This window comes from Macrotis lagotis, chromosome 3 (genome assembly GCF_037893015.1).
Source record: "Macrotis lagotis isolate mMagLag1 chromosome 3, bilby.v1.9.chrom.fasta, whole genome shotgun sequence".
Lineage (NCBI taxonomy): Eukaryota > Metazoa > Chordata > Mammalia > Peramelemorphia > Peramelidae > Macrotis > Macrotis lagotis.
The window spans coordinates 257,282,997-257,407,540 of NC_133660.1; the positions used below are offsets into that span (position 1 = coordinate 257,282,997).

General features: G+C 38.0%; 1 protein-coding gene across 1 annotated transcript; it reads left to right on the top strand.

The window, feature by feature from the left end:
• Window positions 1-19,674: 19,674 nt before the first annotated feature.
• QSER1 (glutamine and serine rich 1) lies at window positions 19,675-121,622 on the top strand. Its single transcript, XM_074230435.1, has 13 exons — window positions 19,675-19,997; window positions 79,073-79,185; window positions 79,850-80,014; window positions 81,979-85,644; window positions 99,579-99,901; window positions 101,951-102,067; window positions 102,571-102,704; window positions 103,394-103,605; window positions 106,204-106,341; window positions 108,041-108,138; window positions 114,608-114,757; window positions 116,387-116,482; window positions 117,965-121,622. The coding sequence occupies exons 1-13, from the start codon at window positions 19,690-19,692 to the stop codon at window positions 118,103-118,105; spliced, it is 5,661 nt and encodes a 1,886-aa protein (XP_074086536.1). The 5' UTR covers window positions 19,675-19,689; the 3' UTR covers window positions 118,106-121,622.
• Window positions 121,623-124,544: the final 2,922 nt, after the last annotated feature.

Below are 124,544 nucleotides of genomic sequence, written 5' to 3' on the forward strand. Positions count from 1 at the left end.
AAAGGGAAGAATTTAAAGTAGCAGTTTCCACAAGGGATAATAATCAAGGGAAAAAAGAGACCATAAACCTAGACCCCCATGCTGCATACATCTTTAGGCACAGTACTCATTTTTTAACCTTCTTGTCCATTCATCAATTTTTGCCTGAACTATTTCCAAATTTCTGGCCTTATCTTTGCTACCATGCTACTCAGTTGGGATTTTTGAAGTGCCACTAAAAATGAGTAGACCCATGTAACTGTTACATAGTATATATATATATATATATATATATATATATATATATATATATATACATATATATAAATATGTATATGTATATGTATATGTATATATATATTAAATAGCATAACATAACAATATTTAGAGAAATATTTGGATGTGACCAAACCAGTCTTGGCAGCAATTTGATATTACGGAGAAGGGTGATTTATACCAGAGGTAAATCTGACTAAAATGAGTGGTTTGATCCAGTTTCCAATTATTGATTTTCCTACCATACAAGGCAATCAAAATTAGCTTCAAAGTTTTGCCCTCATCTTAGCTAGACCTTGAAACCTCCACGGCCCTCAAATCCATCGCACTGGGTTCCTTTTCCTCGTCTCTTCTTCCCCTTACAAAATTGCCTGTGAAAATATGGAAATGGCTTGCTGAACGTCCTGGGTTGAATCCAATTAGTACAACTATCTTGGACAGACACTGCAGCTGGGCCTAAAATGGAAGAGGAGGAGCTGGGCTGCCTCTGGAAAATTACAGAGGGCCTTTAATAACTCCCAAGTTTCCCCCTGAAACAAAATTCCATCTTTTTGATACCAATGTTCTTACAGTGATGTCCTCTGGCTATAAATTGGTCACCTAAATGACAACAGGGAGATATATGTGTGGGTCGGTGTAGGAGAGGGGATTAAATAGGTCACAGAACATTACCAACAAAGAATCACCTTCCAGAAGTGGTTGCTAACATAATAAATAATAACATTTATATGTTACCCTGGCTCTAGAGCAGAGATTCTGGAAACCTGAGATACCAAGGTACTCTAGGAACCTTTAGGATTCTCCACTTCCTTCATCTAAAAATGAAAAGAACAAATGTTGAGATAAAGATCCAAGACTGCCATTTCCACAAGGTCTTGTGCCTTTAGAAGGGAGAAGGTTCCATTGTGTCTCTCCCTTAAAGGATTGGTTTTTCCTGGACAATGGGAGTGAAAGAATCCCTAGAGAAAGTCTTATGTGACTGAAGTTAAGAGGCCATTTTGAATGCTTCCAAAGAAAATCATGATCTTTCTTTTCAGAGGGGTCAACGGACTATATAGCCAGTTGGGCTATGCATGCCATGCTGTTTTGTCAATGCAGTGCAATGACCACAATTCCAGAGGACTGATGATGACATATAAGTGATATATGGTGACTTGACATAGAAGTGATAGTCTCAAGATGCAGAAGACATATTTCTAGACACAGTCACTGTAGGAATTTTTTTTTTTGACTGTGTGAATTTGTTATAAGGACTTTTGGGGGTCATTTTTGCTTTTGTTTTGTTAATAGGAGAAAGGTGGGAGAATGAGGGGAGAAAGGGAGAGAGTGGTAAAAAAGAGGGTCATTGAAACTTTTTCAAATTCAGAGAATGGAAAAAAGTAAGAACAAGTAGGACGGCTTCAAAAGATGCAGTTGAAATTTATTATATTGTTCAAAATACTAACTATGCATATTAAAAATCTTTAATTTCATATGCAATCCTCCATATCCCCAGAACAACTTGGGGCTTCTTCTGAAAATAATTCTTATTTAGATGTATATATATACTTTGCAAACAATAATTGTTTGCATTTTGTCTCTTCTATGAGAATGTGCATTCATTTAGAGTAGGAATGATGTTTTGCCTTCCTTCGTACCCTTAGGATAATTTACTGACACAGTAAGAGTCTAATAAATGTGTGTTATTTTTATGTTCTATCATGTACATGGAAATGCCAATATTATTTGGTTCAGAGTAAAAATAAATTGTTTTTAAAAAAGAAAAGGCTAACCACTACAACTCATCCACTAATAAATGAATTGAACTGAATTGAATTCTCTCAGGTTCATCTGGAGTTGGCTAATAAATCAAGATCACTTTTATCTTTAGGGTGGCCTGGTGAAGAGGAGGAATGAGGATGAAAGACTGACTATGCAGTTTTTGCATAAATTTTTCCAGGTCAGCTCCCTAATACCTGGTCATTGTCACTTTGCTTTTCCCAAGGCATAGATTTCTCCCCTTCTAGTGTTCTGCCTGGTTCTCCTGGAATTCAGTAACCTGAACACTAAGAATGCTTATACATTAAGGGTTTGCCCTTCTTCTCAAGGGGTTCTAAGAGGATACCCCTTCAACAAATCAGATAAGGGTTCAGTCAATGTACACAAATACATACCTATTTTCCCTATTCATCATGTTTCTATGAAATTTTCAACTTCTCTTTTTCCCTTGATGACCTTGTGATAAGGACCTGAAGCCCAATGTTTAGGTAATTTTTCTTCATAGTATTAAGAACTACTGATATAGTAGAAACAGTATTGGAATTGGAGACAGAAAAACCAAAGTTCAAAAACTCAAGCAAGTCCACTAAACCCTCTCTCTAAGCCTCGATTTCTTCATATATAAAATAGAAATAATGAAAATAGTTCTAATATCTACCTTTGAGGGCTCAAATGAGGTATGTATATTAAGTATTTTACAAACTGTAAAATATTGTGTAAATGCCACATATTAATACTGAAAGTTGCTACTGATTTACTTACTCTTCAGAATTGGGAACTGGACTGGTGTAGAAGTTTGGAAGGTCAAAGTGGTTAGCAAACATTATCCACCTCCTCATCATTTTGCTTGAAATCACTATTTTTATCTAAATAAAAAAAATTGGCTACAGTTTGTGGTGGCAAAGAATTGGAAATTTAAGTGAATGTCCTTCAATTGGGGAATGGCTTAGCAAACTGTGATGTATATATGTCATGGAACACTATTGTTCTATTAGAAACCAGGAGGGATGGGAATTCCGGGAAGCCTGGAAGGATTTGCATGAACTGATGCTGAGCAAGATGAGCAGAACAAGAAGAACATTGTACACCCTAACAGCAACATGGAGATAATGGTCAACCTTAATGGACTTACTTATTCCATCAGTGGAACAATTAGGCACAATCTTGGGGTATCTACAATGGAGAATACCATGTGTATCCAGAGAAAGAATTGTAGAGTTTGAACAAAGACCAAAGACTATTACCTTTAATTTTTTAAAAAAGCCATTATCTTATTATATAATTTTGCTATCTCTTATACTTTGTTTCTTCCTTAAGGACATGTTTTCTCTCTCATCGCATTCAACTTAGATCAATGCATATGAAAACAATGGAAAGACTAAAACTGCCTTCTGTAGGGATGGGGGGAGGGAAGCAAGATTAGGGGAAAAATTGTAAAATTCAAAATAAATAAAATCTTTCTTTTAAAAAAACTGGGTAGAGGTATTTTGGTACTGTTCAGCACACCACTGCCCTAAAATCCCATTTTGATGCCTTATGGTGGTATAAGTCCCTGGTTTCTCAAGGATTATGCAAAGCAGGCCCCAAGGACTTGTAATAAGTGTTAGTGACACTGTAGGAAAAGGCTGGAGAGGAAAACAGTAACTCTAATAGTCTGGAAAGATGTCAAGAATGGGTTTAGAGATATGGCTACTATTTGAAGACCAATTTGATTAAGCTTAGAGGAGCTTATTGCTAGATTGATCACAGTGCAGATGAATTTTTCATTTACAAATCTCCGAGACTGAATTTTGCCATAGTCAGTTATAAGCAGCAACATTGACCAAAAAAACAGATTAATGAGAAATCCTGAAGTACAGGTTTCTCATCATCTTTTTTGTCTGATACCTGGTCACAGTCATCCTCAAAGTCCTGCTTTTCCCAAGCACAGACTGCCTAGAAGGGAATTTTCTGGAATTCTGTTCACAAGGTGAACCATATAACAGTTTCTAAAAGTTCACAGAAAGAAGATACTTTACTATGGGGTGAAGTAATTAAGGAAGACTTCATGGAAGAGGTGAGACTTGAGCTGATCATGGAAGAATGGGTAGGGCCTGGTTGAATGGAAAGGAATGGGAAACTATTCTAGAACCAGAGAAATAGCAGCCCAGAAAAAGAAATAGAATAACCAAAACATGGACTCTGAGTTGTACATGGGGATGACAATAGTCAAATTAGTGCACTTTGAAACAAAGTTCCTACAGATAAATTATATTAATTGATATTAGAAGGGTAAATTGGGAAGCATATTGTGAAGAGCAAGGTTAAAAAGTTTAGATTGTATCCTACAGATAATGAAGACTGAGTATTTTCAATATAATAAATACGGTTTTAGGAAGATCCTATTGACAATTTTGTGCATAGTAAGTAGGAATGGAAAAACCAATTAGGAAGATATAAGTATATAAAGTGTATAGAATATATTTAAAGTAGATCTAATCAAAACTTGGAAATGGAAAGGACAGATGCCACATATAATTAGTGACTGATTAGATATAAATAATGAGAAATCAAAGATAAATAACCATGTTGAGCCTAGATAACTAAAATGATGCGACTATGACAGAAACAGGAATGGCAAGAGCATGAGCCAATTTTATGTTTGTATTTGAACTTAGCTCCTGGCTTATACCCAAGAAGACTGAAATCAGGATTGTTTTTTAGACTTGTGAGACCAAGAGCAAGAGATTACCAAAAAGACTGTTTGAATTTATTTTTATTTTAGTTTACATTTCACTTTTCTCATGGCAGAGGGAGAAAAGAGGAAATAAGGTAGGGATCTGTTGCTCTTCATCACATACTATAGAATTTCAGCCTAAACTGTCAAAGCCTTCCTGATATGTCCAACCACAATAAACACAAAGCACCTGCACATATTTCAAAAACTGAATATTATGGAACAATTATGGGGTCCTGCAGTAAATAGAGAACCAGGTCTGGAGTCAAGGAGACCTAAGTCTCTAGCATCAGGAACTTACTAGCAGTATAACCCATGGCAAGTCACAGCCTCTATTTGTTTCAGCTTCTCATCTGTAAAATGAGGATAATAATAATAATAATAATAATAATAATACCTATTTTCCAGGGTTATTGTGAGGATCAAATGAGATAAATAGCACCTAATTCATAGTAAGCACTTTATGAATGTTAGCTATCATTATTATCTATTATGTATTGAACATACATAGTAGGAAGTTAATAAATGTTTGTTGGTTGATTTATCGGCTCATTAGATTGTTAAGTTTGGAGTAAAAATAAATTGTTTTTAAAAAAGATATTGAATTCTAGGGTCATATCAATTCTTAAAGACTAAGTCATAGAGGAAATGCAATCTGCATCCATTGAGCAGTAAGTGGGGGATTCATACTACCTCTGTTCTTTGCAGTATTGAATTATTAAAGTATGGATAGAATTTCAACAAATGGAATTGGAGGAGGGAAAAATAAGAAGAGAAAGCATTTAAGATATAGGAGAGAGATAGAAGCAGAGCAATAGAGTATGTATTTAGGGAATAGCAGTTCATTCAGCTAATGGCAATGTAAAGGTTTTGGAGAAATAGTGGCGGATTATGGAAGATCTTGAAATCCATGTATATCAAACAGCTTGAACTTTATTCAGTAGACAATAAGAAGCTACTGAAGAATTTTGAGTGAAAGAATGACATTACCAGATTTCTGCATAGTAAATATTAATCTAGCAGCTATATAAATGATAGATTAGAAAGGGGAAAATCATGAGGCTACTGTAATAGTCCAGGTGCAGAGCCTGAATTAGAGAGGGTAGCAGTGAGAATGTAAAGAAGGTAATGAATGTAAGAGATATTATATAATAAAGAGGTAAGTAAATGCCTATGATCAGTGAGGGAGAGGGGAAAAGTCAAAGAGGATGTCCAGAAAAATAGGGAAGTCAAAAAAAGGAAACAGGTTTTAGGGAAAGATAAGGTGTTCATTTTGGAAATAGCAAGAATCAAAAACATCCAAGTGGAGATAAGCTATAGATAGTCTGACATACTAGATACCTTCAACAAAATCACTAATCTTTTAGTCCAATTTAGCTGTTTATTAAATACTTGCTATGTGCACAGAACTAATGATAGAACTATATGTAAAAAAACTATATAAAAAACCATGTTGATGTCTTTTTTACTTCACCCAAACCAGAAGTAAGAGTTGCCCTGTTGGCAACAGATCCCATACTATCTAATTTTCATCTAGACCTAAACTAGAGGTTTGAGTTTCTGTTGCTCCCCAGCCTTCACCCAGAGGCCCAGTATCCTACTCTGGCTGTTCTTGCTTAATCCAATCCAGGTCTCACTGACTGACCAAGAACTAAGTGCACATTGAAAGATATTTTCTCAGTGTATCTCATATTTTGCCATCAGGTGAAGCTACAACCAAGGAACTAGATAAACAAATATTTACCCTCCTGGACATTTGACTTGAATTCCCTGCCACCTTTACCTAAAGCTACCTTGATATTCTTGAAGGTGCTGTCCTAACACTGACATGGTATTCTATCTTTGTAGTACTCTAAGGGCTCCCATTTGTTTTACAAAAGTCTATATTCTTCTTATCTCTTAGTTCATAAAATTATAAATTTAGACCTGGTGGATATCTTGTAAGTCATTGAATCCAAGTCCTTCATTTAGCAGAAGAAACTGAGGCTCAGAGAGATTAAAATATTTGCCCAGTTTTACCAATCCTCAATCATAATCCTTTTTGTTCTCCTTTTCCATAGTGCCCCATGTTTTCTATAAACAAACTATCACAGATCTCTTATTACACTTCTCATTTTCTTATCTTCATAGAAACATGGATCTCTCTGGAAGATACCAGGTTTCCAATTACCCCCTCCAATGCAGGGAGCCCCTTCTCAATACATGGCCAGAAGAAGCAATCTGCATAATCTTTGCTCCTAACTGCCATTTCCTCTGCCAGCATCATTCTGCATTCTCTTCTGCTTTGAGGCTCATTCTATTTCTAAATCACCCCATGACCTGTTACTGCTATTGGTCAGCTTCCCGTTCAGTTTCTCTTATTTTTTAAGGATTTCAGATGTGATTCATGATCTTTTCCATACTGCTCATACTTGAAAGATTTCATTTAAAGTCCCCTCAAACACAATGGCTTCCCAGTTTATATATATCCTCAGTGCCCATACTTCCATCTTTGCTTCTGCCACCTCCAGGGGATGATAATCATGTGTTACTTCCATGATATGGAACTCCATAATTGTACTCCCTTCTCCTTCTCTCCCCACTTCCTCTCTCTCTTCCCAGGCCCATCTCACTGGTTCTCTAGTTCTAAACCTTCTTCTCCTAAATCTCATGATAATCTCTGGACTTTCCATATCTCCTGTTTTTCCTGTAGTCCATTACTCCTACCCTAACTTGTTTCCTTCTTCCCAGTCTTAACCTTTTGTCAAACTACACACTGCTTCTCACCCTTGAGTCCCATTTCCCTTTGCTATTTATGCTCGTCCAATAATCATTTTTGAGATGCTTCTCCAATTCACCTTCTCAACAATTTACTCCTACACTTCTGAGCACAGATAGAAGAAGTAACATTCCCAAGATAAGTAAGGAAATATGATGAGGGCACCTAGCTATCCTTAATGAATTCATGTCACTTGGCCCAGAGTACTTTTACTCAAAGTACTGACAGACAGAACTACTGAGCAATTGTCAGTGATCTTTAAAAGATCTTGGAGAGTTGGAAAGGCATCTCAGAACTGGAAAAATACAAATTTCCCAATTGTCACCAAAAGAAGAGAGGAAAAAAAGAAGAGAGTCTGCAGCATATAAGCAAATGAATTCAAGTTCTGGGACAATTTTAGAACAGAACAGAACTTTAAAGTGAGTATATAGAAAAGGAAGTATGAGTGACAAAGAGCTACTAAGGCATAATGAAGACTAGGTCATTCCAGACCAACTTTGCTTTTTTTTTCTCTAATCTAGAGGCAACTAGGTCACACAGTGAATAAAACATTGGACTTGGAGTCAGAAAGAGTTGAGATTAAATCTAGTATTTAGATAATTACTACCTAATAATCCCAAATCAGTAGTCCCAGTGAGGCTAATAATAACCCCTATCTTCCAGGGTTGAATTGAGGATAAAATGAGATGATACTTGCAATGCATTTTGCAAATATTAAAGCACTATATAAATGCTGGCTATTTTTGGACAATCACTAAACAGCAAATCAGGGGTTTAGGATAGATGGTGTGTACTTAGATTTTAGCAAGGCACTTGATATAGTATCATATACTATTTTTGTGGAAAATATGGAGAGGTGTTGGCTAGAAAATAATACAACTAAGAATTGTAATTGATTGAATAGACAGACTCTATGAATGGTTTAATGTCAGTTTAGCAGAAGGACTCTAACGGCATGCCCTAGGGATATGAGTTGGTTCTTTGCTGTCTGACATTTTATCAATGACTCTGCTAAAGATATCATGGCATGCTGATCAGATGTACAGATGACATCAAACTGGGAAGGCCAGCTAATATCTTGGACAAAAGACTCAGGAGCCAGTTTTTTTTTTAACCGGTTCAAATATTTAGCTGAATCTAAGATGAAATTCAGAAGGAATAAATGGAAAGTTCTCCACTTGGGGTGGATCCTCACAAATGTACAATGAGAGACATTTTTAAGACAGCTATTGTCTGAAAAACATTTGGGGTTTAATCCCCTGGAAGTCAGCAAAGTGATGTGGTGGGGGAAGCTAATGTTAAAGAGAAATATAACCTATAGAAATAAGCAAGTGGTACTCAGGAAGTCTGTCCTGATCTGGCCACTTTCTGGAGGACTGGTTCTCACTATCTAGAAGAAGTGCTAAAGCATTTTAAACTGATGTCATGTAAAGGAAGGAAGGAAATAAACACTTAATAAGAACCCACTATTTGGGTTTCTTAAAGCCAGACACATATTACAGATATTATCTCATTTGACTCTCACAACTCTAGGAGGGAGGTGCTATAAATAATAAATTTATTATATGACCCTGGAATAAAAATTCCTACTCAGCTGAGGCAGACAGAGATTAAATGACTTGTCCAGGGTCATATAGGGAGTCAATGTCTGAAGTCAGATTTAAACTCAAGTCTTCCTTATTTTCCTGTCCTCTGTGCCACCAAATTGCCTTCAGCTGTCATATACACATTACTTAAAACAATAGCACAGAAAAAATAAATAATTTCATTAAAGAGAATGACAACAATGAGACAACATACTAAAACTTAAAGGATTCGGCCAAAGCAGTACTTAGGAAAAATTTATATCTCTAGATGCTTACATCTATTAAATAGAGAAAATACAGATCAACAAACTGGGCATGCAACTAAAAAATTAAAAAAAAAGAACAAATTTAAAATCCCCAAGTCTGAAAATAATATTGAAAATAAAAAACCATTGAACTAACTAATAAATGAAAGCAGGAACTGGTTTTATTGGGGGGGGGGGAATTAGATAAACCATTAGTTAATTTGTTTTAAAAAAGAATAAATCAAATCGCCAGTATCAATAAATGAAAAGGGTAACCTCATCATCAATGAAAATGAAGTTAAAGTAATTATTAGGAGCTATTTTTGTATAATTATATGGCACATATATGGCAATATATGGCAATTTAAGTGAAATAGATTAATATTTACAAAAATATAAATTGTCTATACTACAGAAGAGAAAATAGAATACCTAAATAACACAATATTTGAAAAAGAAACTGAACTAGCCATCAATGAACTCCTTAAGAAAAAAATTCCGATGGAAATCAAGTAAATGTCCTTCAATTTGGGAATGGCTTAGCAAACTGTGGTATATGTGTATCATGGAACGCTATTGTTCTATTAGAAACCAGGAGGGATGGGATTTCAGGGAAGCCTGGAGGGATTTGCATGAACTGATGCTGAGTGAGATGAGCAGAACCAGAAAACCACTGTACACCCTAACAGCAACATGGGGTGATGATCAACCTTGATAGACTCACTCATTCCATCAGTGCAACAATCAGAAACAATTTTGGGCTGTCTGCAAAGTAGAATACCATCTGTATCCAGATAAGGAGATGTGGAGTTTGAACAAAGTTCAAGGACTATTCCCTTTAATTTAGAAAAAACAGATTATCTTATTGTCTGAGTTTGTTACCTCTTAGAATTCTTGTCTCTTCTCTAAGGATATGATTTCTCTCTCATTACACCCAATTTGGATCAAGGTACAACATGGAAACAAAATAAAGACTGACAGATTGCTTTCCGTGGGGGGGGGGGGGGGGAAGTAAGATTGGGGGGAAAATTGTAAAACTCAAATAATATCTTTAATAAAAATTAATAAAAAAAGAAAAAATTCTGAGGATCATATGTATTCATAAGTGAATTCTACCAAACATTTAAAAAACAATTAATTCCAATGCTATGTATAAACTATTTGGAAAAATAGTCAAAGAAAGAGTCCTATCAAATTCCTTTTATGCTACAAATATGGTGTTGATTTTGCTGATAGAGCAAAAACAGAAAAAGAAAAATATATATAGGCAAAATTCCCTAATGAATATTGAGGCAACTATTTAAAATAAAATACTAGCAAGGAGATTACAGCAATATATATCAAAAAGATCACACATTATGATCAGGTGGGATTTATATAGTAAGGAAACTACCAGCATAATTGACCACATTAATAACAAAAGCAATAAAAATCACAAGATTATATCAATAGATGTGGAAAACTTTTTTGACAGAATACAGCACTCATTTCTACTAAAAAAAAACAGAAGAAAGCATAGAAATAAAGTTTTCCTTAAAATGATAAATATCTCTCTAAAACCATCAGTAAGCAATATCTATAATGAGGCTAAACTGGATTGAGCACCTGCCCTGGAGTCAGGAGAACCTGAGTTCAAATTGGACCTCAGACACTTAATAATTAGCTAGCTGTGTGGTCTTGGGCAAGCCACTTAACCCCATTGCCTTGCCCCCCCCCAAAAAAAACCTAAAAAAAATGAGGCCAAGCTAGGAATCTTTCTAGTAAGATCAGGGGTGAAGCAAGGATGCCCATTATCATCCTTTTTATTCAATATTGTACTAGGGATTTTAGATATAGCAATAAGAGAAGAAAAAATTGAAGGAAATAGAATAGACAATGAGGAAACAAACTATAACTTTTGCACATGATATAATGATATATTTAGAAAACCAGTTTTAAAAAAACTAGTTTAATAATTAACAACTTTAGTGAAATTTCAGGATATAAAATAAATCCATATAAATTATCAGCTTTTCTATATGTTAGCAACAAAGTCCTGTAGAAAGAGATAGAAAGAGAAAGTCCATTTAAAATAACTGCAGACAATATAAAATTCTTGGGAGTCTACTGCTAAGGGGCAGTTAATTGGTGCAGTTCTGAGTCTGGAATTAGGAACACTCATCTTTCTTAATTAAAGATTTTATTTATTTTGAGTTTTACAATTTTGCCCAATCTTACTTCCCTCCCCCCCCCCCCCAGAAAGCAATTTGTAAGTTTTTACATTGTTTCCATGTTATACATTGATCCAAATTGAACACTCATCTTTCTGAATTCAAATCTGGCCCCATACACTACTGGCTGGTAACCCTGGCTAAGTCATTTAATCCTATTTGTCTCAGTTTCCTTATCTGTAAAAAAGAGCTGGAGGAGAAAATGACTTTTAGACCATTGCCAAGAAAATTCCAAATGGGATCACAGAGTTGGACATGACTGAACAACAGCAATAAAAATTATCTGCCTAGACAAACCCAGAACTATATGCATATAATTACAAAATATTTTTATTCAAATAAAGTCAGAGCTAAACAACTGTAGAAATATTAATTGTTCATTAGGAAAGCCAAACCAATATATTAAAAATGAAAATTCTACCTAAATTAATTTACCTCTTCAGTGCCATAGCAATCAAGCTACCAAGAAATTATTTTATAGAGCTAGAAAAAAATAACAAAATTCAACAGGAAGAACAAAAGGTCAAGATCAAAGTAAGGTCAAAATGAGTACATGATTTAGACATAAAGAGTAATAGCTTAAATAAATTAGGGGAGTATGAAAAATTTTTATCTGTCAGATCTTTGGATAAGGGAAGACAAGAGATAGAGAATCTTACAGGATATAAAATATATATATATATATATATATATATATATATATATGATTGCATAAAATTTTAAAGTTTTTGAAAAAACAAAAACAATCCAGTCAAGATTAGAAGGAAATCAGGAAACTGGAGAGGAAATTTTACAGCATTTCTCTGATAAAGGCCACATTTCTCAAATATACAGAGACTTGAGCCAAATTTATAAAAAAAAGTTTTGAAATAGTTAAAGAATATGATCAGACAGTTTTCAGTCTATTAGTCCCTAGAGGACAGAACTGGAAGCAATGGGTGGAAACTGTAAATAAGTAAACATGGACTTAATCACAGGATAAATTTCTAAACATTCCATAGGTGGAATGGACAGCTGCCTCAGGAAATAATTGACTTTTCATCACAAGTATTCAATCGGAAGCTGGATGGAGCCTTGTTGAGGATGTCGTGAAATGGAGGCTCTTTGAAATCAGGGTCTGTCTTTCTTTTTACTTGTCAATTTGATCTTCATAAAGAGCATATCTGATGATGTCATCTTCATATTTAATAAATAATTTAATAAATAATAGACAATAAAAAGTCAAACAGGTTTGACATTTAAAGATTTTATCCTTACATACTCTTGGGATGACTTGAGATGGCTTAGTCAGGTCTTACGCCAAGCTTTCTCTAAATCTGTTTTCTTTCCACTGCTTCTTGCTATTTCTTTGGATGATACTGCCCATAATTTTCTAGTATCTGAAGAATTTTTTTAAATGAGTTTGTATTCTAAACTGGTGTTGGCCTAGGCTATCAGAGTTCTCCACGTGGAAAGTTCAAATATTTATTGGCTGAGGTTGTTGCTTTTTTTGGCATCTTTCTTATAGCTATTAATTTACATTGGTTAAATTTCTTTAGGAAATTATTATAACCATATTAATGTCCTTTTCTTCATTTATTTGATACTTCTTACACAATATGTTTAGATAGGAAGGAGTTGTTTTAATTGCATGCCATATCTTTCTTATTTCATTCTTTATTTTCTAGCTTTGTATTAATTTTGACTGTTAACATTTCAGTTGATTTGGTATGGTTAATTCAGGAACAATCAAGGAATCAATAATAAATTGTTTCATGTCAGTAAAAATATTATCAATTGCATTGGAAACAAATCAGGTACCATCACCTGGGGAATAGGAATAGTTGAATAAATTATGGTATATGGGTGTAATAAAATATTACTGCATTGTAAGAAATAAAGTGATAGATTTCAAGAAATAATGGAAAACTTTTATGAACTGATGCAAAGTAAAATAGAAGTAAGGAAACAATTTATACAGTAATAATGTAGAGGAAAACAAATTTGAAAGACATTTTTAAAATATTGAATAATGCAAAAAAAACCACAACTCTAGATGCTTCAAATGATGAAGCATACTACTTACCCTCTAACAGTGATATAATGGGCTGGAAGTATATAGAATGAGACATAAATATCTAACATGTCAAATAATTGGATCTATTCTGATGGAGCATATTTACTTGTTACAAGTAAGGTTCCTTATTCTTGCTTATTTGTTTGGTAGGGGAAGTATTAATAATAATGAGCATTTACATAGTGACTTAAAGTTTGCAAAACATTCTATAAATCTAATCTCATTTAATCCTCATAAGAATCCTATGAGATAGGTGTTATAATTATAACTACTTTACAGATATGGAAATTTAATCAGAGAGAAGTTAAGTAATTTGCTCAGGGTCACACAATTGGTAAATATCTGAGGTAGGATTCAAACTCAAATCTTCCTGAATCCAAGTTCAGAAACTAGCACCACCTAACTGCCCTAAATAGTGATGCCAAAAAAGAAAAGAAATAAAAGAGCATTAATGAAACATTTATGAAATACACAGGAGAGAACAGAAGTTCAGAAGGACAGTGACTAGTAGGACAGTGCTGGAATTACTATGTTAAAATCATTAACATATTACTAAGTTAAAAAAATCAGTTTTTGAAAAAGATAGATAAGATTTAAGGTTTGCTCTGCAATCCCCTTTCTGTTCTTGTATGTGAAATGATAATGTTTATTGATGTCTATCAAGTTCATAATTTTATTTTATTTTTTAGCTTTTTGCAAGGCAAATGGGGTTAAGTGGCTTGCCCAAGGCCACACAGCTAGGTAATTATTAAGTGTCTGAGACCAGATTTGGAACCCAGGTACTCCTGACTCCAGGGCCAGTGCTTTATCCACTATGCCACCTAGCCTCCCCCAAGTTCATAATTTTAAAAGTGGGGGGGAAACCTTAACCCTTATGAGTTAGTTACGTTTGGGATAAGTATACATATATTTCATATTTTCTGAGGTGACTTGACCACATTAAAATTTGCTGCACCCAATATCACTACTGGATCTGTATCCTGGAGAGAACATTTAAAAGGGTAAAAATCCCACTTGTATAAAAATATTCATAGCAGCTCTTTTTTATAATAGCAAAGAATTAGAAATTGGGGTAAAATCTATCAATTAGGTAATGGTTGAACAAATTTTCGTATATGTACTGTTCTCTAAAAAATCATGAGGATTGGGATTTCAGAAAAGCCTGGAAAGACTTAAATAAATTGGTACTGAATGAAATGGGCAGAACCAGACAAACATTATGCACAACAGCCACATTGGGAAATGATCAGCTATAATGAACTTGTTCATGTCAGCTGTGCAATAATCAAAGACAATTTTAAAAGACTTGTGATGGAAAATACCATTCATATCCAGAAAAGGAACTATGGAGCTTAAATAACGACCAAAGCTTATTAACTTTATTAACTTTTTAACTTATTAACTTTAATTTTTAAAAGTTGTCTTGTGTATTTTTTTCTCTGTTTTCTTTCTTCTGTTTGAATCTGATTCTTCTTATGATCAATATGGATCTATGTTTGGCATGATTATAAATGTAGAGATTATATCAGATTGCTTTCTGTCAGGGGGAGGGAGAAAAGTGTAAAATTCAAAAACCTTGCAAAAACTACTTGGTAATTTTAGTAAAAATTACTATTGCACGTAGTTGGGAAAACAAATGAATAAAATATTTAAAAAAAAGAAAAAAAACTCCTTGACTCTTTTCTAGAAGAAATAAGGTTCTGTGTGGTCTAAAAATCTCTGGCCTCTCCCATTTGTTATTTTTGAAATATATTTTTCAGTCACACACACACACACCACACACACACACGTTTTCCATTGCCTCCTCTATAGGGCCTGATATAGACATTGATCATCAAAATATATGTTACTTTAATTTGGAGGGTCTTATCAAGCTTGGCTTCCAAGGGGAAGAGGTAGGAAAAAATCAATGAATAACTTGACTTATCAAGAAAAGATAGCATGCCATGTGTGAGAAATGGCAAGAAGGCCAGAATGGCTAGGGCTTAGACTACACCAAATGGAGTAATCTTTTTTGTTGTTCCAACTTTAAATAAGAGAGACAGAAAAAGGCAATTTCCATATACAAATTACAAGGATATACAGTATGCAAATTAGGATGGAAGCAATTTATCCTTGTTTAGTCCTTTGTAATTATTCATTCATGTTTATCTTTTTATGTTTCTCTTGAATCCTCTGTTTGCATTTTAGAGTTTCTATACAGCTCTGGTCTTGGGAGTAATTGAAAATCCTCTATTTCATTAAATAGCCAATTTTCCTCCCTGGAGGATTATGCTCAATTTTGCTGGGTAAGTTATTCTTGGCTATAGCTAGATGGTACAGTGGATAGACACCAGGCCTGGAGTCAGGTTTGAGTTCAAATTCAGCCTCAACCTCAGGCACTACTAGTTGTGTGACCTTGGGCAAATCACTTAATCCTGACTGCCTCACATCCAAGGCCATCTCTTAATTGTCCTAATTTATATCTGGCCATTGGACCAGATGGCCCTGGAGGAGAAAGTGAGGCTGATGACTTAGAAGTCTCACTCCCTCACTCAAATCCAATTCCCATGCATCACCTCCCTGATGTTGTGGTCTTTTTCAAGAATGAAGGACTAACATCATCGTAGTCATGAGTCTATATCCTTTGCCTTCTGGAATACTGGAATGTATTCTAAGCTCCCCTCTTTTTAGTAATAATAATGTGTTGTTTTTGTGTGTGTGTGTGTTTTTTTTTGTTTTTTTTTTTTTTTTAGTTTTTTGCAAGGCAATGGGGTTAAATAGCTAGGTAATTATTAAGTGTCTGAGGCCAGATTTAAACTTCTGACTCCAGGGCTGGTGCTCTATCCATTGTGCCCCCTAGCCACCCCCAATAATAATGTTTTGTCCTTCATTTTCTTTTGTTTTTCTTTTCTTTTAGTTTAGTTTTTGGAAGGCAAGGGGGTTAAGTGGCTTGCCCAAGGCTAGGTAATTATTAAGTGACTGAGGTTGGATTTGAACTCAGGTCCTCCTGACTCCAGGGCTGGTGCTCTATCCCCTGTGGCACCTAGCCACCCCAGAATCTGACGTGTCTGAAGTTGGGTTTGAACTCCTGTTCTCCTGAATCCAAGGCCAGTGTTCTATCCACTGCACCATCTAGCTGCCCCTTCCTCTTTTTAGTGATGATTACCAAATAGTATGATTCTGATTGAGGCTCCTCAACATTTAAATTTTTTTCTCTGGATGTTTGCAGTAGTTTTCTTTCAGCTGGAACTTTTGAATTTTGACAATGAAAACTCCTAGTTGTTTTCACTTTGGAATTTCAGTGAATTCTATTTCATCTTGTCCTCCTCTGGTTCTGAGGATCTGGGCACTATTTTAAGATTTCTTGAACCTAATCTTTTTTTTTTTTTTTTAGGTTTTTGCAAGGCAAATGGAGTTAAGTGGCTTGCCCAAAGGCCACACAGCTAGGTAATTATTAAGTGTCTGAGATCAGATTTGAACCCAGGTACTCCTGACTCCAAGGCCCATGTTTTATCCACTATGCCACCTAGCCCCCCCTGAACCTAATCTTAAACTATAATTGGGATAACCCAGTACTCGGTACCAAGAAAGCAAAAGCAGGGATTATTTTATGTCTTTTTTGTATCCCTGGTGCTTTGCACAGTGCCCAGGACATATCAGGCACTTATTAAATGTTTCTGAAGAAGAAAATAGCAAATCAATCTTTTTGCCAAGAAATGACAAAACACACAATTAATATTTTTTGATTGGTCCCTGTCCCCAGTATCCTCAGAACTCTCTACATTGATCTGGTTGAAAATGACTCACTGGAACTTTTTTCCTTGGATTTCCCCAAGTAGGATTCATCTGGCCATCTTTTCTAGATTTGTTTGAAGAAGGATTTTTTTGGGGGGGGATGGTGAGCTCATTCTACTTCTTTGTGCTATTCCTCTATTTTGATATTAGATCTCCAATAGCAAATACAGTGCTTTGCCCATTTAATTGTATTCAATTGAATTTTCATTCTACTTTCCTGATTTAGGCCTTATTAAAATTTATTTTATTGCCTGCCATCCTTATAGTTTCCCTATCCCATTTGGTAGAGCAGAGATAAGGGGTGGGATGGGGGGTGTTGGGAGAAGACAGATCCTCACTTCCAGTTCATAATACACTTTCCCTACACATTCCCATCTCATAATCTTTCCACATTTCTGGACACAGCCCCCTCACTTCCTTTCTTTTTTCAACACCCAGAAGCATGGTAAATGCCAAGCTGGAGGGAACTCAGGTTAGGGGAGAAGGTTTTTGTTCTTTTGCAAATCTGACTCCTTTTGTTGTCATTGTTGGGAGTATGGGAGTAAGATTTCTATTTCATTGTCCAGGTAGAGTGGTCCAGAAGGGGCCGGCAAAGGTTACTTAATTTCACATGCAAAAGTGAAAATTTGGTTGGGTACATCTAAAATATAATGTGTAAGGAATGGATTGCTCACTTATTTAAAGGAAGACCTGGATTTTTGATGTTCTATAGGGTAAACCCTAGAAGGGATCACTTTGATTATGAAACTACAGTTGAGAGTTCTGGAATGTTTGGCAAGAATTGCCAGTAGTTTTTGCAAAGATTTTTTGGAGGGATTAATGTGCTAATGTTGTTGCCATCTGTTGGTGCCTCTGTGTTGAAAATCTTAATATATGATTAGGCTTCTTTTGTGGAAAATGAGTAATTTTCACAGGCAAAAAAAGTCAAACCAAGTCAATGAGCATGTATTAAGCACCTACTTTGCCAAGAAAAAGGCAAAACAGTCCTTGCTCTCAGAGTTAATCATATACAATATACATTGAAGATATACTCACAGGCACTAAGAGAACCAGGGAAGCCCTCTAAAATATGTAGAAAATGGGATTTGACTGCTGCGAGGGACTTCCATGTTAAAAAATCCCCTCTACCCATGCACATTGGCAGCTTCTCTTGTAATCTTAAGAGAGATTCCTAGAGAAGTGAGGCTAAATGGCTTGGCCAGAGTCAGAGGCAGGCTACGAATGAACCCAGGACTAGCTTTCTGTATGCCACCTACAAGATACTGCAGGAATTTCCTCAGTGTCTCCCCGTCCTCCCCTTCTCTGTCCGTCCGTCCGTCTGCTCTCCAGGGGTCACACACCATGTAAGCACGTGCAGTGGGCAAGCTTTCCGTCCGTCCGTCTGCTCTTGCTTCAGCTGTGTGGGCATCCCGGGCACAGTCCCGGGCACAGCCCTGGGCCGGGGCCACCACCAGCACCTCGGGACCCGCCGGGCCCCCCACAGTGAGATGTTTTCCATCAGTCAGCCAGAGGCAGGGGCTGCTATTGTCATGGAGATTGGCCCCTCGGCCCTAGATCTGGGGAATTCCTGCCCGGGGACAGGCTGCTTTTCAAAGGCACCTGGGGGGGTCCCCGCGGTCCCCCACTTGGGGATTCATTTGTAAATGGCAGCGCCGCGCTCCCTCGGGCCCCGCCAGCCGGCTCCGGTCCACCCAGGTGCAAATGGACTTGCAAAACGGGGGCCCGGGAACAAAAGGAAGGAGGCGCCAGGGAGGGGCGGGCTGGGAGCCAGCACAGCCCCAGAGGCCTGGGCCCGGGGCAACGAGGGGGCCGGGCCCCGGACACCGGCGCGGGGAGGGGGCCCGCTCCGGGAGGGGCGGCTCGCCCCAGGCGTGCGCGCCCCCGCGGCGCCGCGCGCTCCGCCCGGCCCGGCCCCGCCGCCCCGGCCCCGCCGCCCCGGGCCCCGCCGCCCCGCGCCGGCCCAGGCCGGAGAGCCGCCCGGCCGAGGGGCGTGGCGGCGCGGGGGCGGCGCGCGTGCGCGGGCGGGCGGGGCCGGGGCGGGCGCGGGGGCGGGGGCGGGCGGGCGCGCGGGGGGCGGTGCATCCTGGGAAATCCAGCAACATGGGGAGAAGCGGCGGCTCCTGCTCCTCCTGCTGCCGCCGCCGCCGCCGCCGCGGGTCCGGGCCGCCGCCGCCGCCGCTGCCGCCGCCGCCGCCGCCGCCGCCGTCGCCGCGCCCCTGAGCGAGCCGGGCCGGGCCGGGCCCCGCCAGCATGTGAGGGCGGCCCCCGGCGCCCGCAGCCTCGCCTCGCCTCGCCTCCCCTCCCCGCCCGGGCCCCCGCGGCCCCGCTATGGACAGGACCTACCCGAGCCCGGCCTTCGCGGAGCCGCCGCCGCTCGGGCCGCCCGCGCCCCCCGCCGCCGCCGCCGCCGCCGCCGCCGCGCCCCCCGCCGCGGCCCAGCCCCCCGCGCCCGCGCCCGCCCCGGGCCCGGCCTGGGCCTACGAGCCCCGGGGGCTGGCGGGGGGCGGCGGCGGCGGCGGCGGGGCGGGCGGCGGGGCGGGCGGCGGCGGCGGCGGGGGCAGCCCGAGCCCGAGCCGCGGCCTGGGCGGCGGCGGCGGCGGCAGCGGCGGCGGCGGCGGCGGCGGCCTCAAGGCCAGGTAAGGAGGCGCGCGGCGTCCGGCCCGGCCCGGGGCCCATTGTTGTGGGCGCCCGGCGGGCCCGCCCTCGAGCCGGGGCGCGGGGTCCGGAGCGGAGCGGGGCGGCGGGGCGGGCCCGGGACAATGCGCCTGGGCCGGGGCCGCCGGGCCCGAGCTGCCGCTGCCCGCGGGCTCCTGCGGCGCGGCCCGGCCCGGCCCGGGGCCGCTGCTTTGTGCGCCTCGGTCACAAAGTAAAGTGAGGGGCTCGCAGGGCGCCGATCCACGGCACAATTTCTGCAAGTTTTCCGTTAGCGGGCCTGAACTCTTTCCCATTTTAACCGGAGCTTGAAACTCGTTTCTACTTTTGACATTTTTTTCCTGCACAATCTCATAACCTGGCACGTTCTAGTTGTGAACCTGTTTTTGAAAGGATTTTTTGCTTAATGGGTCGTTTAAAACTGCCCCCTCCCTTTGATGCGCGTGTGCAGGGGCTTGCTGGCTTCTGCGCGATGTGCGCGTCTGGGGCTGCGGAGTCGCGGCAGACGCGGATAGTGGAGCCTTTCTTTCCCGGCTTTGTTAGAATGTCTCACCTTAGCGGCGGGCCATCTGTGCGGGGCTCTGCAGCCTCCTGGATCCTCGCACCTCATTGCATCGTTTTGGGGGGTGGGACCCTCACTCCTGGAGAGTTTTCTATTCTAGATTTACTATAACTTAATTTTAGGAATGAAATGGATATTCCTTAACCTTTGTGCTTCCTTATTAACTTTTTTCGAAAGCCTGTGTCCTATTTGACAGAAGGGACTGTGTGAAGATTTCTGTGGAGATTGCAAATTAGCACCAGTTGTAATGATGTAATATGGATACTTATCCACGAGGAATCAGATTATCTATCCCTTGTTTCCCACAAGTCACAAAACAGCTGACAGATGGTAATGATAGACAATTGTTATCATTCTGGGATATAACAACTTTATATCCTGAAATATGACATTTTGAGACAGTTTGGGAAACAGTGGAGCATCAAATTACATTTTGTCTCAAATAGCCGCCCCAGTATAAAATGCTGCATATTTTAATCATGGAAAATTAAAGGGCTAATTGAGAAGCCAGCCTCTTTTTTATTTTTATTTATTTTTTTAATTAAAGATATTATTTGAGTTCTCCAATTTTCCAGCCTCTTTTTTTAAAAATGGAGACTTGGATAGACCTGAAAAGTTCAAGAGGAAGACTTGGCTACATACTAAAGTTCACCTAATTGAGCTTGGACCGACTAGCAGGTTTTAGATGTTGGAATTAAGATTTTAGGTAAATTGGCCACACTGCCTTTCCTACACTCAGGTAAAAGTGGGATATTGAAATATTTGATGTATTGGGAATTTTTAGTGCCTTAGTAGTTTTAAAGAGGCAAAGTAGGTATTAAACCAGCTGCATTCCGTTCTGATATTTGTATTTTGTGTGAGTCGGGAAGTAATAGGTCGAGTTTGCTTAGGTAATGAAAGATGATGTATTTTTATTTGAATGTACACTACACAGTGGGGTTGAGTGGAAATGATTTGTTTCAGATCAGATTTACATTTGTTTCCTGCCTCCCTGTACTGCAAAACGTTCCTGCCCATCTTTTTTGATGCTAAAGAATATTTTTTTTCCAAAGTTCAATGTAAGTAGTGTGGTTTAAAAAACTGGAAAACCTCCTTTGTAAGAAGTTTATTCAGATCCAAGTCTTGTGAAAAGTACTGATATGATTTTCCTTAACACATGTATGAACAGATCCTAACTTACAGGTTATGTTCTAACATTTAATTTAGTTGTTTGTAAGTAATTTTTCCCACAAAAAGTTTGTAAGTGATGATTTAAGTTTCCAGGAAAGCTTACAAATGCCCATTTAACCTATAATGTACACAATCTAGTGGTAACTAATGACCATTTATGCTAACACTTGGGAAAATATTCTAAATACCAACTTAAGGCACAGAAGACCACATTTCTTGATATTGTCCTCATTGTAGATATGGGGACTCCTTTCAGTTAACAGGCCTTCGGAATTTGGGACTGGAATTCAAGATGCCTAAGAGTTATTTTGATGTGGAGTTAAATTGTTAAATTAATGGTAGTAAGTAAAAATGAGGAAATAAGGGAGAGGCCAAGAGGATTGAGGGTTCCTAAGTGTGGTAAAGAAAAGATCTTGGGAGCTTTCGGGGGGGGGGGGGCAGGGGGATTTGGGGGATCTTATAAGTAGCAGCAACAAGAAGTTCCTTAGGATGTGCATTTCCACCCTTTCTGTGAAGGATGTTTAAGTGAGCATTGACTTGGAAGATAACACTCACCTCTACAAAGATTCCATCTCTCCTTATCTACTAGCTCTTTCCCCTGCTGCCCACAAATATGTCCTTGTCTCCCTTAGTCTTTTAAAAAGCCTTTACCTGACCCTACCATCTCCTCAAACGATATCTTTTTCCTTTTCTTGACTTATCTTCTAAGAAAATAAGTCACTTCTCAATCTGACATCCAAACTCATCGTTCAACTGTAATTGCTCTTCAAAGTTATCAATGATCTTTTAATTGCCAAATCAGCTGACACTTTCATGGTCCTCATCCTTCTTAACTTTTCTGCAGTATTGACATCGCTAAACCATGCCTTTTTCCTGCATCTGGATCCCTCCTGATTGTTATCATCTCATTCTAGCCCCTCCTTAGTTTTTTTTTTTTTTGACTGACATCCATCATGCATATCCCACCCAGGTCCTGTCATAGGGCTTCTTTTCTCCCCTCTCCACTTGTGTCCATGACCACATCAGCTCCCATGGGTTCAATTATCATCTTTATTGCTGATGAGCCCAAGCTTTCTGTAGCCTTGCAAATCCTGCATTCCCAACTATTGGACATTTTCCAATTGGATTTCTTCTAGGCATCTTCATCTCACCATATCCAAAGCAGAACTCATATTTTCCTCAAAGACCTCCCTTTTTTCCAAATTCCTTTATTTCTGATGAAGGTGCCATTCTTCTTCCAGTCACCACCCAATTTCACAACTTTGCTGTCATTCTCAACTCTTCCCTCTCACCTTCCCCTAATCCAGTTAGTTGCCAGTCTTGTCAGTTCTACCTCCTTAACATTTCTTATTTTGTCTCTTTTGTCCACTTAAAAATATCACTTTAGTGCAGGCTTTTATTTTTCTCCTAGATTGTAGCTATTTAATTGTCCTCCTTCCCTATTCATCTATTTTACTGCCAAATTGATAATTTTAAAACACAGGGCTGACCGTGTCATTCCTCAGTGCAAGAGACTGCAGTGGCTTCTTATTTATTGCCTCTGTGATTAAATACAAATTTCTCTAACTCATCTCTGGTGCCACCCTTCTACCAGGTCCTGACTAGAGCTTTCTTTCCCACTCCCCACTTGGTATTTACTTAGGTGTGTTTATTGCTGTTTCCCTCCAATGAAGTATAAACCCTTCAGGTAGGGACTATTTCACTTTCATCTTTGAATCCAGAGCCCCTAGTATTGTCCTGAGCACATGGCAGGCACTTGTTTAAAAAACAAATTTAAACTTGGGTACCTGGAGTAGAGAAGATGGGGGAAATCATGGCATTTCCTCAATATGCTTTTAGACGCAGTGTGCAAGTCAGATCCTAGAAGCTGTCTGTCTCCACCAGCACCTTGAATTACAGATCAGAAAATCAAAGCATAGGACGTTTGAGTGACTTGTCCAAAGTTAGACAGTCTGTCAACAAACATTTTATTATTTTTTTTCCAAAGATTTTATTTATTTTGAGTTTTACAATTTCCCCCCCAATCTTGCTTCCCTCCCCCAACCCCCCACAGAAGGCAATTTGCCAGTCTTTATATGGTTTCTATGGTATACATTGATCCAAATTGAATGTGATGAGAGAGAAATCATATCTTTAAGGAAGAAAAGTAAAGTATAAGAGATATTAAAATTACATAATAAGATAATGGGTTTTTTTCCTAAATTGAAGTTAATAGTCCTTGAACTTTGTTCAAACTCCACAATTCTTTCTCTGGATACAGATGGTATTCTCCTTTGCAGAGAACCCCAAATTGTCCCTGATTGTTGCACTGATGGAATGAGCGAGTCCATCAAGGTTGATCATCACCCCCATGTTGCTGTTAGGGTGTACAGTGTTTTTCTGGTTCTGCTCGTCTCACTCAGCATCAGTTCATGCAAATCCCTCCAGGCTTCCCTGACATCCCATCCCTCCTGGTTTCTAATAGAACAGTAGTGTTCCATGACATACATATACCACAGTTTGCTAAGCCATTTCCCAATGGAAGGACATTTATTTGATTTTCAATTCTTTGCCACCACAAACAGGGCTGCTAATGAATATTTTTGTACAAGTAATGTTTTTACCCTTTTTTATCATCTCTTCAGGGTATAGACTCAGTAGTGGTATTGCTGGATCAAAGGGTATGCACATTTTTGTTGCCCTTTGGCTGTAATTCCAAATTTCTCTCCAGAAAGGTTGGATGAGTTCACAGCTCCACCAAAAATGTATTAGTGTCCCAGATTTCCCACAACCCTTCCAACATTGATCATTGTCCTTTTTGGTCATATTGGCTAGTCTTCAAAGGTGTGAGATGGTATCTCAGAGATGCTTTAATTTGCATTTCTCTAATAAGTAATGATTTAGAGCAATTTTTCATATGACTACGGATTGCTTTATCTCATCTGTAAATTGCCTTTGCATATCCTTTAACCATTTGTCAATTGGGGAATGGCTTGTTTTTTAAAAAATTTTTACTATTAACTTTGTGCTAGGCACTGTGTTAAAGTCCTGAAGAAAATAGTTTCTGTCTTTTATGTTGAATAACTAGGTACCTGGAAGATAAAAGAATGGATGGAAAGTAATTTCAGAAGGGAAGATGCTGGTGGCTGGGAGGACCAGGGAGAGAGAAAGGGAAACTCCAGTGAGATAGACTAGGTATGGAGGACAGCCTGGAGGTAGCATGGCCTGGGTGATCACCAGCAAGGAGGCATTTTACGGGAAATCAAAGAGTAAGGCAATTATGAAGCTAGGAAGAGAGACTATATTTATTGTGAGTGACTTTTTTTTTTAAGTTTTTGCAAGGCAGTGGGGTTAAGTGGCTTGCCCACGGCCACACAGCTAGGTAATTATTATTAAGTGACTGAGGCTGGATTTGAACCCAGGTCCTCCTGACTCCAGGACCGGGGCTCTATCCACTGCACCACCTAGCTGCCCCTATTGTGAGGAACTTTAAAAACCACATTGCATTTTGTATTTGGTCTTGGAAATACAGGAAGCCCCTGGATGTGCCCAGACCCAAGCTTTAGGAAAATCACCTTGCCAATTCACCTTAACGGGTCCATCTTGGAGCTGTTATCCTCTAGTTCTCTCTTTTGTGGCTAAATTTGTCAGGAAAGCCATCTATAACTGCTTCCAGTCCCCCTTGTCTTACTCTTTTCAGCTCTGGAGTCAGGCTTCCATCCTCATCACTCAACTGAAATTGCTCTCTTCCAAGTTATTGGTGATCTCTTAATTACCAAATCCAGTGACTTTCTTGATCCTCATTTTTTTTTTTGCCCCTTCTCCAGTGTTTGACACTGATTATTTCTAGATATTCTTTCGTTCTTACTTTGAGGTTTGTTTGTTTTTTTAATTTAAGGCAATGGGGTTAAGTGACTTGCCCAATGTCACACAGCTAGGCAGTTATTAAGTGTATGAGGTCACATTTGAACTCAGGAACTCCTGACTCCCGGGCTAGTGCTCCACTGCATCACCTTGCTGCTCCTTGCTTTGGGGTTTTGTTTCTCTTTTCCTGTTTTAAATACTGGTACTCTCTCTCTTCATTCTCCCCCTTGTCTGACGGCTTCTTCTCAGCTCTCTAGATCCTCATCCAGGTCTGTTTATCGATCCCTATCTCTCTCCTGACCTTTCGACTGACATCACAATTCACCTCATACATCTACTCAATATTCCCCTTTTCTCATAGAGCAGCCCTTCTGGGGCTGTCCCCCCCCCCCCTTGTCTAATGGCTTCTTCTCAGCTCTCTAGATCTTCATCCAAGTCTGTTTATCCATCCCTACCTCTCTCCTGATGTTGAGATGGACAGCACAATTCACCTCATACATCTTGAAGTCAACATTCCCCCTCCACGTCCTTCTTTATGAGCAACCTTTCTAGGGCTGGGTTTCAATATCTCCTGCCTTCTAGTCATTTCTCAGGCCTAGGCCTGACCCAGTCCAGGCTGTGCACCACCCTGCAGCTAAAGTAACCTTCCTCAAGTTAAAGACTGGCCTCGAATTCTGCCGACTGTAAGATGTCACATTTGTATGTAGTGTTTGCATGGTGCTTCCCTCCTCAGAATGTAGACTCCTTTCTTTGTATTCCCCAATTCTCAGTACCATAGGAAAGGCTAACGGAGTGTCTGTAGAGAATCTATCAGTGAGGAAAGGTGGCCTGGAGCCTGTCAGAGGCTGTGGTCAGAAGCCTAGGGTGATGGTTGTGTAAATGGAAAGAGTATAGTAGAGAGATGTTGTGGAGGTAGAAATGACAGCCTTGACATGGTATTGTTATATGGACTAGGTTTGAGAGTTAGTTTGGTTGACTGGTAGCATGATGATGTCTTTGGTAACAGGGAAGCTTGGGAAGAGGTGTGTGGGGGGGTATAATGAGTTTTGTTTTGTATGGTTGAGTTTGAGGTCTAAGGCAATTTGTGCTGTGAGCCTGGAGGTCTGAAGAGAGTATTGGGGATAGAGATAAGAGATTTGGGGATCATTTGCATAGAGGTGATAACTAACCTCTTTGGAGTTAATGATCCAGCCACCTGGATGAAGAACACTGATATGGAATGGTGAGACAGGTGGGGGAACCAAGAGAGAACAGGGTCATGAAAACTAGAACAGATTATGTGGGAGGAGTTGGGACACAACGCTTTCAAATGTTGGTCAAAAACAGGTCAAGAATGATAAGGTTGGAGAAAAGGTAAATAAGATATCATTTGTGATTATGGAGAGGAGTTTGATTTGAAAGAAGAAGTCATGAGTTTGGAGAAGTGGAGGCAGTAGACCGTTTTCTCAAGTGCAACAAAGATATAGGTTACAACAAAGATACCAGAAATGTAGGATCTAGTGAGAGGTTTTTTTAAAGTTGGAAGAGACATGAGAGTGGTTTGTAGGTAATAGGGAAAGAGCCAGTGAATACAGAGGGTGAAATGAAGATTAATAACAGGGAATGGATAATAGGATAAGACAATCTGGGAGAAAAGAGGAAGGGATGGGGTCAAGAATGCTAGTAGAGGGGTTTGCCTTGGCAAGGAGAAGATCCTCCTCTTCATGAAAGGCAGACGTGAAGGAAAAAATAGTGGAGGAACTTGTTGGAGTGATTTGAGTTGAGAAAGAAGGGAGAGTCAAAAATTTCAGTTGTGTTTTTTTTTTTTAATTTAAGCAGTGGGATTAAGTGACTTGCCCAGGGTCACACAGCTAGGTAATTATTAAGTGTCTGGGGTCACATTTGAACTCTGGTCCTCCTGACTCCAGGACTGGTGCTGTATTTGCCGTGCCACCTAGCTGCCCCCAATTTCAGTTTTTTCCAGTGAAGTTTGAGGCAAGATCCTTCTCCAAGGGAGTGCAGAAGGTAATGCCTTTAGAAGTTTGAGGAGGGATGACTAGCCTAAGTGGTAAGAGATTGCCTTTCTGTAAGGACCCTGTTGAGATTATGTCACATAAATATATATGGGATCCAGTCAACACAATTTCATCACTTTTCTCAACAATATTCAGCACTCCATAAATAGTGGAGGTCATGTAGGTAGTAAAGCATCAAGGGAAGGACTTGAACTGAAGGCCCTTTAATTCCAGAGCCAGAAGGTCTTAGAAGTGCCAAAGTGCTAATGGATTGTACATAATTAGAAACATTCTGTTAAATCACTAAATCAGTCAATAATTCTTTGATTTCTTGTTTCCAACTGACTTGTTTATAAGGCTTCTTTATACTCATGCTCAGATATTATGTAGGTTACCTGGCCAGAATTTACTGTTTTATTTAAGCATATTTACAAGAATTTTAGGTGAATTCTAAAATGAGCTTGTATCATATCTCACTGTGGTTTTCATGGATTCAAGGATTGATTGTAGTTTTCTGTATATTTGTTTTTATATATGGATATGAGGTTATCTAGTAAAGCAGAATATCAGTCTTTAATCATTCTTCCTTATATTTGGGGCAACTAAACTTGGGAAACATCCTAGATATTAACTTCTATCATGTGCTAATTTTTAAAAAGCTGTATTATATGATCTAGTACTGAAAACTTTGCTCTACTGCACTGATACGTTAAAATGATTCTGTTTATCAATGGGTTCTTGAAATTTATATTCAAAGAATGCAAACTTGAGTGGTTCTACAATCTGGAGAGACTTTGAGTTCAGGTCCAGCATTGAACTTGGTCATCTGTGAACCAACCTCTCTTTAATTGCCAGAGACTGGTCTCCAGTAGGGTGGCCAACAATGGATATTTATCTCTGGCCAGAGGACACTCACCAAGAATTGTGAAGGGGTACCCATCATAGAACTTATGAATTATTGATACTGAGGATAGTGTTTCACTAGATTTCTCTTTTTGAGTAACCGAGAAGAAATATTATTAGGTGATCAGTTGACACTTAAAGATTGTTTTGGTCTTAAAGTGCTAAAAACTTAATTGTAAAAAGACTTTTTTCCCCTCTCTTTGCCTGAAAATCCTTTTAGTTGGAGGTTGAGGTATCCTTCATTGTCCATCCTGACCTTCAGTGATCCAAAATGATGCAGATTTAGGGCCCGAAGATTTTTTTTATTAGATTATTTATAGATAGCAATCAAGTTAGTCTTTAAGAATTTTAAATTTTGAAGTTGTAAAAAAAAATCATCAGGTATGTTGGTAAGTTCAGTCCTGCCTCTTGTCTACTTTTTTTTGTGGGGAGGGGAGTATGGAGGTGTACTCTTTCTTCATATTAATGTTCCACCATCTCTTGAGTCTGGGCATTTTTTTCTGACTGCTCCCAGGGCCTGGAATGCCTATTTCTTTTCATTTCTGCCTATTTCTTTTCATTTCTGCCTCCTGGCTTCCCGGTGCTTCTTGCAGGAAGTCCTCTTCATTCTAATTACTAAACAGAGGTTGTTTGTAAATATTTATTTTCTTGTTGTCTTTTCTCTTACATTGTGAGGGCAGGGACTATCTTGCCTTTCTCTTTATGTCATTAGAGCTTAGCAGAGTGCCTGGCAAATAGTAGGCATTTAATAAATGCTTAACAACTGACTACAAAGAAGTATTTTAGTAGTAGAACATCCTCCTAGAGAAACATTTCGGTTGGACTATTTCAGCAAATATTAAACTCTAAGGTAGGAAAAAATGGAATAATCCCTATTCTCAATTTAATATTATATTCAATTTCTTTAGTAAACTCTAAACTTCTGTGGAAAGCAAACCCTAAATTATTAAGTAGAGACCTTGCTTGTTGACTTTTTATTTTAGACCTGGTATGATAATGAATTTTTCTGAATGCTTAGTTAGCTAGGCATGAAGGATGAAGAATTTCCCTTGATTTATTGAATTTGAGATGGTAGGATATTTTCTAGGTCTTCAGAACTTGAAACTTCTATTTAGGGAATATGTTAAATTTGGCAATTATTTTTGCAAACTGTTGAATCAATGAGAGTAGACAAGATTTTCAAGAAAGAGAATGTAAAGACAAGAGTCAGGGCTTACAAGGACTAAACTTTAGAATAAGGATTTTAACTTTTTTTTGTCTCATGGGCCCCTTTGGCAGTAGGTGAATCCCCCTGTATCCCTTCTCAGAAAAATTTTAGATGCATAAATAAATATATTTTATTGCAAATATATTTAGATGCAAAAATAAAATATAAAAGAAACTTATACTGAAATAAATACTTGGATTTTTTCCCCCTCATTCAAGTTCTTAGAATTCCTGAAATCCTTAGTTAAAAACTTTAGGGACTTACCCTCCCAATGGAGATAGGAGGAAGAAAAGGAAGTTGTGCTGCTTGTGAAGGATGAATTAGGTTGGAAGAGAAAACAGGTTCTAGAAGCCAATGGAAAATTTCAGAAATATGACTTAAAAATTTTTAAATATTATTCTCATATGAGGTATATACATAGTACTTATTTGAACTTAGTGGCATTATTGTTTTCCTGGTTGAGAGGCAGCTGTGCCATAGAGAATAGAGAGCAGATTTCAACTCCAGTAAGACCAGGGTACAAGTGTCACCTCTGATATATCCTGGCTCTGAGTTTCTAGAAGGAGTCACCCCTTTTCTTTTTTTAAATTTTTTTTTATTATTTATTTTATTTTTGTACAAATGATGTTTTTTAATACATCACTAAAATATTCTTGTTTAAGAGTAAATATAATATCCCTCCCCCAAAAAAATATAGACCTTCATGAGCAATAAAGTAAAGGAAAGGGGGAAAAATTAAAATTAAAATTGAAAAAATAATAATAGGGACAGCTAGATGGCACAGTGGACAGAGCACCAGCCCTGGAGTCAGGAGCACCCAGGCTCAAATCTGGCCCCAGACACCCAACAATCATCCAGCTGTGCAACCCTGGGCAAGCCACCCAGAGTCACCCCTTTTCTAAACTCTAGGAGACCAGATATTAGAGACTAGAAAATTGCAGAGGAAAGTGCTGATGTTTGCTGGCAGAAGGTGGAATCTTTCTTGTCTAGATGTTTCCTATAACCATGTGTTTGATGAAATCATAGGTCCAGTCACATTTTTTGAAGTTGGGTCTGTGAACCTGTGCCAAATTGCATGTCTTCCCCAAGATAGGGAAATGTTCAGAAAATATACAGTATTTCAGTTTATTTACCTTTCTTCAGTGAAATGAGAAAATACTTTTTCCATAGGAGAAACTATTTCTGCATACCTGTAAAAGCCTTGTTTTGTCATTGTTAGAAATGACAGATAAGATTGAAAGCTAGATAGTTGACATGCTTTTGTTGAAGAGTTTTCTATAATCTTTTAAATTAGACAGCTGCTTTGTTGATGAGCTGTTGCTTTCACACATCCCAACTCACTCATATTTCCATAATACTGGGCTAAGCTAAACTTTGCTACAGTGGTATGTGCTGCCTCCTTCCTTCCTTCATGTTTTGGCAAAAAAAAAAGTAATAATTGTGCTTTCAAATATAGGTATGATGTGGCCAGGTAGATGAGTACTAGGAGGAGCCTAACTGCTCATTTATCAAAATCATATAACAGTAGAGTCAGAAGAGACTATTTATCTTAACCTCCTATTCTCTAGGCTGTGATTTACTTGACAGCAGAGATTCTGTCAAAGAAAGCAGCCTATTTAATTTTTAACAACCTTCATTTGTTAAAAAGTTCTCTTTTCTTTTTATGACTCACCATCTATCTCTCCATGAACAACAGTTACTAGCCTTAATCCTGTCTTCTAGAGTAATATTTAAAACTTCCTTTTTTGACTTGTTTTTTTCAGGTAGTTGTCTTCAAGAAGCTCATTTCTTAATGTAAAGTGCTCCATTTCCCTGCCTGTTCTTCCTATGACAAGGTGTTCATATCTATTAATGTCTGAATACATTTTAGTTTGTCAGTATCCCTCTTAAGAAATGACACAGAACTTTATTCAGGGATTCCTGCTGTGATTTGATCAGTGCAGAGTTCAGTGGGTTTATTATTGCTTTTTCTTATGTTAATGTAGCCTAAGATTAAATTCTTGTTGGGCTAGATTGTTTAACACTTCTCATTTTGATTTCTGTTAGATAAATAATCTTGTAAAGAGGGTCACTTTTTTTAACTTAAATGCATATTAAATAGGTAAGAGTTTACCTTGACTAGTCATAGCAAGAGTATTGGATTGGAACCAGATCACTAGTGTGAGCCATTACCACGAGTGGGAATTTAGTGGTCATAAGGTCCAAGTACTAGAGATGGGGCTTACTGATTAGTTTCTTTGATGGTTTTTGGAATAGTTTCAATGTTTCAACCTGAAATAGAATAATGTTTTCTTAAGCTACCTGTTAGAATTAGTTATGACTTATCCTTAATTTGAATATGACATGAGATAAAGAAAGGTTCTTTAACATATATCTGTGTGTAGATCTATCGTATATCTGATACATGTATTCTGGTATTTATAATATAACTCTCTCTCTCTCTCTCTCTCTATATATATATATATATATATATATATATATATATATATGTATGTATTTACTTTTGCCTCTTTCAAATGATAACTCCTAAATAATATAAAATCAACTCTCATGCTCCTCTTAAATCTTTCATTGATGTGTGGCCTTGGGCAAGCCACTTAATCCCATTGCCTTGCAAAAACTAAAAAAAAAAATCTTTCATTATGATTAAACATCTTCTCTCACCCTCCTTCAGTTGAAACTGATATAGCATGAACTAGAGGTCCTTAATCATCTTGGATACCTTTCACATATAAATACAAGTTAAGAGACCTTTTTCTTACACCATTCTCAAAGGTAAATTTCTGAGCATTTTAATTGTTCAATATGTACAGTCTCCTCCCACCCACCTCCTCCTTCACTTCCTCCAGATTTTCCTCTTTTACTTTAGGTTTTAAGTTGACCATCTTCTTCTTTGCTTCTTTCCTTCCAAATACAATCAGTAGCTAGTCATGTTAGTTCTGCCTCTAAAATATCTTATATTTCTCATATTTTTGCCACTACCCTAGTTCAGGCCTTTATTGCCATTTGTCTAGATTATTTTAATAGAAAGCTCTCTCTTCTCTCCTCTCGACTGTATCCAGTTTCTTCACTGCTCCATTGGTGTCAAACTCAGATAGCAGCAAAAGGATCCCCTGTGGCAGCATATTGCCTTAGTTTTAAAATGTAATGTTATTTACATGTGTATGGAGAGAGAGTGTATGTGTGTGTGTGGGGGGGGTTGTTTAATATTTCCCCCTTACATTTTAATCTGGTTCAGGTACTTTGCAGAGCATTGCATCTAGGTTCATTTTGGACATCTCTACTCCTCCTGTAGCTATCTGCTCATAAACCATCAGCAATTTCCTGTTACCTCTGGGATCAAAAACAAACTACTCAGCTTGGCAGCTTTTAAGGCCTTCCACAGTTTGTGCCATCCTACTTTTCCAGCTTAGTTTCACATGGTCTCCTTTCATTAGCCTTTCCAGCCAAATTGGAATTTCAGAGCAATTAGAAGGGGACTTTAGTGTTCATCAGTTCAGTCTCCTACCTCTATAAAATACCCAGCATTTTGTCATCCAGACTTTTCTTGAAGACCTCCAATGAGGAGGAGAACTGTCAGTGCAATCTACTTTTGGAAAGCTCTCATTGTTTACATTAAACCTAAATTTGTTTATTGGCAACTTCCACTTGTTTTTCCTGGTTCTTCCCCTTAGGACTAAGAACAGGTCTATTCTCTCTTTCCCATGACAAGTCCTAAATTATATTGAAGTCAGCACTCATATTCTACTTAAATCTCTTATATAGGTGAAACATGTCTTTTTCTGTTTTGTCTTCCCTCCCTCTGCCCCTTATCCTTCCTATGGCATGAATTTGAGATCCTAAATCAAGTTGTTGCCTTTCTCTTGACACTTTTTTTAAATTTTAACTCCTAAAGCAGTGCACTCAGTATAACAACAAATTTGGAAAACTCAACAGTGAATAAAATAGGAAAAAAATAGTGGCCACAGGTTTGGAAGAGATTAGTTTACCTTACAATTGTGCTCATTTCACACACCAGCGAGCTTATGCTTAATATTATTCTGCAAGCTAGGCTTCAGCAGCATGTGAACTGAGAATTACCAGAAGAGCAGACTGGTTTTCAAAGAGGTAGAGGAGCAAAAGACTGAAGTAACAACATTTACTGGATTATGGAAAAAGCAAGGGAATTCCAGAAAAACATCTACTTGTACTTCATTGACCACACTAAAGCCTTTGATTGTATGGATCATTACAAAATGGCTAATACCAGATCATCTTATTTATCTACTAAAGAGGCTATATGTGGACCAAAACACAGTTAGAATCAAATATGGAGCAACTGATTGGTTAAAATTGGAAAAAGCATAAGACAAGGTTGTATATTGTCTCTTTATTTAACTGATATGGAGTTCATCATGTGAATTGTTAAACTGTACAAATCAAAAATTGGAATTAAGTTGCTGGGAGAAACTTCATTTACCTCAGATATACATATGATACCACTCTTGTGGCAGAAAGTGAAGCATTAAGAAGCCTTTTGATGTGGGTGAAAGAGGAGAGTGCAAAAATTGACTGGAAGCTTAATATGAAAAAAAAAAGACAAAATAAAACAAAGCTGAGATCTTAGCAACTTAGTCCCATTAGAAGAAATAGAGACATTGTCAGATTTTATATTTTGAGGCTCAAAGATCATTGCAGATGGCAACTGCAGCCATGAAATTAATGGCAACTCTTGGATAGCCTTCTAAAAAGTAGAGAAATCATCCTGCCAACAAAGGTCTGTTTATTCAAAGCTGTGCTTACCAGTAGCAATAAATGACTGTGAGAGTTGGACTATAAGGAAAACTTAGTGCTGCAGAATGGATGCTTTTGAATTGTGGTGCTTGATAAGACTTTCGAGAGTCCCTTAGACTTCATGAAGATGAAATCAGTCAATATTTAAAATAAATTAAGACTATTCACTAGAAGGTCAAATACCTGAAGCTTATTTTGGTCCATATAACAAGAAAACAGGATTCAATGGATAAGACAAGAAAGATTGAAAGCAAAAGAAATAGGGGACAGTAGAGGATGAGATTGTGTCATAGGAACAATGAACAGGAACCTTGGACAGACTTTGAGAGACAGTGGAGTATAGAAGGACCTATAAGACTTTAAATGTAAATTATGTTAAATTAAACTTTATTTGCTTCATTTTAACTTATTTTGTTCTTTTTGAGTACTATTGTCTCGTCTTCTAGTTCTTTCAATAAGCATTCATCTGATCTTAGCCAAGTTATTGACATAAATGTTAAATAGAAAAATACCTGAGATATTCTATTAGAGACATCATTCCACATTGAAATCAAACCAATTAAGGGCTGCTCTTTAGATTGGGCTATTTAAGCAGTTTTAATCTTCCTGATTATATCCCATCTTTTTTCTAAGAATAGTCTTGAAGGCAAAAAAGTACTTTGCTCAAAAACTATATCTACCAGTTTAGTAATCTTGTCCATAAAGTAAATAAGATTAATCTGGCAGGACTGATTGTCTTCAATTCTACCTGTCCTGTCCTTATATTTCTTCAAGGTTCAGCTCAAGTGCTACCTCCGTATTTAATCCTTCCCTGAAAGTTTTTGAGCTGGGGGGTGGTCAGACCTGTACCGGAGGAAGTTTATTTTGGCGCATGCCTGGAAGATAAATTCTTGGTAGTAGTTCACAAGGGACTGACCATTGTAGCTGTGTAAGTGGAGAGAAGGGCACAGATATAAGAAATGTGGTGGCAGAATTAGACTGGTCTAGGGCTTGGAATGGAGAGTTGAGGAGAAAGAATCTAGTCTGTGTCCAAGGTTATGAACCTAAGTAATTGGTAGGATTGAAGTGCCCTATGGAATTGGAGCATTTGAAAGAAAATGAGATGTTCCGTTTTTGACCTTTTGAGTGTAAGTTGGTACCTTGGACAATGTCATGAAAAATATCTGGGACTGGGGTTCACAAGAGATATCAGATCTGGATAAAGATAATTAAACCAATGGGAATTGATGATATTATAAAGAAAATAGAAAAGGGAAAGATCTAAGTTAGAGACCTGTTCAAGGTACCACAACATTATCTAGCATTGAAGTCTTGAGTTACCAATGTTACACTGGCAGAACTACTAGGGAAAAAAGTCCCCAAAGCCTAGGGGATACATCATACAGTGAAATGAAAAAGCATTTATTAAGAGCTTATTATGTGATAAGCCTGAGGAATATAAAAACAAAACCTGTCCCCTCAAGTAGTTTTATATTATATTGAGGGAGATCTCACACAGAATGGTGGGGGGGGTGTATCTGAAGAAACTTATTGGGGATTGCAAGTGGGAACAGTGGCAGAGTTGAACTGATCATAGCTCACTCAATTCCAGAACTGGAGAAGATTGGGGGTATGCTCCAAGGGGAGTGGAGAGTCTGTAGTGGAAAAAAAGTTCGGAGAATAGGAAATGAAATGGCCTCAAACATGCCCACAAGTGTCCTTGTCTTCCTTGAAGATATAGCTCCAGGTTGCCTTCCAGAGGGGCTTTCCTTCTCCCCAACTGTTAATGCTGCCCCATCTAAGATTGTCCATCTGCTCTGTATTTATCTTATAGATTTTGATTCAATTTTACCCCATCTATAGAATAAGGATTGTGAGTCTATAAAGTGCATTGCCAACCTTTTGTTATTGTTTAGTCCTTTGCAACTCTGACCCATTTGGAGCTCTCTTGGAACATTTCACCATTTCCTTCTCCAGCTCATTTTACAGATATGAAAATTGAGGCAGATAGGGTGAAGTGACTTGCCCAGGGTTACCCACAGCTAGTAATTAAACTCAGAGGATGGATCTTCCTGACTCTTGGCCTGGTGTTCTTGACCTCTGCATCACTGAGCTGCTCTTTGGATAAGGCTGTGCAAATGCTATTCTATCTCCTTCCCCATTAGAATGTAAGTTCTTTGTAGACAGGGATCTTCTCCCTCCCCCTTTTCATCTTCTTGATGATGGCATGTAATTACCCCTTAGTAGAGATGTTTACTTATTTGGGACCAGGCTGTAGAGAAGAATGGGGAATGAAGAGAAAAGAGCAGTGGATTTAGAGTCAGAGCCCTTCCCTTTAGGTCCCATCTAGGTGACCTCATCTTTCTTTTCTGTAATAGGAAGGGGTGGATTAGTGGCCTTTTCAGATTGGAATCATTAGGATCTATGAGGAAACCGTGTTTGAGAAATGGGGCTTGTAAAATGGTAGTGTAGAAAAAAAGGTTTCCATTGGAATACCCTGTGAAACTAAGTTCTTTCCATTTGCTGCTTAACTTTGTTTTCTGTGACTTGTGTACGCTCTTGAAATTTTATAGTGATAGATAATGTATTAGGTGACAGGGCTGCATCCAAATATATCTTGATAGACTAGAGCATTGGACTAAATCTAATAGGATGATTTACAGTAGGGATTAAAAGTTTTTTCATTTGAAAAATTAACCTTATTAGTTCAAAGTGGAATAAGCATGGTTAGACAGCAGTTTAAAATATTCTGGAAGTTTTAGGGGAACTGAAAAATTCAGTGTAGATCGGTGGCATGGCAACCTTGCATCATGAAAAGCTTTGCTTCCAGAAGTCAGGAAGGTCCCTTTGTCCCAGACCTTCATAAGATCTTGCCAGGCAGGATTCTTGTGTACAGTTCTGGGTGCTTTTGTGTAAGAAGTAAATTGGATAAGTTGAATGAGTGATAAATTGGAGAGTGTCCATAAGTCTCTATCATAAGAAGTGTGGTTGAAGGAACTGGACATGCTTATCCTGAAGACTAGAAAATTGGCAAGGGGGTGGGATGTGAGGGGGAGAGTTGATATCTGTCTTCAAGTATTTGATAGCCTCTCTTTCTCTAGGAGCAGTGGGGGGAAGGTTACAGAGACCACTTAAAGTTTAAGATCAGAAAATTTCCTTAACAATTCAAGCTGTCTCCAAGAAATGGGTTGTTTCTGGAGCTGGGTTACCCCTGCTGAGATGTCTTCAAGCAAAGACTAGATATAACACACAAATTTTTTAATGTTATTTTTTCAATTACATGCAAAGATAGTTTTTAACATTCATCTTTTTATAAGCTTAAGCTTTTGAATTTCAGATTTTTTTACCTCCTTCCCTTCCCCCTCCCCATGATCTCCATGATCAGTGAGTAATCTGATATAGCTTATACCTATTTAATCATGTTTAATATTTCTATATTGGTCATGTTGTGAAAGAAGAATCAGTTCTAAAGGTGAAAAAAAAGAAAAAGAAAAAAGCCTATAACACAAAAATAAGTTTTTAAAAAATGAAAATAGTATGCTTTGGTCTTCATTAAGATTCCATTGTCCCTGGAGTCAGGAGGACCTGAGTTCAAATCTGGATCAGACACTTAATAATTACCTAGCTGTGTGACCTTGGGCAAGTCATTTAACCCCATTGCCCTGCAAAAATCAAAAAAGACTCCATTGTTTTTTCTCTGAATATGGATGGCATTTTCTGTCACAATTATTTTTAAATTGTCCTTGGTCACTGATCTACTGAGAGAAGTTGTGTCCATCGTAGTGGATTGTAATGAGTACAGTGTTCTCCTGGTTCTGCTCATTTCACTCAGCATCAGTTCGTGTAATTCTTTCCAGGCTTTTCTGAAGTCTACCTCCTAATGATTTCCTGCAGAACAGTAATACTCCATCACATTCACATTCCATAACTTGTTAAGCCATTCCCTAATTGGTGAGCATCCCCTCATTTTCTAATTCTTTGCTACTATCAAAAGCACTGCTATAAATATTTTTGTATCTTTGGGTCCCCCCCCCCATAAAATCTCTTTGGGATACAGACCAAGTAGAGGTATTACATGGATAAAAGGGTATGCACAGTTTGATTGCCTTTGGGGCATAGTTCCACTTTGTTTCCCTGAACGGTTGGATTCAGTTCACAACTCCACCAACAATGCATTAGCACCCCACTTTTCCCACATCCCTTCTAACATTGATCATTTTCCTTTATAGTCATATTGGCAAATCTGATAAGTCTGAGGTGTTTTAATTTGCATTCCTCTAATCAATAATGATTTGGAACATTTTTTCATATGATTAGGGATAAATTTAATTTCTTCATCTGAATACTGCCTGTTCATAGCCTTTGACCATTTATCAATTGGAGAATGACTTGTATTCTTATAAATTTGACTCAATTCTCTATACATTTTAGAAATGAGTCCTTTATTGGAATGTTAGCTATGAAAATTGTTTCCCAGCTTTCAGCATGCCTTCTACTCTAGGTTGCATTGGTTTTGTGCAAAAAGTTTTTACTTTAAGGTAATCAAAATCATCCACTTTAGCTTTTATAATGTTCTCTATCTCTTCTTTGGTTATAACTCCTCCCTACATAGATCTGACAGATAAACTATTCCTTGGACAACCCTCCTGAGTAGGGTGTTCTGGGGATTAACATGGGAGTCAAAGATTCCTTCTCAGAATGTTTTTTTTTTTTTTTTAGGGCATAAAATAAAAATTAAAAGATTGCAAGGGAAAACTTCTTATAATAAAATAGAAATTATCAAAGTCCTTTTAAAAATCAAGTTTAGGGATTCTTAGGTATAAAGAACCCCTAAAGTTGAGTGTGTGGTTTGGAGTAGATGGCTGTCAGAATTTTACCAGCTCTCAGATTCTGGACTTTTAATCTTTTCCTATATACACCCCCTAGTTATTAGTGGTTTTTTCCTCTCCCCAAGTTACTTTGCTTATTTGTTTCTCTTTTATATCCCTTTCCTTGAAGGGAAAGGATCCTCTTTAAGTAGACATGTTGTCCTTGCCTCCCCCTCATTTCATACTTGAATACTTCATATTCATCCCCAAGTCTTCTTTATTCCATGTAGAGCCTAATTTCCTTCAGCGAATACTCATGTGATAAATGGTTTTCAGATTTCATCCTTATTGTTCTCCTCTGTCAGTTATCTCCAATTTATCCTGTTCCATATATTGTTTGTGCATCATTTCCATGTTTTTTACCCCATTAACCTCTGAGCTCCTTGAGAACAAGAACTGACTTTTGCCTTTTTTTTTCATTTTCCTCATCACTTAGTACAGTGGTTGTTATATAGTGGATCCCTTCATTGCTATTGACCGGTAGGAATGCCCCTTCTCTTAGTACATTATTCCCAATGTGATTTGACCAGTGTAGAATTCAGTGTCTCTTCCTTGTTCTGGACATCATGTTGTTTTTTTTTTAAGTAGCCTAAGACTTCAGTGAGTTTTTTTTGGGGGGGGGTGGACCATGTAAGACTGAATCCTTATAAAGTTATTTCAATACTGAATATATATATATATATATTTATATATATATATATATATATATATATATATATATATATATATATATATATGCACCCAGTGGGACAGCACCCAAATTCACTCTCAGATCTAGATAACTCGAATCATAAAATAAACAAGAAAGAAGTTAAGGAGGTAAATAGATTGTTAGAAAAATTAGATATGGTAGACTTATGGAGGAAACTTAATGGGGATAGAAAGGAATATACCTTTTTCTCTGCAGTACATGGAACTTATACAAAAATTGACCATGTACTAGGACATAAAAACCTAATGATCAACTGCAGAAAGGCAGAAATAGTGAATACGTCTTTCTCAGATCACAATGCAATAAAAGTCATATGCAATATAGGGCCAAGGAGATGTAGACCCAGAACAAATTGGAAACTACCACTACCATTCAGTATTGTATTAGAAATGTTAGCATCAACAATTAGAAAAGAAAAAGAAATTGAAGGAATTAGAATTGGGAAGGAGGAGACAAAAGAGAATCCCAAGAAATCATCCAAAAAACTACTAGAAACGGCAATTTTAGCAAAGTTGCAGGTTATAAAATAAACCCTCATGAATCCTCAACTTTTCTATATATGTCTAGCAAGATACAGCAGGAAGAGCTAGAAAGAGAAATCCCATTCAAAGTAACCTCAGACAGTGTAAAATATTTGGGAGTCTATTTGCCAAGACAGACTCAGAATCTTTTTGAAAGCAATTATAAACACTTCTCACACAAATTAAACCAGATTTAAACAACTGGGCAAATATCAACTGCTCATGGATAGGTAGAGCTAATATAATAAAAATGACAATTCTACCAAAACTAAACTATCTTTTTAGTGCCCTATCAATCAAAATTCCAAAAAATTACTTTAATGAGTTAGAAAAAATTGTAAGTAAATTCATATGGAGAAGTAAAAAGTCAAGAATTGCCAGGAGCTTAATGAAAAAAAAGTGCAAAAGAAGGGGGCTTAGCCTTACCTGATCTAAAAATTATATTATAAAGCATCAGTCATCAAAACTATCTGGTATCAGCTAAGAAATAGAGTGGTGGACCAGTGGAATAGACTAGGTGCAATAGCAAGAAACGATTATAGTGGTCTGCTGTTTGATAAACCCAAAGAGTCCAGCTATTGGGATAAAAACTCCCTCTTTGATAAAAACTGCTGCAATAATTGGAAGTTGGTATGGAGGAAACTTAGATTAGACCAACAACTCACACCCTTTACCAAGATAAGATCCAAATGGTTACAGGACTTAGACATAAAAAACAATATTATAAGCAAATTAGAAGATCAAGGACTAGTTTACCTGTCAGATCTATGGAAAGGGGAGCAGTTTATGACTAAGGAAGAGTTGGAGAACATCACCAAAAACCAATTAGATGATTTGGATTGCATTAAATTAAGAAGCTTTTTGCACAGATAAAACCAATGTGACCAAGATCAAAAGAAATGTAGTAAATTGGGAAATAATCTCTACAACTAATGATTCTGACAAAGGACTCATTTCTAAAATATACAGGGAACTGAGTCATATTTTTAAAACAAAAAGCCATTCCCCAATTGACAAATGGTCAAAGGATATGCAAAGGCAATTTACAGATGAGGAGATCAAAGCAATCCATAGCCATATAAAAAATGCTCTAAATCATTAGTTATTAGAGAAATGCAAATTAAAGCTTCTCTGAGGTACCACCTCACACCTCTCAAATTGGCCAGTATGACCAGGAAGGATAATGATCATTGTTGGAAGGGTTGTGGGAAATCTGGGACACTATTACACTGTTGGTGGAGCTGTGAACTCATCCAACCTTTCTGGAGAGAAATTTGGAAATATGCCCAAAGGGCAACAAAAATGTGCATACCCTTTGACCCAGCAATACCACTACTGGGTCTGTATCCTGAAGAGAGGATGAAAAATGGTAAAAACATTACTTGTACAAAAATATTTATAGCAGCCCTGTTTGTTGTGGCGAAAAATCGGAAGTCAAGTAAATGTCCTTCAATTGGGGAATGGCTTAGCAAACTGGGGTATATGTGTGTCATGGAACACTACTGCTCTATTAGAAACCAGGAGGGACGGGATTTCAGGGAAGCCTGGAGGGATTTGCATGAACTGATGCTGAGTGAGATGAGCAGAACCAGAAAAACACTGTACATCCTAACAGCAACATGGGGGTGATGTTCAACCTTGAAGGACTCACTCATTCCATCAGTGCAACAATCAGGGACAGTTTTGGGCTGTCTGCAAAGGAGAGTGCCAGCTGTATACAGATAAAGAGCTGTGAAGTTTGAACAAAGTTCAAGGACTATTCCCTTTAATTTTTAAAAAACCAGATATCTTATTGTCTGATCTTGTTACCTCTTAGACTTCTAGTCTCTTCTTTAAGGATATGATTTCTCTCTCATCACACCCAATTTGGCTCAAGGTACAACATGGAAACAAAGTAAAGACTGACAGATTGCTTTCCATGGGGGGGGGGGCGAGTAAGATTGGGGGGAAAATTGTAAAACTCAAGTAATATCTTTAATAAAAATAAATTAAAAAAAGAAAAAATAAATCATTCAACTGAGGGGGAAAAGAAAGACTGAATCCTTCTTAACTGGATTTCAACCTCTTAGCTTGCTCCACCTCTTGACATCATTGGATCTTGGTCTTTCATCCAGCGTGTTGGCTGTCTTGAACTTCTATTAGTAAATCTGCCTCATAAAAATACTGCTCAGTGCCAAGAACTAGGAAACTTCTCCCTCCATTTAAAGAGGGCCCTGAGGCTCCAACCACTAGATTCTCAGCCACCCAACCAGCCACGCTGCTCAGCTTCTGCTTCTCCAGGACCCATCCCCTGGATATCCTCCTCCCCTTCTCCTTCCCTTGTGTGCTGTTGTCTTCCCCAAGTAGAGGGTGAGTGTGCGAACTCTGCTGGTGGTTTTGCATCCACTGAGCTGTATTGTCAGATCCCCACTGGGTTTGTTCTTGTGTGCTGCCTGGGTCCAGTTTTGGGATCCTCTTGTTCTACCAATTTGAATCCTCTGTTTTGAGTTAGCCATGTTTGTTTCTTATGATTTGGTCTAGTTGAGCCAGTGTTCTTTAAGCACCTGTACTGTGTAAGGTCCAGTGTTAGACTCTCCCACCTCAGGGAGCTTATATTTTTTTGGAACATCATCCATTCTAGAATTCAGTTAATCCCAGGATCCCAGGAGCACAAACTCACCCATTGTGTTTGAAGGGTTAGGCAAATATTTCCAATGTTACATATTTTCATGCTACTTATGTGGTATCTGCCATTCAACTCCAAATATTACTGAATATATTTAATGGTTAACACAATGAGACTGTGTTATCTAGACAAACAAAATTCACTCAGTAAGATAAGGAAGATGGAATAAATGATAAATAAATATAAGAGGAAGTAACCAGAAGAATTTAGAGAACATAATCTTCCCTTACTCATCTAAATAGGCCTTCCTCAATACTTATTAATTATTGAGTCCTGATATCGTTGCTTATTATTAACTTTTTTAAAATTTGAAGTTTTTCTTATGCTGATCATTTCTCAATCCCCTTCTCTCAAAATGTTGAACTCTCAATTTTAACAAAGATTATTAAGCAAAAATTACAGTCTTTGACAACACATGTAGCATTCTGTATCTGTTGTCGCTCACCCATCTTGAGAGTGGAGGAAATGTTTGTTGTATGGTCTCATATTGAACCATTTAAAATTTTCATGCAGAAGATATTACAATATTTTTTTTTAGGTTTTGTTTTTTTTTTCCAAGTAACTGGGGTTAAGTGGCTTGGCCAAGGCCACACAGCTAGGTGATTATTAAGTGTCTGAGGCCGCGTTTGAACCCAGGTACTCCTGACTCCAGGGCCGGTGCTTTATCCACTGCGCCACCTAGCTGCCCTGCAATAATGTTTTGAAAAACATTCCAGAAATCATTGTGTTATAAAACAGAATTGTAAATAATTTTAGCGATAATTTTATATGAAAGAAGCTTCCATTCATTCATTATAAATTGTATTATAAACCTTTTGAAACTATAGTTTTGAAAGTTATAATACAAGTAAGTTGCTCAGAAATCAACTAGAATAATTTTTCCTTTAGAAAAATTTGGAAGAGACTTATGACAGTAAAACTAAGTAGGAATTTATAATAAATTCCCAGAGATTAGCATAGATGTTAGTTAGTCTCTTGTACTTTCCACATTTGTATACCCAGACATGGAGTTGAAGAATTAACAAGATCCAGAGCATTGACTCCTCTTGTTCTGGTTCCAGGCTGAAGAGGGGAGCAAAATAAGCCCCCCCCTCCCAAAGACTTTAAAGAAGACCCCTAAGTGCAGACAGGGTTCATCACCACTCAGCTGCAATCCTTGACTTCCAGGTCAACAACCCCGCCCCCCAACAGGATTGTCTTGCTTATTATGAATAGTGCCTGGCATTTAGTAGGAGGTCTAAGGACCTGGTTCAAATTCTCACTGATATTAGTGGGTAATCTTGGCTGAAGAATTTCACTTTTTTCCTTTTTTTCTTTTTTTTTTCTTTTTTTTTTCCCCAGTTACATGTAAAGATGATTTTCAACATTCATTCATTTTTTGCAAGATTTTGATTACCACATGTTTTTTTTCCCCTTTTGTTCTAAGTTTTCTTTCACAACTTGACTAGTGGAAATATATTTAATATGATTGTACGTGTGTGTGTGTGTGTGTGTGTGTGTGTGTGTGTGTGTCTGACCTATATCAGATAATTTGCTGTCAAAGGAAGGGGGTGGGGAGAGGAGAGGTAGGTGGAAAAATGTGAAACAAGATTAGAAAAAGTGATTGTTGAAAATTATCTTTACATGTAGTAATTGAAAAAATTAAATTTTTAAATTTAAAAAGATTCTGAGTTTCACATTTTTTCCCCTCTTCAAGGCAGAAAGTGATCTGATATAGGTTATACATGGACAGTCATGTTAAATGTATTTCTATGTTACTCATATTGTGAAAGAAGAGTCAGAATAAAAGGGGAAAATAACCATGAGACAGAAAAAACAAATTTGAAAAAGTGGAAATAGTATACTTTGGTCTGCCTTCAGACTCCATAGTCCTTATTCTAAAAGTTTTCTCCCTCCCATCTTTCCATTCCCTCCCCTAGGAGGGCAAGAAATTTGATACAGGTGCAATTTAAACCTATATTCAAATTAGACTATGAAAAAAAAAATCAACACAAAGGGGGGAAAAGTGTGAGAAGGAATAAGCAAAAAAAACAAATTTTAAAATGAAAATATAGGGGCGTCTAGGTGGTGTAGTGGAAAAAGCACCGGCCCTGGAGTCAGGAGTACCTGGGTTCAAATCCGGTCTCAGACACTTAATAATGACCTAGCTGTGTGGCCTTGGGCAAGCCACTTAACCCCATTTGCCTTGCAAAAACCAAAAAAAAAAAAAAAAAAGGAAAATAGGATGCTTTGAACCATATTCAGTTTCCATATTTCTTTATCTGGATGTGGACAGTATTTTCTATTGCAAATCTTTTAGAATTGTCTTTGATCACTGCTTGCTGAGAAGAGCTGAGTCCTATCATAATTGATCATCGCACAGTGTAACTGTTAAGGTTTACAATGTTCTGGTTCTGCTCACTTCACTCAGCATCAGTTCAAGTAAGTCTTTCCATGTTTTTCTGAAATCTGCCTACTCATTATTTCTTTTAGCACAATAGTATTTCAGTTCATTCATATAACACAACTTTTTCAGCCACTCCCCAGTAGATCTCCAATTTTTTGCGACCACAAAAAGAGCTGCTATGAATATTCTTGTACATGTGCTTCTTTTTCCTTTTTTTAATCACATGTCTTTTGGAATTGTCTTTGGTAACTGTATTGTAGTTGATTATCACTTAGTGATTCTGGTGCTGTGTACAATGTTCTCTTGGTTCTACTCAACTTCACTTAGGATTGGTCCATGTATCACTTCCATTTCCTTATGAAGGTGTTGGGCTAGCTGATTTCTAAGGAGGAATCTCTAGCTCTGAATTCTGTTATTCATCTGTGTTTAGTATACTATATAGTACTAAAACAGAAAAAATAAGATGAATGCTTTTTATCCATAAACTCTTAAGAGTTGAAATGAAGACAACTAAGATTAAAAAAAAGTTCTCATTTACCTTTTGATGGTATTAATCTATTCAAAATAATCAGGGGGAAAAATCAAATATCTATCAACAATATTTACTTGTATCAATTTTTGCCTTAATTTTTAAATTTTTTTTTCTTTTCTTAAAGATTTTATTTATTTTGAATTTCACAATTTTCCCCCCAATCTTATATCCCTCCCCCCACCCCCCATAGAAGGCAATTTGCCAATCTTTACATTGTTTCCATGGTATATATTGATCCAAATTGAATGTGATGAGAGAAAAATCAGATCCTTAAAGGAAGAAACATAAACTGTAAGAGATAGCAAGATCAGACAATAAGATACCAGGTTTTTTGTTTGTTTTTTTTTCTAAATTGAAGTTAATAGTCCTTGGTCTTTGTTCAAACTCCACAATTCTTTCTCTGGATACAGATGGTATTCTCCTTTGCAGAGAGCTCCAAATTGTCCCTGATTGTTGCACTGATGGAATGAGCGAGTCCATCAAGGTTGAACATCACCCCCATGTTGCTGTTAGGGTGGACAGTGTTTGTCTGGTTCTGCTCATCTCAGTAAGCATCAATCAGTTCATGCAGATCCCTCCAGGCTTCCTTGAATTCCCATCCCTCCTGGTTTCTAATAGAACACACAATTTGCTGAGCCATTCCCCAATTGAAGGACGTTTACTTGATTTCCAATTCTTTGCCACCACAAAAAGAGCTGCTATAAATATTTTTGTACAAATGATGTTTTTACTCTTTGTCATCATCTCTTCAGGTTATAGACCCAGTAGTGGTATTGCTTGGTCAAAGGGTATGCTCATTTTTGTTGCCGTTTGGGAGTAGTTCCAAATTTCTCTCCAGAAACTTTGGATGAGTTCACAGCTCCACCAAAAATGTAATAGTGTCCCAGATTTCCCACAACCCTTCCAACAATGATCATTATCCTTTCTGCTCATATTGGCCAATCTGAGAGGTGTGAGGTGGTACCTCAGAGAAGCTTTAATTTGCATTTCTCTAATAATGATTTAGAATCATTTTTATATGACTATGGATTGCTTTGATCTCCTCATCTGTAAATTACCTTTGCATATCCTTTGACTATTTGTCCATTGGGGAATTTGCTGCCTTAATTTTAATCCAAATAGAGACAGTAATTGTCTCCATTCTCCTTGTGAACCAGTCTGCTAAAACAACCTCCCCCTCCCAAATTTTTCCCCCTGAAACCTTGAGCTGTCCTCTTGCCTCTACCCACCCTGTCTGTGTCCTTGTTGCCCCTTTGATTTGCCATCCTTCTGGTCATGCTCCAGCCTTTCTCCAGGAGTTTGGCATGTGGCTCTCAGTTTACTCTCCACTTCCTCTTGGCCTCCTTCCTTCTCAGAGACATATTTGTCTACTTCATATCTCCTCAAACACCTTGACTTGCAGTTCAAAGACTTCCTCACCTCCCATTATCTAGAGTTTAATCCTTGTAAGCAATCATCATGCAGAAGTATAAATTCCTTTGATTTTGGGTTTTGAAGTTTCTCATTTTTAGAAATATTGATCCATTTCTCTCTTATCCACATTTCTTCTATTCTTTGTTCTCCACCATAACCTCAGTTTTCTCATGGCTTCATATTCTTCAGTCAGTCAATGATCAACCAGTTAGCTACATGTTATCCTCAGCCTTTACCTCCCTGACTCAGTCTTGCCAAAGGCCAGCCCTGGGTCACTCTTATCACCAGGCTTTTTTGTTTCTTCTTATGAAGAATTCTGTTGGAGGAAATGATTCTATGGTACCAATTTGGCCCACTGCAGACCTGTGAACTCTTTCTCTGCTAGACCTTCATTCAGGGCTTGCTCTTTTGCAGTCCTTTTTTTCATCCTTTGATTGTTGTTCTATTCTTTATTGAAGTTCCTGAGAATAAGGATTATTCCAGCTTTTATTTTTGCACCCGAAGTACCTAGCACAGTGACTGAGTTGATCTGCCCCACTCTCCACAAGGAGGTATAGGAAACTTTCTTCCCTCTAAGCAGAAAACTTCACCTACTTTGCTAATAAAAAAAATTTTTTTTAGGTTTTTGTAAGGCAAATGGGGTTAAGTGGCTTGCCCAAGGCCACACAGCTAGGTAATTATTAATTGTCTGAGGTCGGATTTGAACTCAGGTACTCCTGACTCCAGGGCAGGTGCTCTATCTACTGTGCCCCCTAACTGTCCCATAAAATTTTAAACCATCTGGGATAAGCTCCTATTTCTTCCATATTCAGACCTTAGCTCTCTTCTCAATCATCTTTATTCTTTCTGCAACATTCTTACAAGCCCTATTGTCTCCTCTGCTCTAGTCTGAGGAGTACATGGTCCTTTTCCTCAGATCCTAGGACTAAGAACCAGAAGGGAGCTTCTGTCCCTCAGTTTGGTTTCTTCACTATTCTTTTTTTTTTTTTTTTGCAAGGCCATGGTGTTAAATGACTTAGCCAAGGTTGCACAGCTAGGTAATTATTGAGTGAGGTCAGATTTAATCTCAGGTCCTCTGGACTCCAGGGCCAGTGCTCAATCCACTGTGCCTGACCAATTCTTGCATCTTCAATCTCTTCTTATGCGATGACTTCTTCCTGACTGTAGACATGACTAAACATACCAGTCCTCCCTAAGCTTTAATTGTTGTTAGCCTTTGTTCTCTTTGTTGCACTGAATTAAGATGTTTATAATTTATAAGACTATTTATAAGATCTTATTTTCTTTTTAATAAATAATATTCTGTTGATTCTGGTAAATTCCCAGAAGCATGAAAGAAAAAAATGGTATACATAGTATTAGAAAATAGATGTTACAAAGCAGTGAGGGTTATTTCAGAAAGAAGAGGTAAAAGTGGAAGCGTCTTACTATTGCAACATGTGTTTATTTAGAACTACTGATATATACAGTAGTTATATTTTGAACTTTATTGCAAAATGCTCTCTAGCTAAAGTACAGTGACCAATGCTAATTAAATTAGTTGCTCTGTTAAAGGAAGCAATGGGTATATTCTAGCCTATAAATTTAGTCTAAGAAGTTGTTCTACAAAATTAGTTTATATTGCTACCTAAACTATGTAAACACTTTTGAGTTATTAAAAGTGGGAGGACAATACCAGTAGACATTTTGATTTGATTTTTATATATATTTGTGTATGTGTGTTGTGTGTATACATGCATATATGTTTATCTTATCTATGGGGGGAAAAAACATACCACTTCTTCCTTCTTAAAAACCTTGATTGCTATTCCTACAAACTTTTCTTCTGTTTGTCTTCTCCCTTTTATAGTCAAACTCCTAAAAAGAATTATATATTCTTTGCTGTCATCTCATATTCTACTTTCCCCTTGCAAATATGTCTTCTAACCCCATACATACAGAAACTTCTCTTCAAGACAGTTAATAATCTCTTAGCTGCTAAACAGGAGGCAGTTGGTCATTGTTCATCTAAGTTCATTACCCCTTTTGGAGATGCCCTCTTCCTTTGGCTTCCATGACCCTGCTCTTTTGGTTGTCTTACAGGTTCCTCTGACTGTTGACCCCCAGGCTTCCTTTAACTCTCATTTGCAATCATACCTTCTGAGGGAAGCTGTCCCTAATCCTCTTAGTTCTATGCTTTTCCTCTTTTAATTATTTCCTATTTGTACAGTATATAGATAGCTTACATTGTATATATTTGTTGCATATTGTCTCCCCCAAAGAGACAGAAGTCAGTCCTAGCCTTCAGGGAGCTTACTTTCCAGGGAGAGCAGTGTGTACTCATATACACCATCAACAAAGTAAATGCAGAGTAATTAGGGAAGATAAGAGAATTTAGCTAGGGGTATCATCACATCAGAAGATTGAACTTTGGGGGGCGGAGCCAAGATGGTGACCTGAAGGGATCCAGTCTTAGGAGCTCTCTGATAAAAACTCATAAACTAAGGACTCTAACTTGGAGAGACAGAACCCACAAAGGGACCCAGCGAGGCAGTTCTCCTACTCTAGGTAACCTGGAAAAGAGCAGAAAGGCTCTGCTCCCCGGGGCCGGAGGGGCGACCTGCCAGAGGGGTGGCCCACCGGAGCGAAAGAACTTCAGCCTCCTGGAGGCAGCCCCAGGGCGCTGGGAGCCAGGCTCACAGCAGCAGGGGAGTCTCCTGAGCTGCACCCCGGGGAGCACCGGCACAAAGTGGGGGGAACAGCGGGGGACCTCTGCCAGAGCAAGCACGTGGAGCCCAGCCCCCAGGGCACACAGCTAGCTGCTTGGTCTTTCCAAAGCCCAGATCCAGGAACAGAAGCAGGCAGAGCCCGTAAACAGGAGCCCCCAGGGCATGAGTCCATTGAGCTGAGGGAGGGGAGTGAAGAGAGAGAGACTGCAGAGCTCTGTCCTCTGTCCCTGGAACAGGACTCTGGGGCTCTGACCACATTCAGCTCCTGATCCCAGTCTAGGCCCCCCTATAGAACAACAGAGCCCCCCCCCCACCTCAGCCCCCTGGCAGAGGGGGGCGCTTATGGTCATTCACAGACCAGGAGGGAGGACAGAACCTCACACACTGAGACCCTTGTAGGAGTGTCCCAAAAGTTCAGGAAGCACCCCAAAAAAACAAGCTTAGGCTGGGAAAATGAACAAGCAAAGAAACAAGAGGAAGACCATTGAGAAATATTTTGCAAATGAGCCCAAGAAGGATCAAAATCCTCAGTCTGAAGATGAGGAAGCACAAGCTCCTGCATCTAAAGACTCCAAGAAAAACAGAAATTGGGCTCAAGCTATGACAGAGCTCAAAAAAGACTTTGAAAATCAAATGAGGGAGTTGGAAGAAAAACTGGGAAAAGAAAGAGAGATGCAGGAAAAACACGAAAATGAAGTCAGCAGCTTAGTCAAGGAAATCCAAAAAAATGCTGAAGAAAATAACATGCTAAAAACCAGCTTAGGTCAAATGGATAAAACAGTTCAAAAAGTTATTGAGGAGAAGAATGCTTTAAATGCAAAATTGGCCAGATGGAAAAAGAGATAAGAAAACTCTCTGAGGAGAACAAATCCTTCAGACAAAGAATAGAATTCAGGAAGATTGATGAATTTACCAGAAATCAGGAATCAATACTTCAAAACCAAAAAAAATGACAAATTAGAAGAAAATGTGAAATATCTCATTGAAAAAACAACTGATATGGAAAACAGACTTAGGAAAGATATTTTGAAAATTATTGGAATACCTGAAAGTCATGATCAGGAAAAGAGCCTTGACATCATTTTCAAAGAATTACTACAGGAAAATTGCCCTGATATTCTAGAAGCAGAGAGCAAAATAGAAATGGAGAGAATCCACCGATCCCCCCGAGAAAGAGATCCCAAAAAACCAACCCCTAGGAATATTATAGCCAAGTTCCAGAACTCCCAAGTCAAAGAGAAAATATTACAAGCAGCCAGAAGGACACAGTTCAGATATCGTGGAGCTGCAGTCAGGATCACACAGGACTTAGCAGCAGCTACATTGGAAGCTCGTAGGGCTTGGAATACAATATACTGGAAGGCAAAAGAGCTTAGAATGCAGCCCAGAATGAACTACCCAGCAAGGCTGAATGTCTTCTTCCAGGGAAAAAGATGGACTTTCAGTGAACCAGGGGAATTTCAAAGGTTCCTTTTGGAATGGCCAGAGCTGAACAGAAGGTTTGATCTTCAGATACAGGACTCAGGCGAAGCATGGAGATTGGAGGAGAGGGGGAAATATGAGGGACTTAATGAGGATGAACTGCATGTATAGCAAAATGATACTGATAATATTCATATGAACCATCTCAATTAATAGAGCAGGTAGAGGGAACTTTTATAGTTGAAGCACAGGAGAAAACTGAATTCGAAGATAAAATATGGTGTCAAAATGGAGTCAATAGAAAAAAAGGGAAATGTAATGGGAGAAAGAAAAAGGAGAGGGGGAATAGGCCAAGATATTTCACATAATAAGATTTTTTTTTTATTAGAATGAGCTATTGCAATGATATGGAAGGGGGGAGGCAAGGGGGAATGAGGGAACCTTTGCTCTCATCAGAGATGGCTAGGAGAGGAAACAGCATATTATAGACATCTGGAGTAAGAAGGAGGGGGGGAGCAGGGAGAAGGGATGGGGATGTGAGTAAAGGAGGAGAGGATGGACCATGGGGGGGACAGTGGTCAGATATAACACATTTTCTTTTTTACTTCTTGCAAGGGGCTGGGATTGGAAGGCCTGCCCAGGACCACAGGGTCAGGTGGATTCTGGGCCTAAGGGGTGGTATGGGGGCTCAGGGCTTCTTGGCCCCAGGACCAGGGATCTGTCTGCTGTGCCACTCAGCAACCCTACAGCAGAGTCAGAGTGAAAGGAGAGAGAAAATATAGTACATGGTAGTGGAGAAATAAGAAAGGAGGGAGTTGCGATCAGCAATGGCAACGTTGGAAAAATATGGAAGTAACTTTTGTGATGGACTTATCATAAAGAATGTGATCCACTCACGACAGAGTTGATGGTGTTAGAACAAAGACTGAAACATATTTTTTGTTATTATTTGGGGGAGGGTGCAGGGCAAGTGGGGCTGGGTGGCCTGTCTGGGGCCACATAGCAGGGTGATCTTTGGGTGTCTGGGGCCAGACTCGGACCCAGGTGCTCCTGGCTCAAGGGCCAATGCTCTGTCTGCCACCCAGCCACCCCTACTATTATTACTATTTTATTTTATTTTGGGTCTTTTTTTTTTTCTTCTTTTTGGTTTTTGCAGGGCATTGGGGATCAGGTGGCTTGCATGTCACATGGCTGGATGTGGACTTGGGTGCTCGTGGCTCCAGGGCTGTTGCTTCGTCCATTGTGCCACCTGGCCATACCTACGATTATTACTATTATTTTTTTTAATTTTAATTTTTTTTTCTCTCCCTTTTTTCACCCAAGCACGTCTATCTATATTCATGGGGGGAGGGGTATTTTGTTTACTTCTAAACAAGTATATTTTATTAATGTAAAGAAAAACATTTGTACAAAATGAGAATAAAAAATAAATAAAAAAAAGGTTGAACTTTGAAAAAAAACAAGGCTTTTGTTTTTGAAAGCCAATGTGTCATTAAGTGACTTGCCCAAGGTCACACTGGCTAAGTTAGTATTAAAAGTCAGAGGTCCAGTTTGAACTCTGGTCCTTCTGACTTCAGGATTAGAAGTGTTTTATCCACTGTGACACCTTAACTGCCCCTGACACTAGAGTTTCCTAATGTTGGAGGTGAGATGGGAGTAATTGCAGCTATGAGGCATAGTGCAACAGCTAGGAAATAAAAAAAAAAAAGGCCAAGTGAATGGGACAGAAGAGTTCATAAAAGAGACAAAATCTGGTTCTGAAATACCAGTGAAAACTGTCAAATAAAGGAGTTTGCATTTTTTTTCCCCAAGGCAATGGGGTTAAGTGGCTTGCTCAAAGCCACACGGCTAGGTAATCATTAAGTGTCTGAGGTCGGATTTGAACTCAGGTCCTCCTGACTCCAGGGCTGGTGCTCTATCCACTGCACCACCTAGCTGTTCCAGGAGTTTGCATTTTAAAGGTATTATGGAGGAATGGTAAGATCTGTGCTTGAAAATCACAACTTTGAAGCATGGATTGGAGAGCTGAGAGGTTTCAAATAGGAAATATACTAAATAGAAGTTATTGAGGTAGTTCAGTTGAGAGGTAATAAAAAGCTGAGGTAGGATTTTGAATTGGGAGAAGGGGAGATGGAGGTAGAACTGAGAAGGCTTGATAACTTGGATGTAGGAGAGTGAGGACAATGCTAACATTGTGAATATACATATCCAGGATGGTCATGCCCTCAACAGAAATTGGGGAAGGAGTTAATAAAAAAAGGGTAATTGGATTTGCATTGTTTTGGGATATGACAAAGAAGGGGGTCGTTTGGAGGGAAATTGTTGTCATTGGTCCTGACATCATGGGCAGTGGTCTTGACTTGTGAGTGAATTGGATGTAAATGAGACAGAGTTGCGCAAAGCCACTCACCTCACTCTTTCTTTTCTGAGTTTCTAAGTCCACTAGCAAGACAAAAGTCAGGATGACTGGCAATGGCCTGGAATGCATCTCAGCATTTCTGCTGTCTGACCAAGCTCTTAAGTGCTCCAGGGGAGGGCTTCATTTGCTTGGGGTAGAACATCACCCACCTTCCCCCCAGTTCAGCTAAAGGGTTTGAGACCTTGAGGTTACCATCAACCTGGTTTAGCCCATCTACCTAGATAGGGTTTTACTGGGGTGTGGGCACTGTGCATTCTACAGCTTCTTAGAGCCACGGGTGAGAGTTGGGTGTCAGGTGGACAGCAAAGGTGAAAGAGCAACCCTGAAAAGGGCTTGGCACTCTCTGGGAGGGGAGGTGATGAGCTCTGGAGATGCCCTGGGGACTTGCAGTTGATATTATAGAACTGGAGCACAGAATAGGATATAGAGATCCCAGCTGTCTGTACTCGGATGATATTTAAATCTGATGGGGTTACTAGGGGAGAAGAAAAAGAGAGGGGTGTATGGGCGTTCCAGAAGGATTATTAGGGTCTTCCTTTGCATCCTGGGACAGAGCTAGTTTCTTGACTTTTGTCTTGCTGATAGACTCAGGAAGAGAGAGCACAGCTGCTGACTTTGCATAACAGCCTCACTTAATTCCAGTTCATCCACAAGTCAAGACATCACCCATAATATCATTGGTTCTCTTTGAAAACAAAAGACAGACATCAAAGGGAAGAGAGAGTGTCTAGTATAAACTTGAGGCATACTTTTGAAGCTTGAGGGCTATGATATGGATAATATTCCAACAAAGGAGACTGAGATGAAGTGGACCATTAGGGAAAAATTAGAGAATATGTCAAGGAAACTCAGAAGAGAGCATCCAGTAGGAAAAGGTGGAAACAATGAGAATAGGCAGGGGTTTTTTTTTTTTGGTTTTGGTGGGGGTTTTTGCAAGTCAGTGGGGGCAAGTGATTTGCCCAAGGTCACACAGCTAGATAATTGTTAAGTGTCTGAGGTCAAATTTGAACTCAGGTCCTCCTGACTCCAGGGCCGGTGCTCTATCCACTGCGCCACCTAGCTGCCCCAAGAATGGGCAGTTTTAATGGGAGGAAAACTGTAGGGTCATAGCTTGACGATATGGATCTTGAGAGCTCTTGCTTTGGTTTGTAAGGACAGAGAATATTTTTGGTAGACTGCAGGGAAGGGAGGGAGAAATTGATGATAAGAGAATGAGGGGGTGGTGCAGCTCAAATCTGACTGTATGACGTTGGGCAAGTCACTTAACTGCACTGCTTTGCAGAAAAGAAAAGAAAACGAGGGAATGATTTTGAGGGCAACATGATGAAGTTAGGAGGCTATAGGATCAGGGATATATAAAGAGGTTAGTCTTGGTGGAAGGGCCACCTCTCCATCAAAGATGAGTAAAGGAGAAGATATGGGGAATTATATCAAGGGGTTTTGAAATTGAGAGAAAAGGAAAAGAAGGCCTCTTTTTTCCTCAGAAAAGGATAAGACTAGGATGGGCTAGGTGATGCAGTGGAAAAAGCACCAGTCCTGGAGTCAGGAGTACCCGAGTTCAAATCCAGCCTCAGACACTTAATAATTACCTAACTGTGTGGCCTTGGGCAAGTCACTTAACACCATTGCCTTGTAAAAAAAAACCCCCAAAAATATTATATGAGAAAAGGATAAGGCCAGGTCCAAGTCTGCTGTTGAGAGGAAAGTGTCTCCCATTTCTAGTAGCCTTTCATCTTTGAACAGCTGCCTCATTAATAGAACCCCAGCTCCAGTCTCCCTCTTTTGCCTCTAGGATAGAATATATTCTTTAGCCTCACATTTAAAGTCTCCACAATCTGGCTTCCAACTACCTCTCCATACATTTAATACTCCTTCACTGTTTTTTTTTTTTAAGCTGGTGTGGCCTATGAGCTTCTCCCTGCCTTTATGCCTCACAGATTTATTCTGCATGTCTCCAGTATATTTGCTCATCTCAGCCTTTTAGAGTCCCTTGCCTCCTTCAAAGCCATGAATTAATTTCCTATTTTATTCAAAGCCTTTTCTGATGATTACCCCCCAATCCAGTGTTTTGAGTGTTCTCTTTTTTTAAAAACTTTTTTTGGGGGGGTTATGTCTATTCCTTTATGTAGAGGGGTGGGGTTTTTTGCATTTTTTGTGGCATGGATTTCTTTGCCAGTCTGGATCCCTTCTCAGAATGTTTTTTAAATGCATAAATTTCATAGAATTACAAAGAAAACAATTATATCAAACAGAGAGAAATAATGACATTGAAATAATATTTTAACATAAAGCACTTTACAAAAAGTTTATAAAATTCTAGGTTAAGAACTCTTCATTTTTTATGTGCTCAACTTTTTGTGATCCCCTTTGGGGTTTTCTTGGCAAAGATATTGGAGTGACTTGCCATTTTCTTCTCCAGCTCATTTTACAGATGAGGAATTGAGGCAAACAGGGTTAAGTGACTTGTTCAGGGTCACACAGCTAGGAAGTCAGATTTGGAAATTTTATCTATCTACTGTTTTCCCTAATGCCCTTAGTAGAATGGAAATTAAATTCTCTGAAAATAGATCATTTTTCCTATTTATCTTTATATCTGTTCACAGTGCCTACAAATAATGCCCTATACATAGAGGACACTGTAATTCAAAAACATCTTAGGAGGGTTTTGAAATAATCAGGCCATAAATGACTAGGGGAAGGAGAGGACATTTATTTATTTACTATCATGCCTTGTTCTGAAAACTGTTGCTTTGAAATGTAGATTTTTTAAAACTTATACAATAATTTTTGCTTTTAAAAGAGTCTAACAGAAATATTAGTGCTATCCTTTGGAGAACTGCAAAATACTGACAAAGCTCTTTATTTATTCAATAGGTGGGACCTATAATTCAAATATGTGAGGACCAGGAAGTATAAGGATAATAAAATGCAGCACTCTTGGAATTGTGCCTAAGCCAGGCTTTGGTGACTGTTGTGATCAGGGATACAACCAAGCATATGCCACATCACCATCATATTTCCTTTCTTTCTCAGTGGAGAAACAGAATAAAGCTGCTATCGTAATGGCTTTTGGCAGCCTCTTGTCTGGGTAGCTACTGAAAGATCCCAGATCTGTCTACGTCATGTTTGAAATTGATGGGTTGATTTTTGTAGAGCCTCTTCAACTCTTTTGGTTGGAAATATGGCACCTTTCCTTATTTTCCTTGTTCAGTGGAAACTGGAGAAGCCAGTTTATTTATTTATTTAGTTAGTTTCACTACTTGAAGTCCATTATGTATATTGAAAAAAATATTTTGGTAAAGCTTAATGACTGAATGTAGTTATAGAGAAACTAAATAAGGAATTAATTTCCTTCAAGATAATATACTCAGAATCTAAAGATCTTAAGTCATTAGTAAATATAGTTTTATAGAAAACACCAAATTTTTTCCTTTGTTTGATAAAAAACAAACAGAATCTACCTCTGCAATTAAAATTAGGGGCCAGAACTTAACATTAAGGTCTGGGTGGTAAGACTTGGCTAAATTTTTCATTTGGATGAGTTTTTGCTCTTTAAATTGAGGACAGAAAATTTCCATATTGTAACTTGATGACCTACCCAATCCAGCAGTCAGATAAGTCTTTTTAATCTTTTAGTTGGTGAAAACAGTTGGGCTTATTAGGAAGTACAGGCAGGAATAGAATTTAGTGTAACTGAATTCATCATTATGCTTGTCAAACAGTCTGGATTCTTTTTTATAAAGCAAAATTTGATATCCTCTAGATACTTGAGTGACCTTGAAGAAATTACTTTTTTTTCTTAGTCTCCATTTCTTCATATGTAAATGAGGCAACTATAAGGTCAACTCTAGTGCTGTATCCTATGAGTACCAAAGGAGCCATTTAAAGGCAACAAATTAACTGTCTACTCTGTTTAGGCTGTGAGACCGGAAAAAAAAATTAGATAATTGGGGATTGGATTTGGAGGTAGAAGACCTGGGTTCAAATCTTTGCTTTTTTATACTAATTTTTTAAATTGTTATCCCTGGCTAGTAGAGAATCTGGAATGTTCATCTTGGAGCTGATTTCAAATTCCACATGGGTAAGTCAGTTTTCTTACCTATAAACTGGGGATCATATCAACAGTGTACTGTTAATGAAGCAGTTTGCAAAATTTTTAAGTGTCGTCTAAATATCTTAATTGGCATTATAATGAGAAATGGCTTCTCCAGAGTTATCCAAGCAGCTAATATCCATGTTGATTTTGGACTAAGTTTCTTAACATTTCTTCCTTAAGTAATTCTTCAGTTCTTATAATAAAAGATTTCAGTTTTTTGTGAGGTTCTAGTTAGATTGGAACAGAGAGCCAATAAAGGGGAATTGTATATAAACAAGAATGGAAAAGAAGGTGAGACTCATTGTCTGAGTGCCAATCAGGGCCCAGTGAATAGCTTGCATTTTATCCTAAAGGCAGTTGGCAGTGATTATAGACTTTTGAGTAGGGATTAATGGCAGGAACCCTGGGATGAGAGGTTGTATGTAGATGTATTGTTGAGAGGGTGGCCTGGAAAGAAAAACATCTTAGGAGGGTTTTGAAATAATCAGGCCATAAGTGATTCAGGGAAGGAGTGGGCATCTGCAAAGAGGTCTCAAAGAGTTAGATACCCTTGGGCAACTGATTTGATAGGAAGAATGAGGGAGAAAGACCTCAAGAGGAGTCCTTAGAAAACAAAGGTTGACTACCTCAGTAATATTCTTCTTTGTATTTATATCCTAAGCACCTAGCATGAAGCTGGAAAACTGCAGGCATGGTGACTGATGTATAGTTTATAACACCACAATGCTTCACAAGGGGCGGGGTAGAGGGATACATCATTAGTTCTTTATGGTAAGCTTTCTGTCACTAATGACAAGTTTTAACCCTGAGGTGAGGAAGCAATGAGTATATTGTGATATGTATTCATAAGAAATATTTTATAGAACTACTAGAAAAATATGGTAAATTTTTTAAAATTAGATAAAAAAGTATTGTGCAAAATTTGTATTTTTAGTATAGGCCTCAATGGAATGTAAACATGACTAGTTTCCACATAAATCTGTCTTCTGCTTATGTTACTCCATCCCAGCATGCCATTTCTGATCTTATACTACCTCTATTTTTCCTTTTCTAGTTGACCTCCACTTTGATCCTAACCTTCTATTTACTAGAAATTCATGTTTGCCTTAAAAAATATAGATAAGTATTTGAGTTTGTGGGATGTGACTTTTTTATAATTATTAGCATTATGATACTTTTCTTTTCAAAATATCCCCTGCTTAATATCTATAGCCTATTTATGACCAAAGAAACAATTTAAGTGTTAAAAATTAAAATTTTTATTTTCTAATAAATAGTGAATTAATCCTAAGGTTTTAGAACTTTTTAAAAAAATTCTTGAGATTTTAAGCAGTGAACAGAATGAACAAAAGCAAAAACATAGTAAATTACTTATTTCCTCTCAGAACTTCACAAAAGTCCTTGAACTATAATATAAGCAAAGGATCTACCGGCATGTAACAAAGCCAGGAAGATAGCCTTTTGTGGGACCAGAGACTATGTGGCATGAAATGCTCAATATCTTGGGATAGGAAGATGGAAAACTTCTTAGAAGGATTAAGAGTAGTCAGAAATCCATAGCAGAAGGTCTTGGAAGCAGTTGTAGTGGTTGCATTCAGAGCAGGACACCTTAACCCCAGAGACTCAAGGTCCTTAACACTGCTCTGAGAGAGTTCTAAAGATCTAGTACTCTGGAATCAAAGATCCAGGAAGTCTGTTCAAGCATCATGGTGATGAAGGCCAGCTACTGTACCCCAAAATACAGCAGGGAACTCTGCCTGGCAATTGGAAGCGTAAAACTCCCGATTAGGAGCAGGAAAAATTAGTAAAGAAAACAATAGGTATTATAAAGATTTATTGGGGCAGCTAGGCAGCGCAGTGGATTAAGCACTGGCCCTGGAGTCAGGAGTACCTGAGTTCAAATCTGGCCTCAGACACTTAATAAGTACCTAGCCATGTGGCCTTGGGCAAGCCACTTAATCCCATCGCCTTGCAAAAAACAAAAAAAACAAGAAACATTTATTATTGATCAGAAAGGGACAGCTAGATGGCATAGTAAATAGATTGCCAGACCTGGGAGTAGGGAAGACCTGAGTTCAAATATGACTTCAGACATTGGCTATGTGTCCCTGGGCAAGTCACTTCACCCTGTTTGCCTCAGTTCCCTCTTTTATAAAATGAAATACAGAAGAAATGGCAAACCACTCCAGGATACCAAGAAAACTCCAAATGGGATCAAGAAGAGTCAGATACTATTGAAATGATTGAACAACAGTATAGATTCCCCCCCTCAAAAAAAAAAAAATAGAGACATCCCAAAATTCAGCCTAGAAGACAAGGATGATTTCATATAACTTAAACACTTAAAGGAAAAAAAATGAATTTTCTGTGGGGGTTTTTTGTTTGTTTTGTTTTTTAGGTTTTTGCAAGGCAAATGGGGTTAAGTGGCTTGCCCAAGGCCACACGGCTAGGTAATTATTAAGTGTCTGAGACCGGATTTGAACCCAGGTACACTCCTGACTCCAAGGTCGGTGCTTTATCCACTACGCCACCTAGCCACCCAAAAAATGAATTTTCTACAAGAATTTTATGGAAACCTAGAAGAGATCTAGTGAAGAGAGAGATTAGTGCTCCCAAAGAAAGAATTAGAAGGAGAATCAATATCCTAGAAAAGAAAATACTGATCCACACTCAGGTATTATACTCTGGAAATTGGACTAAACCATTCAGAAATCAATAATTTCATAAGACAGTAAGAAATATTAGAACACAGTGAAGAGATATATAAGAGAAAAGAAAAAAAGGTATTCCTGTTAAAGGCCTGGAAAACTAGCCAAGGAAAAAGAATTATTATACTGGGACAACTAGGTGATACAGTGAGTGGAGTTCTGACCCTGGAGTCAGGAGGACTTGAGTTCAAATTCGGCCTCATACACTTAATAGTTACCTAGTTGTACAACCTGGGGCAAAGTCAATTAACCCCATTGCCTTGCAAAGGAAAACCAAAAAAAAAAAATTATTAGACTCCTTGTAAAAACTTTGATTTTTTAAAAAAAATCTCAACACTATAAGAAAAATCATAAATGAAAACTGCCCAGATCTGAGGGCAAAGCAAAGATAGGAAGAATTCTTTTTTAAAAAAATCACAAAAGGGAAAGTTCCAGGAATGTCATAGCCCAAATCCAGAGCTTCCATATTAAAGAAATATTGTAGGAATCCTGAAAAGTTCAAATACCAAGGAACCACAGTCAGAGTAACTTAAGATTTTAATACTTCTACTAAAAATAAGAGCAAAACTTGGAATGTTCCACAAGACAAAAGGTAAAGGACTGCAACTAAGAATAACTTAAACTACAAAGCTGAATATGATCTGATGGGGGGAAATAGGTCAGTAGTAGAATTTCTCATAATTAGGGTACATGAAAAGTATATAAAACATGACAGGTGAACAAGCATTAGATGAACTTGATTTTTAATTATGTGCATACATGTATGGAAATAAAAGAGATTAAGAAAATAAGGGAATACTAGAATAGAATTAGTTTTCAGCAAAATAAACTTATGATACTGAAGGAGAGATAATAAGGGAAAAGAAAAGAATTAGTACCACTAAGGGTCAGTTGAGGAAATGGTTGACAAATTGTGGTATATGATGGTGAACAGAATATTATTGCAGTGTAAGCAATAGTACAGAGATGATTCTGGAGAGTCATACATATGAATGCCTTCAATCCCATATCCTCTATGTAGAATTTCTCTTAAGGGTGGGGGGCTTCCTTCCTTACCCTGAAGACCACTTCTGCAGTGCTGGCCGGCCCCCTCCTTCCAGGGACTCTCTTTTGGGCAGATCAGGTCACTTTCCAGATTTTAGCACCATGTCTTCTTCTGGATAGCTTTTCTTGAAGCTTCCCACCCCCCAAGCATGGAACTCCTCAAGACAGCTGTCTTGAGCCTTGTCTTTGTATCCCCAGCACCTGACCCATAAGAAACACTTAATACATGTTTCTTACCTCATGGAGTAAAACAAACAAAATCAGGAGTACTCTGTCTGCCGCTCTAAAGGACTCAATGCTTAATTAATGCACCGACCAACCTGTCATGAAGCTCAGAGGCCAGACATGAAATGGATGCAAGGATTGAATGAAGTGTACAGTTTTGTACCTGACCCCTCTGTTTGTTATATTGGAGGGATTTGTGGTTTTTAATTTGGGAGTGGTATTTTGAGTTGGGGAGAACAGGAGGCAGCCCAGACCAAGCAGGGCAGTTGTGAAAGTGACCCATGGAAATGGAGAGCCAGGGTAACCATGTGGAAGGAAGCTGGAGAGGATCAGTGCGAAACAGCTCGAACACCCCGGGAGGAATTCTAGTCCTAGGGGTCAGTGGGCCACTGGTACCTGGGGGGTTCCAGATACCTGGGCACAGTAACAGGAGTGGGTATAAACAGGCTACCTAGTTCAGGTCACAGATCCAGGTTGGGCCAAGATCTGTGCAGAGGGGTAGTCGTCCCAGAGAGGGAGATGCTGGGGCAGTGCTACAAAAGGCAGGTCAGAAGTCAGCAGGGTGGGGTTCAGTCTCCAGGCATGGAACAGCATCTTGGTTCTAGTATGGGGCCCAGTCTGCAGAGGAAAAGCTGCCCAAGGAGAGCCTACAAGGCTGCTGCTCTTAGATTGGAGTGGAGGCCTTTTGCTCAGACTCAAAACCACATCAGGAATTTTCAAGCCCCCCAGTCTGTCTTTGAGATCTTGGCATAACAACACTCAATACCCCAAGAAAGCAGCAATAATACCAGGCCAGACTTTCCCTCCAGAAGTGCAACAGTGTCTGTCCCTAAATCTTAAGAGGTTATTCTAGAAGAATAGGCAAACAGGAAAAGAATCTCCCCATTAGGAGCTTTAATGGGGGGGGGGGGGTCAGAGACATTTAAGATACAAACCCAGAAGAGAAATTATCCCAAAATATCTACAAGAAAGGAAAAGCACAGCTTGTTCACTAATTCAACTAGAATTCCCAGAAAAGATGAAACAAGAGTTAAAAAATGTTTTTTTTAAATGAAGAGAGAGCACTTGGAAAAAAAATTGGAAAAGAAATGAGAGCTGTGGAAGAAAGCTTTTGCTTAGGAATTAATGGGAATGGCACAGGATATGCAAAGTCTTGCCCAAGCAACAGACTTAAATAAAATTGGAATGAACAAAATAAAAACTAGTGATGATGAAGAAAACCACAAAAAAATTAAACTTGGGTGAATAGTGTATAAAGAACTAAATAAGGATAAACTTCCATTCAAGTGTTGGAAAGTAATAATAGTACTTGTGCATTTTCTCTGATCCCTAATAGCATCAGAGATGGGGGAATCTAATTAGACAGGTCAAGGAGTGGCTCTGTTAGGGCTTCACTACATCTAAAAAGAGAATGGGCCATCTAGGATCCAGGACAAAATCATGTTTTACTTTTAAAGCCCTTATAACCTGGCCCCTTACCTATGGCCTGCATCACCCTCTTCACTTAAGTCACAATGACCTTGCTCTTCTTAAGCCATGATCCTCCCATCTCGTGACTGGAAAGTTTCATTGACTGCCTGACATGCCTGTTATTTTCTTCCCAGCTTCCTTGACTGCCTTCCCACAAGTCCCAGATTAAATCCTGTTTTCCTGGCCCTTCTTAATCTTCTCTCTTCTGAGATTGTCTCCAGTTTATCCTGAGGGTATCTTGTTGGCACAGTTGTTTGGCAGCAGGGACAACTTTTTCTCCATTTCTTTGTAACTCTAGCTCTTAGTAGAGTGTGGCACATCATTGGTACTTCATAAATGCCTTTTGACTTTTCTTAAGGGTGAAAGACACCACTAATAGAGGCGTGTCGAATTCAGCAAATGTTTGTTTAGTCCTGATCTGAAAGATGGTGTCCATTGTATTTTTCCATCTTGCAATCTTTTAGGATATTGCCAATAAAGAATTAAAACATGCTGTATTACTGCATTTCACTTACAAATGCTTGTCCAGAAGGATTGATGAATTTAAGATGAGGACTAGATTTGACTACTAGGCTGGAAATTTCCTACTTTTGTTTTATTAAATCAGTTAATCTGGCAAAATGAGATTTTACTTTCATTTAATGATCTAGCAATGGAACAATAGAACATTTTAACTGTGAAAATGTGTCTGCTGATAAAGTGGTATTATTTTGTAGTGAAGTGTTTCAAAGAATGCATTGGAAAGGACTATTGACCATTTAATGCTAGCTGAACAAAAATTCCCTTTTTATCATATCAGACAAGTAGTCATTTAAGTCTTTGCATAAAGAATATGAGGTAGAACTCATTAGCTTCCAAGGTAGCATTTTGTACTTGATAGCTTACAGAATTTGAGTTAGCACAGATCTCACAGACCCTTATATTCACCTTAAATTTGCCTCCTTAACTTCTACTTTGAGTTCTGCCCTTGGGGGGGGGGGGGGGAGGAGAACATTCCTCTTCCATCTGAAAGTCCGTCAAAGACTTGAAGATAGTTATCATATTCTTCCATTTTCTCTAGGCTAAACATCCCTTTACAGTTTGTGATCATTTTATAGGCACGTGTAAGGGAGTCTCTGGCAGAGAGGACAGAGAATCTGGCTATGGTGCAAATATGTTATAGTGGGGAATTCCTGTTTCATTTGGGCATGTACTTGTTGGCCACTGAGGTCTCTTAGAATTTTCAAATCATCCTCCCTCTAACTTTTGAATTAGGGGGACAAAATACTCTCATATATTTGCTTATCTCGAGTACTACTATCAGCCCCAAATTGTCACTGTTTTAGCAGAGAATTTCCACCTTTGTTCAAATTTTCTGTCACCAAATTTGAACCATCCAGAAAGGAAAAATAGATTATCTTGGTATGCCACATTTGTACTTAGCCAGTAAAATGATCCCTGAGTTTTTTGTGGAATGAAGGAGAGTTTTGTATCTATTTAGGCAGTGATCAGGAAGGTATTAGAAAGGCTTCTTCCTCTAATGCCTCTTCCCCTCCTTTTGCCCCCTTCTTTGATGCTTATTTTTATTTAATTTTAACTAAATAAATGAGTTTGCTGTTGATGGATGCATGTGGTATGCTTTTTCCCCATGTCACTCTTTTCCCTTAGAAAATTAATAAATACTAGTATTTAAATGTGATTTGGTTTAATTTAATATCTCTTGTTTTCTATCTTTAGAACTGGCATCCCTTCCCTTTCTTATTCCCCTCATATTCTGTATTTCTGGCATCATTTGTTTACATACTTTTTCAAAAAAAAAGCATATATGTGAAAAGGTCTGTTGTGTATGAAAGCCCTTGGAGAAAGAACCTAAGGTATTTACTAAAAGCAAAGAGTCTGTGTTGTTATTTTTACCTTTCCTTTTTAGACACTGTTTTCATCTAACAGATGAAACACAGAGAGACACATACCCACATACTTGGAGTCAAAATACTAGTAGCTTTTGAACTCATTTTATCCATGATTTCCACTTATTTCTTACCATTGAAAATGAAAGCACTTAAAGTAATCTCATATTTTAAATTAATTTACTGAATTTACCTATCTGAACTTTCCCCTTATTTATACATTATTACCCACTGTAGAAAGTTCTTTACTCCCATGGTAAATGCTGTGCCTTTGGTAGGAACTTGTGAGCTTGATTCCTATCTATACCTTTGACTTAGTATATTAAGTAAAGTGTTGTTGGTGGTGGTTTGGTTCATTTGTTTGGGTTTTAATAGCAAGCAATTGTTTATTTGATGTGGGAATCAGGAGAGACCAGGTTTATAAAATTCTGGCTCTGACACTTAACAGGTGTATGTTCAAAAATAATTTTCTTCCTGTTTGGGTGTTGTAGGGCAAATTCTTTGAAAGCTCTTAAAAGGCTGTATGAATGTTTTCTAACCTCCATGAAACTTTTATAGCTACTAAATCCATGCCTAGCCCATTCTGACCTAATTTAATTATCCTCTGACAATAGTAACTCTTATCCTGACAATGGAAATAGTAAAGTAGTTGAATAAATGTTTCTAGTAGTAAGACAATTCCTTAAACAGTGAAAAAGATTATTAGACAACTAAGATATGTGCAAAGATAGTATTTATTCAAACTAATCTAGAATTTGAATTTGCAGTGGCATCTAAAATGTTTCAGAGATTAATGAGTTAGCTCCCTTTTTCTGGTTGTTGGCACTCATTTATTCAAATATAGTAGCTGATTTTACAGTACATGATCTGTGTGGTGTACTTCGGATAGGAATCTGATCAAAAATGAAATACTTTTATATGTTAATAGACTAAGTGCTAACAAACTGATTTCATTTTGTGCAAGATTTTCATTTATTTTAACTACATATCAAGATAAGAGGCTCCCCCCTCCCTCATTTGGACATAAGTGAAAGTTTAATAAAAGTTAAGGTTAAACTTAAATCTCATATACTATCCCTATTTATAAAGTCTAAATTTTTTTAATTGTTTTGATTAAAATAGCTGCATCCTTGGAATTGTAAGTTTACCACAGTGTTTTTTTTTTGTAAGTTTGTCTTTATGCTATTACTGTTAGATTTTGACATCTCGTGAGCTTTACTAAAACAGAATTGAATCATGCCTATTTGGATTGGAAAAATTTAATGAACATGCATCACAAATTAGGTGTTCATTATGTTGTTTGATCTTGGAAAAGTGGGTTCTCTAGCCTTCGTTCTCTGTATCGTAAAGTAAAAGATTTACACTACTACTACTGCTAAGATAACTTACAATTCTAACTCTCATGAGAAGCTGCTATCAGATAGGTACCTCATTTTTGTAAAGTTTTTTTGACTCCAAAGGACAGTACCATATTCTCTATTAAGTAATTAAAAATACCTTGGAGATCAGTTCAGCTACTTACTTTTCATTTTTACAACTGGGTAGCTCCAGACTTGCCTAGAACAGAGTAAAGTAATGAGTGAAATAATTTTGTCTCTCCCATACCTCCCTATTCCTATATCCAACCTTAGCTCTGTTCTCCAAAAGGAAGAACTCTTGGGGACTTTCACTTATTCTTATTTAGCCTGGGACTCTCCTTAGCCTCTTAATTCTGTCACTGTTCTCCCTTTTACTAAATAGAGTTTCATTTCTTAGATCTCTTTTAGATAGAATTTTTAATGCTAGCAACTTTTTTTTAAAGTTTTTGCAAGGCAAATGGGGTTAAGTGGCTTGCCCAAGGCCACACAGCTAGGTAATTATTAAGTGTGTGAGGCTGGATTTGAACTCAGGTCCTCCTGACTTCAGGGCCAGTGCTCTATCCACTACATCACCTAGCTGCCCCAATGCTAGCAACTTCTAGTAAAGCATTTAGCTTTGTTCTTCTGGCTCCCCTTTTTCCCGTCTTTCTGGGAGAACTGTAAAGAAAGCTCCCATCCCTCACCCAAAGATAGATTTTTTTCCTTTAGAAATTTCTTTTCTTATCCCCAAGCTATCTGTTTTCTTTAATCTCATTCATTTCAACCCAAGCCCTTTAGTTCTATTCCAGATTGTTCTTCCCATTGCCACTTCCCAGATTTTCCCTCTACCATTTTCACTTAGCAATTTCTACTTTGGGTTTGATGCTATACAGTTTTTATTATTGAATTCAGATCCTGGTGGTCATTATCTGTTTATCCCTCAGTACATTTTCCTTCTTTCCTTAATGAGAATTTTCACTGCACACTCTGCCAATTGTCTTAGGGTCTTCAACTTCAACTGTCACAAGTGTTTCACATTCATGAACTCTTAAATTCCTTTATCTGATCATATTTTATCATTTTTTCTTTATACCTCATGATCTCCAGCTTTATTCTTTTGGCTTCATAACCACCATTTGCTCTAATCCTTAGTTTCTTTCTTTTAGGGCATTGTCCCTTCATTGGCTGCACTTATTAACCTTTTTCAATCTCAACTCCTTGGTGAATCAGTCTATATCCTTGTAGCCCTCCTTAACTCTCAGAGTCTTTACTCTCTCCTTTTAGTTCATAATGCCTTACTGGAGGAAATTATAAAACTGATTTGACCCATTACAAATTTGTCATCTTATATCTTCTGGGCCCTCCAGTGCAGTGAAGAAAGTTCTCATGTCTCCTTCAACTTCTTACAACAACCCTCTTCCAAATTCTCCTAAAGACCTCGCCTATTACTTTGGTAGAAAAATTGATGCCATTATATTCCAACATGAGGAAAAAGATTCTCATAATTCTTGAGAATTGTAACTGTAACAGAGGGAATATACCTAGCTAGAAGTGATGGGACATTCATGACCTATCCATGAGACTGCTATCCAATGGGATGAAATTGGCTATAACCCCGCTTGGGAGAAAGACTAACTCTCAAGAATTTTAACTTTATTAGATAGAATGTACTTAGCTAAAAGTGATGGATACTCAGAATTTTCTATGACTCAGCATGATTTTATAAACACTACCTCCTTAAAGGAGACAGGAGGGGGGAGGGGGAGGGGATTGAATGGGGTAAATCTCATTACATTTAGAGGTGCAAAATGCCTATGGTAATAGAGGGGAAGAAGGGAGGAGATGAGAAACATCTGAATCTTCTCATCAGACTTGGCTTAAAGTCAATTTACACACATACTCAGTTAACTTAAAAAAACATCTAACCTTTCAAGTACTAAAAGGGGGGGGCAGAGAAAGGGAGGGGGAGTGGGGGAAAAGGGGGAACTAATAAGGGAAGGGAAAGGGGAAAAAAGGGGAAGGGGAAAGAAAGGGGGGTGGATATAAGAGGGCAAACACACTGAAGGGGGTGGTATTCAGAAACAAAATACTGGGGAATACGATAAGGGAGGAAAGTGGGAGAAATACAAACAGAGGGAAGAAAGCATGGAGGGCAATAACTAATTAGTAATCATAACTTTGAATGTGAATGGGATGAACTCTCCCGTAAGCCAAATAGCAGAGTGGATTGAAAACCATAATCCTACAGTATGCTGCTTACAAGAAACTCATTTGAACTAGAGAGATACATATAGAGTAAAGGTAAAAGGTTGGAGCAAAATATATTTTGCTTTCAGCTGAAGTGAAAAAAGCAAGGGTAGCATCTTTATCTTAGATAAAGCAGCTGCAAAAATGGATAGCATTAAAACAGATAAGGAAGGAAACTTTATCCTCCTAAAAGGTACCATAGACAATAAAGTTATTTCAATACTAAATATATATGCACCTGATGGGATAGCATCCAAATTCTTAGAGGAGAAGCTGAGAGAACTACAGGAAGACATAGATAGCAAAACTCTACTAGTGTGAAACCTCAACCTCTCACTCTCATATCTAGATAAATCAAATTATAAAATAAGCAAGAAAGAAGTTAAGGAGGTAAATAAAATGTTAAAAAAAACTAGATATGGTAGACTTATGGAGGAAATTGAATGGGATAGAAAGGAATATATCTTTTTCTCTGCAATACATGAAACTAATACAAAAATTAACCATGTACTAGGACATAAAAACCTAATGATCAACTGCAGAAGGGCAGAAATAGTGAATACATCTTTCTCAGATCACAATGAAATAAAAGTCACATGCAGTATTGGGCCAAGGAGATATAGATCCAGAACCAATTGGAAACTGAATAACCTCTTTTTTTAAAGGTTTTTTTGCAAGGCAAACGGGATTAAGTGGCTTGCCCAAGGCCACACAGCTAGGTAATTATTAAGTATCTGAGACCAGATTTGAACCCAGGTACTCCTGACTCCAGGGCCAGTGCTTTATCCACTGCACCACTTAGCCACCCCTGAATAACCTCATTTTAAAGAATGAGTGGACCAAAAAGCAAATTATAGAAAGAATTAATCATTTTATCCTAATGACAATAATGAAACAACATACCAAAACCTAAGGGATTCACTCAAAGCAACTGTCAGGGGATATATTATATTTTTAAATGCTTACATGAATAAATTAGAGAAAGAGGAACTCAATGAACTAAATATGCAACTAGAAAACTTAGAAAGAACAAATCAAAAATCCCCAACTAAATACCAAATTAAAAATTCTAAAAATTAAAGTAGAAATTAATAAAATCGAAAGCAAAAAAACTATTGAATTAATAAATAAAAAACAAAGTTGGTTTTATGAAAAAACCAAGAAAATTGATAAACCTCTGGTTAATTTAATTAAAAAAAGAAAGAAGAAAACCAGACTGCTAGCATCATAAATGAAAAAGGTGAACTTACCACCAATGAGGAGGAAATTAAAGTAATAATTCAAAATTATTTGCCCAACTATGCCAATAAACTTGGTAATCTAAGTGAAATGGATGAATATTTACAAAAATATAAGTTGCCCAGGTTAAATGAAGAGGAGATTAAACAATTCAACAAGCCATCATTGAACTCCCTAAGAAAAAATTTCAGGGCCTGATGGATTCACAAGTGAATCTGACCAAACATTTAAGGAACAATTGGTTCCAGTTCTATAAAAACTCTTTGGAAAAATAGGGAAAGATGGAACTCTACCTAACTCTTTCTATGAAACCAATATGGTGCTGTTGCCTAAACCAGTAAGAGTTAAAACAAAGATAAAAAATTATAGACCCATCTCCCTGATAAATATAGATGCAAAAATCTTAAAATCTTAGCAAGGGGGCAGCTAGGTGGCAAAGTGTATAGAACACTGACCTTGGAGTCAGGAGTACCTGAGTTCAAATCCCGTCTCAGACATTTAATAATGACCTAGCTGTGTAGCCTTGGGCAAGCCATTTAACCCCATTGCCTTGCAAGAACTGAAAAAAAAAAATCTTAGCAAAACAATTACAACAAGTTATCACTAGGATAATATATTATTATCAAGTAGGATTTATCCCAGGAATGCAGGGTTGGTTCAATGTTAGGAAAACTGTTAGTATAATTATATCAATAACATACCCATCAGAAATCAAATGATCATATCAATAGATGCTGAAAAAGCTTTTGACAAAATACAGCACCCATTCCTATTAAAAATACTAGAGGATGTAGGAATAAATGGACTGTTCCTTAGAATAATTAGAGTATCTATCTGAAACCATCAACAGGCATTATATTAACTGGGGAGAGGCTAGAGGCATTCCCAATAAAATCAGGGGTGAAACAAGGATGCCCATCATCACTACTACTATTCAATATCATATTAGAAATGTTAGCTTCAGAGGCGGCTAGGTGATACAGTGGATAAAACACCGGCCCTGCAGTCAGGAGTACCTAGGTTCAAATCCGGTCTCAGACACTTAATAATTACCTAGCTGTGTGGCCTTGGGCAAGCCACTTAACCCTGTTTGCCTTGCAAAAACCTTAAAAAAAATGTTTGCTGCAGCAATTAGAGAAGAAAAAAGAAATTAAAGGAATTAGAATTGGGAAGGAAGAGACAAAACTCTCACTCTTTGCAGATGACATGATGGTCTACCTAGAGAATCCCAAGAAATCATCCAAAAACTACTGGAAACTATTGGCAATTTTATCAAAGTTGCAGGATATATAATAAACTCTCATAAATCCTCAATTTTTCTATATATGTCTAGCAGAGAAATCCCATTCAAAGTAACCTCAGACAATATAAAATACCTGGGAGTCTATTTGCCAATGAAGACTCAGAAACTTTTTGAAAACAATTATAAAACACTTCACACAAATTAAATCAGATTTAAATAATTGGGCAAATATCAACTGCTCATGGATAGGTAGAGCTAATATAACAAAATGACAATTCTACCAAAACTAAACTATCTGTTTAGTGCCCTACCAATCAAAATTCCAAAAAATTAATGAGTTAGAAAAAGTTGTAAGTAAATTCATATGGAGAAATAAAGTCAAGAATTTCTAGGAATTTAATGCAAAAAAAGTGCAAAAGAAGGGGATTTAGCTCTACCTGATCTAAAATTATATTATAAAGCATCAGTCATTAAAACTATCTGGTATCAGCTAAGAAATAGAGTGGTGGACCAGTGGAATAGACTAGGTGCAATAGCAAGAAACAATTATAGTGGTCTGCTGTTTGATAAACCCAAAGAGTCCAGCTATTGGGATAAAATCTCTCTCTTTGATAAAAACTGCTAGGATAATTGGAAGTTAGTATGGAAGAAACTTAGATTAGACCAACATCTCACACCCTTTAGCAAGATAAGATCCAAATGGATACAGGATTTAGACATAAAAACAGTACTTTAAGCAAATTAGAAGATAAAGGACTAGTTTACCTGTCAGATCTATGGAAAGGGGAGCAGTTTATGACTAAGGAAGAGTTGGAGAACATCACCAAAAACCAATTAGATGATTTGGATTGCATTAAATTAAGAAGCTTTTTGCACAGATAAAACCAATGTGACCAAGATCAAAAGAAATGTAGTAAATTGGGAAATAATCTCTACAACTAATGATTCTGACAAAGGACTCATTTCTAAAATATACAGGGAACTGAGTCATATTTTTAAAACAAAAAGCCATTCCCCAATTGACAAATGGTCAAAGGATATGCAAAGGCAATTTACAGATGAGGAGATCAAAGCAATCCATAGCCATATAAAAAATGCTCTAAATCATTAGTTATTAGAGAAATGCAAATTAAAGCTTCTCTGAGGTACCACCTCATACCTCTCAGATTGGCCAATATCACCAGAGAGGATAATGATCATTGTTGGAGGGGTTGTGGGAAATCTGGGACGCTATTACACTGTTGGTGGAGCTGTGAACTTATCCAACCTTTATGGAGAGAAATTTGGAACTACGCCCAAAGGGCAACAGAGATGAGCATACCCTTTGATCCAGCAATACCACTGCTGGGTCTGTATCCTGAAGAGATGATGAAAAAAGGGTAAAAACATCACTTGTGTAAAGATATTCATAGCAGCCCTGTTTGTGGTGGCTAAGAATTGGAGATCAAGTGAATGTCCTTCAATTGGGGAATGGCTTGGCAAGCTATGGTATATGTATGTCATGGAACACTATTGTTCTATTAGAAACCAGGAGGGATGGGAATTCTGGGAGCACCCTAACAGCAACATGGGGGTGATGATCAACCTTGATGGACCTGCTCATTCCACCACTGCAAGAACCAGGGACAATTTTGGGCTGTCTGCAATGGAGAATACCATCTGTATCCAGATAAAGAACCATGGAGTTTGAGCAAAGTTTAAGGACTGTTCCCTTTAATTTAGGGGGGGGGAACTGCTATCTTATTGTCTGATCTTGTTATCTCTAATACTTTTTGTTTCTTCCTTAAGGATATGATTTCTCTCTCATCACAGTCAATTTGGATCAATGTACGACATGGAAACAAAGTAAAGACTGACAAATTGCTTTCTGTGGAGGGGTAGGGGTGGGGAGAGGGAAATAAGATTGGGGGAAAAATTGTAAAACTCAAATAAAATCTTTAATAAACTAAAGAAAAAAATTGATGCCATATCTTTTATCATTTTTAATGGCACAGTAGTATTCCATTTCATTCAAAAAAAATAATTAGTTCCATCACCAAGATAATGGGTTTTTTATTAGTTTCCAGTTCTTTCTGATAACAAAAAGGAGTATTTATGCATACTCCTACTTGGAAGAGTCCCTTTTTTTCTTTTGATCTTATGGGTAAAGATTTAATAGTGGTATTGTTGGATCAAAGGTTATAACCCACTTCCGTAATTTGAATAACATAGTTCACAGCCTCAGTAGCTGTACACACTATTTTCCCCCAGTTTTTCCAACATTTGTTTTGTTTGTTTTTGTTTTTGGTTGTTTTTGCCACTTGGTAGGTGTGAAGTAGAACCTCTGGATTGCTTTGATTTGTATTTTTCTAATTTTTTTTGTGATTTACAGTGTAACTCTTTCTAGGTTGGATTTTTTTTCCTCTGACCATTTATTGATTGTCAAATTATTCCCATAAATTTGAAGCCATTCCCTAGATCTTTCTTTTTTAAAAAAATTATTTATTTGAGGCAATGGAGTTAAGTGATTTACCCAATGTCACATGGCTCTAGGCAAGTGTCTGAGACCAGATTTGAACTCAGGTCCTCCTGATTGCAGTGCTGCTGTTCTATCCACTGTGCCACCTAACTGCCCACCTAGAACTCTTTTAATAAGACCTTTATCAGATAAATTTGCCACAGATTTTCTCCCCAAGTTAACCTACTTCCCTTATTTTAGCTGCATTGCTTTTGTTTGTTCAAAACCATTAATTTATTCCTCTCTCTTCTCTGTTCTTTCCTTACTCAGAGCACAGTCATAGTTTCTTAACCTTTCTCTGTTTTTTGAAACCCCTCTTCACGAATACTGTCCATGGTTAGAACTTATTTTGCTTACGATATCCCTCTCTGAATTTACCCTCCAACTCAGTCTTTCCTAACCTCCCCATCCCATTTCTTCTCTGAACTCTGTGAATGCTCCCCTTCTTTGATCTGTTCAGATAAATTTCATATGTCACTCACTTCCTTCTTACCCCATCTTCCTTCTTACAATCTTCTACTTACATAATGATTATATGAGAATTTCTTCCACTCTTTCTTTCCCTTTTTTCTCCATAGTATGTTCCTATCCCCCTTCTATTCCTTTCTTTTTTTAAATAAAAAAAGATGTAACAAAAGATGTAAAAAAAAAATCACTCCAAGGCCCTCTGTAACTCCTGATATTAGATTCCTCCATTAGAAGGTATATGTTTTGTTCTTTTTTAGTCTCTTCTGATTCTCCTATGTTTGTATTGTAAAGTTTCTGCTTACCTCTGTTCTTTTTCACCAAGGAATGTTTGATAGTCTTCTCTTCCATTAGAGTTCCATTTTTTCCCTGTTTTAGTTTTACTGAATGAATCATTCTTTGTGTTAAACCTGTACCTTTTGCTTTTTTAAAAGTATCGCATTCCAAATTCTGTTCCTTTATAGTGGTAGCAGTTAAATCTTGTATGATCCTGTGGTTCTTTGTCTTTTGAATTCTTTTGTTCCATTTGTTTGTGGTATTTGCCTCTTTGACCTGGAAACTCTGAATTTTGGTTGCATTGTTCTTGGGAGTTTTTGTTTCGGGGTTTCTTTAAGGAAGTTATATATGAATTCTTTCTGTTTTCTGTTTGTCCTTGGGTCTAAAAAATCTGGATAGTTTTTTTCATGGGTTTTTTTAAGGTTTTGCAAGGCAGTGGGGTTAAGCGGCTTGCCCAAGGCCATACAGCTAGGTAATTATTAAGTGTCTGAGGCCAGACTTGAACTCAGGTACTCCTGACTCCAAGGCAAGTGCTCTATCCACTGTGCCACCTAGCCACCCCCTTTCAAGAGATTTTGAGAAGCATATTTTTGTAATATGGAGTATTATTGTACTGTAAGAAATGAAGGGCAGGGAGTTTCAGGAAAATGTGGCAAGACCTATCTGAACTGATGCAGAGAGAAGTGAAGAGAATGAGGAGGTCATGGTGCACAGTAACAGCAATGTTGTAATGATGATAAAATCCTTAGCTATTCTGATCAATAATATAGTGATCCAAGAAGATTCCAGAGGACTCATGATAAAAAAATGCTCTCTACCATCAGACAAATAATTGATAAAATTTTGAGTATAAATTGAATGTAATTTTCTCGCTCTTTATTTTTCCTTGCCCTTTTTTATATGACTTATATGTAAGTATGTTTTTGCATGATTTTACATGAATAATTGATATCCTACTGCTTGCCTTCACAATGGGTAGAGGGAGGAAGAGAGGATTTAGAACTTAAATTTAAAAAAGAAAAGAATGTTAAACATCAAATTTAGATTAAGAAATAACAATGAGAGGAAGAATAATTTTAGGAGAAGGTAGTTATAGAAAAAGATGAGGAGTGGCTAGGCCGCACAGTGGATACTGGTCCTGGAGTCAGGAGTTCATACATGAGTTCAAATCCAACCTCAGACACTTAATAATTACCTAGCTGTGTGGCCCTTGGGCAAGCCACTTAACCCCATTGTCTTGCAAAAACTTTAAAAAAAATGAAATAAGAAGTTATGGTATAAATAGAGAATAACAGAATTTGTAATCAAGGAAGTATAACATTTATGAATAATGATGAGCTTTGGTTTCTCAGGCTAGCATGCTTTTTAGTGGATCCAAAACTGTTACATCACTATTCTTTTGGTTTTGCAAACTCGAAACCTGAATTTGGGTCTGGACCAACAGCATTATCAACTTACCCCTGGTTGGATTTCATTAAATTGTTGCTGGCCGGGCCACTAGGTAGAGCAGTGGATAGAGCACCGGCCTTGGAGTCAGGAGTACCTGAGTTCAAATCCGGCCTCAGACACTTAATAATTGCCTAGTTGTGTGGCCTTGGGCAAGTCACTTAGCCCCATTTGCCTTGCAAAAACCCTAAGAAAAAAAATTATTGCTGGCCAAGGGGAAGAGACCCCATGTGCAAAAATATTTAAAGCAACTCTTCCCAAAGAATGGGAAATTAAGGGAATGCTCATCAGTTGGCAATGGCTGAACAAATTGTGGGATATAAATGTTACGGAGCACTACTGTTGTGTGAAATCATGAATTGGCTGGACTTTAGAGAAGCCTGGAAAGACTTAAATTAACTGATGCTGAGTGAAGTTTGCAGAACTAGGAGAATGTTGTACACATAAACAGCAACATTGTGAGATGGATGAGCCCCTCTCAGCGGTACAGTGATCAAGGACAATCAATATCCTTATGGAAAATGATATTCACCACTGAAAAAACAAAAGACGGAGGTAGAATGCAGAACAAAACATACTGGGGTTCACTTTTAAAAATTCTTTTGTTTTTTCTTTCTCATGATTTTTTTTCTCCTTAGCTTTAATTCCTCTTACACACCATTACTAATGGAAATATGTTGAACACAATTGTATATGTACAACATATATCAGATTGCTTGCTTCCATAGGAAGGGGGGAAGTAAAAAAATGTGGAACTCAGAAATTTTGCAAATGAATGAATGTTAAAAATTATCTTTGCATATTATTGGAAATATATTTTTTTAAAAAAACGATGATTGCTGATGTCAAATATATTTCTCTAGGTTTAAGATGATAGAATTGGAGACTCCCTTTGGTTCTGAGCTCCTGAACTATTTATTCATTTGTAGTCATCAGAATGGCTAGGGTATGGAGTAAAGATCCTTGGGTCAGAGCCACACAATGACCACTCACTAATGTTCTGTTTCTGCTCCTTGCCCAGGACACAGCTTGAGGCTCCCAGACCGTTGCTGTCATGTCTATCAGGGTGCAAATTCTTCCCAAGTCCAGGCTGGAGCTATAATTCAGCTCAGATTTGAGCCCTTCTCCTGGGCTCAGTTACAGGTCCTTCTGTACAGATCTCAGTTCTCTTATTGCCCACCGAGTTCAGATCCCAGACCTAATTCAATCCCTAATGGGAAGGCTCTTTACTCTGACCTCCTGGCTAGATCTTGGCTCAGCATCCTAAGGCCTCTGGTGACCTGGGCTGGAAAAATGACCCACTGGGAATTTTCCTCATGTTACTTGATCAGGACTTGAGTTGTATTTTCTTGGTTTTTGTGGAGTAGTTTAGAGGGAATTTGGGCTATACTGCCTATTTTTTGGCTATTGTGCTTTGGTCTCAAAATTCAGTTCTAATCTCACCTTGTAGGGGAGATCTTTCCTGTTCCCCTCAGTTTTTAGGGCCTAAGTTGTCACCTTGTTAGATGAAGCTTCTGGAAGGTAGGCATTGTTTAAATACCTTTCATTGTATCCCCTATTTAACATGCCAGGTGAATAGTATTTTTTGATTCATTTTTTAAGTTTAGGGAATTCTGGAAATGTCAAATATCTATATTCAAATAAGTACAAAAACACTTCTCACTCCAGTCAATTGATCAGTGTTCCTTGCACTTGTGTGCCAGGCAGTCTGCCAGGGCTTGGGGAGAGAGAGAGGAGTATAACAGCTGCTGTCCTTAAGGAGCTGGCTTTGGGCATATCAGAAAACCAGGGAATTTCTGGGAGCTCCAGCAGTTTGAGGAGCCATTTAGGAGAGGCCTTGAGAATGTGGACTTCTGTTGTTTTACTTTTGCTTTGAATTACACGAAGTTTTATTTTCTTTCATTTATGCAAATAATCATTTCTGGATCCTCTGAGAGTACTTGAGTGCATTCTTGTCTTGTACCTTCAGCTCCCAGCACAGTGCCAGGTGCAAGCGCTAAGAAATGCTTGTAGTTGGAATGTAACTGAAATGGCAGGGGTAGAAGGAAAAGTCTGTAATATTGTATGTTACATAGATAAGCATAAGAGAGAGAGAGAGAGAGAGAGAGAGAGAGAGAAAAGAGATGAAAATAGTTAATTTTATTACTCAAAAACTTAAGAATCTAATGATATTCTTGTCAAGAATTTAGCTTAAATCAGAAATATATTCCTTATTGTCTGGCTTCTCAATTAAGTTAGCTCTTGAGTAAAATATTAATTATACTTTTTTAAAAAAAATCTTTAAAAATACTTTTTTTAAAAAATCTTTTTTCTTGTGTCATTGAAACGTTTTTTTCATTGTGACAAGATAGGAAGAGTTCTGGATTTGAAGTAAGGAAGATAAGGTTAAAACTATCAGATTCTGGGGCGGCTAGGTGGCACAGTGGATAGAGCACCTGCTCTGGAGTCAGGAGTACCTAAGTTCAAATCCAGCCTCAGACACTTAATAATTACCTAGCTGTGTGGCCTTGGGCAAGCCACTTAACCCCATTGCCTTGCAAAAACTAAAAAACAAAACAAAACGAAAAACTATCAGATTCTAGCCTGCTTCAAGTAATTCACTGTTTAGTGAGGAAGTTCCCTTACCAGAATTTCCCTTCTAGGGGAGAAAAATCACTGATGCTTTATTTTGATCAAACTAACTTTTGGTTCATTGATTTATATTTTCATCAAATTATTGGTTAAAGCTTTTGGCTTACCTAAGCTTTGTCTGTTTGTAGTATGGGACAGTTTATCTTTAGTCTCTGCTTTTAATATTCTCTAGTTTAAACTATGGAGGAGGACATTCATCACAATCTGAAGCAGATCTTCTTCACAGACAGAATTATGGCACCTCTCATTCGCTTCCTGGATATGCTGCCACACATCACTCTGCTGGTAATGCTTCTATTGTCAAGTCCTTCTTGACACCCAGTAGATTGGAGGGAGGGGAGGGACAGTGCTGTTGATATTTTGAGTTTGGAATATGGACGAAAATAGAGCCAGACTGAAAGGAAACAAATAAATATGAGAATAAATGTTTTATATCATGTTGATGGATCAATAAAGACAATTATTAGATTAAAAAATTATATACTATTTAAAGAAATGAAACTATAGTTTTATTTTTGAGACCAGGTCTCCCTATCTTGCCCAGGCTAGAGGCACAGCAGCTATTCCCAAGCCTGATCTCACTCTTGATCAGCACAGAAGTTTTGACCTGCTAAGTGTGTGATGGGGGCTGCTTCACTCCTCCTTAGGCAGCCTGTTGCTCCTGGGCTCTCTCATCTTGATGCTGGATTTAACAGTGGATACCTGTTAGGCTTGAGCTCAGGTCATCTCAACCTCAGCCTCTTCCTCTAAACAGGGATTGCAGGTGGGCACCACAAAGCCCTAAGAGACTAGAATTTTTAAAGAAAATTTTAATTTAATTGAAACTGCATTATTGGAGAAGAATTTTCTTTATTGCAAAATTAATTGTAATCTTCAGGAACTTGTCTTTGTAAATAACATGGGTAGAAACTATATTTATTTTTATAAAATATTTTATTTTAATACATAGGTCTTTCTGGAATATTTGATACTAATATGAACAGTGCTGGCACTAATACTAAAGAATCTTCAGTGATGAATTTCCTATCTGCTATTGAATCCCGCACTACTCCAGCCACTTCTTCAGGAACTTCTCTTTCACCACCACAATTCAGGGCTCCATCATGGCAGACAGGTAATAAAAATAATAATAATAATAATTATACACACACACACACACACACACATAAGATTGCTCTCTTTGATGAAATCAGTAATTTGGTCTGGCCCTTTAAGAAGAGTTATAGGCTAGAAAGACTTGCATGAACTGATGCTGAGTGAAGTGAGCAGTACCAGGAGAACATTGAAGACACTAACAGCAACTTTGGGTAATGATAAACTATGATGGACTTGTTCATTTTAGCAGCACAGTAATCAAAGATAAGTCTTATAGACTTATGATGGAAAATGTCATCCATATTCAGAGAAGGAACTGTGTAATTTAAATGCAGACCAAAGGTTACTGTTTCAATTTTTAAAAGTTGTCTTAGGTATTAAGTATTTTTTCTCTAGTTTTTTTTCCTGTTCGATTTGATTCTTCTTTCATAACATGATAAATATGGATCTCTATTTCTATACAACACATCTATCTAAGGAAAATGCAAAGGAATATATAAAGCACAATTTTCGACTTGGAGATCTCTTAATGTGAGGATTTGCTCCACCATCACTTACCATATTCTTTCCTGGTTTACTAATTAATTAGACTCTGGGGAGTTTGCCTACAATGCATAAAGGTTAAGGGACTTTCCCAGTTGTTAGGAAGCGATGTGAACTCAAGTCTCTGATTCCAAAACTCAACTTCTCTGAGTCATTCATGTTCCTTTGGATTTATGGCATTCTTTTATAAATGGCAGTTATTATATAGATACAGTTGTTTAGTTAAGTTACTGTTGCTTTATTAATTGCTTTGTAGCCTGTTTATACCATTATCTTAACAATGAAAAACTAATTGTTAAGATATGAATGAGGACAACTGGAAATGGCCCTGGATGAGAGGCAGTCAGGGTTAAGTGAGTTGCCTAAGGTCATACAGCTAGTAAGTAGCAAGTGTTTGAGGTTGGACCCAGATGGCTCTGGAGAAAGTGAGGCTGGTGATTGCAGCACCTCCTCATTCCAATCCAATTCATGTGCTTGTCATGGCATCATCTTCCTGATGTCATGGTCTGACTTAGAGAATGAAGGACAAACATTATAATTGTTAAGAGTACTTGCTGTTGCTAGTGTTATGCTAGACATTTTCTTGTCTCTATGTGGAGGGAAACCCTTTCTGACATTTTAACAGAGGAAGGAGAATTGAAATAGAAGTGGGTTCTACATATTAGGGTCATGAAATATTTCCAAAGGATATGCTTTTACTATTTTTGCAGTTTTATTACTGTAATGCCTTTCTTGTAATATTTTTTGCTAAGTAATAATAAGTTTGGGATTTAAAATATAAGACAAACATGTATGTTTTGACAACAGAAACTTATTAGTATTTAAACTTAATATTTAAAATGTTTTTGTCACTTAGATTGTAGGCAGCTTAATGTTAATTTAACTATTATAATTTTCTGTTTATTTTTGTTAACTTTATAATTTGTTGTTTTGACCAGATTTTTTTTTTTTTAGTTTTTTTGCAAGGCAAATGGGGTTAAGTGACTTGCCCAAGGCCACACAGCTAGGTAATTATTAAGTGTCTGAGACCGGATTTGAACCCAGGTACTCCTGATTCCAGGGCTGGTGCTCTATCCGCTGCCCCACCTAGCCTCTCCTAGATTATTTTTGAAGATAAAAATATGTATCTTTATAAATGTGTACTTGGTTTCATAATTTTTTAAATTATGCTGTTGTAAAAATGGATGAATTCCAGTTAGATGCCCATTCATGTGAACTAAAAATTATATAAACAAATTTCTGATTTTATAAAACTTTCAAATACTTTTTCAGTAATTCTCAAGGGTTATCCTTATCAGTATTTTTCCCCTTATAGGCAAGTATGTAAAAGGTATATGTGAGAATTTTTCATTATTATAAAATCTATATTACATATGTTGTAATATTTATTTGGTTGTGTTTTCTTTTATAAATACTAGTTGTATGTTTTTCTTCTCATAGGTATGCATTCCTCAGCAGCATCTGAGCTATTTGCTACTGGAGCTTTGCCAACTACTGGAACATTTCCATCAACATCCACTCTTTCCACTTATCAGCATCCCAACACCTTCAGCAGTAGAAACTTTGCTACCACCCCACCTCTGACACTTCAAGATTCAACTTTCAATAATACTTCAAATGGTATTTTAAATCCTCATGACTCTTTGCTTCAAATCAAGACTTCACAGGGTACTATTCCAACTGCTTTGGCATTTGAACGCCTGGGCAGTTCTGTATTAAGTACCAGTATACCACCTCAGTCTTCTACATATCGTTCAGCTCAAGAGTCTGCACCCCATCTTTTACAACCTCAGTTTAGCTTGTTATCTTCACCCCTTGGAGGAGCCCAGCAAGCTTCTCAAACTTATAGTTCATCAGTTTTTACTGGTTCTACTACATCTATTGAAAGAGTTCTTCGAGAATGTAGTGTTATTAAACACCATCAGCGGCCTTCAAATACTCAGACTATTCAGGCACAACTGACTGGTTCACAACATTCCTTACCTAGTTATTTTTCAAATGCAAGTGTAGCTGATTTTCAGGATACAACCAGGCAGCCATCTTTATCTTGTAACCCAATTGGAGATTCTACTCAGGTGAGCAATGGAGGACCACAACAGACAACCTCCCAGGTCTCAGTGGGACTGGCTCAGTCTTACCCGTCTACAATTCCATCACCCAGCTATCTTCCTACTTCAAAAGTTAAAAACTGTTCCACAAAGCAACCACCAAGGTCAGCTAAGACCCCCAAACCTCAAAGTGTGATGCCTCCTGTGCTAAAACAAAGCTATTCCAAATCTTTACACAACCAGAGTTCTGTGATATCAGGCCAAGCACAAATTTATTCTACAGCTCAGCTACCCAGCCTTTTATCAGTTAGCCAGTCCCAAAATTATGCTTCCACGCAGTCACATAATGTGCCATCTATTGTTCATTCACAGGTTTACACACATAATAAAACTGAAAAGTTGCCACCCTTGTATAAAACACTAACTTTTTCTGGGCAAACCCCAACAGTAACTTCTGAAAGTCAGACAATTAATTACTCCTCTGATCAACCACAGGTTTTATCTTCAACTTCAAATGAGAACTACTCTTCTCAAACAAGAGATATTTCTTCAGTTAGCCAGTCTCAGAGCTATTTTTCTGGTCACTCTCAGGGTTTATCTACTGTTAGTCAATCACAGGTTAGTTTCTCATCTCAATCACAAGTTTTGTCAGCTGGTAACCCTTCAGAAAACTATACTTCAGGTCAGTCTCTAACATTAACATCACCTTCTCTTCCATTTTCTTCTTCACCTCAAGTTCACAGTTTGCCAGCTTCTAGTTCAACCCAGAATTATATTTCTATGCATTCTTCTCAAAGTACTCAGACCCAGGGATCATCATCACCACAGTCGCAAAAATTTTTGCCAACTGCCCAGTCTTCTCCTTTTGCATCCCCTGTTCATTCACAAACTTTACAAAATAATAGACCTTCTACTGATGTAAAATCTTACACTAAAAGGAAAACTGATTCTGCTCAGTATACATCCTCAAAACAAGAAGATGGTTTTCCAGTGCCAGATTTACAAGTGTTACAGCAGCCGGCTTCTCTTGAATCACCAACCCAAAGGTTGCCTGATGGAGAAATTAATCAAGATACAGCCTACAGAATTTCCAAGGCAGATGATAGATATCCTCAGAGTGTTATCAGAAGTAATTCTTGTCTTGAAGATCAAGTGGTTGGGGTTGCTTTACAAGAACAAGAAAAGGAGGGAAGAATGGTTAGTTCTATGGCACACCTTACCCAATCAATTGGGCCAGTGCCTAATGTATCAAGCCATGATATTAAGAAAGCATCTAATTTAATGCAGACTTCACAAGTAAACACAAATACAAAAGAATTAAACCAGCAACATCCTCTTCTGCCTAAGGTTCATGAAGTACAGGTCCAAGAACAACATAGTCAGGCCATTCATCCTTCACCACAGATTCAGATTCAGACTAATGCTTTAAGACAGGTCCATCAACTACCCTTGCCTAGTTCACAGGTACTTCTGGAATCTGGGTATGACTTGCAAATTTTTCAGCAGTCAGCTTTGCAGGCAAGCTTAGTCCAAGCAAAGACATCGACCCAGATACAGCCTGTTCAGAGTTCTCAGCAAATAGTACATCCATTCCTTCAAATAGACAGCTCTATTACTCAAAGCAGTGGTGGACATTCTCAGCAGCAACTTCATCCTCCAAATTCTGAAGTTATTAAAATGGATCTCTCAGAATCTTCTAAACCATTACAACAGCATCTTACAACAAAAAGCATTTTTAATCAACCAAATCAACATGATTCAAAGAATCAATTTGTTTCCCTTGGTTCAATGTGTTTTCCTGAATCAATACTTCTCAGTGATGAGAGAAACATTTTATCAAATGATGATATCTTAGCAGCTACTGCTGCAGCTTGTGGGGTTATGCCTTCTGATTTTGCCAAATCAGCTTCAAGTGAAACACTTCCAGCAGTAGAGAATGGTGATGACTCCAAATCCCACTTTCAGCAATCAGCAGATATTAGGCATGTAACTCCAGACTTCAACTCCCTGACAGCCATGGTTGCAAAATCAGAGAATTTAAGTAATATTTCCATAAATGGATGCCAAATTACAATAAACCTGTCATCCTTACCTATCATTCATTCAAAGAATATGAACCTTGATCAAAAGCATCTTGAAACTCCTGATCAAAATATCACTCCCTCAGCAATTGAAGAGCAGCAACAAAGCTCTAATACAGTGAATAAAAATTCAAATATCACTAATGAATCTGAAGAAGACAACGAAGTCACTGCTAATGGCATGTTAAATAATAGAGACCAAGAGTTTGTTACTAGTAGTAAAAGTCTCAGTGGAGAAAGTGTTGTTTCAGAGAATGAATTTCATATGCCTAGTGACAGTAGTGGTACTGGGCCCCAGAATAAAGTCTCACTTCCTCTAATGGCTATGGTACAACAATCTGGAGATAGGGTCAGTGTCAAAACTGAAGAAGATGACCAAGATTTAATTCAGTTCAACCTTCAGAAGAAAAGACTTAGTGGAAAAGGGTTAATGAAGGACGATGATAATAGTAGTAATCAAAAACAAGTGAAATGGCCCCCACAAAATAAGCGTCAGAATTCCAGGGGCACAGAGACATGCTTGCCGTTTTCTCCTCCTAGTTCAGAATGTTGTCATGATGGTTATCAGCATCAGGAAAAGATGAGGCAGAAGATAAGAGAAGTTGAGGAGAAGCAGCCAGAAGTGAAAACAGGATTTATTGCCTCTTTCTTGGACTTTTTGAAATCTGGACCTAAACAGCAGTTTTCAGCCCCTGCTGTACGAGTGCCAAATCGAACTCGGCGGCCAGGGACCCAGGTTGTTCGAGCACCTTGCCACACTCAAGTCCCAAAGACTTCATCTACTTCACCTGCAGTATCTGAAGCTGGGGGCTTTAGTCCTTCTAAAAAAATTGATGAACTCAAGAAAAATGTTGAAGCTTTACCTTCCTTTTCTTCTGATGATGAAGATTCTGGAGGATGTAATAATGATCTTCAAAAGAGCATCTCCACTGTTTTATCTACTTTGGATGATACTTCTGATAAAAAAAATAAATCAGGTAAAATTTTCCATTGATAGTCATAATTATCATTAAGCACAAGCATAAAAATTTCTAGTGGTGTTATCAATTCTGTTTTTTAATTAAAGTAGACACAGAGATGGGCATGGGTTAGAAAACATTGACCTGTAGGTTTATGGTATCTTAATTTCTGAATGCTTTTTCGGGAGGAAGAGGTGAAGTTCCCTCATTGTGGTTGGGGAAGTGGGCTGTTTATAGTCAGAATTTTGATCCTTCTGACAAATAATACAAAAATATCATTCTAGAAAAATTGGGAAATTCTTTTGAAGTACTTGGGGAAAGAACTTTGTCCTGTATTAGGCAAGGCAATCTTGTTGCTTGATTAGGCAAGGTCTAGGTTGAAGGGAGGTTGTGAACATTAAGGAAGGTCTGAATAGACAGGCCAACAGGATTGCCAAGCTCACCAACAGAACAGCAAGAGTTGAGGTCAGATCAGTTGATGTGGTAAATGTGGTCATCAGTGTGGGTGGGCACATGTGTGTTCATGTACTCACGTGGTCATTTGCATAAGAAAGTCTGAGGATTTGTTGCTGAGATTAAGACCAGAGATTGAAGAAGAGATAGAATATAAAGTGATTTTTAGAGAAAATTCCCAAGAACATGCAGCAATTACTGCCTCTTTGTAAAACAGCTTAAGCATTTCCCTGATCAGGCTTACCTCTAAAGTTGTTTTCATAAATCAAGCTATCATTATCTACTTAGTCATCCCTGGGAGATGGCAGAATAGCATCTGTACGATTTGAGTTTTCTACTGTGATTTGAGAATGCCTCTCACTTACCTATTTCCCAGACATTAGAATATTCTGACAACCAGATCACATGGAAAACTGTCGATTTCAGTGGGATTTTTTTGTTTGTTTTTTAAGTATTGTCTGAAGAGTCAAACTTTCTATTGTGATGCATAGTTTAATTTCTCTGAGTTTGAAATAATACTTTAAACTGTGCCAAACAACTAAATCTCTTTGGACAAAGGTTGAAAGTTTATATTTCAAATGTAAATATGTGTACTTGTGTAAGAACTCCACTCAAAGTTCTTCTTCTCGTCTCATATGACATAAAGATATTTCTGGCTTATTGAAGGCTGTCCAGGAAGAGTATAAGTTCCAAAAATTCCTACCAAGTTACAGTGTATGATTTAACACCATGTTGGTTACATGCTGGATGATGAAATTTTCAATAATTTCATATCATAGGGGGGAACGAGAGGAATTTAACTTTATAGATACAGTTTGTTTTAAGATCACCTTTTTAATCCAACATTGTGTCCCTTGTCCCTTCCCCTCACAGTGAGGAATCCATTTTTTTAAAGAGTAAAAGTGAGCAGTGAATAAAGCACCAACCCTGGAGTCAGGAGGGCTTGAGTTCAAATCCAGCCTCAGACACTTAATAATTAGCTAGCTGTGGGGCCTTGGGCAAGTCACTTAACCTTTGTCTTGCAAAAACCTAAAAAACAAAACAAAAAGCAAAAGTAAGAGGGAAGGGAAAAAATTCATCAAAACTAGCCAACATATAACCAGGTGTGACAGTAAATGTCATTCCATCTCTGTACCTTTGAAGAGAAGGAAGGGGAATGCATCTTTCTTCTTTGGAATCAGTCATTATGATTTCATAGTGATTCAGTTTTTTTTAACTTTGCATTTACATTGTTATAATTACATTATTTATAGTTTTCCTGATTCTGTAGATCTTTTTATCAGTTATAAGTCTTCTCTGTATTCTTCATGTACATTGTTTCTTAAAATGTAATAACATGACATTCTTATGTCATAGTTTGTTTAGCCATTCTACAATCACTGAGTATTGGCTTTGTTTACTGTCTTTTGCTTTTACAAAGAATGATATTTTGGTGTGTTTAGGATCTTCCTTTGACATCTTTGGGTGTTTGGACAGCACTGAGATTATCTGGGTCACAAAAATTGTGATAACTCTCAAGACCAAATACAAGACCACGTAGGGTTTGGTTGTTAGTGCAAGGAGTAGCTTGACGGAAAGGTGCAATACACCTACTATGTATTGACTCTCAGCTGCAAACTTTTTTTTTTATTAAAGATTTTATTTATTTTCAGTTTTACAATTTTCCCCCAATCTTACTCCCCCCCAAAAGCAGTTTGTCAGTCTTTACATTGTTTCCATGTTATACATTGATCCAAATTGAGTGTGATGAGAAAGAAATCATATCCTTAAAGAAGAAACATAAAGTGTAAGAGATAACAAGATCAGACAATAAGATATCAATTATTTTTTCTAAATTAAAGGAAATAGTCTTTGAACTCTGTTCAAACTCCACAGTTCTTCCTCTGAAAACAGATGGTATTCTCCATTTCAGACAGCCCCAAATTGGCCCTGATTGTTGCACTGATGGCATGAGTGTGTCCATCAAGGTTGACCATCACCCCATGTTGGTGTTAGGGTGTACGGTGTTTTTCTGGTTCTGCTTCTCTCACTCAGCATCAATTCATGCGAATCCCTCCAGGCTTCCCTGAATTCCCATCCCTTCTGGTTTCTAATGGAACAATAGTGTTCCATAACATACATATACCACAGTTTGCTAAGCCATTCCCCAAATGAGGGACATTTACTTGAGTTCCAGTTCTTTGCCACCACAAACAAGGCTGCTATGAATATTTTTGTACAAGTGATGTTTTTTACCCTTTTTCATCATCTCTTCAGGGTATATACCCAGTAGTGGTATTGCTGGATCAAAGGGTATCCAGCTGCAAACTCTTAAGTGCAAACTATAAAGGTATAATTGTGAAATATTTAACACAATAGGTAAAAATGCATTATAACAAAAGTATTATGATCAGTGGTAGAAGTAAAATAGCCAGCCACCTAGATCAGAGTACACAAGGGGAATGCAATAAGAGTATTAAAAAATGTTTTTTGTGAATGCCAGCATTTGGAATAACAAAACATTTTTCTTACCCTGGATCACACAAGGAGTTATTCTGCACTGTTATTTAATAGATAGAACAAAGAATGAAGGCCTCTGTTGCAGAATCTCCAAATTGGAGACTGTACTTCAGGGGCTAATACAGTTGGGTGGAATGTATGAAGAATGTAAATCCCTGCAACCTCCTCCCTATTCCTGCTCACTAGGTTTCAGCCAGAGACCCTTTTGCTTGATAGATATTGTAGTAATTCAACTAGGCTTCAGCAGTGACACTGTGGACAGACTTGGAGAGAGTCTGGGACTTGGCAATGTTAATCAGTGGTCAGACAGGTTTGGCACATCAGGTCTGTTCAAGTAGTTTTGTGTTTCTTCTGTTCTTTCTCATCTATTTTGAAGAATTTTGGTTAGTTGTAATGGTGATTATGGGAAAGCTCAGCAAGCATCTGGGGTAGCAGTAGTTGCCAAGGAGATGTGGGTTTGTAAGGTGAGTGGTCAATCATATGTCAATCAACAAACATTTTTTAAGTGCCTGGGCACTGTGCTAGTCTCAGAGAACACAAAGACACACAGTCTAGCTGGAGGAAGTAATAGTAGGGAGAAGGGGAGGGGTTAGCCACTGAGCAATTCTTGAAGGGTTTATTAGAGGAGGCAGCACTAGAGTGGAGTCTTAAAGGAAATACTTTGATGGTCAAAAAGTTTTTACTTATAGGCTTACACATTCAAAAATATTTGGGAACCATTGTTTTAGGGGGTGATACACAGTGGGAAGTTTGCAAAGTCTGCTTAGGACAAATAAATGCCTTGTCTCAAGTCTTTTTGGAATATCACATACAATGCAAAAATTTAAATTTTTAGATTATAATTTTACACAGCTGTATTCCATCTATGTTTTTTCCTCAGTATATTATGCAGCATATATTGTTTATAGTGTGTTTAAGTGAGGGGTTGGCCCGAGTCGTGTTCCTGAAAGGTCTACATATCACTGCAGAGGTCCTGTTTGGAAACTCATAGGTGAAGGGTTTCTGTTACTCCAAATTACATTAAATCTTTTATTCCATGATTTAAGAGCCAAGAAATGGAATGTCTTATTGTGGAAAAGCCAGGAGGCCATTGTCAGTGGTAATAATATGTATGGTAGTACATATATCATTAGTAGTAATATGTTATTGGTAGTAATATGATTATGAAGGTCTTTGAGTGTACCATACTGCATTTTATATTTGATCCTGGAGATAGCAGGGAGCCACTGGAGTTTATTGAGGAGGGGCCAGGCATGATCAGACCATCAGACTTTATATATTATATATCTATATATATATATATATATATATATATATATATATATATATATATATATATATATATATATATATATATATATAGTTAAGTTTAGGGTGAAAAGGGCCTGTACCAGAAGAGAGAAGGAGGCTTATTGAGAGATCTTGCCAAGGCAGAATCTATAGACCTTGATAACAGAATGGATATTGGGGGATTGGGGAGGGGAGACAGAAGGCAATCAGAGATGCTAAGGTACCCAAGAAGATACCTATTTTGAGATTATCAGGCACTGGAAGGATGTAAGTTAACCTCTACAGTAATGGGGATATTTGGAGCAGGGAATGGTTTAGTGAGGAAGATAATGAATTCTGTTTTGGATCTGGTTGATTCAAGATTTTTACTGAACTTTGCAATTCAGACATCTTCCAGGATGTCTGAAAGGCAGTTGGAAATGTAAGACTGAAGGTCAACAAAGAGTGCACTACACTCATAAAGATGGGAGTGTACTAAGGATTATCAATAGGAAAAGCCTTCCTGTTTTCCCTCATCAAGGATGGCCCTTATGCATGAACAGATAACTCTCATAAAATAATTATGTATAGATGAGAACGTAAGCATATGGGTTGGTGGTTAGCATGCATACCTTACATATATCTTCTCTAGGCACCTTTGAGACTGTCCCTTGTTACCCTCACAATTCTCACTTCTGGCATGGATCGTTTATATTTTTTGAGCTACTCCAGTTACTTTTTTTTTTCCATCTTTTTCTTTGGTGACAATTAAATCTCTATTTACATTGTTTCTCCAAGGCATGTGAACTAATAAATGAATGCCCATAGATTTTGTCAGAACATTTCCTTTTTCCTCTTCTCACTCTGTTGTGTGGTGACTCCATTGCCCTGGATGGTTAAAAGAGTTTTTTTGAAAAGATTTGCAAAGATTTTTATTCCTAATGTATATTTTGCTCTTGTTTCATTTAAATAAATGCCTTCAGAGTAACTGTTTAGATGGATCTCTTGCCAAGCTTTCTTTAGTGTTTTTCTCCTCTGCATTTCACTTTTTGAAGTAGTGGCACTCTTCATAATTTAACAATATCCTGCTCTTTAAGGTTTTACAAAGAGTCTATATTTTAAACTGGTATTGCCCTTGGCTGCCACATATCTTCCCAAGATGAAGTGTGAGCTGGTGGAGGTAATTTCTAGACTCTTTTGATGTCCTTGTTAGGGCTATTGATCTACATCAGTTAAATGTAAACAACCCAAACTTTATTTTCATTAATGATTTCTTTTAATTCACATTTATTTCTGAGTAATTTAATATTTCATTCCTCTTTGGAGCCCACTTCTTACTTAGGGGACTTTCTCCCTTATAATAACATTTGCACCTAGAAAATTCCCTTCACCAAAATTCTTATCAAGACTTTTTGTTATGGAAAAGAACTGGAAATCAACTAGATGCCTGTTAGGTTGGGGAATGAATAAGTAAATTGTGGTACATTATTATATAATGGAATGTTACATTTTGCTATAAGAAAAATAAGCATGGTGAATATAGAGAGAATTCTCCAAAGAATTGCTTGAACTGATGCAAATTAGAGTGAAAAGAGCCAGAAAGTGTAAATGGAAAGTACAACATCTCCCCTACTTCTTTGCAGAAGTTGGGATCCACAGGTATGAAATATATTGCCTGTAATTGACTTTCTTCATGTATCATGTTTTTAATAGTATTTTTCTAATTACATGTAAAGACAAATTTTAACATTAATTTGAAAATTTTGAATTCCAAGTTTTCTCCCTCTCCCCAAGATGATAAATAGTTTAATAAGGGTTATTTATATTCAATCATTTCCACATTAGTCATGTTGTGAAAGAAGAAATAGACCAAATGGAAAAAAAAATGAAAATAATAAAGCAAAAATGGTACGCTTCAATCTGCATTCAGATGCCATCAGTTCTTTCTCTGGAGGTGAACAGCATTTTTTCTCATGAGACCTTTGGAATTATTTTGCATCAGTGTACTACTGTGAATGGCTAAATTATTTATAGTTGATCTTTGTACAGTGTTGTTACCATATCCAATGTTCTCCTGGTTCTACTCACTTGACTTTGTATCAGTGCTATCTTTCCAATTTTTCTAAAATATGTCTGCTCATTGCTTCTTATGGTGTCATATTTTTTGTAATATATTTCTTGTATTCCATTTCATTCATATGCTACATCTCCTAATTGACAGACATTCTCTCAATTTCCAATTCTTTGCCACTACAAAGAAACTTGCTAGAAATATTTTTGTATAAGTAGGGCCTTTTCTCCTTTTTTTTTAGAATGCTTCGGGATATAGACTTCATGGTATTGTTATATCAAAAGATATGTCATTCAGTTTTACTGATTATTTTTTTTCTTTCTCTTTTAAAAAAAAAGTCATTATAAGGTATAGGTTTCTGAGAGGGATATAAAGTCATCAGGAAAAAATCTAAGCAATATAAACATAAAAGCTAGCAATAAAATGTACCTTTGATAACATTTTTAAGTTATTTTTTTTTTGCAAGGCAAATGGGGTTAAGTGGCTTGCCCAAGGCCACACAGCTAGGTAATTATTAAGTGTCTGACACCAGATTTGAACCCAGGTACTCCTGACTCCAAGGCTGGTGCTTTATCCACTATGCCACCTAGCTTCCCCTCTTTGATAACATTTTAAAGAGAATATCACCTTAGAGGGACATGGAACCAGCAAGAGGAGACTAAGGGAGCCCAGGTGAATGATACTCAACACCAGAACTGGAGCCCTGGTTGAAGTTGTAACTGCTTTCCCTCAAGGTCCTTAGGTCCAAGACCTCAGAACAGCCTGACCACCCCTCCAAAACAGCCAGGACCAGAATGCTTTTCTACAGTGGCAGAATATGAACTACTGCTGTTGGATTCTTACTTTTGACCTCTGTGTGGTCTTGCCCAAAGTCTTTTCCATGGTTATGACCTGCCCACTACATTATCTGTCTACCCTGTTCTAGAACAACATCAGCTATAAGATAGTCAAATTCTAATTTAATGTTGAGTCCTGGGTAGAATCATGATGGTACAGCTGAGCTGCCCTTTGTAGAATTCCTCCAAGCAAACCTAGAAAATGCAACAGATGGAATCCTGATGAGGGAAAGCCAAAAAGTCATAGTGAATCATTTATCAGATCAGCTTAAAGAGACAGAAAGATCTGAGGACACTTGGGAGTGGGATCAGACAAAGCAAGCATGGATAGAAACTCTTCCAGGGCATCATACTGGGATAGGTGCCAATTGGAACCTTTGTTACCCACTCCTCAGTCCTGGGTCATGACAATCTAGAGCAGACCTGGGGACCTGCATGGCGCAGGGTTGGGATGATAAGAGGGCCATCCCCAATTAGGGAGGGCTTGAATCCAAAGAGGAAATTTATATAAACTAAGAACAGAGTATAGCTTTGATAACAGGAGCAGATCAGAGTCTATTTCAGCTTTAGTCCACATATATACAGAGGAATAACAAGGGCAGGAATCCCAGACCAAAGAGTAGCCTACGGTCTCTGAATGAATAGAACTTTCCAGCTGGTTGTTAGGGACTAAGTACAGCAGCATCCTGATGTGGATCAGACCAAAATCAATGTCAGCAACCCACAGAGCTCAAACCAGGGAAGCAGTGGTCAGACTTTCTCTGCTTGAAACCCCTTTGAGACCACTAAAAATTTGTGGGTCTCCAGACTTTCCCCTAAAGATCCAATACTCAATATCCCAAGAAAGCAGCAAGCTTTCCTTCCGGAAGTCTGGCAAAACCCAACCCTAACATCAAGCCTGAAGTTGAGAAATATGCTGGAAGAAGGAGCCAAATTTATCTATAAAGTGCTGTTGTGTTGATAAGGAAGCTCAAGACAAACTGAAAAGAAGAGAAAGTCTCCAATGCACATTAAAGCCTTAGAGGAAAAACAGCTTATTCACAAACTAAACTGAAATTTCTAGAAGAGTAAAGCAAAAGTTCTTTCCCCCCCCCCCCAATTAAATGTTTTAGAAATGAGTAAGAGCATTTGAGGGGGAAAATGGGGAAAGAAATGAGAGCTTTGGAAGAAATAATTGGAAAAGGAATTAACAAATTGGCACAAATAGATACATAACCTTGCTAAAGCAACAAACTTCTGAAAATCAGAGTAAACCCCATAGACACCAGTCACTCCATGAAGTAACAAGGATAATAAAACAGTCAAAAGACTGGGGAAAATAACATGCATGTGGGTGTGTGTGCACACGTATATGTGTATGTATTGACATGTAAACACACAGAAGAGATTATATAATCACAATTAAAACAACTGTCCTGAAAAATAGATTGAGGCTAGAGAGTTGAAGTCTGATTGCCAAAACCCACAACAACAAAACAAACTTAGATATTCCATTTCAAGAAATCTCAAAAGAGCACTGCTTAAATCTCTTATGCCAAAGTAGAAAGAGCAAGAACATACCAATTATTTCCTACAACAATTAAAAATCCCACAAAAACCTGTCAAGATTATGAAAGTCAAAATCCAGTTCATACAGATAAAATTAAAAAAAAAATTCCAGGAGCCAGAAAGAAAGATTTCGAATCCTGGCTGACCACAATGTGGATCACACTTTAGCAGCTACCACTATAGGATGTGGAATACAGGGAATTACTTACCCAGCAAAATGAGTATAGTGTAACATATAGTTTAAAGCACATGTAAAGAAAGAGGGTAAACCAAGATAATTAAAGAAGGATCAATTGATTTTATTCAAATATGGGGAAATTATATATGTATCTTCTCTGAATTCTATCATCATTGGGTCATAGAAGGTGTCTGATTAGAAAAGACCTGGAAGTGGTTCTGCTATGTCTTAATGTTATTAGGAAGAGAGTGAAAAGAGAGATTGGTTGGTTGTCCATCCTTCTTGAAGAGGACCAAATGACACCACAATGTTAGTCAAGTTACAGTGTGTCCTACCGGGACTGATCAGCCCAAGATGACCTCTGAGTCCTCTACCACAGGTCAAACAAAAATAGTCCATGTGAATATTTAGAGTAGGGTCTCTAAAACTTGGTGCATGTCGTATTTCCTTTTAGCTACTTCGATTCTGCTTTGTTCATAGAGCATAGCCCTTCTGGGCAATTTTGTGTCAGTCTCTTCAGGATCAATTCCAAAGTTCTTATGAGTGTCCTTGTATCGTTTTTTTTTACCTTCTTCCACCTCCCCCTCCACGAGTGCTTGTCCTGTGTGAGCTATCCATAAAAGAATTCTTTTAACCAGCATACATTTGACATTCAAACAAACAATGTGATCAGCTCATCATATTTGCATGTTCTCTAGTAATCTTTGAATGCTTGGCATTTTAGCTCAAGAAAGGACTTCACTGGCTGGCATCTTCTCCTGCAGAATCCTCCTAAGACAATTTAAATGGAAGTGATTCAGTTTCCTGACATAGCTCTGTCAGACTGTCCAGGTTTCAATGAAGTTAGCACAGCCACTCTCTAGACCTTCAATTTGGTATTCAGTCTAATACCTCTTCTCTCCCACATTTTTATAGCTCTGGAATTGCATGTCAACCTCAGTGTCAATGTATACTTACCTGGAAAGGTAAGTGAACCTCTCCACAGTACTCAAAACTTCCCCATTTGCTATAATCGATGGTTCCACATATGGATGGTGTGGTGCTGGCTGATGACGCATCTGTGTTTTCTTGACTTAATTGTTAGACCAAAGTTAGCACAAGTAGCAGGGAACTGATCCACACTTTGTTGAATCTCAGCTTCAGAGATTGCATTCATGCACCAACACTCCCTCTGTTTTGGTCTTGGTTTTGCCATCACTGCAGTAGTTGACCTGGCCAAGTTCATCTTCAGTGAAGATATTTGATAATATAGCTAAAAACATCATGCTAAAAAAGGAAGGGAGCAAGGTCACAGTTTCACTCCATTGGTGGCTGGGAAATCTTGAGAACATCATTCACTATCCAGAACCCCAGGCATGCAAAACTGATGGACAATACTGAACTTCTCCAGGCAACCAAATTTTGACCTAATTTTCCATCAACCCTCTCAACTGACAGTATCAAAGGCCTTGGTCAGATCTGCAAATGTTGTATTACAGAACTCTGTTCTGTTCCTGGCATTTTTACTGGAGTTGTCGGGCAGCAAACAACATATTGACTGTTCTTCAACCCTTTCTGAAGCCACACTGGATCTCAGTGAGATGACTATCTTCCAGGTGAAGAATCAGTCTATTAAGGAGGACTCTGGCAAGCATCTTGCCAACAGTGACTAAGAAAGAAACCCCTTTGTGATTGTCATGGGATAATCCCCTTACCATTATAGAGTTGGACAGTGGAGATAATCCTTGAACCCCTGGGAGATAACTTTATCATGTCATATAATCTGGAAAATTTCAATTAATTTTTATGAGCAGTGAATTCCCTACCTTGTAAATCTTAGTAGGAATAGAATCAGTAACTGGGTGCTTTGCCATGTGAAAAAAACCTAATGTCATTCAAAATTTCTCCAGTTGGTGCTTCAGATAGGGAGGTTCTCTTTCTTTTTTTTAAGATTTTTTTTTTGAAGGCAATGGGGTTAAGTGGCTTGCCCAAGGCCACATGGCTAAGTAATTATTAAGTGTCTGAGGTCGGACTTGAACCCAGGTACTCCTGACTCCAGGGCCGGTGCTCTATCCACTGCGCCACCTAGCCGCCCCCAAGGGAGGCTCTCTTTCTAATCAATGGGCACTGACTGTTTTCCATTGATGGGAAAGAAGTAAAGAGACATATAATGGTGAGTGAACAGAAAAGGTTAGATAAAAAATTATGTCACGAATTTAGGGTTTACAAATAATATATATAGAGAGGGGGGAAGGGATGGGAAGAGTAGATGATACTTCATCTCACTCTTATCTGAACTGGTCAAAGGAAAAAATAAGTATTTCATTCAACAGGAAAAGAGGAGGACTTAGAAGGGTAGGTTTAAGGAAGGATTAATTCTAAGCAAAATAAACTAAGGATGTACAAAGAAAGGATTCTCAGGGAGTGCCCGTCATTTAGGGAATAGATGAACAAGTGTTATGGAATATTATCAAATCCCAGGATTGTTCTGATCTCATCTGATCTATGCTCTTGCTCCAGGCTCCACACATTTTTTGAGGACATTTGATGATCAGAGCAGGTTAGCTCCATATTCCAGGTTTCTAAGTTAAACTTTATGAGTCTGGGATTCCCCCTCTAACAAATAGCTTCAGGTTCTAGGCTTTCTTCACTAGCCCCTGGTACTTGCTGAAATTTGCTCTCCCCTCCCCAGAGCACCTTCTATGATTTCCCTGCTTAAATACTTGATTATTTTATCCATTGTTCTTTTTTAAATCCTTGGAGTAACTGCTGGAGATATGCTGTTGTTTCTACAACCATATTGATTCCTTGAAGAAAGTCAGTTCCTGTGATGACCATCAACTAATCATGATAGAGAGTACTCTTTCTTGTTCAGGTGCAAGCTGAACTAGATAGCGCTGTAGATATTTTCCTTCTGATTTCATTGGAAGAAATTTTGGGTTTTTTTAAGTTTTTGCTAGGCAGTGGGGTTAAATGGCTTGCCCAAGGCCACACAGCTAGGTAATTATTGTTTCTGAGGCCAGATTTGAACTCAGGTACTCCTGACTCCAGAGCCGGTGCTCTATCCACTATGCCACTTAGCCGCCCCTGGAAGAAATTTTTTAAATCATTTTTTTAAACTAAATCTCTTTGGATTTTCAAAATTTGTCTTTATATTCAGAACAGAAATTTGGTTCTTTTATTTAGATAGTAAAATACAAAGTTTAAAGTAGAAGAGTATAATAGAATGGAATAAAATTTGTAGCTAGGATGGAGTGGGAATAGAATTTGGTTATAACCTATTCTGCATAGACAATATAAAGAGTGAGAGTCCACAACAAGCAGTCTTCACAATATGAATTGAGACGCAGAAAGGGGTATGGCATGAACTTGACTTGCTTCCATAAAGCTTAAAATGAATTAATACCAAGTAAGATTCATTCTGTTGGCTTTCATTGGCTTGTGAGGCCAGTGAAAACTAAAAAGTTCCTATTTCAGATTCCTTTCACAGATACATACAGAAAATGTACTAAATAAACTTGAAGTGATTAGAGATGAAAGGAGAGTGACACCTGGGAGAGATCAGAGAAAGGTCTTGAGAGAGACTTGAGCCGACACCTCAAGAAGGGGAGGCACCCCACTCCTCCTTGACTTGGGCTCTTCTCCCACAAGATCTTGTTTCTGTCTCAAGTCTTCACTCATCCTTTGGAGTGACTCACTCTTCTGCTCAAAGTACCCCATTGGCTTCCTGTTACCACAGGGATCAAGTCCAGTCTCTCAATAAGTCTGCTCTCCTTCTTCTGGCTGTCTTCATATTCTTCTCTAACCCAACCATCCTGGCCTCCTTGCTCACCTCCATCGCCATGGTTTTGCACCAGCGTCTTCTTTGCCAGGAGAGTCAACCTTCCTTTCTTCTGCCTCATGGAACCCAAGATTTTTTCCAAAACTCACTCAGCTTAAGCCCTCCTTTCCTGTCTTTGCTGAGACCCTTTCCCGTGGCTCTTAGTGCCATCCCCTTTATGTTCACCAGGTAGCACCATGTGGAGGAGGGCCCTGATTTAATCCCAGCCTCAAAGATTTTATAGCTCTTTAATTTAGCCTCTGTCTGCCTTGGTTTCCTTACAGTAAGAGCACCCACTACCCAGGGTTGTTCTGGGATCAAACACAATACTGTCTCTAGGTCCTTTATAAGAGTGAGCTTGTGTCTTGTAGAGCCTGATCTATGGGTCATCATCAGAAGCTCTTGAGGGTGGGCACCCCCCAGAGCTTGGCATCTTGTAGCCACTGCACAAAGCATAGCTCCTCGATGCTCGTCCTCATACTCCCCTTGATTATCAAGGGGAGACGCCTACCCATTTTTAGATCCCATATCTTTTTTAACAGCAGTGTAACATAACATTCCTCAATAATAAGCAGTTTATGTGTAGTTCATTCCATTTCCCTTGGTGTTTTTGCATTGTTTTCCCCAGAGCTGACATAGAGGATGATTTTTCTTAAACATAAATTTCAATCCTTGTCTCTTCAGACTTTATTATTCCCCCAAATCCTAGAAGTTTGACTTTCAAAGGATTGTAGAGAGAATCTCACCTGCATTCCTCCTTTAAGGCACCAGCATGCTGAAGTCCCTAACAGTTCATTGCCTCCACCAGAATTTCAGAGGACAAATTCAGTTTTCTTGATGCTATCCTCTCTTGTCATGTTATACTTGTCTCATACAATAGTGTTCTTTTTTTTTTTTAGGAAATAATGTTTTATTTATTTTTTCCAACTGCACGCAGCAATAGTTTTCAAGATCATTTTTTATTTTTGCAAAGTTTTTAGTTTAATATTTTTCTCCCTCCCCCTGCCAGAAAGCAAATACAGGCCATTCATGTATAACCATGCTAAACATAGATCCATATTAATCACATCATCATCTTTTAGACTGAACCCTATTTCATTGCCTTTCCCCTCCTCTCCTGCCCCCCCCCTTTCCAGGTCTGTGGTCAGCTCTCGATGCCTCTCTGATTGGGGGCACAGGGTAGCTCTGATCTTTTCTTTTTTTTACTGCTCTTTGACTTACCTATCCAGCCCGTGCATTTCTGTGAGTCTCTCTAAATACATGTGACTTGAGACTGAGGACTGTCTGTATTTTGTCTAGTTCCAGAAGCTGTAAAGGCCGCTGCTGCTGCAACACCAACTCCTGCTGCTGCTGCCACTGCTCCCAACACTGCTGTGAAGCAGGAGTCTGTACACAAAGCTACATCCCCTGCAGGGAATGTTCCAGAAAACACTAGCTCTACAGACCCCCCAAAGCTCTCAGGCCTTGACCTCGATGGTGTTTCTTCAGATCAGTTAGCAAAGGTCCAAGAGATGGCTGCCATCGAAGGCTGTGTGGAAGAGAACAGCGACAGTGGAGGAGAAGGCCAATACAGAGAACGGGATGAATTTGTTGTGAAAGTGGAAGACATCGATAATCTGAAGGTAATCAATCATGGAGGAGAGACTGGACAGACTCCCTTTGAACATCGTTGTGGTAACTTGAAACAAGATATACCCCTCGGGGTAACCTCTCCTACCTTCTCTTCTGCCCTCACCCTCCAAGTCTAACTTCTCTTTGGCTCATTCCTCTGATAAAATACTTTTTCTCCTACCTATCCACAGTACATAAGACTGGGCCACTCCCTTGCTCACCAGCCTGGAATGACTCCCTGTTATTTAGACCAAATTAGGCTTCTTAGACTGGCATTGAGGCTTTTCCTGTTTGACTTCAGGCTATATTTCTGTACTTATTTCATAAATGAGCATCACCCATTTCTGTTCCAGGCAAGCTGAAGTAGTTCAGGTCCCACAATGTCTTCTTTTTTTTCCTCCCCTTGTCTCCATTAAAATAATTTTCCTTCAATTTTCTTTCCTTCACCTACCCCATGAAGTTTTCCCTGATTTCCTTCCTCCTCAGATTTTCTTTTTTTTTTTCTTGGTATTTTTTTTCAAGGCAATGGGGTTTAGTGGCTTGCCCAAGGCCACACAGCTAGGTAATTATTATGTATCTGAGGCCAGATTTGAACTCAGCTATTCCTGACTCCAGGGCCGGTGTTCTATCCATTGCACCACCTAAGCTGCCCCCCTCTTCAAATTTTCTTAAACACTTTTCGGTCTCTTTTGCTCCCAGTACAGAACACCTTGAATTATGCTAATTCATATTCAATGTTCCACTCTGTCTTCCACTTACATGATAGATTATAAGACTCTTGAAAAGAGACACCAGTTTCTTTCTTTTTTTTTATCTCCAGCATCCAAATGTTTTTAACACAAGGTGTCACTTAGTAAATATTTTTTGAATCAGTTGCATTTCTTCTGTTTCCAAATATTCTAAATAATACAAAGTTTTATTTTTATCCCTTTAGTTTTAAATAACTAAATGTGTCATTTTAGTCTTTGCAATATTTTCCATTTTGCCAAAAACATAATAATATGAATTTATGTTTAACATAGATTTATACATGTATAACCTTTCTTAGAAGGGAGAAAAATGTAACTGAAAACCTTCCTCCAAAATGATTGTTAACAAACTATTTTTGTGTGTAGATGGAAAAATAAATAAAATGATTTTTAAAAACATAAACTAAAGACCTAAAGGTCAATTAAAAAATAAAAGCACTTAAGAAATCCAAATTTAATCTTAGTTCCTTGCTAATTGTTGCTTGGCATAGTTAAGTTTACAGACTTATTTTATTGGTTAAATTCTGTTTGCAAGGTGATCTGCATTATGTAATAATATTCTTAGTATGATGGTTTGTTTTATTTAACTGCTTCTTTGTTTCATAGGAGAGTTTGGGGGGGACGAAAGTGGGTGAGAAATGACTACAGTGGCTTTTTTAAAGTATTAATAAAACTTTTAACCTGTTGGGAATATGTAAGATAATATGGTACAGTAGAGAGAAAGCAGCATGATCTAGTGGATGGAGGGCCAACCTGGGCATCAGGAAGATCTGGGTTAGAGTCTTGCCTCAGATATAAACTAGCCTTATAACCATGGGTGAACATATCCCTTAACCTCAGTGTCCTGGAGGAGTCTCTTCACTATGATTTTCCTATACCAGTGAAATCAAAGGTTCCTCTTGAGGTGGGGGAGGTGATGTGTATTTGTAAGGGACTAGAATTTCTCTATTTATAAATTATAAAATTCAAATAACTATTGCATGGAAGAGAGATTAAATATTTGATAGGTGAGGGCTGTCAGCATCTAATGATATTTGGTCTCTATATGTACAATATTATTTTGTACCCCAAAGTAATATAATGTGACTCCTTAAACCATGGTGGTCAAAGCTATGTGACAAATATCAGCTAAATATAAAGTACCTGGATAATTAGCTAAACTCCCAAGTACAAGCCAAACGACCCTTCTCTAGTAGAAGGGTTTCCTGAATTGAGTGGGAGGCTAGACTACTTGATTCTTGAAGTTACTTTCTAGATTCTGTGACTCTGAAAATCAAATCACCCATTTTAATTTAATTCTGTGCCTTATAGGTGGCTTTAAAAACAGGCAAAGAACCTCCAGCCATCTGGAAAGTACAAAAAGCTTTATTGCAAAAGTTTGTTCCTGAAATTCGAGATGGACAAAGAGAGTTTGCTGCTACTAATAGTGTAAGTAGAATCAACATCTACCAGTCTTGGGTGTCATTGCTCAAGAAAAGTGATAGAAGAACATTTTCTACATTTCACATTTCTAGAAGAAATTTGTTAGGATATCCTCAGTTAAGATAGAATGAGAGCACTTTAAATCTTTTTCCAATAAGACTAGACAAATAAATTTATTTGAATAAGGGTAACAGAAATTTGTTTTCTTAAAATATCTGAACAAGCAAGTGATAGTGGCTGAGTGTTGTGTTATATGGAACAACTGCTGTTTTCTCTGTCAGCCCCTTTTTCCTAATAGTGATTTCCTTCCCAAGCCTGAATGTTAATGGCACCCCCCCCCCTTGGTAAGTTGCTTAGAAGCTTTTCATTATTAAAAGGGAAAAGTGCAGTTTTTAACATCTGTTTAATGTTTGTTGAAGTAATTTAATATTTTGGCTTGACTTTTAGTGGTTTTTTCCAAAGCATTGAGTATAGTCATGTAATTTGGAGTCTGTATCTTTTTTTCTCAGTATCTTGGATATTTTGGGGATGCAAAGAGTAAATACAGACGGGTATATGTAAAGTTAATTGAAAACACCAACAAGAAGGAATATGTTAGAGTGTGCTCAAAAAAGCCAAGAAGTCACCCTTTACCTCCATCCAGGTATCTTCTCCTATTGTCTGTCATTCGTGATAGAGGTGGGGCTGTGGGGTAGGGATGGGGGTGCAGAGAATGAGATCAGTGGAATATTGGACTTTTGGTACCTACAGCATGGTGAATACATTGAAACCAAGGGCACCATAACAGACAATAGTTGGTATGGGTCCCATGGGGCTCATGAGCACTTTTATTGGTACCACCAGGTTGGGAGTCTGAATGCCAGGACAGGAGTCCAATTCTAGTTTTCTGGAAGTGTTCCAGGTGTTAGGACTGGAACAGGACAGAATGAGATAAACCTTAGCTTAGACCCTGGGGCTTTCTCCCCAGCCTGTCAGCATCTAGGTCCTCCTCCTCTAGCTCTCCAAAGTTCCATAAGCCAGGTGTGATGTAGGACCTGTCTTTAGATAAGCTTAAGGGACTGAGGCGTGCTACGAAACAGCTGGAGTAATTAGTCATTAGTCCCTTAACTGAAAACTGAATGGAAACAACGAAAAGAGAACTCTAATGAGGACAGCTTTGGTGTCATGATTAGATATTTAGGGTCAAGATCAGATTCTTGAAGTTGAAGTAGAGGTGATGAGCTCCTTCCTGCTCTGCACAATAAGATCACCTGTGGGGGGGGGGAGGGGGTTCTTCCTAAGTCATTTGACAGAAATTGTGTTAACAGAATGTCAACACCTCCAACATTACAGAGCTGTTCATTCGAAACCAAGTAGTAGCAGTAAAGTTCCAGATCCTCCAGCACCAAAAACAACAAAAGTCTCTTCTGTGAAATCCAAAGCTAAGCAGCCAAAGATGAAGGCTGAGCCACCGCCAAAGAAGCGGAAGAAATGGAAGCCAGAGATGGAGTCTTCCCAGTCAGATTCCTCACCTGAAATCCATACGAGTGGCAGTGAGGAAGAAGGTGAGTGGGCAGGTATAATCCAGCTAATGGGTGTCTCAGGAGCCTTTTTCCAGCCACTGAAGCTGCATTTCTTCAAAAAGTGTTTAAAAGGATCTCTTCTAAGAGAGATTCTCCACCAAAATTAAATTTGGTGTAAATTTTAGTAAAATGTATTTTCTTGGGGCGGCTAGGTGGTACAGTGGATTGCGCGCCGGCCCTGGAGTCAGAAGTACCTGAGTTCAAATCTGGCCTCAGACACTGAATAATTACCTAGCTGTGTGGCCTTGGGCAAGTCACTTAACCCCATTTGCCTTGCAAAAACCTAAAAAAATATATCTATTTTCTTTCCCCTCACTGCTACTTAATATAGCATTTTAATTTATTATTAAATATTGGAATAAATTGGCATTTATTAGCATCTCCATTTGACAGTTGAAGAAACTGAGGCAGACATGTTTAAGTGTCTTGCCTGGGTCTTCATGTCTTAGGTCAACTGTGACATCTGGTCTTCCCGACTCAGGCCTAGAGCCGTCAAGCTGCTGCCGGGATTACTAGGAAAACCACAAATGGGTTCAATACTTGGTTTCAGCTAATTTTGACTGATGGTATTACTGCAAGTCTTCATGACAATGTCCTCTTCCCTCCTTCTGTCTGCTCGCCCCAGCCCTGCTAATTATTTCTTCTTTTCCCTTTGCAGTCTTTTACTCCCAAATTTATATCTTATGCCCTTTTTTCCTTAGTCTAAACAAGCATCCACCTAATTATCCTACAAGGTCCCCAAACTCAGCCTTTCAAAATCCAAAAATCTTCCTTTTACTTGCCTCTATCACCCAGTTTTCCTTGTTCCAAAACTCAGTTTTACTTTTGATTCTTCATTTTCCCTCTTCTCTGGGGTTCATTTGGACCTAGCTTCATTTTCCTGACCTGACAGCCTATGGAATCTTGAACAAAGTACTTGATAATTAGAATCACCATCATTTTACATAGCTCCATAAGGTTTGCAAAATACTCTTCAGATATCTCATTTGATCCTCTACCTTCCCTTGCAGGTAGGTGATATCATCCCCATTTTACAGATGAGGAAAGCAAGGCAGACGGATGTGTTAAGTGACTTGCTCTTGGTCACCCCACCCAGAAGTGACTCCCCCATTCCATAAAGGCCTTAGGACCAGCTTTCCCTAACTGCCCTCTCCTCAGTCTTGGCTCCTCGAACATGTGGTGACCAAACCTTCCTAGGCTGATACCTACCACCCCTGCCTTTCTTAGTCTTTTTTTCCCTCTTCTCATCTTCCTTTCATATTCTGTTTTTGCTGCAGTGGGGGATTATCATGTGGGCTCCTGCTTGGCTGTCTTTATCCTCTTGCTTATCTTCTTCCCTGTATCCAGAAGGCCCCCCATCTCTCCAATTCTCAGCCAGCTGAAATGTCACCTCTTCCATAGTATTTTCTGCAACACCTCCCATAAGGTTGATAATGAACTGGTTTCTCTTGAGGAAAGCACTTTCTATCCTATCTTATATATGGATTATTTTACCCTAAGGTCCATGGGAGTAGGGATCATATCTTATCTAAACTTCTTATTTCCTCTACCTAAGCACAGTGTTCTGCATAGAGGAGCTTAATATACATGAGCTTCTTATAGCAGAACCTATGAATAAAATCACTATTAAGAGCAGACACTGAATACAGGATTTTTTTAATGTTTTGGCAGCTATTATTTACAATAGGAAGATTTGGCTTTTCCATTTTCTATTCAAGGAAGGCATATAAGTGAGGTACAAGTTTTTGTCTTTGAAAGAAAAGGTTTCTGTTTTCATCCAGGTAGTACAGTGGATAGAATACTGGGCCTGGATGGAAATCAACTTTGTGAGTTCAATGCAGTCTCAGACATTTCTTAGCTGGGTTACCCTGGGCAAGTCCCTTCACCCTCTTTGCCTTAGTTTCCTCATCTGTAAAATAAGCTGGAAAAGAAAATGGCAAACCACTTCAGGATCTTTTCCAAGAAAACCCCAAATGGGGTCTTGAAAAGTTGGAAAGGACTGAACTGACTTGACAACAAACTTGACTGACCGCTAGGTGTCGCCATAGGGTAACACTAAAATTCCTTCTTCCTTTTGGGAGGGAAGATGCTCATCCTAGCTACTACATCCCTAAGAAATAATAGTAACGTTTTATATTCTACTGTAGACATTTAGAATTGCTTCCCAAAACTAAATAGAGCACAGTTTTCTAGGAAACCTTGTTTGCTCCCTCATTTTTACATGCTTTTGTGCCATTGCCAGAGTTCTGTGTAAAGGGATGGGGGGGAATAAAACCCTCCCACATTGGCATAGGGGGTGAGTGTATCTGTGATCTCCACTGGAGTTAAAGATATAATACCAGGTTGTCCTCCCCTTTAGAGAACTGGAAGGTGGAAGAAGAGACTACATGCATGATGGGCAGTCCCCAGGGTCACCCTGCTGGTCAGGGAAACTCAGTGGAGCCAAAGTTGTGAGAAGTCTTCTGCCACCTTTGTTCTTTTCTTTTATATTGGTGTTGATTTTTCTCAACAGTAACTAGGGTTTTTGAGATGAAAAAGAAAGCGTATTTCCACTTTTAAAATAATGTCTGTTTTTTTTAGAATTTGACCCTCCAGCTCCTTCCGTCCCCCGGTTTTTGAACACCCGGGCTATGAAGGAAACCTTCAGGAGCTACATAGAGCTGCTTGTGAGCATCGCCTTAGACGCAGACACAATGCAGGCCTTGGAGAAGAGCAATGGTATGTAGCGATCGCTGAGACATCAAGCTTATGGGTGGTTCTCTGGTCGGGGCAGAGGGTGTATGACTTGTCTGCAGTACATTCCTTATCTGGGTCATCCTGTCAAACAAATCTGGCCTTTGGGTAGATTGACCACTACTATCACAGTGGGAAGATGTAGTGATACATCTTGAATACTTTTTACTAGTATAGAGGTTACTTTTGCTGCAGACAATGAATAGTTTAGTCCTAGATATTTCAACCCAGAGTTCTCCAATTAGGAGTTATCATACAGAATTTTCAGCTTGTGTTGTCAAATGTATGTACCATAGGTTACAGAAAATCATTTCAAATAATTGAGCATATTTTTGATACTACCAACATATAGGTATAATCATAAAAAAACAAGAAAGAATTCCAGATTAATTGTTATGAAATGTAATTAATATCTAATTATTGATACTTTTCTTCTTCTCCCCCTCCCTCTTACCTTCTGTGGGCTATTTTTTTCCTTCCTCTTTCTTAGGCCCTAGCTAGTGAAATATCTCACATCTAAAATTTGTAGAGATTTATATAATTGACTGTTTTGAATATCTCACAGATCTCAATCATCTAGTCTAGCAGAGGCTTAAGCCTAGGGGCAGCTAGGTGGCGCAGTGGATAAAGCACCAGCCCTGGAGTCAGGAGTACCTGGGTTCAAATTCAGCCTCAGACACTAGCTGTGTGGCCTTGGGCAAGCCACTTAACACCACTTGCCTTGCAAAAACCTAAAGAAAAAAAAGAAGCCTAAGCCAGCAATAAGCCTAGAATTCAGGTTTCAGAAAAACCCCATCAGATACTATTTTCCTAGTACATGAAGTTAGTAGCAGGAAAGTAAGTTCACATTTCTACTTGAACTCTAGCTTCCAAAGTCTTGTATGAACTGACCCTTAGATGACTTCTAAAGTTAATTATTTACTTTTTAAAATTCCTAAGTCTTTGAAGGTCTTTTTGTACTTGTCAAAAAAATGACTGATTTTTCCCCCTACATTGTCTACTTAGAATAATCTAATATAGGTTATACATGGATAACTATGTTAAACATATTTCCATATTAATCATGTTGTAAAAGAAAAATCAGAACAAAAATGAAAAAAAGTGAGAGAAAAACAACAAATTTTAGAAATTGAAAATAGTATGTTTTGGTCTGTATTCAGTCTATAAGTTTCCACTATTTTCTATCATAAGTCCTTTAGAATTCTATTTGATTATTGTTCTGCTAAGAAGAACAAGTCCAGGGGTGGCTAGGTGGTGTAATGGATAAAGCACCAGCCCTGGAGTCAGGAGTACCTGAGTTCAAATCTGGCCTCAGACACTTAATAATTGCTTAGCTGTGTGGCCTTGGGCAAGCCACTTAATCCCAATTTGCCTTACAAAAACCTTTAAAAAAAAAAAAGAATGAGATAATAGAGGAGATGTAAAAGCAAATGAGATGAAAAATCTAGTTGTTGTTGTTGGTTTTTTTGTTTTTTTTTTTTTTAAGGCATACAGCTCTCCTGTTAAGAACAGTCATTGTCAGTCCTTAATTCTAAATATTGGGAGTAGACTCCTTTAATATTGATCCTTGAAGCTTGCATATCCAAAATATTTCAATGTATTACATGTTTTGTAATTAATTATTCAGGTATTTCCTGCTTAATGGTGTATCCTTTAACTATGTTACATTTTGATTCTATTTCAGATGAACTACTTTTGCCACATATGAAGAAAATTGATAGTATGCTGAACGATAGCAGAAGGCGACTGCTTCTGAAGCTTCCTTTGGAACAGTCACTGAAGGTATCTCCTTGGGCCGAGCTGGATTTATGCCTGATGAAAGGGAAGATTTGTAATAGGCATTCTCTGCTTTTTCTACTGAGAAGCCAAGTGTCTACATTCACTGCAGAACTGATGTTCAGTTTTAATTATTCTCCTAAGTGAATGTTTTCAACATCTTTGTGTGTACACGCACACACACACACACACCCCTGTCAAGCACATGCACACCCCAATACACACTTTACACAGGGTGTGTGTGTGTGTGTGTGTGTGTGTGTGTGTGTGTGTGTGTGAGAGAGAGAGAGAGAGAGAAAGCGAGAGAGAGAGAGAGACAGACAGACAGGCAGACCTCATTAATACAGGAAACTCCTGTTGAGAATAGCCCCCCATACCCAATGCCTATCAGTCCCTGCTCCACAGATAGTCATTTTAGAGAGCAACTTGCTTTTCTTGGACCTTCAATTATGCAGAGCTCTCTGCATGTTTTCTCACTGATTCCTCACAGCAGCCCTAGGAAATAGGGGCTGTGACTAAGCTTATTTTAAAAATGAGAACATTGAGGTTCAGAGAGATTGGTCTTCCCAGGATCATGTATCCAGTGAGTATCTGAGGTGGAATTTGAACTTCAGTCTTCCTGAAAGATTTTCAGGGTGTCTGTGCCAGGCTGAATCAGAGATAGAACATGAGGCAAAGAAGTGGGCTTGAGGACCCCTTTCCATTACACATTTCTGCTCCTTTGATAACAAGTATTTGTGCCCTTTAACTGTAATGTTTGGCTATAAGCTATATACTTTTGATGAGATCTTTGAATGGAGGGGAGTTTTACAAATTTTCACACACTTGCTGAAAGGTCACTTGCCTCCATTCTGCAGCCATGCACCCCTATTACCCCTATTGGAGACAGCTCCAATGTGAAGGTAAAGGATGTGGGTGCCAGGGCATTGTTTCTCATCCCTATTTCTGACTTTTAGTACAAACTTATACTTCTCCCTAAGAGCATCTAGGTATCCAAAACCATGAACAGGAAGGTACTGTTGGGGAAGATGCCAGGCCACATGCAAAAATCAGAACATGTTTATTTCATTATTAATTAATTAATGTATCAACATAGTTAATTTAGGCCATAAAAACAAAAATGGAAGTTTTTATTAAGCTAAAATTATCTTGCAATGCAGTGGCATTTTTTTAAAAATTTTATTTATTTTGAGTTTTACAATTTTCCCCCTAATCTTACTTCCCTCCCCCCGCCCCCCCCCCCCCCCAGAAGGCAGTCTGTCAGTCTTTACATTGATTCCATGGTATACGTTGATCCAAATTGAGTGTGATGAGAGAGAAATCATATCCTTTAGGAAGAAACATAAAATATAAGACATAGCAAGATCAGACGACAAGATGTCAGGGATTTTTTTCTAGCCAATATGACCAGAAAGGATAATTGATCGTTGTTGGAAGGGTTATGGGAAATCTGGGACACTTATTACACTGTTGGTGGAGCTGTGAACTCATCCAACCTTTCTGGAGAGAAATTTGGAACTATGCCCAAAGGACAACAAAAATGTGCATACCCTTTGATCCAGCAATACCAGTACCCTGAAGAGATGATGAAAAAGGATAAAAACATCACTTGTACGAAAATAGTCATAGCAGCCCTGTTTGTGGTGGCAAAGAATTGAAAATCAAGTAAACGTCCTTCAGTCAGGGAATGGCTTAGCAGACTGTGGTATATGTGGACCACTATTGTTCTATTAGAAACCAGGAGGGATGGGAGTTCGGGGAAAGCCTGGAGGGATTTGCATGAACTGATGCTGAGTGAGATGAGCAGAACCAGAAAAACACTGTATACCCTAATATCAACATGGGGTGGTGTTCAGCCTTGATAGATTCGCTCCTTTCATCAGTGCAACAATCAGGGACAATTTTGGGCTGTCTGCAGTGGAGAATACCATCTGTATCCAGATAAAGAGCCGTGAAGTTTGAACAAAGTTCAAGGATTATTCCCTTTAATTTAGAAAAAAAGAACAGATATCTTATTGTCTGATCTTGTTATCTCTTATACTTTTTGTTTCTTCCTTAAGGATGTGATTTCTCTCTCATCACACACAATTTGGATCAATGTACAACATGGAAACAAAATAAAGACTGAGAGATTGCTTTCTGTGGGGGGGGGGTAAGATTGAGAGAAAAATTGTAAAACTCAAATAAAATCTTTAATTAAAAAAATAAATAAATAAATTAAAGGTGATAGTCTTTGGTCTTTGTCCAAACTCCACAGTTCTTTCCTTGGATACAGATGGTATTCTCCATTGTAGAGAGCTCCAAATTGTCCCTGATTGTTGAACTCATGGAATGAGCAAGTCCATCAAGGTTGATGGTTACCCCCATGTTGCTATTAGGGTGTACTCAGCATCACTTCATGCAAATCCCTCCAGGCTTCCCTGAAATCCTGTCCCTCCTGGTTTCTAATAGAACAGTAGTGTTCCATGACATACATATGCCAGTTTGCTAAGCCATTCCCCAATTGAAGGACATTTATTAATTTCCAATTCTTTGCCACTACCAACAGGGCTGCTAGGAATATTTTTTGTACAAGTGATGTTTTCACCCTTTTTCATTATTTCTTTTCAGGGTATAGACCCAGTAGTGATATTGCTGGATCAAAGGGTATGCACATTTTTGTTGCCCTTTGGGCATAGCTCCAAATTTCTCTCCAGAAGGGTTGGATGAGTTCACAGCTCCACTAACAGTGTAATAGTGTCCCAGAATTCCTACAACCCTTCCAACAATGATCATTATCCTTTCTGGTCATATTGACCAGTCTGAGAGGTGTGAGGTGGTACCTCAGAGAAGCTTTAATTTGCATTTCTCTAATAAGTAATGATTTAGAGAATTTTTCATATGACTATGGATTGCTTTGATCTCATCTGTAAATTGCCTTTGCATATTTGCCTTTGACCATTTGTCAATTGAGGAATGGCTTTTTTTTTAATTTGATTCAGTTCACTGTATTTTAGAAATGAGTCCTTTGTCAGAAGCATTAGTTGTACAGATTGTTTCCCAGTTTGCACATTTCTTTTGATCTTGGTTACAGTGGTTTTTGTCTGTACAAAAGCTTTTTAATTTAATGTAATTGAAATCATCTAGTTTGTTTTTAGTGATGTTCTCCATCTCTTCCTTAGTCACAAACTGTTTCCCTGTCCATAGATCTGACAGGTAAACTAATCTTTGATCTTCTAGTTTGCTTACAGTATTGTTTTTTTATGTCTAAATCCTGTATCCATTCGGATCTTATCTTGGTATAAAGTGTGAGGTGTTGGTCTAATCTAAGTTTCTTCCATGCTAACTTCCAACTTTCCCAGCAAAGAGAGAGTTTTTATCCCAATAGCTGGACTCTTTGGGTTTATCAAACAGCAGATTACTATAATCATCTCCTGCTTTTACACCTAGTCTATTCCACTGGTCCACCACTCTATTTCTTAGCCAATACCAGACAGTTTTAGTGAATGATGCTTTATAATATAATTTTAGATCAGGTAGGGCTAAACCCCCTTCTTTTGCACTTTTTTTTCATTAAATCCCTGGAAATTCTTGACTTTTTATTTTTCCATATGAATTTACTTACAACTTTTTCTAACTCATTAAAGTAATTTTTTGGAATTTTGATTGGTAGGGCACTAAACAGTTTAGTTTTGGTAGAATTGTCATTTTTATTATATTAGCTCAACCTATCCATGAGCAGTTGATGTTTACCCAGTTATTTAAATCTGATTTAATTTGTGTGGGAAGTGTTTTATAATTGTTTTCAAAAAGTTTCTGAGTCTTCCTTGGCAAATAGACTCCCATACTAATGCTAAGTATTTTATATTATCTGACGTTCCTTTGAATGGGATTTCTCTTTCTAACTCTTCCTGCTGTATCTTGCTAGTCATATATAGAAAAGTTGAGGATTTATGAGAGTGCAATGGCATTTTTCAAAGACACCACCACTCTTACACATTAATCCTTTGGACAAATCTTTTTAGGGTTGATTGACCAGGACTCTTATTACTTGACTAAATGTGTTAAACTTGCACAGTAAGTCTCGAAATTCCTTTATTTTCATATTGATGAAATTCATAGATGAATAGTAGTTCTGGTTGGCTTTTATGAGAGCTCTCTGAAAGGAATTGTGTTTCTTGTGGTTTAAGAACCTATAAAGATAATTAAAAATATTTAAATAGAAAGCTCCCAATTATTAATTGAAATGGATATTTATCTTTTAAGCTAACTTTAAAGACACAGTATCAAAGTTATTGTACTTTTTTGGCAGAATGTTAAATTGCTTTTTAGTTTTTAAAATACAGCTCCAATACCTATTTCATATACTTCTGAAATAAATGCTTATAACATCTTCCCAAAATAGTCTTATTGAATGTTTTTAGATATCAGTGCTGAAACCATTGTTTTCTTTGTCTTAGGAAATTTGTTTCAGATGTCTCTTGATATACTGAAGTTTTCAGAAAGATATCTTGAAAGTTGTCTTTTTGTCTCCATGAAAGCCCAACATTCACTGCATCCCAACTTTGTTTAGAATCAGTGTTTAGTCATTAAACTTCATTTTTGGTTGCAGAATAATTGTGTTCACAAATAATTTAGGAGAAGGAATACATATGAAAAAATGAAAGGCAATATGGTAATTTTTGATAAAAGGACAGACTTTAAAAAAATTAAGAGGGGGCGGCTAGGTGGCGCAGTGGATAAAGCACCGGCCCTGGAGTCAGGAGTACCTGGGTTAAAATCTGGTCTTAGACACTTAATAATTACCTAGCTGTGTGGCCTTGGGCAAGTCACTTAACCCCATTTGCCTTGCAAAATCCTAAATAAATAAATAAATAAAAAATAATAAAAAAATTAAGAGGGACTAGAGAAATTATTGATAACTAATAGTGGGCAAAAAATCCTATTGCCTAGTGAAGATGAAACTTTTGCTTTCCTTATTTCACAAGGGAAAAGTATGGTTCATTTGTGAAAAAATATGCAAATTGTGTGTTCAGTGGCACACTAGATGTCTAGAAATACTAAGTGTCTGACTAAGGAAAGTCATTGAATTCTAGAGTTGTTGTAGTAGTATATAAGAAGTTTATCAGACCAAATTATGAATTGTACATGTATTTTATTGGAATAGTTCATCCCTTTATTCTCATAGTGATAAATGATGGCATGCAATTTTGAGCTTGTTGACATCCTTTGAGTCATACTGTTTGCCTTCAATATTCTTTTTATTTTTAGTCAGAATGAAAGGATGCAGAGTTGTGAATGTCAGAATGTGCATGACCTCTCAACCATGAAAAGGTGTTTCTACCCCTCATCTCTCACATTGATACCCTCTTTGGCGGGTGAGGGGGAGTTGTCCAAGGTCACACAGCTAGGTAGTTATTAATTATTGAGGCTGGATTTGAACTCAAGACTCCAGGATTGCTGTTCTATCCACTGCACCACCAGCTGCCCCAGTACCCTCATTTAAAGTTTCTGCTCATTTTGCCTGTGATGTGTAGGTGGCTTGTGTTTGTAGAAAGCAGGTTTATAAAAGTGAGATAACTTGGGCGTGACTCAGGACCACACTGCCTGGGAAGGTGGTCTTCATTTTGTGTCCCTTGGGATGCCACAGTGGGGAAGGGGGGTGATCAAGATAAGTCCCTTCATTCTCCGGGAGCCCCAGCCCTCCTCAGCACACGGCAGCACTATTATGTATGTCATAATGGCATGGGCCTCCCTCTCTGCGGAGCAGGCCGGTAGATTGTATCAGAGCTATTAGCAGAGAGGTAGTAAGGAAATCTGGAGGCTTGTCTCATTTGATTGGCTGTTGATTGACTCATTTTGGTCTGGTCTGAAAATACTGGTTACTTTGATGAAGAAGTCTGTGGGGTTGAACCAAAGAATGACAGGATTGAATTCAGAAAAATGATTTAGATTTAATTGTATTAAATATGTAAATACAGAGAAAAAATCATCTTAAGGTCAGAGAATTTAGAACTAGAAGGGAATTGGGAATTGAGATGCTAACCATGATCTCACAGGAAAAAAGCAGCAATGCAAGAAATGAAACCAGGGTTTTCCTACTCTCTTTCTGAGGCTCTTCTCATGAGACTGCACTGCCTGGTACATATAAGGGAGACCTCAGACACTTGCTGGGTGTTGATTATGCTTTTTCTTCTAGAAGAATAAATGACTTGAACAAGGAATTCCTTTTCATAATTACCAGATGGATTTTTCATCTCAGATATCAGACATAAAAGCCTACACTGGATTTAACATTCTGCATATACCTGAAGCAACCTACTTTCTTTTCTTTCCAGTAGCGTTGGTCCTCTGTCCCACCTCTCTCTCCCTCCCCCCATTTAAAAACTATATTCTAATGCCAAATTTCAATTTCTCATCCATTTTTAATTGATTTTTTAAAAGTGCATATTGTCTTCCTGCAAGCATTATTTATTTTGTTTTTTTCCCTTTAAAGAATGCTTTGGAAAATTTTCCTGAATTAACAGTAGTTACTCGGGACTCTAAAGCAAAAAGTGGAGGATCTATTTCTAAAATAAAAATGAATGGAAAATCTTATAACAAGAAAACACTTAGGACTTCCAAATCAACCACTAAATCAACACAGGTAAGTGTCATGTGATAGTGAGCCGTTTTCTCTTCGATTTCTATCTCAACTGCTCTCCTCTACTGCTTTTCAGTCTACCCTAAAGGCCTCTTTCCTCCAAGATTCTTATCTCTGAAGTTCCCCTTCCTCATTCTTCCTTTGTCCTTTTAGTCTCTCTAAGTCTACTCATCATCTTCCATGTATCCTTTTTTTCCCAATTTGACCAACTTCTGCTAGATTGACTTCTTTTTAATAAGCTTTTATTTTTTTCTCCTCCCAATGAAGAAAACCTTATATAACAAATCTACTAAAAATTCCTGCATTGGCCATGTCCAAAAAAATGTACGATTCCTGCTGCTTTTTTTTTTAGTCTATCACCTCTGGCAGGAGGTGATAGGTTTTAACGTTAGGCTTTTGGAAGTTCTTAAAGTCTTTCAAAGTTGTTTTTCTTTATATAATGCTATTGTCATTTTAGAAGTTGTTTTCCTAGTTGGGAAGTGGTCTTAGTTTCCCTTGAAACTGTTCATTTCATCATTTTTTAATAGTACAATAATTTTCCAGTATATTTATGTAACGTGGTTTAGCCATTCCCCAAGATAAATGTATGTTTGTCTCCATTTTTTAAGCCACTCTCTTTTTTTTAGCGGGTTTTTTTTTTTTTTTTTTGCAAGGCAAATGGGGTTAAGTGGCTTGCCCAAGGCCACACAGCTTTGAACCCAGGTACTCCTGACTCCAGGGCGGTGCTTTATCCACTGTGCCACTTAGCCGCCCCTTTAAGCCACTCTTAAGGGCTGCTTGGGCTGTTGGTATCTGATTTCTACTTTTCCCCCTCAGTGTTTGTCAAGCAAGTCCTTTCTTCCATAATTAGGATTTGGGTTTTATCATACACTAGGATTCTGCATTCATTGGGTTCTTTAAATTAAATTCACTTTCCTTCCTTCTCAGACTTAATCAATAAGCCAGCCCCTTCAGGTCCTTGGCAGTGTCTTTGTCCCTGAGTTCTTAGACCTGGATCTTTTTCACCATCTACTTTCTTAGCACCTCCTCACAAGCTCTAGATATGAATAAGGAAGTCATGAACATCTGCTTGTTCTCCATGGGCAGTTTCCAACCTTCTCCCTCCCTCAGTTCTAATTTCACACATCCCTTTCTTTCCCTGTTTGATAAATAGTCCCACTTGGCCAAGAAAATGGAGTCTCCCTGTTGTGAGTTCTCTTCCCATCCTGAACTCCCTCTTTTACTCCTCAAAAAATTGAAGTGATCTCCTTTCTTGGCAAAGCAAAATATGGAGCTTTTGTATCCCATCTTGAGCTCACTGACAGGAGCCTCTTCCTTTGGTAGCTATCAAAGGAAGGATTGGTATTCATTCTCAATTTGAACTAGCAAACAATGCACTTAATTTGCCTTCTGCCAGATTTCCTTCAGATAACTTGGTTCCAGAATTGAAATTGAGTCAGTATTTTTGTAAAAGTATTCTTGTGTCAAGTATTTATCTATAAGCTCATTGCTTAGTGTCAGATCCTATTTTAATTGACCTAAACTAGAATAGTCTGAATTTTCTCAATTCACCACTAATTTGAGTTACAAATATTTGAAGAATAAGTTTTGGAGATATTGTAATATTCAATGAATATAATAATATTTTTATAGGAGTTTGCTGTAGATCCAGAAAAAATACAGTTGTATTCTTTATATCATTCTCTTCATCATTACAAATACCATATTTATCTGAGATGTAAAGAGGAGGTAAGTGCCTTTTATTTCTTTTGTTATTCATTTATAAATTATGCTTTTAAAAAACTATTTTAAGACTACAGCTAATAGTGGTTTCTTTTAGTATAAATATAGCAGAAAAAGCCAAAGAATATTTGCCTTCAAATTGTCTTTGGGTAATGGATATTTAAAATTCTACCTTTTGTTGGGTTGTTGTTTTTTTTTTTTTTTGCTCAGACTCAAAGCTCACCAATCTAATTGCTTTACACAATAAGGCATCCTGATTGGTGCCTTTTCCAAGTTACTAGTAGGTGCTAGTAATTTCAATATAAATTAATGCTTCACTTTTTTCTACTCAAAGGTGAGCATTTAAGTTGCCCATAGCAACTGTTCAACAATAGTCTTCCCTTTTTAGTACTTAAACTAGCCCTAGCTCAGGACTGTTAAAATGAATATCATTTGAAATGTATGAATCAATTTTTTTCAGTAGTTCGATTGAGAGTACATCAAACTTGCTCAGAAATCACATATAAACTATGTTGTTGGTATCTGATTTCTACTTCCCCCCCTCAGTGTTTGTCAAGCAAATATAAATACTAATACAAATAAATACAAATGCAAATAATGCCTGAAACATAATACTGAGTGATCCTAGAATAGCTTTAATTAATTTGATCAGATCCAACTGTGTTTATCAAGTAGTGAAGTATGGTGAAAGCACAGCAATAATTTGGGGAAGAAATGATCCTAGGGGAATTTTTAATACTAAGAAGAGATTTGAAATTTGTATCTGACTTGGCCATTGTGACTTAACACATTTAGGAGGATATGAGGAACTTTTGAGAGGTCCTTATAAAAACATTCATATTTTTCATCTGAAGACTTAATAAGACTTATTCTCCCTGTATTGTGATAAAGTGTTACTTCTACAATTATTATTGTCCTTGACTGAGAATGTGCCAGCCACTGATTATGGAAAGAACCTATCATTGCACATTTTCTATTGTCAGAGATGATTTGCATTTGAGAAAGCTTGTAAGACTCAAAAACCCCAGAAAGAGTACAGATAGGCAGATTGCCCCTTTTATGAGACCAAACATAAATAGATTTGCCTTTCTTCCAGTTTCTTCTATTATGTTCTTGCTCAGTCATAATAGATTTGTCTTTCTTCCAATCTTGCCCAAAAGAATCATTGCTCAGTGTCAGATTCTTTTTTTAATTGAGCTGGAGTTTTTTGTTTTGTTTTGTTTTTTAGTTTTTAAAAGGCAATGGGGTTAAGTGGCTTGCCCAAGGCTACACAGCTAGGGAATTATCAAGTGTCCCAGGCTGGATTTGAACTCAGGTACTCCTGACTCCAGGGCCGGAGCTCTAGCCACCCTGTCTAGAATAGTTTTAAATTTTCTCAATCTAGCACTAGTTTGGGCTACAAGCATTTGGTTTCAAATATTTGAAGAATAAATTTAGGAGACATTGAAGTATTCAAAGAACACTAATGTGACCATTTTTCTCCTTCAGATTTCATCTGTGCAAAAAAAAAATGAAGATTTAGGACAGGAAGAAATTGTACAGCTTTGTATGAAAAATGTAAATTGGGTGGAGGACCTTTTTGAAAAGTTTGGAGAACTTTTGAATTTTGTCCAACAAAACTGTTCATAACATTTTCCAAAATGCCATTTTTCTACATGCGGAAGGAAAAATAATTCAAAGAGAATTTCTATTTCTTCAGACAATGCATACCTTCTTCAATTAAGGAACTTGTACCTTCGTTCCTACTGAGGAAATTCCTCCTTTGTAAACGGACCTATAACACATTTTTATCCTGATAAATGATTTTTCTATTTTGTACACTATTGGGTAACAGTTATTTTCAGAAATGTTTTTTGAACAACAATAAAGCATGCACTAAATATAATTCTTTATTGCTACAGAGAACACTTAAATACTTTTAGTTTTTCTTGCCTCTGGCCAAACAACAGCTAGGGGTGAAAATAAGCATATATTTGCATTTACATCTGGCCACCAAAATGAGAGTATTGTACATTTTGTAAACAGCTAGTGTGTTGTGTCATTCTTTAAGAGAATATAACCGTCATCAAATTCAGAAACCACATTCTGCTGTATGGACTCCTTTTACTCTGAACATGTTCAGGAAACTGGATGTGGAATTGGTGCAATCCTTTGACTGCTTTTTGTGTCAAATTATATTATAATGAAAAACAATGAACTATACTATTTTCCCTGTTTTGAAGAAAAGTATTTTCCTTTATACTCTTGTTTTTCTTTGGAAAAAATTCAATTGTACATTTTATCTCACTAATAGTTGTATTTTTCACAGAGAAAATATTGTGGTTATAATTGTTTCATATATCTTTGTAATACACTTTGCATTGTTTCCAGTAAACCTTATTCATTTATATGTTGACTTCCTATTGTAAACTCTTTCTATCTTGAAGTAACTGATTTGTTTATCCAGACTTGCTTCAGTGTTAACCAGAACATACATTCAGTACTAGACTAGTTTTGCATCATAAATGTAGTTGTGTTAGACACTGCAGTTATTTTTCTGGCATAGGAAAATAAATTTCTTATTAAACTAGCACTTGATTAACTGATTTATTAAAATGAAAGCTTAACTATGGCTTATTTTCTGGTTAACAAATTTGTCATTGACTTGATTATGATATGCAGTGTTGAACACAGCTTACATCATTCTTAGAACTGGAAGTGGTGGAGTTCTCCTTTTGGTGCCTTTTCAACCTTTATACATGCTTTTGTAGCTTTCTTTAGTTTTAATAGCTGTGACATTTCAAATAGTTCTGCTCAGACAGTGAATGTATTAGGTTCATGATGTTGTTTTTATTTTTGTTTGCCAACAGGATGCCTTATTTGTTTGGAAGAGATTTACTAGTGTCACTCAGATATCTCCTTTTTTAAGATTTTAAGAAATGGTCAACTACCATACTTTTGTTTATTTTACCACCATTTAGTGCCTTAACTCCTGCCAAGAAAGCAGTCTTACTGCTCAGTGCCCAAAAAAAAAAAGACATGGTTGTGTAGCTATTGCTAATTTCTTGGTTTTGAATTAACAAACTGACATATTATACTTAAAACCTTCATAAATGTGGCTGCAAGTTGAAGATGACAAGCAGTTTGATTTGTGTCAAAGCGCCTTGTAGCATGGGGGGGGGGGGAGAATTCAGTATTTGATCTTGATTACTTAACATGTTATTTAAAGCAATAATGCTTAAATGCTTATACACAATTGGATACAAGACAAAAACAATATGTTTCATGACAAGAGAAATGTTCTATTTCTGGATGTTTCCTTTTAAAAAAATGCTTAGGGTAGCTTCTTTACCATGAAAATGGTGCACTATATAACTGCTTATTGGACTCATATTTGAGAGTAAAGAATGTCAAAGGCAGGAGCATTGTGAAACTAATTTCTGCTAAGTGGAGAGGAACATATGTATGTAGGAAGCAGCCATACTTCTCTCTGGTAGTATTGACTCTGCACAGAACTCATTTACAAAGTTCAAAGTAGAAAATTATATTGAGATTCTTAAAAAGTAAAACTGTTGTTAATATGCCATTTTTTCTAAACATAAGCCTTCACATCATTCACCCCAAATCAGTCTCTTGTAGCATTTCTAGTCAAACTTTTATTTCTGCATTTTAGGTAATGCTTGACTCAAAGTTGTCCAAATTATTTCATGACGTATCCTTGAGAAGTGAGACTTTTTCTTAGTTGCTTCCTATAAAGACATCCATTTCACTTTCAGCTGTATGCTTGCAACTTAAGTCACTTCAGTCCAACAGGTGTACATTTCCCACCAAATGTAGAAAAACAAGGTTAGAGGGTGGTTCACTATTACTGCAGTATGCTTGCCTATGGAGGGGACCCAAGAATACTAGTTGAGACAATAGCTCAGTCCTCAAATGAGCTGAACAATATAGGCAGCAACAACAACATTTCTCCTCTCAGATCTTAGGGAAAAGAACCAAAAGTCATGTTAATAAATGAACTTTTCCTTACTAACTGAATACAAATGTTGTTGAATACCAGTTCCGAACTTTTCTGAAAAGATACTAATTCCAAGGCTTATGATGGCAGCTTGAGTTAAATAAGACGGAATCTGCTTGTTGCCACCACCACATTTTCAAGATGAGATTTTCCTGTCTACACATATGTGGAAGGAAAAAAGATTGCACAAACCATCGTTTCTGTGGTTTTGTTTTTGTTTTTAATTTCTAATATCTGATTGGAGAAGAGGTACTGTTCCCAAACATACATACCTTCTCCCCCAGCCTAGCCCAATCTCCTTTTCCTTGATCGTGCAGTAAAGTCATAAATTCTTAATGGTTTGCTAGTCATCATGGTATGGTGACAATAACAACCGTTCGTTATTTTGTTTTCATTGCAAGATCGAATAGGGAAGTCCTGGGAAAAAGAAGTCTTAAATATTTTTCATAAATTTGCAAATCTTCCTTTAAACTACAAAATAAAAAAAGTGATAATGGATGAATTTTCTAATATTCTAAGCTTTTCTCAGCATGAAAAGTATTTTATTGTTCAAAGAAAATACTGAGTTCTCAAAGCATGCAAAAAAAAGTTTTTCCCTGAAAAAAGCTGCTTCATTTTGAGTTGTGACTTTGAAGACAAAACCCCATAAAAGTCAGTGGAGAGCAGCAGGATTTCAAGTGGTCAGTAATATCTTTGAAAACTGCTTCAGGTGTTTAAATTCTAGAATGTTTATTGTATCTATGTATTTTAAAAGCTTATTTCCACCTCTAGTAGCAGAAAAGGTTGGCGGAAAGGCAGTTTGTTGAAGAGAATGTAAAAATCCCAGGACAATTGCTTCCATCTGTGTCAGTGGCACAAAAACAGCACACCTAGCTGTGCATTATTGCACAATGTACACCTTGTTGCATCAATGTTAAATGCATGCTTTTGCATATCACCTTTTTATTTATATGACAATAACTGAAATTATGGATACTAAGGAACCTTATGCATTTTTAGTCCAGAGTTTCAAGTGGTCCATGATAATATGTATGGAAATGTGAAGGGACAATTTTGTATAATACACATTTGATGTTACTAATTCATTAAAATGAAAGCAATTTTTAAACAATAAAACTGAACATTTTCTGGATATTTGTTTTTTCTTCTAAGTGAATTAAAGTATTCTCTTACAAGCAGCCTTCTTTTAGATTGCATTTGAAAAGTGAGACATAATTTAAGACTTTCTTTTAGATTGCATTTGAAAAGTGAGACATAATTTAAGACTTTTAAGTAACTTGTCTTGATTTCAGTTTTGTTGATAGCAAAGTTACAATTTTATCTTAGAAAAATTCAGAACATTGAACTGTTGCTTTAATTTAAAATGCCCATCAAGATCCTTAGTCATCTTCTTATCCCATGCATAGTGAAAATCTGCTAAGCCTTCCATTTTTCCCCCACTGAAAGTGCATAAAACAATGTCTATTTCACCATTTAAGAAAATTAGCACTAAATCCATTTAATGAGGTTTGGTTTTTATGATTTGTTGCTTTTCAAAGTAACAAGACAGGGAAGCTAGGTGGCACAATGGATAGAGAGCAAGGACTCTGGAATCCAGAAGACCTGCATTCAAATTCAGCCTCAGACACTTAATTACCTAGCTGTGTGTCTTTGGGCAAGTCACTAAAGCCCATTGCCTTGCCAAAAAAAAAAAAAGTAACAACATATCCCATTGCAGGGAATAAAAGGTCTATTGAGCAATTGATTTAAAATTTTTACTATTTGCTCAAAAGTAGTATTTTCCCTGTTTATTTTTTATTTATTTAAGGCAATGGGGTTAAGTGACTTGCCCAAGACCACACATCTAGACAGTGTTTGAGGTCATATTCAAACTCAGGCTCTCCTGACTCTAGGGCCAGTGCTCTATCCACTGTGCCACCTATCTGCCCTTTCCTTCCCTATATTGAAGAATATTTTATACATTTGGAAAATAACATTGTTCTCTATAGCCATTTGATGAAAATGGACCAAAGAAATGTATAATGCAGAATATTGACTTAAAGTCTTAGAAATCCTCTGGCTTTGGGTTCCCTACCTATGTCTAAGATCTTTTCCAGTTGTCAGCTCTGGTTCTTGGGTGGATTAGCCACCTGGGACCTGGATCCCTGAGAGCTCTTGTAAGTTTTGTGACTATCTACTTGTGTTTCTTCCTTCACTTTCTGTCATAGGAAGGCTAACAGACCATTGAGGGCCTGGAGCCACGTTTGGCAGGCTTTGCCCAGGGTCTCACTGGCTACAAGTAGTAGAGCAAGAATTCTAATTCATATTTTCCATTATGCCAGTCTTCCTTGTGTGAGACAGCGTGTATCAACATCAAGAATGAGCTGTGAATTCCCCAGGTAAAGATTTGCAATGAATCAGATGAGGAAATGTAGCCTAAGGTATGAGCTTTCCAATGTGTGTTGGATAATATCTGTGATGGGGCACAAACTCAAAACGATTCCAATGTCAAATGCAAATGATAGAGGATGAGTAGAACCTTCAGAGTGGAGGAAAAGTAATTAATTACATTATGGTAACTAAGTACTAAGTAAAACAGACTAAATTGGTTAACATGCTTAAGTTCCATCTACAGCTTTGGGGCCCCCCAAGTCAGTGACCGTTTTATGGCTCAAGTTGCCCCCTTGTACTTCACAGTATCTTAGCTAAAAAGCACCTCAGGGCAGACATCTAGTGCCTTATCATCCAGGCTCTTCCACAAGACTGAAGTTTACAAAAAGCCTCTCTGTGCCTCTTGCAGGTTCTAATCATTCCTATTTGTTCTGCTCTATTAGGCCAAGAGAAGATATCCAATTCCTTTTATATCTTGGTCCTTCAAATAATTGAAGATAGGGAATGTTGCCCCCAATTATCCTCCTTTTCCACTGCAGTCTCTTCTAAGCCAATTATGATGTTTGCTTTTAGAATCTCTCTGGACTTTGTATTTTACTCACCCTCTCGGTTTCTATTTTTGTTCTTGATATTAAAAATCTCTTCTCCATTCTGTTTCTTCCCTTTCTTCTGCTTATAATTCATCATATCCACCTGCATTGTGTCCTCTTACAAAGTGCCACCTGGGGACATCATTATTTCATAAAAACTTGAAGGGAGACAGCATAGTATAGTCACAGGAAAACACCAGGTTGGGAGGTGGAGTTTCTCCTGCCACTTCTCACTAGCTTTATGATTGTGGGCAAGTCACAGCCTTTCTGTAAAACAAGAAGATTGAAGCTCAGGTCCCTTCAGAGACCAAAATTCTAAAATTGTTCATTTGAGGAGAGACAAGTTACCTGGAAACTTCTGTATTTGATGGTTACAAGAGAGGGAAGGAAATAATCCCTGTTACTAAGGAAATTTTGACTACTTGAGGACCAGACTAGAATCAATGAAGTAGTCACAGAATAAATAAGTATCTAAAACTTTGCTCTGTGTTATAAATCATCACAGCAGCAGGAGTTCAGAAAGAACGTGGGATGGGTTTCAGAACTCCATGAAACAGTGACTACAAGACAGACAGGTCTTAAAGGATGAGTAGAAACTGAGACAAAAGTGGGGGGGGGGGTCAGCTCCAAAAGGCAATGCCCTGGAAAGCCACAGTGTGATGAAGTAACAATAGCAGGAGTCCAGTGTGTCCAGACAGGGTGAGAAGGAGCCAGAGATGAGACTGGAGAGCTAGGTTGGATCAGAATTGAGAAGGGGCTTGAATAACAATCTGGAATTTGTGCTGCTGTTTCCTGACCTTCAAGGTGTTTATGATTCATTGTGTTGACGTTAGTGGAAGTTTGCTGCATCATTTACATAACTGTCCGCAGCGGAGTCCTGTCAAAAATCTAATTGGGTCCGAGGTATTACAGGAAGGAGCAGCCTGGGGGGGGGGGGGGGGTTATTAATTAACTTTGTTTTTAGTGGAACTTTATCAGTGACTTAAAAACTCTTGGACTAATCCACAAGAAGCTTTCTCCACACCGGGCTTCCATTGAGTTTTAATCATAAAATGTTTATTTGGCAAACAAGAGGCAGGAAGTAAGGGTTTTTCACAGCCTCAACCAATGC

Coding starts and splice junctions, on each gene's coding strand:
- QSER1 (XM_074230435.1), top strand. CDS start 19,690: ATGGACAGGACCTACCCGAGCCCGGCCTTCGCGGAGCCGCCGCCGCTC. Junction 103,606..106,203: donor GAGTGGCAGTGAGGAAGAAG/GTGAGTGGGCAG, acceptor TGTTTTTTTTAG/AATTTGACCCTCCAGCTCCT. Junction 114,758..116,386: donor CAACCACTAAATCAACACAG/GTAAGTGTCATG, acceptor ATATTTTTATAG/GAGTTTGCTGTAGATCCAGA.